The sequence below is a fragment of the Strix aluco genome, chromosome 2 (assembly GCF_031877795.1).
Source record: "Strix aluco isolate bStrAlu1 chromosome 2, bStrAlu1.hap1, whole genome shotgun sequence".
In the NCBI taxonomy this organism is placed as follows: Eukaryota; Metazoa; Chordata; class Aves; order Strigiformes; family Strigidae; genus Strix; species Strix aluco.
In genome coordinates this window covers 49,908,667-50,052,845 of record NC_133932.1, presented here as the reverse complement: position 1 = coordinate 50,052,845, position 144,179 = coordinate 49,908,667, and the positions used below count along the sequence as shown (strand labels likewise).

Genomic DNA, 144,179 nt, shown 5'->3' with positions numbered 1-144,179 from the left:
AAAAGGTTTGAGGTCAGCATCCTCTGAGATTTTAAAATATGTCACCGAGTTTTTAACTAGTTTTAGTATGCTGTCTCTCCCTGCCCCCAATTAGTGGGCTTTGTATTCCAGGATACTGCTGTGCATAAAAGATGCGTATTACCTAAAGGCAAATAAAACTGCCCTTTAGCAGATATATTGCTTTTCAAAGTAAATTGGTTTCACTATATTTGGAAGCCCATATGTGTTGAAAAAAATCCTTTGACTGAGAAGAGTTACTCAAAGCCCATAAAATATAGACATAGTAAATGTTCATGAGCTCAAAACAGGGAGTTGTTTGGTTGAACTGTAAGAGACATAACACAACTGTAGAACATTGTTTTCTCCTTTCCTTCACTTTTTGCTCATTACTATGCAAAGCCAGTGCTGTCTAATGGTAGAAACAACATTTCTGCCTATATCCCTTCTGAGGTATTTACAAAACTGATACAATGCAAATTAAGTAAATTCTGAGGCTTCCTTCAGCTTTTCAGTTAACTGGTTTTAAAGACCCCTGTCATACTGCAGAGCTGATTCAGAAGTAGCATGTCCTTATCAGGCACGCAGTTTGGGGCACTCCTTGGATACATACCTATGCCTCACATTTTGCTTGAGCCTTAGAAGACCAAGGAGACTCCAAGGACAACCTTGGGCTACTGAGCCTTAGCCAACTACTAGAGGGCTGGACCCTGGTACCACTGATGAGTTCTTGGATCCCTTACGGGAACATTTCCCGGAGCTGCAGCTGTGTGGGCGTCTGTGCTTTACCTCTCAGGGATTATGAAATAGGCAAGGGCTGAGTTACCCTGGGAGTAGGAGGGCTCCCTGAGAGCCCTGCCTGAATTGTCATGAACTGCATCACAGCCTGGGTAGAAGCTGCTCTCCTTCTCTCAGATATGGAGGGAGATGGAGAGCCTTGTATTTGGGACACAGAGAAGTGAGGGGGTGTGACTTCACAAGGGAGAATTCTTAAAGATAAAATCTTTACAAGGCAGATTGGGTCTGCTCTTTTGCAGAGGCAAGGAGCTAACTTGTGAGCCACAAAACGATGAGGCAACATCCCACCTTTGGCCCACATTTTCTCCTGCGTCCAGAAGCATTCTAGTTCTTCTGTGCACTGCTCCTTGACTGAGACACAACACCTTCCTCCCCAGTTTCTGGGATAATCTCTTGCTGATACCACTGTGGCCAAGTTTCCCAGGGAAAACTCAACTGCTCATGCTCTGCCCTTGCTTGTCCCTGTCCCTCTGAATTATCGCCTGAGGTGTTGAGATGAACTCTTCTCCCTTGCAGTTCAAACAGGACTTTCTTACCAGAAATCTAGAGGTGAAACTGTTTGGTTTTCCATTCTCGTTTCATCTGGAGCTGGTTAGGGACAGATATGGGTGAGCTGACAGCTCTGAGTAGCTCCTGGGAGGAGGAAAGCTGAACAAGCTGCAGGGGAGTGGTAATATTTCATCTTTGCAGGACTGCAGTAGGCAGAGTAAATAAGAATACTGCCCTAGAGGGGTAAGTTAAACCTGGGGTATCTGGGGAGGTTTAGCTGTCACAACCATCTGCCTTGCCTCTCTCCTGGAAGCTGCCTCGCTAGCTGAATGATTCATGAACCACCTCAAATTACAGCTTGGCATGGTCACAGGAATTAAAATTAATGTATGCTGGCTTTGATACATTAAGCTGTAAGTACAGCATTCCAGGGACAGATACACATCCTAGTCAGAGTGTGCCTGGTATAAGCAGGGATACCGACCTCTGCAAGGAGCGTAAGATGGGTCCTGAGAAGAAACCCATCAACCTTCCTAGTGCCACCCATGCCAAATATGTGCCAATAACTTTAGCACCTCCAAACTATTCTTCCTGTGCCAAAGTGTGAGAGAAACAAAACTGTGACCAATTCTCAAGACAGTGACCATAACCTGTTTAAAAAGCTGCATTCAGGGGACCTTTCTCCAAAACTGAGTATACTCATGCTAAACCTGGTATCTGAGCCCGAAGCAGAAAAGGAATAAAACTGCACATCTGCATCCATTTGCTGCCTTTGCTCACGTTTTAAGAATAGTCTTCCACATCTCCAAATATATTTTTTTCTCAAAAAAATGTGATTGTGGGAAATCTTTTTAGATTATTTGATTCAAAGCTTATTCCCTCAGCAAGACTTGAATATTGTTTCTGTTTCTTTCTGGAAAGTTTTGAGAACCTGAGTTGAAAATGTATCTAAATATAATACCTCTAACAGGTAGTTTTCACTCACTCAGCCTGCTTCACATCTCTCTGGCTTCATGCAAGCAGGTGTCATTGTTTGTAATCATGCTTACAGAGAGGCATGAAAAATTAACCTCATCACTTCCCTGTTATCTGAGATGATCTTGGGATAAATTTTAGGCTTTTACTGGTCTAAAGATCTGTATGGCAGAATCAGGGATAGCATGTGTGAACTGAAGTATGTGTATCTCTTCAAAATCTACACTGGGTTTGATCTGCCAGATATGCTTTGGGTGGTCATCACTAAATTAGTTTGTTCCTTTCCAGTGTATCTAATGAGTGACCTCAAAACTTTGAAAGACATTGGGAGGGCCGCCTGTGAGATTTCTTAGAACTGGGAGGTAAACCAAGCAGTCTCAAACTACACTAAGACAAAGCGAGAGGACAAAAGATGACTTAAGAACTCTGAAAAAAACCCAAAAGTAACATTAGCTCCAATCTTTCTTTGACAAGTTATAAAGATAAAAACAAACCAACAAACAAAAAACCCAAACAAAGCCTCTTCAGTGAATTTAATTTAGATCCAGCCAGTGTTGAGAATGATTCAAGGACAGATTCAAGTCCCATTGCACTGTTTTCCTTCCTCCTTCTCCTTCCCCTGTTCCCTTCTTTCCCCACTCCCCAGACACTCATGCTGTGCCCTTTGCAAGCCAAGTGTGAAATAGCTGCCTTCATTCATGTGTGACCTGCATCAGCCCTCCGGGAGCGTGGAGGGGAGAGAATTTTTCCTCCTGATTGTTGAATGCGTAGGGTCATAGGCAAGACCCATAAAGACAACTATATAATCTCATATTCTGTGTGTGCAGCCCACAAGTTCCTTCATGCAAGTACTCAGAATTGCACCATCAGCGCCTCTGGGTTGCATGGATCTGTTCTGCTCCAGAGACAGTTGCATAATTTTGTAGTGATGGTAAATGCTGCTGGGCTGGGTGTGCCAGAGCAGAAAATCCTCTGGGGATCACTGATGGGCAGCACCTTGCCCTCTGCAGCTCGTATTCTCCCAAGGCTTGTTCAGGACAAAGTAGAAAAGAAGGAATCCCTCTCTCCCCAGTACAAAATAACATTCTCAGTTTAGTGTCATGTCCATGTCTGAACCATCTAAAGCACACCACCTATTTTATTCTTTTGTATGCTTCGGGTGTACAATTGCTATGACTATGATTTTTCTAAAAAGAAAGTGGTGGTAGCTCTCCTGTTACCTACTGCTGGTACCCCCAATGTGAGCTTTGCTAATATAAGCCAGATCTTGCAGTGACAGGGAGCTGAAGCAACCCAACACCACATATATGGAACTGAAAAATAAATGGAAATTGCAGCTTTGCTTTTATCAGCCTGCAGGCAGCTGGACCTTTTTTGTCTTGGCTAGCAGAAGAACCCTACCTCTCTTCTCCCGCAACAGATCTGGAGGCTAAGAATAGACATGGCAAGTTCCTCTGACAGGCTTTAGTGCTGTCTCTCAAGAAAAAAATGGCAATCAGCGGTCCATCAAGTTAAGAATCTGGGGAGAGAAAGACAGCCCAGGAAGCACAGGACCAGCGTATTGACTAACTGCCTTGTTCACCATTTGTTTAGGTGCTACCTGTTGCTGGAGAGGTTTTGTTTTTCTCTCCCATGCTGGATTACACTAGTGTGTGATGTTTCCTTTGCTACTTTCTTCCTTCCTTCTCCTAGCAAAAGAAAAGAAAAATTAAGTTTAAATCCATGCTTATCAGGGAGGCAGGCTTGAATTAGCTTACAAAAATATAAATTTCACAGTGCCCTGGAGACAGACATGGTGAAAAGGGGAGCATTTCAATAACAGTGCTTAGCATTTGTGCAGTGCTGTGTGCATTCGAAGTGTGTTACTTTGACCTCAGCTAGCAACAGAAGCCTCCTGCAACAGAACTTAGAGACTATCGCCACCTCCATCTAGGGCTGCTCATTTTATGGCTACTTTAAATAAGAAGACTAGTTATGGTTTATTCAATTGTGGAACACCCTAGATCTGATAGCTGATGCTATTTTTCATAGGAATGCTTATAAGCTTACAGAGCACTTTGCCAGCTGTGTTGTCTGAAGAGCAGTGTGTAAAGACCAGCTTGTGGCTCTTCTTAAATACTAGTGGCTACTTTGTCTTCTTTTATACCTGCAAAGCGACCACCACATTTTTGAAGAATAATAGGTGGAATTATTTCTTGACTTCACAAGAGCAAGGTGAGAATGGTCAGTAGTCTGTTTTTCCATAGCAATGTTGCCTAGGAAACATCATACTGTGGTAGCTGTATGTATAGTAAGGACATACTAACTTTGTCTCTGAGGAAGCATGAGGAAGGAAATGAGGGGAGACAAAGCCCCCACCCTTGAGCCTGTCCTTACTCTCCTGGCAGCTAAGGCTTACTAACAGCTAGAGCTGCTAAAGGATCTTGGGATGTTTCTGGCCCTCACTACTACACTAATTGCTAAACTAAAGTTATCCAGCCATCTGTGGTGCAGCTCTAGAGGCACCTGACAAACATGGAGTAAGGCTATGATGGACCTACCTGCGCCACGGTGGGAGCACTGTGACTGGGCATCTGAGGATGGTGCTGACCCTGCTCCAAAACACCTGCATACATATAGCCCTAATCCTTAAAACACTTTTCTGAGACAGAGAGATAGCATCATTAAAGAATGAGACATGACACAATCAGACAGTAATGAAGATCCTCTCAATACTGAGCTAGCAAGGGGAGGAAAGAAGAGAGTAAAAGCTTAAGGGGAAACAGGACAGTCCCTGGGAGGAAGGGAAGCAAATCCCACTTTCCAAAGGAACAAGAGCTGTAATTAAAAGCATACAAAAAACAAAGCACAGCAGTTTGGAAACACGTTGAAGTCGAGGTGATATTGTCAATAAGGAGGAGATAAGCCACCTTTTGTTCTTTCACAAGAGCTGTCAGAAAGTTACCTGGCAAATCAGCAAATAATTTTCATTATGAGAAAACCTGAAAAAAAAAAAAAAAAAAAGGTTTTGTACAAAAACCCAGGAAAAACTGGAAAGAGAGCCTCAAGGACAGGTGACCGTCATAATTTCAGAATAGATGCCCTTTTCCACCCAGCACTGCAGTCACCATAGCATCTCTGCATTTCCCATGAGTGCAAACACAGTAATGCTATTAAGTGCATTTCTCTCTGCTGCTCAGAAGCACTCTTTGTTTGTTTGTTCATTTCTTCAAGTTGAAATAACTGTACATACATGTAATAGAAAATGAAAGATTGAGGTACTATTTTGAAAAATTGAGGCTCAGAAGTGAAGTTTTTAAATCCCAGGACCCCCTTTTTTAATTCATTCCTTTGTTGTAAATAGCAAAGACTTGGGCATCTTCTAGCACTATGTCTGTATTCTGCAGCCATGCAAATAGTCTCTCTGGTTGACACCTTCACTGGAATTTTGCTTTGTGGCTTGTCAAGGAAGACATTTTCAAGCAGCTAAAGCCAGTCCAACAGACAGATTCACAAAACCTCTTAGAAATTTAAAAAACAGATCTGGAAGAAACTAGCTACTCTCTGTCTTTTTTCCTGGCAGGATCTTAGGTGTTTCATAATCAATTTGTCTAATCTACTCTTTACAGTCCTCCAGTGGTGGAATGGTTAGCTGTTCTTTTGATCAGGAATCATTACCCTATGTCTATCCTAAATTTCCCTTGTTGCCGTTTAAGTTCACTGTTGCTTGTCCTAGACCTGTAGGGATGGAAAAAAAATTCCTTTTTGCTTTGATTCTATATCTTGATCGTATAGTGAAAAATAATTATCAACTCTCTTTCAGCCTTCTCTTTTTTTAAAAAAAAAAAAAGAAACCCAAGCATCTCATGTACAGCATCCACATCCAGTGCTCAATAAATTCTCCCAAGAGAGACCACAGGTTTACATATGTATGCTAGATATCAGTCCCACTAACTCCAGCCAAGATCTTCCCAGTGCTAAATAGAATAGGGAGATTATTCAGCCAACTATGTGGGTTTATTTACCTATCGTCTTTTAAGCCTGATGTTATCTTTTCTCTGCAGGAGGGCAAAGCTCCTTTATTGCATCAGGTAATCACTGGAAGTGTTCTAGTCCAAGGTGTACTGCGTTGGGGTTATACTTATTGGGATCTCTGTGCTGGTATCAGAGCCAAAATCCAGCCAGAGCTTTCTCTGCAGTAGAATTAGGGCCCTCTTCCAAGGACAGAGATTGCTCCTGTCAAACCGCATCATTTGCCCTGAATACAAATGCAAGTGACAGTATGATATGAACTTGTCCTACAATTACTCCTATTAGTCCAAGATTCTTGACCTCCTGGACTTCAGATTGATGCTTGGATTTTTTTTTTTTTTTAATTATTTTTGCTATCATTTTAATTTCATACTATGCTCATGGGTATGTTAGGCAGTCAGAGATGATCTTCAGGCTGTGGAGTGACTTTGCAATAAGAGGCGTAGATACTCTGAGGCGATGAAGTCTCTAGAGGAGATTTCTTCAAGTGATTCTACTTTTCTACTTGCACAACTTGCATCTGAGCCCACCGTGTGAAGCGGGGATCCACCAGTACCTATTAAGGCTAAAACAAAAATGGAAACTGCAATATGAACAGTCCATGTTACCCATATTGGCAGATACAGCACCTTCTAGAACTCCCTTTCACTTCCAGACTCAGTCTTTCCAATAAAGACCTGGTTGAATGTGTACATTTCTGGATCACCTGGAAGGTCCTGAAACCATCACAGGAACAAATGGACTGTCCACATACATGGGCAATGACTTTAGCTGTAAGTAGCACAGGAATCAGTGGAGACTCCTCTGTGCTTATGAAGCTCATTTAACTTCCAACAGTTATTATCCAAATGCAATGATGATGGGAATTCCCTTTCTAGTGAAGAACTTAAAAATGGAGCCCTCAAAGAGCCCCATGCAGAGACTCTGCTGGTATAAACTGTCACAGAGCCACTCTAGCAACTGCATTATTGGGAGTGGTAATGAGGTCTCCCTTTTGTTTCATTCTGTAACTTTACACAAGTTGTCATGGTACAGCAGAACAGTATGGGAGCTGTGCAAAAGTATAAGCTTTTATCAGGTCATCTCTCCTTTCCTATAATATCTCTGACAGGCTGAGGCTGTCTTTGAAAGGTGTTTGTCACCCGGCTGTCCCAATTCCAAAGGTTTATCCTGTTACTTGATGACTTGCCTTTCATCTAGTGGTGTTTCTTGTCATACAAATCAGCACACCCAGTTTAATCTGTCATTGCTGCCAAAGTGCCATCTTTATAGCTACTCCATTTGTTCTCTTTCTGCATGAAACAAATTGATCATTCAACATATTGTTCATATATTTGTTTTCCCAACATGTGCATGGTGTACAGATTGGCTGCAAAATGCTTCTTCTGACACCAGCTTGCCATTTTTGCCCAAAGAAGAGCTAGATATTATATGACACATAGACACACATCTAGTAACATCTCTAGAGCAGGGAATGAGGAACTCTTCCCTTGTTGCAAACCAAAAACACCTTTTGTGGGCAACAGACTAACACATACTTCACTGATGTGAGAATGGGTGTGCTGGGTAAGACCAAAAGACCATTCAGCTCTTTCTGAATATGTCCAAGAAAAGGTTGCAAGAAATGAGAAATATACTGCAAGGATTTTACATGATGTATTTTCTCAGCTTCCAGCAACCCTTGGTTTAGGGAAAATAGTAATAAATAGCAAATGCTCAGAAGACAGTAATAAGGGGTGGACCAGGCAGGGAGGAACACAGAACAAAAATAACATGGTGCAGGTTATGTGTAATGAAGACATAGGCTGCATCCAGCCTTTGGGAAGATAAGTTTTCACACTTATAATAGACAGTAAAATCATATTTGAATAAAACTTAGTAGGGAAATGTCAGCAGCTGAAGGGCCAATCCCTTTGACTGTTACTGTCTCCTCTGGCTGGCTACTACAAACCTGACAGAGGGACAGGAACTGTGGATTACTGGTAGCAAAGTTTCTTGAGGAGGAGCTGAGCTTTGTTGGATTTAGTGCATAAAAACAGATGTAATGAGCAATGAGTTTCTGTCACCCTGTGGATGCACATGTGAAGGAAAGGGGGAGAAAGAGAAAGTGAGGTTACAGTAGGCATGAATCAGCATGACTCTACCGGCTTTAGCAGATCTCTCTGGTGGAGTTCTCCTGAGTGATCCTGCCTGTGTCACGCACGTATGTAAGAAGCAGGGTTAGTGACTGAGATTTTGTAAAGAGATAAAATAGCTTTATATGGATAATTGTGCAGACTGATAGTTATAACTGATATTTTCTGACAAGGAAGGAGACCTGTGCATCTGTCAATTGGTTCAGAGGGGTTACCATCAACTATATATGAAGTCTGACCTTAGGATGTGGTAGAATTCTGGCTTCAGTGTTGCTCTGCCAAGAGTATTAAATGGCAAACAAACAGAAGCGGTCATAAACTGAGGTTGGAGATTTTGTTCTGATTAGAGTGAATGATCCAAACTGCTTTTCTGCAGTAGAAATCCTCACTGGCTTGCTTCTGAAATTCCCAGTACTTTGTGACCTGAGGGTGTTGAGACACATGAAAACTGAAAGTGATGGGGTAGTGTATCATCTGAATTTGTCTGAGGAAAAGTCTCAATCCAGCGTGAAATTCATTCATTCACAGGGATGTGTGTTGAATTCACTTGTTTTATTCTGCTTTTAATAGTCAAAGCTGCCATTTATTGATCAGAAAGGAGTGAATCACTCTGTTACTCCTTGACATCCCATAACTCCAGGACACTCAACCATTTCTGCATTAACAAGAACATGTTGAAGAAATATTCCAAAACAAGACTTTTTGGATGATTTCTGAAAAGCTCCAAATACAATCATAATGTTCTTCGAGGTATCATAAGCACTGATTTCACCTTAATTTTAAATGGGCACACTATGACAAACATTTCAACTTTACTTGTTCAGTAGCGATATTTTTATAGAAAACTGTTAAATTAGCTTGTGTGTTTTCCAGTCTCTGCTTTGATGGTGATAAATGACAATTCATTCAGGCCAAAATTAATATCATCACAGAATTATGCTGAAGAAACTACTATTTTTACTTTGAACTTAACTAATTTCTTCTCAATGAAGATGAAACATATTTCTGTCTGAGATACTGGGTCGTATCCTCAAGTAGTCACATGCAGTGAGTTTAAGGGAGGAAAATGCTAACAGCCTTAATGTTCCCATATTCAATTTGACAGGGGCAAATAACTCATTTTTTTATGGGAAAAGGTTGGGTTTGGAGTAAATCTTTGTTTCTGAGAGATGATAAATGAAAAGCTGATGTGATGATCATACTTGATAGTGTTTGGGGAAAATGGTGATGCATCTGTCTGATGGATTGCCGTCCTAACCATAGCTGCCAATACAGAATCCTGGGAATACCACTGTAATTTTTTTTTTTCCAAAAATCTTTCCCAATAAAAAATTCTTCATTGTGAAAGAAATATATCAGAATTAATCAGGCATGTGTGGGACTACATGTGTGTATGAAAGTGCAATTCTGGATTAAAAAAAAAAGCCAAATTACTAACAGACTATAAATCTTGTGCTGATCAAAATGAAATTCTAAGCCCTTTTCCTGTGTGATGGCAAAGAAGTGCTCAACAGGCTATCTTGAGAAGCGCCTTGAAGTCAGAGTTTTCTGCGACCCATGGTGGGGACCACATTCTGCTGTGGCCTGTTGTGGCAGACCAAAAAGCCAACGAATGCAGCAGTTATCACAGTTGCCCTAGGCTATTCATATTGATTTAAAATTTGAAATATTTTAATCTGTCCTTTCAGATTCAAGTAGTCTGTGAGTTATGGAAGATGGGGGAGCTAGAAGTTTTGGGAAGTTAATGGGGTCTTGGCAAAAATAAGATTAGAGGAAAGATAAAACAGTTGAAGATTTTCAGACAAGTAAATCACTGTATGTTTTGATGAAAATGGTTTGCAGTGAAATCATTAACATTGGTAATTAAATTGTTGCTTTTAGATTTCAGGATTAATAGTTGATGGAGAGGAATGAGAAAGTAACACCTCTTGGGTCTTTTGCTCCAGGCTTTTCAAGATTTCTTCCATAGCCACAAAACTTAGCACCTAGTTCCGTGACCAGCAGTAGTATTATGGTCTGGCTTCCTCAGCTTTGCAACTGCAGTCAAAAGCTCTAATATTTAATAGGGTCTGAGAGCAGAATGAGGCTTTGCATGTTTGGAGGCAATTGGAGCCCTCCAATCATGCCTCCCTAGTTTGGCTCTTCTGCTACCTGGTCAGTGGGTGGTGCATACTGCAACCTTTTCATCCATGGGGTCATTTTGAGCATCTCTGTCTCTGAGACAGCCACTGATTTTCAGGAAATTGGTAGAAACACATCATTTTTTATATGATTTTCCTTATGTTAAATTTGGATATTGTCCCAAGTCTAAAATTTGTCAGGATCAAGTAAATAGATATTTAATGTACTTAAATGCCCACAAGAAACTGTTTTCTGAGAGCAAAGTAAGTTACAGACCAGCTCTTCAGGTAGCATCTATACGTGCATATGCCATTTTGTTCCAGCTGAGGGTTAGGGCTGTATCTGTTCCCCGCTGAAGGTTTTGACACTAGATGATAAACCGATCACTGCCAGACAGGGACAGACCTGCCTTGGAGTGCATGCCAGCTTTGTAACCTTTCTGAGCCTGGGGTACTTTTTTGAGTTTTATTTGGGATTCAGGGTTGCAAAACTCCTTCTCCCTTGGTGCACCTGCTGCTTAGTGCCTGTGCCCTGTTATTTCAGTTTATTGCTAACCTTTTTCTCTCCCCCACCTTTTTCTATAAAACCTATGGAACAAATCAGCTAATTGGGAAAGAACTGACTACTGTGCTGACTCATAACCATCAATAGTTCTGTTAAAAAACTTGTGAATGGAGAACCAGTATTACTGCTGATGGTCCACAAAGAATGAAATAACTCTGCTTGATAGTCAGATCCACACCTAAGCTAACACTAGTGGCAGTGGGGACAAAACAAGATACTTCCATTTGCAAATTGACTCAACTGATGCAGAGTACTTATAAAGAAAGAATGCCATTTTAAAGCTACTTCTTAGGCACTAGCAGAATTTAAGCAAAATATCTTCATGCAGCTCACTGTAAAATCCTTTCACAAGCTAAGAGAGTATCATTGGGTCAGTGTAAAGGTCCATTACTTGAGCTTTCTCCACCTATTCAGTCACTGTGAAGAGGAGGTGAAAACGACCTGTGTCTTGCCTTTTAGACCACAGAAGTGAAATTTCATCACTTTTAGATATGCATTCCCAAAGGAGGAATGAAGTAATGAGATATTCAGAGCAGCAACACTTAACATTTAAGCCTCGTTGAATTCACAGCTGCTGTGCTAGGTATCCGGTCTTATACGCACCAGGCAAGAGCGTTAGGTACCATAGCACACGTTTCACAGCAGCTGTCACGCTATGGGAAAAACTGCCTTTCCTGGTTAGCAGAAAAGACCGAGGACCAGAGTTTTCTATGTTTTGTCCCTCAGGGCTAGGTTTAGAGTCACCTCAAGTCAACCAAAAAGTGCCTGTTAGAGAGTGGGAGACTGAATATTTGTACCCTCTTGCTTATAGTTTTCTTTCTTAAAGACCAAGGTGGTGGCAGTCCTTTCTAGCAGTGGCTAGAGACCATCCTGAGCAGCACTGGGCTGCTTGTGATTCAGCACCACTGCTGGCTAAACGTTCCTCCTGGGTGGGAGAAGGGAAGGTAGGAAAGGGAGAGACAGAAAGGGACTCTACTGTCATTAATTTAGTGCCTGTTTGCCATTAATGCCTACTCAGACCAGCGAGGGTTTTTCCTCTCACAAGGAGATTTTGACAGGCATGCCTATTTTGTGTCTATGGATGGGATGTCAGGTTATGTTGGGGACCAGCCCAGTGTTTTTAAGACTTAACTAGCTGTGTGTTTGCATTCAGGCTGTAGAAATCTAGGATTAAGTGTGAATTTCTGGAGTGCCAAAATGTTAAAGATAGGAACTTTAAAATTCCTGAAAACCTTGTTTCAGTAGCCTGACACACCCTGATATTGTTAAATACATTGACTATGGTATGTCTTTTATTGTCTACTGTCTCTCCAGGTGACAGAATTGCATGAGTCCCATGTTCACATGTTTTCAGACAGGTTTAGATGTCATCTGGATGGTTATGTTATTCCTATTAACTTGAAAGAAATATAAAAATGAGAAACCTTTATCCTCACATGAGATGCTATTAATTAGATATAACTATTGCCTAATGAGATCTTTGGACTTTGGACACAGTTTCCATTTTATTCAGAGCTTTAGACACTTACTTCAGTGTATTAAATACAGGTGATTACTGTGATGATATAGGCTTAGGAGTGTCCCCATAACCCAATCAATTCCAGCAGACAGTCTGGAGTGCACCACCCCATTATCACTGCCCCATAAAAACAGAACCCAAGCGTTGCAGAGTGTCATGAAAAGACCTGGGTTTATGAATGAGAGGTTTGACTAGACTGTGGTTGACTGCAATCTGAGTCAATGCTATTTATTAAATAGGGAATTCTGTAATGGGAAATCAAGTGACAGAAGTTTGCAATATACCTCTTTTTCTTCCTTGGGGTTTTATCTAATATTTTTAATCATGCTTGTGGACTATATTAAGCAATAATTCATTATGGACCTGTCCTGGTTTAGCCAGGATAGGGTTAAGTTTCCCCAGCAGTGGGGGGGAAGCTCTAGCCGGGTTATTCATATATCATGCTGACGTCACATCCTGGCATGGGCGCGGGAAGAATCAGTGATCGCGTGGGTTGGCGCAGCCGGTTCTCTCACTGCTGTATCGGTATATACTTTGCTCTGTTCATTGTTATCACTGTTATTCTTGTTGTTGTTGTTTGCTGTGTTGCTGTTGCACTGTTGTATTAAACCTTTCTTTATCTCAGTCTCGGGGCTTTGTATTTCACTCCCTTTGTGGGGGAGGGGCAGCGGCCGCGTGGTCTCAGACCCCGACAGAGGCTAAACCATCACAGGACCTGATCCAAAGACCATTTAAGTCAATGAAGGAAATCCCATGTAATTCAGAGACTACCATTCAATGCACAGGGCTTTGAGTCAGCCCCAGCAGCTATAAAGTCTGTGCTGGAAAAGCTCATCCTGGACTGTATAGCAGTTCTTTATCAGCGTGACCAGCAAATTAATACTGGGAATTTTAGTTTCTCTTCTCTGCTTTGATTGAGACTGTTATGTAAATTTTCCTGTCTGCACTTCATTAAATATATTAAGATGAGCAGCTGCCATCCCCAGGGTTGACTCTGGGGTATCATAATAACCACATCCAATGGTCTGCTAAGTGGCAAAAGAAGTCAGTTCTCCTTTACTCCTTACAGGTTGCACCTGGAAGGCTGGCACAGCTATAGACATTATTTTTTTTCCCCTTTAAATAAACCACAAATATTCACAGAGACCATTAAAATGTTGCTATTGCTGGTGTTTATAGGATGCAAGATGATGTAGGGCTCCTTAAGGTCCTCCACAGAAATTTAAGGCAAACAACCAGAAAAGAAATGTGAATGCTACCCATGTCTCACTTCGGTGTGCATCCAGATTCTTCACAATAAGAACTAAATTTACAGAGAAGCTTCCCTAAGATTTCTACTTCAGCACACACAGCTTTTTCACTCTGAGTTGTATATAGAGGATGGATTGTAAATTCAGAAATCCAGCTGTGCTCCATTTTTATAAGGCATGTAAGAGTTTGTGTCTACATAAATTATTAACACAAACCTATGTGAAAAACCCTCACTGCCAAGTGAACTGCACATACAAGTAGAAATCACATTTTGAATCCATGGGTCCTTTAAAAAGCCACCTTTTTAAAATGGAATCTTTTTGACTTGCCATTAATTTGAAGAGCATCTACACAGTAGCTATAATCTGTAGAGTTTAATGCCAAAAACCTTGCAGCCTGCCTTTTCTATCCCCAGCATTCTAGCAGTTAATGAGGGGTTTTCTTCATTTCATAACTTATCTACTGTAATCTTTCAAATTCCCTAAATGAAGTAGCACCATTTCCTGAAGGCCCAGATCAGGGCCAGATCAGTCTGTCATTTCCACACAGCCTTGCACAGAAATTGGTGAAGGAGCAATGGGCAGCAGGGAGTGGAACAGGGAAACCCGAACAGTCCAGAAGAGCACACATATGTTTTCCACCTCAGGGATGCAGAATGATTCTTGGAAGCAACAAAAAGCTGTATTTGGAAAAAATAAAAAATCTTCCACACACCATCTTGCATAGAACGGTTTAACAACAGACCATTTCTCTTTACCCTGCTGAAGAAAACACTGTATTTCCATTTACATTATGAGGAAATCAGCATTTAAATACTGTGATGAAAATTTTTTTGTATATTCTATTTGTCAACCAAAGATCTGAAATCAACTTGGTTTGTTTTTCAGGCTGTTTGTTGAAAAGAAAGCCTCAACAAATTCTGTAACCATTACCGTTATTAATCTAGACTCTGTTTTTTATAACCTCTGTAAAAATAAGCTAATTGAAGAAACCATTTATATTTTAAAGAAACCATTAGTACTGAAATATGTTGAATCATAAGGATGTAGTTTACTTTTATTTGCTTTTTTATTTTTACATTTTTTCCAGGCACTATGTCTATGCCTGAGATTTAATAGCAAAAGGGAAAAATGTTATTGTGAAAGATGTGATCTGAAACATTGCTAACCCACGTACCATGGCCCATGCCTTAGTTATGTTTGGTTGAGGCAATGAGGAAATTTAAAATAAAGGAGCAAAAGTAGGAGTGTTATAGAATAGCTGACTAATTTTCTCACAACCTTATTTTTTATTACCCTGACAATTACTTCGTAAGTAAAAAGTTTAAGTAACCATGTTAATTGCATTGATTAGTGCTTACTACAGCCTTTCCCACTAATGATCTAATCTGTCCTAGGCTGTCTCACCAGCGCTTTACAGACAGCTCTGCTCACAAGGCGTTTCATATCATTGAAATGCTACTTGTCAGAACAGAGCTCTGTTGCCCTTCTACAAACAACTTCCCCTATTCTACAGGAGGTCTGTGTGTGCTACATCTGCACCTAAGGCCAGCCCTTGAGGTAAGCTTTGAAGGAATCAGGGATGGGTTTAAACACCAGTCAGGCTCATACTCAAGGTTACATCTGCTTTCTCGTGGACCAGAATATCCTTGAGTCCACAAAAATGCAGATTTGGATTATATATGTTCAGGCCAGGGAGAACCCGGTGATTTGAAATGCACCATTGCAGTCCTGGATGAAGACATAGGATGAGCTCAACTGACTGTGGGAGATCACCCTGCCCTGAGGCTGCAGAGAGCAATGATAAATGTTTCCATGTGGGGCACAGTGAAGCAACTGGTGACACCATTCCCTGAGCTCATCTGTCAGCCACAACAGCATCTCATGGCACAATTTATGCACTGTGTTGGGTAGATTTAACAAAACATGTTTCAGTATCATGATGGTGTACCTCTAGTACTAAACCTGAAAGCTGCGAGGCATTTCAAGCCAGCCCAATGCCTGAGCCCACCCCCATGTCACAGTTTCTTCTCATGGTCTTTTTTGCATCAGTTATTCACTTGATTCAGGTTAAATTAAGATGATGCCTCTGAGTTGTGGGCACCTGCCATGTGAGGCAGTGTTTCACCACAGCCTCACACATGATTTATGCAAACACGATCAGGATTTCTGAAGGGAAAGTGACTTCCTTCACTAGCTACAAAGGATATCAAAGTTGTCTTCTTAAATTCATAAAGATTACGTTTACTTAGCTCTTCTTTGTGTCATTTCATTGAATGGAAAAAAAATCTTGGATTAAATGCTATAACAAAAAAAATTTTAAACCAATTGAAATGTCCAGCAAGTGAAAACAAAAAAAGCTAGCCTAGGCTAAAAATAATCCCTCTGCTCCTTTCCCCACCATATTTCCCACTAGTCCTTGTTGAATTGCCTTTCTGATATTTCCACATCTTTTATTCTTCACCACCATCTCTACTCTATTTCCCCTCATCTGCGCATCATGCCTAATTCATCATTGACTGCATTTGCATTCATCCAGCAAGAGGTCAGCTCTTAGTCTGCTCCTTGGGACAGAAAGGTTTATCTTTCTTTGGGTAGGAGATACGTGCACACATTTTTTTCTCCAAAGAGGGAATAAATACATAACAGAACCTTTAAAAAGAGTGCTGCATTTAGTGGACAACTCCTGAGTAATTTGGGCTTTCACTCAAAAAAAGTATGATAAACGTGAAAAATATTTTCAAAACATGTTAATATGATTATGAGGGGCTTCTCCTTTCATTGTAGTGGATCTAAATGAAGTTGCCACGTGACTCGACAGAGAAGAGGTTGTCACCTACTATGTGGCTATTCACGAGCCTGACCAGTAAAGCCCAGAACACCCATTTAAAATTGTAAAATTGTAAGAGATCAGTTGGTTTTAGAGGAGAGAGGAACTGAGCTGAATAGCAAACTTCAAGGACCAAATTATGGTCCAAGAAGTGGAGGAGAGCTCTGAGGGGCAAATGATGTTCTTCATGCAGCCATGCATGTTGCCTGGTGAGCTATGTGGTACAAAGGAGGTGTCTTCCTCTTTATAGTTTGTTCTCAGTAAGACTGTCTATAGTCTTGTAGATCTTCATATGTTTCTGCAACAAAAAGTTTAATAAAAATTTTAAAAAATATATTGTTTGTGTATTAGAGAACTTTGAGGGTAGTTTTACACAATGTTGCTCAGCACTATAAATTTAATGGCAAACATAACATTTTGGACTGTTTCCTACTTCTACACTAAAGGAGAGTGAGGTACTTAAGAAGTTTTTATATATTAGGCTTAGAAATCTCTGCCCTGAAAAGGACTTCTACAGTGCTGTGGGAGGCTGTTTATTTCCTTCTAGGTATATACAACCATGGATTCTCTCTGAAGATCTGGTACCAACTCTAGATATTTCCTTTCTTACACAAAACTCAGCAGCAAAGAGGAGATACTGGTGGTTAGAGATTTCACCTAAGAAAATGGAGTTTCATCTCATCTGTGAAATACAGAGAATTCAGTTTTAACTCCAGAGAAGTTAGATGGATTTGGGCCTGGGTATCCCACATCCCAGTGTTAACTGGTCTCTGACCATGAACCATGAGCCACTGGGCAGAGAGAAAACCTGACTAGCCTGTATTTCCAGTAGGACCAAATGCTGCAGTTGCTCTAATACAACTATCACTAAAGAAAGCCTCATTTATAACCCATCTCCTAGGACATGACTTGTTGCATGCATGGAAATTGGAAGATGTTTATGCTGATGGAAAATGTTCCTACCTGAGCCCATGGGATGATTTAGATCTAATTCTTGTCTAAATTTGGACTTTTCTAAATTTTTCAGTTTCGCAGTCAAATATCTTTTTAGTTGTTTTCTTGTGTAACAAATCCTTGCATTCTTCATAGTCCAGCATTATTTAAGATGATAGAAAAGAATAAACAGAAGATAATCAGTAATGTTAGCACACAGTTAGTAGGTAAACAGAAGTCTGTGAGGACTGCACTGAAGGGACAGTTCAGGTACCAAGATGTTTTATACAGTGTCTAGGGGCCAGATCTAAAAATATACATTTTCATAGTCCTCTAATATTTCCAGTGAATCATATTTTCTGTGCATGCATGACTGGACAGTGTAGCTCAGACACAGAAGGGGGTAGACACTTCCTTGAATTGTTGGATCCCCTGTAAATGAGTTATGTCAGTGAAATGTATGTGCTTACTAGGTCTGCTACAGGGCAACAGGCAGTTACCACTGGATCACTGGATCCTGCCCAAGGGGTAAATCCAGTTTTCTGAAACTGTCAGACTGAACTGCAGATGTGCAGGAGTCCAGGATGGCCAGACAGAGTCATTATAGGGTAATTCTGCCTAAGCTGCTGTATGTCCACAAAATTCAGAAAAATATAAGAAATTACATATGTAGGCAAAGTTGCCAGGGAGGAAAAAAAAAAAAAAAAAGAAAATAAATGAAATTAAAATGCCAAATAAATGAAAAAAATATGATTAGGCAGTAATGAAGGCATGTGGCCATGAGCTCTCAAACAGAGGACCTGGTTGTAAGAGAAGTACTCCCAAAATCTGAAGTATTCAAAAAATGCAAATTAGACTTCAACAGGTCTGAGTTCAGGTTTAAAATCCTGAAAATTAACAATAACATTCAAATTTTTTTTTTTCCTGCTGGAAGTCTGAGCTCATAGGATGTTTGCAAGTCATTTCTTAATTGTTGTCCCTCACAACATCAAGCTAGTGTGAGAAAGAAACCTTTTTTATTGACAGACAGTGTCCCCTTTTCATCCATCACTCAGTTCCAAGAACCAGAAATTAAGAAATGCATTAATCAACTCCAGATTAAGAGTTTTGGAAATGCATCAGCAGGCAACTGAGGATCCACAATACTGGCACCAGGTGTGAAAGGGAAAATGGGGGAATGGTCTCTAGGCTGTCTGGGAGGGAGTCAGGAGGCAGTTGACCTTTGGACCTTTGTTTTGTGAGGTCAGGCAGGGCTCCCATTTATCACAGTTTATGATGCTTTATCTAGAGGACAGCAGTTTCATTTTTTAACTGTGTCCTTGCCTACTTTCCTCTGCATTGAGCCTGGGTACATCCCACATAGTAGATCTGAATCTACTTATGCAGCAGTGGAAGTCTCACAAAATGTTCACATATTACCTAAAACTACATTTTTTGTAATCTACCTGAAAGGAGAGACTTCCCCCAAATTATCTTCACTTTTGATAAAACACCTTACAGCTTTCAGAACGGTGCAGAATAATACAAAATTCACAGCCAGTTCAAAACCAGAGACCATTAATAAGACCTGTTCTGAGGTTGATTTCCTAGAACAGCTAAAAGAGTGACCATTCCTCCTGGATATTCATGCACAAGAAAACTCGAAAGACAGAGAAAGTGATTGGTAGACTGCTGAAGAAGGAACGGATATGGGCAGATCAAATTTGAACTACCACTTATAACTTTGAAACAATAACAATATGGGTCCTGGATGTGGCTCATCCTAATGTGGGGATCCAGGAGCCAAGCTGACTTGTTTCTGAAGGATGTAGTTTAATTTTTTTTTTGCAGCTAAGTGTCACTGTATAATGAAAATATATTGGCACAATACTTGCAGGTTATTGTTCCATGTGGCTGTAACTCTTAGCTGGGAATTTGTAAGCAGGTCATGACTGAAAGCAATATGAATGCACTCAGCTATTCAAATATTCAAAATATATCATGCTATATTTATTGGAAACAAAGTCTGACAAGATTATGTGTATACTAGGAACTGATAATGAAACATTGCATTGCATTGGCACTGGCAGTGTCAGCAACAGAGAAATTACAAACCTTAAATATTTATATAGTAAAATGAAATGCAGCTATTAATGCTTCCAAGAAGCATGCACTGCAGTGCTATAGATAGACATGAAGAATAGAGTTTTGGAATATCTCTAACAGGCTGATTTATCATTTTTACAGAATAGCTCCATGTCTGTAGAAACACAGTCTTAAGGAAATTAGAAAAAGAGTTGCAAAGAACCAACAAGGTCTGAACACAAAAAATGGATCTTCCTGAGGGCTTAAATACACAATGGAAAAATGAGTGTCATAAGTAATCCATTTTTTCTGGATTGCTGATTTATTTATGTTGATTTAAACACAGGAAGTACACATATTTCTTTAAAATGCTTTGGAAGTCAGCAATATTTATGGTCCTTCAAAATATTATACACTTATTTTCTTTTCATTAGTTTAATTCTTTGAAAAACTAGTACTTCAATGTTTATTATTTTTGGTGTGAGAAGACTGAGTGAGAAACACAACAGCCCTTAACACAGAGTTAATGGTGCTTTCATTCCAGTTACCTTTTTATTGTCATTACTGGAAGAAATCCTGAAGTCCTGTGTAGAGCATGAAAAAGGAGCCCTGGAAGGATTTAGGGTCTGAGCCCAATACGCCATTTCCTTTGGCAGCCTGATGGAGCAAAGCTTCCTGGTGCAGTTCCAATTTCATCAACAGCTACAGGAAGGCTGGGATTTTCCCTTACTTATTCCCCAAATGGAATGAAACGCTGTTGTTTTCTGCCCAGAGCCTGCCTTTTTTCAACACCAAAGTTAGTAATTTAAAGTTCTGGAAAGATATGCGTATCGATTTGTATTGGTTTTGGGTGTCTTGTCTGAGTTGCTGGTGTAAAATGATAGTGTTTTTGAGACACAAGAAGGTCTAGGAGATTGTGTAGAGCACTGGGTTTCAGGTCCCATTCCCTGGATTTATTTTTGTTGTTGTTGTTTAGTGTAAGCTCACTTGAACCACCTGGTAAAGTGAGCTGGGAAAAGGTGTCCTCCCTTCTAAGTGAGGCTGTGAGTGATGGCCACAGCAGTGTAAATCAGACTAATTGCCAACTGGGGCTGCATTTCTTTTCTCTTGCCCTGCACAGGCATGTACCAGGAGAGCATTCAGATGATACCTACCCCAACGAAATGAAGCAATGTTCAGTCTGAGGCCAGAAGAGATCCCTGAACATCTCACCACGCAGCTGGGTGGATTTTAGCATCAGCTCAGACAAGGAAGGAATTGAGTACCACTGTGGTACTCTCTGGTTACATCAGCATAAATTTCTGGGGAAGCACAAACTAGGTGGTCACGCAGCTATGACAGAGCCTTTAGTGAGTGTTGCCTCCTTAGCTCTGTTCAGCAGAAGCATCCATGTGGTAACCAGGATGAATATCAGAATCTAATACTTTGGTATGAAAAATGTATTCAAAATACTGGTTTTTTCCCCATTACTGTATCTCTTTACTCTGAAAAATCATTGACAAAAGGAGATGTTGTGGAAGCTTTTTCCTCACTTATTTTCCATTTCATATGTTTGATAAAATGCATCTTTTCCATTGCATTTCATCATAATGGACATCAGATCCTTTCTGAAGGCTATGGAAGAATGAATCTAGCATGCTGTAAACAGGCAATGCACCCACACTTGTGTTACATGACTGTTTAGGCTCTGGGTGTCCATGCTGGCAGAAGGGGAGAACACAGTTTCATCTGTTGATTTTAAGACAAGCATATTCTATGCTTAAAAACACAGTCATGGTTTCTGAACTATGATCTAATAGAAAGTGGATTGATACTATGTTGTATGTCACATACACCATCAAACAGCTGCCAGGACCTATGTATATACAGTGATCCTCAGGTCTTCAAAGTTTTAGCCAGGCCTAGAAGGTTATTTGAAAGTGAAGGGACTTCACAGCCTCTGAGCAGAATTTAGTCTGTCATTAAATCCCTGCCCTTTATTCAGCTATCAGCTTCAAGACTTGAATAAAATGCAGACTTCTTTCCTTATACAGGCATGGAAATGCTAATGTTAAGTTTAGCCCCTGTGACATTACATGCAAAGAAACATGAGTTCAGGTTAATAGAATGATACAGTGCCTAAATCGCATGTTTTGCTTCTTACAAATAATGTAGCAACTTGCTTCTATTGATCTTGGTGGATGATGGCCATTTACGATTCTGAGTGTGGATGCTCCTTAGGAGATAGAATAGTCTTCTGTGTTTCCTTCTCAAAGTTGCTGTGCACCAAGGGAAATATCATAGTACCAAAAAAAATGAAACAATACTAGAAATATAGTTCTAGAAAATTTGTCTGATTCCAAATTTTAGGCTTATCCATCCCTTAGCTTTCACATTTGAACTCAGTTTATGGTTATTTTGCAGCCTGGATCTGTCTCTAATGTGCTGTTCTGCGATCCAGGCGATCCACTTCATTAAACTAAGCATCAAGCAGAGAAATCCAAGGGATTCAGATGACTTTATGGTCAGAAAATACCACAGTACTCGAACTGAAAAGTTGCGGTAATTGTTTTTATTGCACAAAAGGGCATAAGTCTTGTCCTTTAACCTTAGTAAATGGGAAGGCCCAGATAAAAAGGAAAAATATATTTGCATTATGCATATTCTTCATGTCTAAATGACTCTCTATGGGAAATACTGTGGTAGAACTGGTCATGAATACTTTAGTGCCTTTTGTGAATTTGCAGTCTGTTCCATTTTAAGAAAAATCCTTCTTGGTTGAATGTGCCCCAGCAGGTTTGCCTGATCCTGGACTGGGGTTTCCTTTTTGCCATGGAAGTGAAATACTATAATACAATTTACAAGTAAATTTGCAGCCTATAGTGATATCAATATATCATCTGATACATATAAGTATTTCCAGAGCTCAGAGAAACAGCTCTCTGCACTCTCAAAGGTGTGAGTGTTGCAAATACAAACAAGAATGTTAGCAACAGCATTTTAACCTTTCTACCTAATGGCCAGTGGTAGGAGGTAGTGGAAGGGTATTTCACATCCCATGTTTCACATCACAGCTAAATCCAATATGAGCTATGGAGTATTCATGAATGTTTTAAGACTTGCCATCACTTTGTGGAGAATTTAGAGTTTATGAAGTAATAGTTCTTTGCAAGAAAAGCTATTGTATTTCATATCAAATGTTGTCTTTCTCCAGAATTTTTCTATGGTTTGTTTTGTTTGTTTGTTTGTTTGCTTGTTTTTTTTGGGGGGGGGGGGGGGCAGTGCGCAAACTCTTGTTCAAATTGGATCAGGACATTTTCAAAGGAAAAAAGAAATTAGGATAAGAATAATCTTGAAGCCTAGGCAATACTTATTCTGACAGCATATTTCAAAATAGCACTGCATATATGTATGTACAAAAACAAATGATATTTGCTTATCCTTTACTTTGATGATGAAAATGAATAGATTACTAATACGTTGTTCATCAATCAGACATAAAAATATAGCAATCAATATAAAGGGATAAGGACAGTTTTATACGTCAATTTATTATACATTGTCATAACTTTGACAGGCATAATGAATGTTGTTTTACTTTACTGCCCAATGTCATGGATGAACACACCAAAAAAACAGGACAAGAAACACAAAATTTGAGATGGATTTTCATTTCCATCTTTATATTTTCTAAATATATCTATATTATAAATATATCTATCTTATGACACACCTCTCACATTTTTCTTTACTGTTAAAGAGCTGAGCTCTCTTTCTCAATAGTTTTATAAGGATTAGAAGTATCCTCACTACCTGGTGTTGGTAGCTTTTTTGTGGCATTACAATATTTACAGCATCTGATGTCTATAATTTTATGTTGTATAGAGGACAATAATTTTCTGTTCTGCTGAGCTTATTTGGCAAAACATGATGCTTTAACCCAGTTTTGATGGTGTCGATGGAGAGGAAGAAACAACACATACAGAAATACTTGTCTAAGGAGTTGAACAGACCTGCATGGTAATGACACTGAAGCACTTCCTTGCCGTAATGCGTACTGTGCTTTTCCTCAGGGAGTGATTTCGGTTCCATACAGAGATTTTCTAAAGCCTTGCTTGCTACGATGTTTGGCTTAAGTTTGCTTCCAGGATATGATTGTAACCATTCCACAAAACCAAAACCCCCTCAAATACAGAATAATATTTTCTAGAGATCTTGAGTGACTGTGAAACATTTTAAAATGTCTTAGACACTTTGAGCTAAAGTTTTAATGGCATTTATGGAGCTCTGTGATGGCTCATAGTCAAACTATTTGACAGCGATCTGCTGCATTTGCTGTTTCAGCTCCCATTGTTTCTGCTTCCAACACATACCTTTGTTTTCTCTAACTAGCACCTACCAGGGGTAGTTTTCTCAGCCCTTATTTTCCAACCAAATTTTAAAAAGCTGACACCAAGCAGTAAACATTTATGTAACATCAGATTTTAAATCCATTATGAGCACAAGCTTTCTAACTGAGCTTTTTACTTATAGCCTAAGAGCTCTTCAGGGATGCTGCTTGTGCACCTCTTGGAGATGTCCCACCCTGCTCCTGCTGGGCAAAAGCAGGGCTATTTGTGCCACATTTCCACAGACCAGACTCATCTACATTAGTTTTCTGTGGGTTTTGAGGTTTTTTTTTTTGTGTTGGGTTTTTTGTTTTGCATTTGACACCCATAAGGAAAATAATGGCTTCAATCTCTTTATCCTCTTCCTTTTGGGATCTGGAGGAAATCAAACATTCCTCTTTGCTCAACACCCACCAAAGTGCCAGAAGAAAGCATTTTGGAATAACATGGTAGTTTTTAAGCATGGGTTACTATTAGAGGTACACGTTACCTCTCTTTTTTTATTATTAAATGTGAAGTTTCAAAGAAAAATTATGAATTCTATGTCACTTTCTACAAATCCATACTTCATCCTCCCTATTTTTTCATCTATTTACTTTCCTCCGTGGCATCCAGCATGAGAGCATCTTTGGTGTTACACAAGTGCAAGCACATTTTACTATTGGTTGTTTTGCAAAGGAACAGGGCAGAGACAGATAAAAAATTAACAGCCCAGATCATGCTATGAATGACCCCTACACTTCAAATATCTTCACCAGATCAATTGCCTGTCTTGTATCTTTGGACACACAAGAGAACACAGAGACATCATCGAAGTCTCTCAACTTAATTTGTCAGCATATTTCTATTTATTTGCTTATAATATTCTCTCTCTGAAACTCATTACAATTCGATATTGGACACTTCTTTCTGCCTGATCATGTTATTCCTCTTCTTTCTTCCAACAGTATTCTGTGAAGAGAGCTTTAAATGCAAGGTTCACCTAAAAAGAAACATGAATCAAACCTTTCAGCATTAACACCTTTATTTTGCTCCTGTTAAAAGGGTTTAGGTAATTTTTGTTCTTTCTCTCTCCTTGAAACCTCAGAATAGCTCTCACTAGTACTTCCTTATGATTCATATAATTCAGAAATTGGTTATGATCTGTTGTACTGCTTCAGCTAAAATAATTTCTGCCTACTGAAGAATCAGGAGGCTTGGCGCAGAATATGCAGATATGTGGGCAGATGCTTCTATTAGATAATATTTTCATTTATAGAGTTTACATTTTCATCACAGTTGTTGGTTAATGAATCATTTGGAAACCAGACATACTTTGCTTGAATCAATACCGTTGTTGTAAATATCCACCTACTAATTCAGCCAGTAATTTTCAGTGGATGCATTGTTCATGATTGATTTGCTTTGCATGATGAGGCTAGTTATCTATGTTAAATGCAGTGGTTTCTTTTTATGAGTAAAAGATCGAAATGTTTTAAACAGAACATTAAAGAATAATGAACTTCAGGTATCAGATTTGGATCAATACTTGCAATTTGGTAAATTAGGCAACTGAGACAAACTTAGCAGCCCATGACAGTGGTACAAATACTTGTGATTAATCAATACTTTAAACCTTTTTAGTCAGAGAGAAAGATGGGATCTTATTCTGAGGATATGCACATATTGATTCTTTCATAATTTACCATATCTGATAAGCTTAAACTGTAACATTATGGTAAAGGAACAAACTAGTTTTTCACAGGACCTTTGCCTCATTCGGTGAATTAAAATAAGCTGTGTTCACTTGCAGGCAGTTATTCAGCATTTTGTTTTCCCTTTATTGTTCAGTGTATATTCCACACATTATTTATTGCACACAATACAGTCTTACTTTCAAGACAGACTTACTTATGTCCTTATAGCTTTTCTATAGCTTTGATACCTGATTCTGCAGCCCTATAGATGTTTCCATAGGCCCTTAGGCCCTTGACTCTTCTTTATGGAAGATTTCCACCCAGAATACCAAGAGACACAAATCATCCTGTAGAACTGACTTCTGCTTATCATTATTTCCCAATCCATTAATGTTTGTGCCACCTGAAAACAGTGCCAGCAATGATTCATATTTTCTTCTCTGCCATAAATGAGAATACTAAACAGCACTGAGTTAAAAACCGCTCTCTGGGTGATTTGACTGATAACAGTCCTTTCAGATTTTTTTTTTTTTTCCGTTAATCCTGTAATTTGAGATGTATCATTCACTCAGTTTACAATCCATTTACAAAGGGTTATATTTTATTTCATATAATGCTATTATTTTAAGCAAATAATATTGGGTCAAATACTTTTAGAAATGTGCTGATATCTATCCTTTCTATCAATTAAGGACTTCATCTGACAGAGAGTTTTTGGAAAAGTACTGCCTTTGAAAACCAAATTATAAGCTACAATTTTTATTGATGTTCTTGTCAAAGTGATGACATAAGCATGATTGAAAAACATTGAAAAAGAAAATTTAAAGTGTAAAAGGAATGAAAATGAAGTTCAAAAGCTATTGAAGTATTTACTTTTATTTCTCTCCATCCCCCAAGAAAGTTATTTTCTAGAGCTGTTTTCCAGAAAAACAGACATTTTATGTTCTTTCTGCAACCAAGTAAAAAGGAGGGTTTATGATCAATTTTGAGAAATTTTATGAAAAAAAACAGAGTATCCATGACAAAACAGGAAGTTGTGCCACAAAAAGTCAAACAAGAAAAGATAATTGATCTACTCAATTTTGTGTTAGCAGACCTGTTCAACAAAGTCCTTTGCAAATGTCCTATGAGTATTATTGGTTGTTAGGACTCCCCTAGTTTGTCAGGAACTGGCTCAGATAAGGAAAAAGAGATTTGCAGTGCCCCGTGGTACTCTGAGACACCACTTGCTTAGTTTTTCTGACATGAATATACGCAGTACGCCTTAAGTGATTTCTGCCTGGAACTGCACATCAAGGTGAACGTTGCTTGAATCTCAACTCTGGATTGTTTAAGATCCCCAAGAATGTGATGCCTCACCTCAGCCTTGAGAAGGAGTAGAAAACCTTTACCATATTACAGACATGGTGTCTGCCTGCCTGATCCTGAGACCTCAGCTCTTACCCTTATTTTCCTCTCTCCCATGCCAAGGAAAACCCTACCATTCCTACATTTCAAAGAGTTGCCATGCCAGCCTCCTTGGAAAGGCACATAGAGAAAGGGGAGCCATAGCAACAGACTGTTGGTTTATGGGACGTGCAACAGGAGGCTTGGATGAGCAATTGCTTTCTCTGCATTTGCTTATGTGCCTGCTGTACCCTACTGGCACTTCTGTTGCTTCAGTGACATTACCAACTGTAACAGGAACATGACAACAACGATGATTATATCCTCTTCAATCTGGTTTATAGTGGCTAAATCCAATTCTATTTAATTTGAAGATTTTATCTGAGGTTTTACTTGCTATCTGGAGACTCAAGGAACAGAAAATGGCTTACCATTAATTATGAATATCTATGAGAAGCAGAAATCCAATGACAAATTGTGCTGGCAACCTCCCCTCCCCCCCCAGTGCCTCGTACACATAGGTCATGCTTATTTTGTTCCCACAGAGTGATTTGTCTGTCATACTGCTATCAGCTTCTTTTATGATCACTTTTGGGTTTATATTATTTTCGATTAGCTCATGTTTTAGATCATTAGTTCAACAAATAACCTGTAGCCCAGTGATAGATAATCTGTGTTGAGCAAGCATCATTCAACCAAGTCCTGACAATTCTCCCTGATTTAGTTTCTAATACTAATTTAAAACACTTTAAAGATGTTAAATGAACATGAAAATTGTTCTCAGTTTCATATTTTGTATATCCATCATCTATTAGACACCCACTCCAAGCTCCACCATTCTAATCAATCATATTGTGCAAGTTATTATATTTGTATTACATAAAGAGATAAATATACTTTCACTCTTCAAGTGCTGTCATACCTGTTATCATTCCTTGTATGCACAGCCAATGACCATAGGGATAGGTTAATACCAATTTCTGTTTAAAAATTGACCTTTGAATGCCATTAATTTATAGATTTTAGTTTCCATATAGTTTAATGTTGCACAAATGAGTTTTAAATCACCTACTGATCTATGCTTCTCTTCTAAAGTCTGAAAAATTTTGAGAAAGTATTGAATTTGGGGCAATCTTAATGGAAAGACATTGTTTGGGTATTGTTTAAAAGTGCTAATGTAAAGAGCAATGTGCTCCATCAGTACCAATGGCCTATGGAGGAAAATCAGCTAATGATTACACTGGAGAAATTATTATCTTACTATGGAAGTTAAAAAAATCTGAGTAGGTATATGCAGACTATTGTAATTTTATGATCTACAGTTTCTTATCAAAACTGAGAGGAAAAAACAGGATGAATACTGAGGTGTGGGGGAGATATTCAAAGGCTGCTTGACACTAAGGTCCACGTCCTGATTATAGAATCACAGAGTTATTCAGGTTGAAACCTTTAAGATTATCGAGTCCAACCTAACACAGACAAGTCCACCACAAAACCATGTCCCTAAGTGCCATATCTACAGTCTTTATACCTTACATGATTTAAATACCTCTGGGGATGATGATTCCACCACTTTCCTGGGCAGCCTGTCCCAATTCTTGACAACCCTTTCAGTGAAGAAATTTTTCCTAATATCCAATCTAAACCTCCCCTGGCGTAACTTGAGACCGTTTCCTTTCATCCTATCATGTGCTACTTGGGAAAAGAGACCAATACCCACCTCCCTACAACCTCCTTTCAGGTAGTTGTAGAGAATGATGAAGTCTTCCTTCAGCCTCCTTTTCTCCAGAACAACTGCAGTTCCCTCAGCTGCTCCTCACAGGACTTGTTCTCTAGACCCTTCACCAGCTTAGTTGCTCTTCTTTGAACATGTTCCACCACCTCAATGTCCTTTTTGTAGTGAGGGGCCCAAAACTGAACACAGTAATCGAGGTGCAGCCTCACCAGTGCTAAGTACAGGGGTAAGATCACTTCCCTGTCCCTGCTGGCTGTGCTATTTCTGATACAAGCCAGGATGCTCTTGGACTTCTTGCCACCTGGGCACACTGCCGGCTCATATTCAGCTGGCTGTCTACCAACCCCTCCAGGTCCTTTTCCGACAGGCAGCTTTCCAGCCACTTCTCCAAGCCTGTAGCATTGCATGGGGTTGTTGTGACCCAAGTGCAGGACTCGGCACTGAGCCTTCTTGAATCTTACACAATTGGCCTTGGCCCATCGATCCAGCCTGTGCAGATCCCTGTCTACTCTGTACGTACAGCTACTGTTTTCCTTGAATAGTGTTTTTCTCATTTGAATGGCTCAATGGAGCTGGACACAGAGAGGGGGGTTCAAGAGAGTTAGGCATCTTCAAGTTACACAGGACATCTGTATCTGTACAGAATATATATATAAAAATACAATACAATAAAAATATACAGAATAGATATAATAGATACAGTACACATACATATTCCACAAGTACGTCCATGTGCTGCATGGATGTATGCTCCCATACTCAGTGCAAGATGCCAGTTAGGTCTGTGAGCATCTCTAAAGCAAAATCAAGGGCAAAGATGGACTGATAGCTTTAGGCTACTAGGGATGCTCATGCGGCAAGCTACAGCAGAGACAAGGTATAAGAAGTACTAGTTCTCAGTTCTTGGCTTACTGCCTTTCATCTGAGACATGATTACCTATTTTGACCATGTAGACAGGCTTAGAGTGTGCTTGTACATCAGTTAAGGGCACAACCTAGCATACATTAGTAGGCCTTCCATGAATGGATGTGTAGGACTGACAGGTCATTCACTCAACCATTTAATGAGTCTTGAGTTCATATCAAGAGACTGACTGTGAAGGTGTAACTGACAGTAAGAGATCACTACTTTGCATTGCTAGCTATCATACTACACCATTCTCAGAACTGTGCCATAATCCAGAAAATAAAATAATGGTTCTCAGATCTAAGATTGAGCTAGTCCAGTGGACAAATGCCCTGCAGATCTCAGACACAATTATGAGACTATCAAGCCCAATAGACATGTACTGCAACAGAGGGTCTAATCACCTCATGCACAGCTACACAGTTTGCAGCACTGTGATGAAGAATTTTCTGGTGAAAGAGCCTTGTTTTAAATATTAAAGAGCAGTTTCTGTTTACCAAATTGTAGACCCCTATCCATTGACCATAAACAGTCCAAACAGATGGATGGACGGATGGATGGATATGGATGGATGAGTGGATGGATGGAGAGCAATTAATTCAATTCAAAGTTTGGCATGACACAAGTATATTAAAATGTGATTAATCAGGACCATGGAATATTCCAATGCTATTACTAGCCAGCTTGTACTTTTGGGAAAAGAAGACAATCCCTCAGAAGCAAAACAAAACAAATAAATCTTTATGTCATTGCAGTCATTGTCTCCAGGTAATTTTATTTCATTTTCCAACATATTTTCCTAATGGTGCTTGTTCATGCAAGTTAAGACTGTAATTTCAAGAGAGTGGCATAATATTGAGTTGGAGATTATGGAAGCCTTAAAAAGTTGTAAAAAGAAGTTTCTTTTATTTGAAAATTTGACTTCTTACATCCATTATTTCTAAGTCTTGCCTTAAAATGTATGAATTATGCACAATTAGCGGATGCATATAAATTTTGCTTGAATGATCTTTGTCCTCCTAAACCTGTACAGCCAATGTAGTGGCTTTTCAGTGCTAAAATACCAAAAAGCTGTGTTCCTTCCCAGTTTCTTTTCATTGTTTTTTACTATCACTGACAGTGGAAGCCAAGCCATTAGACATGGTAAATCTCCCTGTGAGGCATGTTTAGTTTAAGATGTATTTCTCTTGCAAGAAGGATGACACAGAAAAACATCTTCTGAGAGACATTTGAAGAAGGAAACAAACAATCCTGTTATAAATCACTAAAGACAAGTACATTTTTTGAAAACTCCGTGGGAGAAGCAATATATACGTGCAAAAATTTCTTGTTGAACTCCAAGCTCAACAACATTCTCTGCTCCTGCTCAAAAAGGGCAAGGGCATGCCTCATACATACATACAAAGTGAATGTGCTTAGGCAAAATAGTTTTCTTTTTCTGAGTAGAGGAAATCTGTTGTGTGTGTCAGCTTTTGAACGCTCAAGGGGTACCCGTCATGATATCCATTATTATCAGCCAATAAATCTGCTTATTACTCTTCAGGGATTTTCAGTAAAAGGATGGAGGACTATTCTGACAGAGGGAATGCCTCAATGCAACGAAAAAATGCTTGAATTACCAACCTCCTGTCCATTGCAGCATATGGGAGGCCTTGCTTGGAAAATAGCTGTCTAATTTAGCCATGTTACATAAATTAAGTCAATCATCACAGGTTAAATATCAAATTGTGCATATACATATATAATATTCAGTAACAGTCAGACTAAGAAAGAATAGTAAAAAGGCAGAATATTCACAATGTCCAAGTATGTTGACATAAAACAGCTACATTTATATCTAGGCATCTAATGATAGAACTTTTGCAGAAATGGCATGTGTTCTGCTTCCACTGGCAAAATCTGGCTGGAGAGAAGAGTGTAGAACGAATTCAACACACTACATCAACTATCCATGTATTAAGTAAACTCTCGAACTATGTTCTGTTTTATGCCTTAATTAGATGCCTAAACACCAACGCCCACATTGAATATTTTCAGTTTCCATTGTGTGTCAAGAAATTCAGCTTTTCCTTGTGAAATCAAGTGCAGTGATATTGTCCTCTGTTTTAAAAAAATAAAATATGTATGGACAAGTGATGCCTGGTGAATGTTAGGTACAAGACCCTTTCCAAAAGAAAACAAACTGATATCCTGGCAAGTGTGATCCTTTTTCTCACAGAAAACACTAAAGCAACTCTTCTGTTTTATCCAGTCCTGATACTAGAGCTGAAAAATGCTGCACATCCTACCTTGATTTAAGTCATGTGCAGATTTAAAAATTACTTGGTAATATTTTATGTGTTACAAAGTAGCATGCAGCAAGGTAACTCAAATCCACATCTTCAAACTGATTCTGATCTCACACTGACTTTGTATCAGTGGAGCAACATTGGTATCAATTATATTACTTCCTTGATTTATACTGATACCAATTCAATCAGGAAGACTTACGATAAGTAGATTGTGAATGACTGAATGTGGTGCGCTCTCCCTTTTGCTTTTGGCTAGAAGTACTAAATCAATTTTCTAAAGTGCCATATATCTTTATAACTGTGGATTTTTGTCTCCATTAGCTCCAATTATTCTTGTTTCCCTGCCTGTCATTTTTCAGGAATGCTTCACAAACATTATTGCAGTGGCAAATTACCATGGCTCTTTCTTGGCTACAAAATTAGAGTAAATGTTTATAGCATTGTTATATGGTGGTACTGTGATAAAATCTGAATGTTAACATAGGCAGGGAGATACTGCGCCAGGCAGGTAATTGCAGAGTCAAGGTAGAGTTCAGAGCATATCAGAACACCTAGGAAAGTGTTTCCTCTGCCCTGGGACCATCAAAACTGAAAGCTGCTGGGAGGCTGACTGGATTCATGGACAAAAGATAAATGAATAAAAATACAAAGAGTTACCTGTTGTCTTCTTCATATTTGACTAAAGAAAGTGACAGAAAGTAGGCCAAGAGTGGAGAGTAAGTCTTTGAATAAAACTGTTGAAGAGACATACTCACTAGCTATCACTCTCTCAGTCCTACATGGTTTTTACTGGTATCAGTTGATTGACTCATTGCTGCCTATTGATTTTGACTTTGCAAAATTTTTTCGACTCATTATTCCAGCTGACTGTTGTTCCTCATTTATAGCTACCTTTTGGTCTGCCCAATGTGTTTCCTTATGCCGAACACTTTTGTTTCACTTCTGCTTGTGGTCACACCTTCCTGTAATGTTAGTTGAATTTGTGAGGGAACATTTGTCATGAGGGAAGCTCATGACAAAAGAGGTGGATCTCTTTTGCCATGTGATGCATGTAATACCCTTTCTGGTTTTGGCACTTAGGTAACATCCTGAGAGTGGGGGTGTTGGATGGACACTTCGTAGCTACTGAAGTCAGCATCAGAAGAAATACCACTGTGGGCCTTCCCAGCTCTCAGGGACCAGAGATGACCATATCACAGGCTGGCTGTAGCTCTAGACCTGGTTTGGAGAAGCTGCTAAGCAGTCATGGCCACTCTGGCATGTTTTTTGGAGGTTGTGATAGCAGTATCTGGTATTCTGCTAGAGACCTGTTAGAGTCCATTTTTTCTTCTTCTAGAGATTCACCTGATAGACTAGAAATTAAATCTCCAGAGCTTCCAGTTCTTCTTGTAAAAAGTGTGAGGCACCAGGAGATCAGTCATTTACCTAGCAGGAAGGCTTCTCACTACATGGTGCACTTAGTGCTCCAGAAGATGATCTGGAAAACACATAAGAAAATCTGTAGACACCAATCCTTTTTCAGTTTGGTCTTCAAACACAGAGAGCTGCAAACAAGTCACAGGGAGGACTTTGCTGAAGCCTGTGTGAGCTGATCCCTGGTTTCAAGCACAGATGGTCTGGCCAGGCACACAGCACTCCTAACAAGACCAGGGCTTTGTACTGAGCAGCATAGCAGCGAGGGACTTACCTGGCAATGGAGGAGTTGTTTGGTGGTGCTTAGCTGGTCTGGTTGCTCCTGAAAGCTGCAGTGAATGGTAACTCTCACGTGGGCCAGAAGCTGCTGCTAGGCTGACACCCATACTTCTGGGTGTAAGACATCAACATTTTCTGTTTTGAATAGAGAAAACAAAAGGGCAAAACTGGCAGAAGAGCTAAATTTCTGCTGTTTGAAGTCTCCAAAATTCATAAACTATCTAACAGGAATAAACCCAAATACTACATAGCAGTGCTTAAAAAATAGGGGGAAAAACACCTTGAAGCAGACAGGTGTCCCATTCTCTAATAAGGTGTTCAAATTTAAGAGCTGACGTTGAACTCAGTGCACCTCCTTGTAAAAACACCCAACTTCCATTCCCTATCTGTCTGGGCTGTGGGAATGACTAATTCCGCCTTTTCCTCAGTTTCATGTGCCAGTCAAAGGAGCTTATGAAAGAGAATAAATACATGAACATTCAAGCATACTAAAGAGAATAGAAGATTAATTATCAGAGGCAGCCGTAGCTTCATATGGCTCAAGCAGCAAAAGTCCTCAGATGAAACCCTGCCAGAGTCTTGTGTATGTTAAATAGTTGCAGTGGGATTTCCAGGCTCAGCCTGAGTGTGATTACCTGGGACGCATACCATTTCTTCGCATGCCTGCTTAATGATGATACCCAGGCCCTTCAGCCTGAAAGGCCCAAATATGTGTGTCTCATCACTACAAAGAGGAACAAGCACAAACAAATGAAAGATTCATGCAGGAAACCTGAACAGCTGCAGGGTGTCCTCCTTCATATAAATGATATTTCTGGTAATTCCACTTGCAGCAGTTTTTATTTTTGATGTAAGGATATACCATCTGCCCAGAATCTGTTTTGACAGAGGGAGGTACAATATCTCCATGTTTCTCTCAGGGGCATCACTTTATCGCCATACATAAAATGGTTTTTATTGTGTTAGGTCTGAGGTCATTTGCACTACATTTAAGAAACGCTGGGAGCAACAGAACTAGATATATTAAAAATGTAAAATAGAGGACAACCCCCAAGTACGAGGAGCAGATAGCAGCCTGTGTGAGGAATTGCAGAGCCAGGGGATGTTGGTTAAATCCATGATGGCTACAGACCTGCCTATGTCTGGTCAGCTCCTCAGACTTACTGCACAGTGGTCCCTGCACAAACCATTGCGTTAACATGTGGGATGAGCAGATTTCAACTGTGGGGCAGGCATGCAGCTGTCTCATACAGGCCCTGGCCAAGATCTTTGTGGACATAACAAATTATGTGCCAAAACTTTTTTGTGACATAGATTTCCCCTGAATCCTTCTAACAGAGATGGTGAGACTTGCTGCAGGTGTATGAAACCTCAGAAAATAGTCCTCAGGGCTGAAGTTCCTTCAAGATCATATAACATAATGGCCTCTGGAAATATGTTCCCTTCCTCCAGGGAAACACAGAAATGAGTACCATGTGCACCATGCTCCTCAGGGCTCCCAGCATGGGAGGTGCTCACTTCAGAAGGAGCCCCTGCAAAGGAGTTAGTTAATACGGCTCCTGGCATTTGTCAGAGTTTACAAGGGTGGTGTTCTATTGCAGCTGAAGCAAAACTGCACCTGTAATTTACTTAGCTGTCCCAGAATGGCTGTTAATGGGCAGGAAAGAAGAAAGGCCTGTAGGCAGTTGAGATGGGCAGCAAAAAGGAAAGGATAATTCTAATAAATGTCTCCTGTTTGTAAACACATAACTCTGACCTGAAGCTTATTTCCAAGTCTTCCGTAATTCAGAAAAATTCACAGATTGGAGACTTAGAGCTAAGACAAGTGTCATGCACTTACATTTTTTTAGTATACAAGATGAAGAATGCTTTAAAGATAAAGCACTTCAACTGAAAATAGGGCAGTTGAGGAAACAGAAATACAATGGAAATATCAGAGGGTGCACTCTTTAACCTACCTGTAAAAGTAGGAAAAGAACTACTATCTAATTTCCATCCAATTCGTTTTAATTCAAACGCTAAATAAAATCCATTGATTTATGGTTCAGGTAGCCCACTTGTTTTTCCTTAAAGCAGCCACTTCAGAGAACAGTTTTATAAAAAATTCTAATCGTTACAATTTTCTGAACCCTTACAGCTTTTGATTTATTAGTAATCTTGGCTGTGCAATAGGAAGTATATTCCATCTGTATTTAATGACTTTAGGTGCCTGCTGTGACAAAAACTACAGCAAAAATCCAGTGCCACCCATTCACCCCTAATATTTTCACAAATTGTCTTTGCCTAGAAAGGAAATGCTCTTTTACTTTGTTTTGTGCTTCTCTACCTTCTTCAGGAAATGAGAAACACTGGCTTTTCTGGCAACACCGATTAAATAAGCAGGTTTGTGGAAAATTACACAGCATCCTACATTTTAATCCAGTTGCATGAAGCTATAGTCCTGTGGTGATCCTCAGCATGAGTCTGCTGTTTTGTAAGAGTGGAAAGTGGCAGAGATGATCTGCTAGAGGCACTATATATGATAATTGCATACAGGTTAAGTGTTTTGCAAATTAAGAGTGCTTCATCGTGCACTTTCTTTTTTCCGCCCATTCAGGTTGGCATACAGAGCGTGCTGAAGGTGGCTTGTCTAATCTGCAGCAGCTGGAACATCCTGCCATCCCCACAATCATTTCCTGTCATTTTCAAATGAAGCTTGTGGAGAAGGCTGTTGTTCCGTCAGAAGTGACACACAGCACTATGGATTCTGTCAAGGAGCAACTTAATTTCTGCTGATGTGTTTCTTATATAATAAGACCCCAAGGAAGTAATGTTTCCTGCCTGTCAGCAGTCAGTGCAGCGCAATGAGAGGTACTCTTTTTCACTCATGAAAAACAGAGCATGAAGGTGCAAGGAGAAAATAGTCAGCTCTTTTTCTGGCCCTTTCCTCATCCTGTTTGACTCTGGGTTCATGCAAGAGTTGATGTCTGTTGAGTTATCTTCCCAGCTGGCTGTCGATTAGGACTTCCACTTATATCTGCAGGAGGTGGTGAGAAGGCTGTGTAACATCAGGGACACTGAGAAGGAGTTAGATAGCTGGTTCCAAGCACAGTCTGCAGTGGACCCACAGTGGCCGAACAGCCAAAAAGTCCTCCACAGACACACACACGGAATGGAGGGGGGTCAATAATGCAGAAGAATGGAAGCTTGCAATAGCAATGACCTGCAGGAGGAAGAGACTTCTCCCAAAGCCTGAGGTGCCCTTGCATAACTGCTTCACCACTCTGTAGACTGAAGAGGAAAGACCCATCACATCAGGAGAGATCCTGGAGCTGAGTAAGGCAGCCCAGTCTGCTCCCTGTATAACAACCAATGCAATGAAGAAAAAGTGACGGGTGATAGCATCCATCTGCTCACCTGATGCACGCTCTAGAGGTGTGCTACTTACCGGGGCTCATATCAGGGATGTCACCGAGAGACTACCAAGTCTCGTACAGTCCACTGACTATTATCTGTTGTTGTTGTTTCACATGAGCACCAGTGATACAGCCAGGAGTAGCCTGAGGAGTATGAAGAAGGATTATAGAGCCCTGGAAGTGGTGTACTCTGGAGCACAGTTGTTTTGTCATCAATCCTCCCACTCAAAGGGGAGGGGTTTGAAAGGGCCAGTGGAACCTGGCAAATCAACAAATGGTTTCAGTACTGGTGACACAGCCAGGGGTTCAGCTACTTAGACCACTGGACTAGCTTCAAGAAACCTGATCTATTGGGAGCCTTATCTGTCAGAGAAGGGGAAAAGCATCTTCAGTCATAGGCTTATCAAGCTAGTGAAGAGGGCTTTAAACCTAAAGTTGCCAGGGGAGAGGAACCTCAACCCATCCTACGCCAACCAGTTTGATGCCAGTGTCAGCAATCGATGCCCAGAGCCTGGAGAGGGATCACAGGTCAGCAGAAGAGCACCTGAAGAGCAGCACAAAGGAGTTCCAGCCAGTAAGTCAGCTTCATCAGGGACCAAACTGAAATGCCTCTGTGCAAATGCATGTAGCACAGGGAATAAACAAGAGGAGCTAGAGATGTGCACAAGCCTGCAGGGCTAGAATCTTACTGGCATCGTGGAGACATGGTGGGATGACTCCTATGACTGGAGTGTAGGAATGGAAGGATACAGGCTCTTTAGGAAGGACAGGCAGGGGAGATGAGGAGAGGGGTAACCCTCTATGTCAATGACCATCTGGAGTGCATGGAGCTCTGCCTGGGGATGGATGAGGAGCTGAGACCTTATGGGTCAGGATTAAAGGGAGGGCAGGGACAGGAGGTGTTATACTCGGTGTCTGCCACAGGCCACCTGACCAGGAAGACCAAGAGAATGAGGCCCTCTATAGATGAATAGGAGCAGCCTCATTTTTACAAGCCCTGGTCCTTGTGGGGGACTTCAACAACCTTGATATCTGTTGGAGAGCACAAGCAATCCAGGAGGTTCCTGGAATGCCTTGATGATAACTTCCTTCTCTAAGTAATAGAGGAGCCAATGAGGAGATGTACTGTTCTGGACCTTGTTCTCACTAACAAGGAGGGTCTGGTGGGGAGTGTGAAGCTCAAGGGCAGCCTTGGCTGCAGTGGCTGTGAAATGGTGGAGTTCAAGATCCTTAAGGCAGCAAGGAGAGGACACAGCAAGCTCACTACCCTGGACTTCAGGAGAGCAGACTTTGGCCTCTTCAGGGATCTGTGTGGTAGAGTACCATGGGATAAAGCCCTGGAGGGAAGAGGGGCCCAAGCTGGTTAATATTCAAGGATCACCTCCTCCAAGCTCAGGAGTGATGCATCCCAACAAAGAGGAAGTCTGGGAAGAATGCCAGAAGGCCTGAATGGATGAACAAGGAACTCCTGGACAAACTCAAACATAAAAAGGAAGCCTACAGAGGGTGAAAGCAAGGACAGGTAGCCTGAGAGGAATACAGAGAAATTGTCTGAGCAGCCAGGGATCAGGTTAGGAAGGCCAAAGCCCTGATAGAATTAAATCTGGCGAGGGACGTCAAGGCCAACAAGAAAAGCTTTTATAAGTACGTTGGTGACAAAAAGAAGACTAGGGAATATGTGGGCCCTCTCTGGAAGGAAATGGGAGATTTGGTTGCCTGGGATATGGAGAAGGCTGAGGGACTCAGTGACTTTTCTGCCTCAGTCTTCACCAGCAAGTGCTCCAGCAACACTGTCCAAGATGCAGAAGGCAAAGGCAGGGACCGGAAGAATTAAGAACTATAGGAGAAGATCAAGTTTGAGACCATCTGAGGAACGTGAAGGTGCACAAGTCCATGGGACCTGATGAGATGCATCTGCAGGTCCTGAAGGAACTGGCAGGTGAAGTGGCTAAGCCACTATCCATTATATTTGAGAATTTGTGGCAGGCTGGTAAACTTCCTGCTGAATGGAAAAGGGGAAACATAACTCCATTTTTAAAAAGGGAAAAAGGAAGTCTTGGAGAATTACAGGCCAGTCGGTCTCACCTCTGTGCCTGCCAAGATCACGGAGCGGATCCTCCTGGAAACTGTGCTAAGGCACCTGGAAAATAAGGAGGTGATTGGTGACAGCCAGAATGGCTTCACTAAGGGCAAATTGTGCCTGAAAAATTTGGTGGCCTTCTGTGACAGGGTTACAGTGTTGCTGGAAAAGGGAAGAGCAACCGATATCATCTACCTGGACTTGTGCAAAGCTTTGGACACTGTCCCACATGACATCCTTGCTCTAAATTGGAGAGACATGGACTTGACAGATGGAACACTTGGTCCATAAGGAGTTGGCTGGATGGTCACACTCAAAGAGTTGTGCTCAAGAGAGCACTGATGAATGGCAGGTATTATTCAGGTATAATCTAGAGTGTTTTCTTTCCCAATAGGTAATTTACTCTTTCTTCCCATTTTTCTTATATCTGGATCTGATTTCATATTTTTACTTTCCTAATTTATTTTTTCTATTAGAAAATGAAAAATGAGAAGAAATATTCTCCAGGAATACCTAAGGTAACCTGATATTATTTCCTAAAATAGAAATTAACACCCATGTGTTTGAGTTTTATTGATCATAGGTGAAGTATTTTAGAATAACTTGATTTTAATTTTACTCCTATTTATCTGGATATTATAACTAGAAATTTCAAAAGTCTTTGGTACTTCTACTTGGGGTCAAAATTTCAAAATCACAGTGTGTCGGGTTACAGAAAAGTGCAGATGACCCACTTCCCTGCAGATTACCAAGTGATCAGAAAGCTGTCAGAACAGTTGTTTCTTACAGCATTAGCTCTGATATTGAATAATTCGCATTTTTAGCTAATGGGTTGCCCCCCATGGAAAGGAGTCATAGCAGTGATTTTGAAAGATATTTCCTGTTGATATACTCTTCTCACTCCCATCACAACTTTCTAGCTCTGTTATGCCTCTCTCCCTCCCCATGTCTTTTGTCCTTGCAGAATCATGTGTAGACCAAATAATGGTGAAGGTACATAGAGAAATCCATGCTCTATTTCAAAGCAATTGATAGGTATAAACTCAGGGACATGGACTCAACGAGCTATTGATGTTAGATGCCTTCAGAAAACAAGGGAATGGCTTTCCTGTGCTTCTTTTCCATAGTCTGGTAAGAATGATGTGCCCATTGTGAGCTGGAAAAGGTAATCTGTTGGACTGAAACACAGAGACAGGTGTTATGGGTCTGTGTCTCCATCCCTTTCCTTCTTCCTTCCAGGGAGCAACACTGATTTAGCAGATGAAATCCTGTGCTGAAGAAACTCCCCACTACCAGGCTGATTTTTGGCTATCCACAAGAAAGCAAAGCTCATACGGCAGGCTGGCACAGCCCAGCTGTACCTAAGTTAGTGCAGATTCATCCAGTTTGGGTGCTACCAACAGGCACACTTTTGCAGCCAGAGCCCTGGGCTGCTGGGGTTGCTGAAGAGACAGTGCAACACTGCCACAGCTTGTAACCAGCTGACAGGTATAAAATTGTCACTGATGGCTGCATTGCACTATGTAACATTACTGCATCACTTCTTGCCCTAGGAATGATCGCTTATGAATAGACTTGAAGCACAGTGATAGACCGATACAAAGAATATTGCTGTCTGTGCTGGATTTGTTCTGTCATTGAGGGCAGAGGGACTGTCTTTTTTTTTTTTTTTCTCTATGCTGTCAGTGCAGCACCTTTAATTAGTACAAAAAATCACTTTGAGATACAAAATGGGGGTGAGAGGAGGAGGTAATCACTTCTGCCAGCAAAGGGATCTCAGATTTCTCTATAAGATTTAAATCAAAGTCACCTTCTCTTAGAGGAAACCCGTACGCTAGTTTCCTTTTCCTTTTTTCCCTTATTTTCTGAAAAAGCAGGTTTTTGAATATTAGGCATATTGTTTTAAAGCTTCCTCAGAAGAGTTTCCTCTTGCTGTCTTTGACTCACCATTGCTTGCAACTGCCATAACTGTTTTATTGCTTTTAGTACAGCAAGATCCCACTCCCTTTTCCCTCCCGCTACTTGCATTGTCATATATGACAATCTGTACGTAGATAGAAATCTGTACGTAGACTGGAAACCTGAAATCTGTATGTTGATTGGCAAGAGTAACTATGACTCTCTTAAGACAGGACAGTAGTTACTAGCTGGGCTTTGCTGCAGAGTCTATACCTGCTCGTGGTTTCACTGCCTCTGCCCCAGTGTTGAGTTGTGGTTACTTCCTCCAGCCCTCCACCCTATCAACTGGCTTCACTGACCACCTAATACTTCTCTTCTAGGTGAAATAAAATTTTGGCAATTGATCATATGGATCGTTGCCCTGTGCCCATGGGTGGTGTTAGGTGGAGTTGGGCAGGTTTGCCTGGCTTTTGTCTGCTCCCTACATTATGTATGACGCTGACTTTTGTTGTGATGTAGTGTTCACAGGTACCGTAGGCTGTGGCAGGCTGGAGGAAGAAGAAATGGATTTTGAATCAATGGCATTCATAAACTGGTAATATGTTCAACTGAAACTGTCATCTTTCCTCCGGGAGTGACTGGTTGGCCAGGTTACAGAGAGCAGTCTCTTCTCTCCTCATCCTCAGCCGGTTTCCTCATATTGCCATGGAATCCTGTCTCAGCTTCTGGGCCACAGGGGAAACTCCAGTCAGTCATGTTCTAATTGTGAAGGCCCTGGACAGGAATCCTATGTCTCTATGTTGTGGTAATCGGACAGGAAGAATCTCGGGACTGGTGGAACATCCAAATACCTGACAGAAGAATGTGGCTGGGCTCTTCTTGGAGAGCTATATTAATGTCAGTGGATATTGCCCATATATTTGCAAGCTCCATGGACCACTGTATTGCTTGCTTTGACTGTAAATAAACTATATTTGTGAGGTTATTCATGACCTGGGAAGGAGGACCATGCAAAACATGTAGGAAGGATTGTTCATGGAATGTGGAATAGGAATCATATAGTCATGATTTCAACTTGCCAACATTAACATACTGCCTTACTCAGGTGGACAGGCCACCTTATCTAACCCAGAAAAGGAACATGTTTGTAAATTACTTGTGTTCAAAATTAAAAGAATGAACCAGGATGCTATAAATGTCAGAGCTGCCACTAAAACTTAGCTGAGATATTTGAATAAATATCTATCTCAGTCCAATAAACCAGGTGAGCAAAATCTTATTTCTTTCACCAGCCTTCTTTCTTTGGGGTTTTGTGTAACTCATTCATTGAAAGAGCACCTGGTCTGAGGAGGCACAGTCTGGGTTCTGAACAGAACCTTGAGGTGTTTCTCTCCTGATTTCTGAAATCCACCGCCATCCTTTCCCAGGTCTCCCCACCGCAGCTGTGCTGAGAATTATCTCTATGCACTGGTAGGAAAACCCATACAGTGGCCCTTTCATTTGGCATTTTCCTGGACCTTTAGAGTGTACTTCAGTGAGCTAATGCAAGATATGTGTTCTCTGTAGGTGTCTAAGGTAACAGAGAGAGATTACGTTAAGTGCTTAGTAAGAGGCATTTTCCATTTGCAGCACTCAACTTCATTTAGCTGTAATGCATGAAAAAATTGACCCACGTGGATCTTAATCTAAGCCATTTAATTGTACCCCTGAAGTGTCAATGTGATGAGCATCACAGATTTTGGCACTGTTGACATTTCTTTTAAGTGGCTGACAGTTTGAAAGGATGGCAGCGTATCCTTTTATTGCTGCATCAGATAAATATGTTACTGAGTGATGGAAACAGCTTTACACACTGGAGAGAGACAGGAAAGAAAGTGTTGGGGAAAAGGCACAAAAGGCAAGACAAATTAAAATAAACAAAGAAGTATAACACCTACAACTATTCTTAAAACCTCTCTGATGAATTCACACCGTGAATAACCGATTCAGTTGACAAACAATTGTCTGTGAGGAAAGGACAAGACCCTTAAAGCTTCCTCAGAAATGTCTTTAAAACAGTGGATCTTAGACATGTACAGTGGTAGAGCTGAAGGGAGACAAGGACCTTTGGTAAAGCATGAGAAGGATGGCTGTGACAGCACAGGCTCTGATGTTTCAAGTGATGTCCTCTCCCACACCAGTTTTTTTAGTAAAGAGTTTTGTTTGTTGGCCTGAGAGTCTGAGCCTTTTGGCAACCCAGTATAGTGCTTTCTGAGATAGCAAGACCTAGGAATTTTCTGTAAATAGGCTTTTTTCATGGCCAGAAGCAATATTCTCCCAAAGTGGGCTGTGGCAGAAGAGGGGAGGAATGGGTAAGGAAAAGCTCTGGAAGAGGATCACCAGGACTGTAGGTACCTGTGATTTTAAGGGGCTTTGGCTGCTGAGCGAAATTGCCAAATGAACATTTTTTTGAAAATCCTTAAGATTTTCAGCAACAGACTGTGACATTGACAATACGCTTTCTCATGCCCCCAAATTATCTGCATAGATAGCACCTAGTAAGAAACTCAGTTGAGACTGCAAAGCATCAAAGACACAGCACCTATTGAGTCACCTGAAATCAGGAAGCTGAATTTCCATATTTATCAACCTAGATAACCAAAATATGCTGCCCACCCAGGAAGATCTTGGTACTGAGAATCCATTGTAGCCTTTCATATCTCGGGTTCTGTAATTGCTGATTGCTTCCTCATTGTGTACTTTCAGGCTGCAAAAAAACAGTGTCTAAATGCAGATAATGCTAATTCAATCCCATGCAGGCACCTGTCTAGCATATACGTATGTTAGTTTATCACTGGCTATCAACTAGCTGTCAGATAACTTGGCAGAGTGAGAAAATCCATTACCAATGTAGCAATAGGCTTCCAAAAAAGCATTAAAATGGGACTCTAGAAACAGTTCATGTGAAAAATGGTGTCTACATCTAAGAGAGCTTTTGTCTCTTTATAGGAAATTGTTTTGAGGAAGTGATAAATCTAAGGACACACTTACTGCAAAAATAAAATAATTTCATCACCCAAAATGTGAATATTTTATTTCCCCTACACACATCGCCCCCCTAAAAGCCCCTAATACTCCCTTTGGAAAAAAATCAGGCATGTAATGAGAGAGCATCTTTCTTCTCTCTTGCCACAAAGAATGAATCATGGAGGTTTTAGGGAACCTAATTATGTCACTGAGAAAACACTGGGATGATGATATGAATGTTTTCTTCAAGCTAACATGATTTTTGTGAGCATTCTTGTATTTAAAATGTACTGCAGAAATCAACTCTGGTCTATTTTTAAAATGATAGATTAAACAAAAAAATTGTAATTAAATATTATTCTGGTTGCTTTGCCACAAAGAGACAAAAGGCCAAATGTCAATTTGAAATTAAACTCATATAGAAGCTGAGAAAACAATAAAAGAATGTATCACTAAGTAAATTATAGCAGTTTGGGATACCCTGACTATCTTTTGCTTATTGTTGTCAAACCACTAGGCAAATGCAACTGTCATTCATCCTGTGTTTCATGATAATACTTTTGAAGAACCTGAGGCAATAAAAGCATGTAAGTTCATGCTCAGCATGTATCCATGAAGACTTAATGGCTGCTTAATACAGATTTAAAACAGTTGGGAAAAGGGCCTTAGCATTGTGATGCTCAGTGCTGCAAAGTCTTAAAGGTACTGTACTCCAGATCAGGAGCTGGTGATGCTGTGTCAGCCTAAGTGTGTGCTTCCTACGTGCTTAGTGCTCAGAGTTAAGAAGCTTCTCATGGGATCCATGACACCCAGCTTACTAAGCAAGGAGATACTTAAACCAGTCCAAGGAGAAAACTAAGAGGAGGGTACTGCCAGAAACTGAGAGACTGATTTTTAAATTTGGGCACTGTCTGGAGGACTGTCTTATGCTAATACGTGCAGACAGGCTCAGGACCACCACTGCAGCAGGTGGAGATGCTCCTGCCACTCAGACGCAGGTGCCTCTGCCAGGCTGGGACTGAAGGCCAGAAATTGCCTTATTCATGTAGATCCTAAGCATGTAAGAGCAGACCTGCTCTCTTTTCTTGGTCCTCTGCAGCATAGCTTCCATCCTTCACTTTTTTACATGAGAAGGAGGGAGTGATCCTTTCCTTCCACCACAGGAGCATCTCTATACCAGTAGCAAATTAGATATCACAAAGTGTAGGTTTCAATTCTTTTCAGAGCCAGGATAAATAAGAATTTGTATCACCTGCTTTCTGAGAAAGTGTCTTTGCAGCAAACCTAATACAAAACCAGTATCCACTGCCTCTGCTTCCTCTCTCTTCATCCCTCTGAGTGAATGGGGGGCTGTTTAGGTGTTATTAGAGCATGCCAAATAAGTCAGGCTCTTCAGGAGACTATGGTGGGGGCACCTGCCAAATAGGTAGGTGGGGTGCAAGTTCAGTGTGCCTAAGATGGCAACATTTGTAGGTGTATGCAATAATAAAACTCCAGTTAAATGAGCTTGCTATAGAAAACTATGAGACTACCATCTCTTAAATGCTGTAACAAGAGTGAGCAGGGTTTTCATCAATCATGTTGTTGGAGTTAGGCACTTTACCATTAAATTGTGCTTGATGTGACAATAGTTATTTTGGATCTCACCCTAAAAGTTTTGCTGTAGCAGAGAGAAAACCTGTGCTGGAGAGAGCCTGAAGCTGATGAGTTCTAAATCTTATTCTAACAAGGAACAAAAACTCTTTGCAAGTTACTACGACCTTCTTTTTTGTGTTGGGAGTTAAACCATAGGCAGAATATGTAGGGACATACACGTTTGTATGAGAAAGATGTAAAGTTCATGTTGAAACAAAGTCTTGAGTACTTGTGGGGTTTAATTTTTTTCCTCTTTTTTTAAATTATTTTTTGTGGACTGTTAAAAATCTTAAAATGGAGGTACAATTCTCTGAACAGTATATTTAAGTCTGTTCACAATATATGTGCTCACTCTCTCAGGGCTCTAGAGAGCATCAGTACCAATCCTTTCACAGAGCTCCTTGTAGCCTTCCTCCTCAATTTTTCCAGATTCTCTTAGCCAGAGGCACATTTTTTTTCTTCATTGCTGTTGTTTTTATGGCAGATATATTCGGATACATTTTTCATTTTCTCTTACATAGAGCTACACTTCAAGACCCCAACGGCTTCCAAGAAAAATGCAAAAATAACATGAGAAGGAATCTTCCAGAGAGTCTTTCTTCAGTCTGGGTAAAACCAGCAAGATTTGCAGATCATTATTCTACCTTTTCAAAGTCTTCATTTTTTCAGAAGTGTTTTAGAGACAGAATCTGGATTTTTTAATTAGTTTTTCATTCCTGTCTGAACAAATCCTGTCCATCAGTAGATTCAAGTGTAAACAATGGACTCTATTGAGGAGGGGAGAAAACACAAATCTTTTGAAGTTTTGATGTAATTAATGCTTGTTCCACTCCCTGCTGGTGGAGCAGGGAACTTGATCCACAGCCCAACGTTCCTCATGGTCTCGGCACGTCCTTGCTATTTGCAGGCACTGCCGTGACTGACTCCATTCCTCCTTGTCTCCTCTCCAGCTTCCTTGCTTTTCCAGGGCAAGGGCTCCCCTTTAACTCCTCTCTACCAGATACTTCATTTTCCAGTCAAGTCCATCCTTAGTATTTTGTCTGGCATCTTTTTTACCAAATTCTCAAAAAAACCTAACTTCCAGCTTTGTCTCCCTGGGTCTCATATCCTTATCTGTGCTGAACACCTTCCCAGAACACCTTGCTAGCTTACAAAGACCTTTCAGGCTTGAATTAATCCTTTCCCCTGTCTGGTTTTGCACTGCACACTCTCCTCACAGTGTACCTTAGGAGGCTTTTCTTTTCTGCCTTGATTTAATGCCAAGGGCCACAGTGTAGAGAGGAGGAAGGAGATCTATAAGGAAGTGCCACTTATCTAAATACGTTCTTAAGCATGGATCAGAGGATTTAATTAGGGCAAATGATGAGACACAGAAAGAGCAGGAATCATCAGTCAAATAAACTGAAAAAGCTAAAGAATGTATTTTGTAAAGGCACACATATCTGCCTTTCTCCTTAAGTCTTTCCTTCTACATAGAACAGATGGCCCTATCTCAAAAATAAACATAAAAATAAAGAGAATTTCAAGAGCTGTGAAGACAAATCCCCTTCTTTACAAACGTATAAAGAGCTGGAGGTCAGAGAGGGTGAGGCAGAAGCAGCCATGGGGGCAGCACAGGCAGCGTGGTGACAAATGAGTGGTGCTTGCTGGATGTCAAAATGATTCCCCTGTCACAGTGTTTGCCAGGGATCGAGAGGAAAATGTGCCTAAAACAGATGTTTCCTGGGACAGAAAATGAAACATTAATGAAAGCATTGGAAATACCTGAACATCAGAAAAAAGGTGTGTCTGGGGGGGGAGGAAAGTTGAACAGAAACTCCTCCTGTGTTGAATTTTCTTCAACTCAAATTCTGACAGAGGCTGCAATAGTGGCATGACTTCTATGTGCCTTGCAAACAGAGAGACAGCACGCAAGGGTTTGTGCTCTAAATTAGACATAGGGAAAACCAGGTTGTTTTCATTCTTAAAATATTACTACAGCTACTATTGTAATAGTAATAAAATAATAATAAAACAGGTCCATCCCAGTCTGACGATCACCAGATGATTTTAAAAGGAGTCATTTTTAAACCAGATCAGCCTCCTGCATATATACGGTAATAAACCCACTCAATTATAAAAGGCGTGGGAAAACTTCAGTTACTATCTGCTGCCTAGAAGAATGCAAATGTGATAACTGCCTTGAATTCAAACCTGGAAAACTGCTAAAATGCCAACAAGAAATGGGACTTTGGCTAACGACTGAAAGTTTTAGTCCTTGCTCCAAGTAATGAGTCTGGTGGTATTAGAGCAATATGCTTCATATCCTCTGAAAAATAAACATTTCTGGTTTAGATACAATCTAAATGAGCTTGGAAATTAAAATAATTCTTTGGCTTCAAATTAGATGGATTGGCCATGTCTGAACATTACTGCTGCTTAATTTAAGATGACATATCAGCCTGGCATTTTCATTTTTAATGTGGGAAGCTGCATTTATGAATAAGACCTTTCATCTCAGGGACAGCAGTTTCAATTTTTTGAAAACTAGTAGAGGTCTATTTAAATGGTGCCTTGCACACTGCTCAGGCTGGGTACCCTGAGAACATGTAAATTCATCTTACTTATGATAAATGGACCCATGAATAGTAATACTTCCAGTTTTTTCCTCCTGCAGCTCTTCATGCCAGGATACATAATGAAGTATTTAAGATAAAGTATTTCTTGGATGCTTTGATAACACTGAGGAAGGTGTGCATTTGATTGATGTCGTTCAAAATATTTCTGGCCTGACATTTTCATCTCATAACCTGTAAAGGATGTATGCATCATACAGACAATATGCAGGGGAATTTTTCTCCCCAGTTACAAGAACAAAAGTTATCCTGAACAGTTCTATGGGAAATGTAGCCTGGAGATATTTCCAGCCTCATCACTTCCAGATTTCTGATAGTATATATAAAATTGCTGCTACTTTGGCCACAAGGAACTAAAGCAGAGCAGTGGTTCTACATGCATTGCTTGAGGGGTACCCTTGAAGCATGTGTATTGGGTTTGCATGGCAAGGTTTTGGTAGTGGGGGGGCTACACGGTGCCTTCTGTGAGAAGCTGCCAGCAGCTTCCCCTATGTCCGACAGAGCCGATGCCAGCCGGCTCCAAGACGGACCCGCCACTGGCCAAGGCCGAGCCCATCAGTGATGGTGGTAGCACCTCTGGGATAACGTATTTAAGAGGGGGGAAAAAAACTGTGGGAGAGCAATGGCAGCTGAAGAGAGGAGTGAGAATATGTAAGAAAAACAGCTCTGCAGTCCCCAAGGTCAGTGAAGAAGGAGGGGAGGAGGTGCTCCAGGCGCCGGAGCAGCGATTCCCCTGCAGCCCGTGGTGCAGCCCATGGCGGGGCGGGCTGTGCCCCTGCACCCATGGAGGGTAACGCTGGAGCAGATCTCCACCTGCAGCCCGTGGGGGACCCCACGCCGGAGCAGGTGGGTGCCTGAAGGAGGCTATGACCCCGTGGGAAGCCTGCACTGGAGCAGGCTCCTGGCAGGACCTGTGGAGAGAGGATCCCATGCTCGAGCAGATTTGCTATCAGGACTTGTGACCCCGTGGGAGGGACCGACGCTGGGCAGTTTGCAAAGAACTTCAGCCCCGTGGAAGGACTCACACTGGACAAGTTCATGGAGGACTGTCTGCTGTGGGAGGGACCCCAGGATGGAGCAGGGGAAGAGTGTGAGGAGTCTTCCCCCTGGGGAGGAAGGAGAGGCAGAGACAATGTGTGATGAAGCAACCGCAACCCCCATTCCCCATCCCCCTGTGCCACTCACGAGGAAGAGATAGAGAAAATTAAGGGTAAAGTTAGCCCAAGAAGGGAAGGGTGGGACGAAGATGTCTTAAGATTTTATTTTATTTTGTCATTACCCTACTCTGATTTGATTGGTAATAAACTAATTTTTTCCCATGTTAAGTATGTTTTGTCCATGATGGTAAATAGGTGAGTGATCTCCTTGTCCCTGTCTCAACCCATGATTTTTCGTTATATTTTCTCTCCCCTGTCCAGCTGAGGAGAGAAGTGATAGATGGCTTTCACTTCAAAAGGCATCCTACATTTTGCACACTGGTGTAGAAGTTAGAGCACTACCTGAGAAAATTACGTACCTCGATCACAAACTCTCCCCAGGCTGAGAGTATCTCCCAGAAGATGCTCTGCACCACCAAGATACAGGCTGTGGTGAGGAGAGCAGCAATTTCTATTTTATCAAATAGTAGTTGGATCTGATGGAAAGAGACAATCTTAGGCCCATCTGGTCGTGGACAAGGGGACTTACCATTAGGATACAGCTGTACAGGGTGTGCCATGGGGGCAGCGGGGTGCCCAAAGCCCACTGCGCTACAGGCTGGAAGCACGTGGAAGGCTTTGTTCATGAAGCAAAAGTGAACTCGTACATTTCGGGAGACTCAACAACAGTGACTCCAGTAACATACCAATACTCAGCGCTGACAATAAGAAGCAAATGAATTGCTTGTTCCTGTGGTTCTCAAATACTCTCTGCTTGAAATGGGTGCAGGCATGGTTGACCAACAATTCAAAAGTACATTCAAGAAACACCACTGCAATGTAGATACCTTAGGTGAGTAGAATTGAAAGTAATCTTAGGCAGGCAGAAACCAATTATTCCTTTAGTTTGGTAAGCCCTTTCCTAGCAGTTGGTCAGCAGAGGTAAGCAGGAGTTGTATCCAAATCACAGTTGCAGTGAAGCCATCCCTGCACACTGAACATTGTCAGCACCTGATGGTGAGAGATTTGTTATTTGGGAGCCCCCTTCTAAAATGCAGTAGCCCAATTAATTATTTAACACACTGGAAATGCAACTGAATGGGAGCGCATGGGATGGAAGAGCTGCGATGCTGGGCTATAAAACAGAAGACAACTGGTCAGAGTATATAATTTTATCCCTTGTACTGGGGCCCATGGCAAGTATGCCACATGTCAGAGCATACTGAAGGGCTGCTTTTGATGTGGAGTGAGTGCTTTGAAAATCTGAAAATCAGCAGGCAGCTTTGTGACTGGGAAAATCTGACTGGCAGCTTTGAAGAATATTCTCTCCAAAGGCTGAGGAAAGCCTCTTGCAAAGAGGCTGTATCCAGGGTTATTCTTATTTTGGTGAGGAGGGGATCTCCCATTTTTCTTCTGTGCTTATATGAGCACATAAAACGTTGAAGCTGAAGCTCCACTGCAAAGTAACTGCAAAGTTGCTAAGGATTTTAGACAGCCTCTTTCAACAGTCTCCGTAAGAGGAGCATACAAAGCTCAGCTAAAGCTGAACTGCTATAAAACATACAATAAAGACTTCTCTTTCTGTAATGTGCAGGGAGTAGTGATGAGATACGAGTCCAAGGGACTCTATATCAAGTTAGGGCTGTGCTGAGAAACGAAATTGCTGCTGTCAGTTATTTGCAGTTAAAGCAAAAGTACAGCAGGGGGAAATATCAAACGCTTTTACAGTGCCCTAATGACTATGATTCAAGAACATTATTTACGTTTGGTGAAAAACCACAGTGTGAATCTAGCAAGGTAAAGCACAGCTGCTGCCACCAGTCACCGCAGGTTTCCACCAGCTGACCTGATTGCCTTTGGGGAAGCCTGAAAGCAAAGCTCAGGGTGTGATGGCCTTCACGCCTGTGAGCAGCACTGAGGTGCCCCGTTAAGCTCTGTACTGTGCTGGTGCCTCTACATCTCAGCTGTACCAACATTCAGCCACTGTTGGCTGCTCCTCTCCTGTACTATTTACTAAGAAGTCTTGTAAGCCTCTAAAAGGAGTTAAATAAGCTTTTTCACCATCAAGGTACAGAAATTTGCCCCTCTTTCAATGACTGTTTTATTATGGAATCATATAGAATCATAAGATGATTTGGGTTGGAAGGGACCTTGAAGATCCTCTAGTTCCAACTCTCGTGCCATGGGCAGGGACACCTTCCACTAGACCAGGTTACTCAAAGCCCCATCCAACCTGGCCCATGTCTAACCTGACCCATGTGCAAGACCTCATGTATTTAGTTGTTGGTAACTGCAAGTGCTCCATCAGAAAACAGAATACAGATGTAAAAGACTAGCCCAAACAATATTATATTATTTTTAATTTCCACAAACAGGAACTGTCTAAATTAGACTGTTAGATTTTGCTTCTAGCAGCTAAACAATCTCATAATGGCTGTAGAACTATTGAAATGTACTTCAGTTTCTGAACTGGTATATGATTCAATTTTCCCATACATTCAAACACTACATAATTATCAGATTTTTTTTCTCAAGAAGGTTTAGAAGACTGCTGATACATGTAGAAGTGTCTATTCTTCTATTCTTCTGGGGTTTTTTCCTTTCTAATATGGATGAAGATTTTTTATGACCTTCTATATTGTAAATTTTTATGTCTATGGATCATGTTAATTTGAGTTCTAATAATTTATATAGAACTCCTTTAATGTCTGCAGTGATTTTATTTATGAGTTGAATTTACAGATTACAGGGAGAAAGTACACAGCAATTTTCTTTAATTTTTTCAGTATTCTAAAATGTGGAAGAATTATAAGAATATACCAGGCTTGGACAGGGGATAAGAATCCCTTCAGGCTTGATATTTCAGACTGGCTTTCTACTAATGTTATATCCACAATGTAGAGTTTAATTATAATACTCAATGAGCTATTCAGAAGATTTTCACTTTTATGGAGCTGCTAAAACTGTAGTTACAGCTAATTATTAGTATAATAATCAACCAGTCTTTATGTCCAGGTCAGATTTATCTCATATAAATGTAGTCCTGAAAAATCCATACATGAGCTCTGTGTAGTGATCTGGACTGTCTTGATAGCTAATAGGAGGAGAGAAGGTGATTAATCTGTCCTCAGATAGACCCTAAAGCTACATACTGCCTTACAGAGGTCCATCTTCCTGGCTAGGCAGGGAGCAGAGATCCCTGGTTTAGCATAGGTGACTCACTTTTAGGTAGGTGAAGTTATGTAAGAAGGACTTACACCTACATCTCTTTGGATCAATGCAACTGTTTTTGCAGGGTACAGGGTATTCTCTTTATTCTGGTAATTTCTAGTCGTGTTAAGCCTTATGAGAATTACACATAGCTAAATCTTCAGAAAAGAGCATCAATCATGTGACAAATTTATTTCATGAGACTTCAAAGTAAAGGATACAATTCTGATTTATGCTTCTCACATTTTCTCACACTGTGCCTGTCTTCCCTGTGGAAGACTGCTTCAAGATATTGCTTTTACAGATCATATACCTATAAAGATAGGAATATGCATACTAGCAGGGGTACCGTTCCTATTGGTAATATGTCCCATTTAAACTGTTCATGGAGAAAGGGTATCCTAAACTAGTGCTACAACCTTTTTCAAGGTTCATGTCATACAGTTAAAGAAGTGTATTTGAAGAGATTTATAAATTACATGCATTCCCAGTATGTGTATAGTATATCATTGGATTGCATTCTTAGTTTATTTACCTTCATTAGAAGTCATATCTTGGTAATGCTGCAATCCAGGTTTTTGATTCTCAAATAGTGATATCTTAAAAGTACCAATCACTTCTTGAAACTAGGTCCCTTAGGACTACAGAATAGTGACATCCCGAATGAATCAAGACTGAAAAACTTGTCCTAGTTTTTCTGTGGTTATATCAGGTTATATACAAAAAGTTAATTTAATCATAGTGCTTTCATAAGTATTTCAAATGGTTATTTCAAATATGTTTCAGAAAGACATTTTCAATGTAGGATCCCATGAGGCCTGTAACAGTAAGACCATTAAGTATCTGTGTATAATATGTGAAAAGATCAAAGGGTAAGATGAAAAGAATAAAAATATGGCCATGTTTGATGCTCATGCAGTCTGCCAAATATTACAAATTGAAACTGAGGCTTGATCTGAAATATAATGTTTGGGAGTTTTCCCTACACATTAGCAAGAATCCACCTTATAATGAATTAGATATAAAGTTTTATGGTGTTTCATGTTCATTACTAATTTTCTTTTCCTTTTGAGACATTTAGGACATGTTCTTAATTTCTAAGCAATAAAAAATTTCGGGTAATATTTTTGACTTCAAACAACCACCTACTATTCCAGCTGCAGACTTATCATTCAGTTCCTAAATTGTGTCTGTAGCAGAATCATTTTGCCTTAACTTTAAATACAGCTCTATTCAGAGGATATAGCCTGGAAAAATTATGCCTTATTTGTGAAACTGTTGTTATAATCTAATCAATTAAGATCTTAATGTGTAGGCTTTTTAGCTAGTTTTGACAGAGAAAAAAACATTTAGAATTCAGATTGTGGTTTTGGTAACTGTAGCATCAACTGTGAAATTAAAATCAGGGTTTTTTTAATAATTCAGGGGAGTTTTTTATGAATGAACGAAATTGCAGTCCTGAAAAAGTCAAAGCATGTAATCAGAACTTGTAAAATATTCCATTCTGTTTTATGACATCTCAGCTCCAATCAAACAAACAGAGCCAGAAAGAACTGGAGACTTGATTGACTGTTTAAAGGAAAAGCTGTCAGTTTGATTACAGGCAAGTGAACAGACACATTACTAAATGTAAACTGCATTTAATTTTATTATGCAAGCAGCTCTAATAACAAGTCACAAATAAGTTATGCAAACTGAAATACTGGGTGTGACTGCATACAGATTTCTGACATTGAGTTGGGGCTGTGGGTCATAGCTGTTTTCAACTGAAGTTTTCTAAATTTATTAGGAAGTAAAGGGTAATTAAAAATGAGCAAGCATCAGAGGAAGAAAAACCACACTACGTTATTTCAAACAAAAATGGTAGAGACTTCAAGTGGGTTGGTAACAGCAGTTTCTTACAGTGTTGTGCAGAAATGCCCTTACGGTGCTTCTATTCAAATACTTGCAGCATTTTTCTACTACCTTTTTGCTCCGGTTTCATTTCTCATGTCTAGATTTTTTTGAAATTCAAAATAACTCATTAAGCAAGGTGGCTGTTTGACACTAACCTTGTGCAGGTTTCTTGGAAATATACCCACAGAAGGAAGAATGCCACGTACCATCTCTCCTCACCTTGCTGCCCAGGTGAGACAGTCCAAACCAGACTCAGCTGAGGACTTCAGCTTGGTGTTATGCCACCCCAGAAAATGCCAGGGTATCCAGCCTGTGTAAGTCCAAAGGTGGACTTTGCAACAGTGGCAATAGTTTCACGTTACTGGTGTTGAGGGGAGATCACACTTGAGCTGGGTTCTCCCACAGCCCGTGGGACCTGGGTCTGCCAAGATGGAAGGCCCATCTCTCGTTGCTTATTTCTTCCTCCTGACCCAGCCAGCAATGCAGTAGTTATAGACCTGGAGCTGCTACAGTACAGCACAACTGAGAGAAATGAAAAATTACAGTGTCTGATGTACGTCAGACAAAACCCAGGAGGAGAAACTGAGATGGGGGAGACGGGAAGGAGTGGCTGCTACAGGACATGGCATGAATCGAGCAGCAGAGCAGCATGATTGTCTTTCTAAGCACTTGTTCCTAATGCAGAGGAAGAAGAAAAAAATATTGGAGGGATTGAAGGTTTCACCCAGGGAGCCTGTAGTAAAACACCACAGCTCCAAAGCCTTAGATGGTACATTCTCACAGCAATTCTGCTGTAGGCTTTGTTGTGTTGGCTTAAAAAAAAAATATTTAGTTGCTGGAGAGGAAGCTGGCAAATCCTGGAGATCAGCGATCACAATCTGATTACATTCAGTGTGGAAAAACAGAGAATAAGGGTTAGTTTTCTCAAGCTGAAGGAAATTATGAGAAGTAGTGATTATTTTCTGCCTGGCAGTCTCATTTTTCTGGCTTCTCAGAGGACTCTTTAGAAACTTAGATGATTAAAAAGCCATGGATATACAGTTGAAAAGATGTCATGTTTTACTAAAAGCTCCTTTTAGTTCAGTAGCAAAATGAAGATGAAGATGGTGAGTTAAGCAACAAATGTTGCAAAGAGGAAAGGGAGGAATAGACAGCAGTCAGTGTAAACCCAGTGTAAGCTTTTGGAGCACAGAGAAACGAGAATGGGAGTCAAAAGGGAAGAACTTTGGAAAAAATGTGATTGCGTGGCAGTGTGAACGGCGATATGGAATTAAAACAACTATATTAGGAGCAAAATAAATCTTAGTGATACTAAATATACCTGTCATGAGACAGAAAAGTGATAGCACAGTTAGTAATGGAGGAAAAGAGTAGTTTTCAATAAATAATACTTATTTTTTGTTTGGAAGGAAGCAGTATAGCTCTCTAATCTATGAAGAAAGGACAAGATGTCTTTATTATTCAAAAGGGACTAAAAAAAAGATGTTATTTTCATCTGCCAGCTATTTTTAAACTAGCTGGCCTGAGTAACCATCAGCATGAAAGATCTAGGCAAGGAGACCTGTGACTGATGTATGTACCTTCATTACTGTTAACTCGTAGTGCTTAACAAAATTCCCATGGTAAGTGTTCAGACCTGATCAGCAGCCTGTTGTGGGCAGCTGTGGACCACAGTTATTCTGGCTTCAACCCCAGGCAAATATAAAAGTGAATTAATAACAATCAGACCAATAAAAGCCACTCGACATAATTTAATTGCAATAAGTCTTGTCAAAACAAAACTGATTTCATTCTTCAGTGAGGTTTCTTGCTGGTTGATTGTTGTATTGTATGTACATAATAGATGTAATGGATGTATTTTTGATTTGTAATTAACACACACCCCCCACACACACCCCTGGTTGAGAAATTTGCACTAAACAATATCAACAACCTTACACTAAACTGTTTTAAGATCTCAAAGGGCAATCCATGAGGGCATCTCTTAAGTGGTTTTCACCAAAATTAGTGCTAAGTGATACTCGTCATCATTTCTATTTGTGTTCTAGAAGCAAATATAAAATCATTCGTAATACAATTTGGCTGTTTTAAACCTACATGCAGGAATGCATCTAATGATGTCTACAGCAATGAGGGCAGGGCACCAACAGAGAATGCTCTCGATAGACACTAAGTTGAGTCCAAATCATTTCAACAGAGCCTAAAGAAAAGCTGTATGTGTAGGAACATGGGATACAGGCCATGCAGAGAGATTAAGATCCTCTGTCCCGGAACAAGAAACTTTGAAAAAGGTTTAAATATATTAAATGATAAACTGAATATTACTACAGAAGGTAACAGTTCTGGTGCCTACGTTTTAAAAAGAAAGTCAAATTATTTGGGATCACAAAATTATTAAAATGATTGAAAATTATTAGGTTAAATCAAATTAAATTTAATTTAAAAATATTAAAATTTCTCAGAGTGAGAAACTAAGACAGTCTGTTTAGCTTGTCAAAAAGAGGACTGAGAAATTACATGAGTTGAGTGCCTTCTGGGGGAATGATGCAAAAGGACTCAACTTTAGCAAAGATCAGCACATCAAGACTCAATGGTCAATACTGAGGCTAGCCACAGCCAGTTGAGTAATAAGGCACAAACTTCTAAGAATGACATGCCTCTACCACTGGAGCAAGACATTAGAGGAATAACCTGTTTAAGGTTAAACTCTAAATTCAGGAATGGTTCAGTCAAAGTTTTACCTGAACACTTAAGGCCGTGAATTTCCCTTTTTAATATCAGAGTTCACCTTCTGCCTAATTTATCATTTGACACTGATTATGACTGATTTTCACTGTTTTTAGGAAAAAGACAACCAGACTGAATCCCATGTTTACAACAATTTAAACCTCCCTATAGCAAAAAAATTATTAAAACAGAAGTTTGGCAAAGCAGTCAAATAAGATTAATATAATGGCAAGAGGCCAGACTTGGAAAAGAGGTTTTGTGAACGTACCTGAATCTCTTTAGCATGAAAGAATGTGAGAAAACCTGAAAAATTATTCTTAAATTCGTGTTATTTCAATATGTCCTACAATATCTTCAATGTACATTGTGGCAGAGCCACAGATACTGTCTTCCTGTCTGTATCAGGCACATTTGGTCTTCAGCAAAACCAAAATGCAACTTTTCCAAATTCCTCCATCCTGTCCTTTTCTATAGCTTGAAACTGATCCTTAGCAGGATATCCTAATTACAGAATCACAGAATCACAGAATCGTCAAGGTTGGAAAAGACCTTGAAGATCATCCAGTCCAACCATCAACCCAACATTAACAGTTCCCAACTACACCATATCCCTAAACGCTATGTCGACTCGACTCTAAAACACCTTGAGGGATGGGGACTCCACCACATCCCTGGGCAGCCTATTCCAATGCCTAACAACCCATTCTGTAAAGAAATGCTTCCTAATATCCAGTCTAAACCTTGCCTGGCACAATTTGAGGCCATTACCTCTTGTTCTATTGCTTATTACTTGGTTAAAGAGGCTCATCCCCAGCTCTCTGCAACCTCCTTTCAGGTAGTTGTAGAGGGTGATGAGGTCTCCCCTCAGTGGCAATGGAGAGCACTGGTTTATACTGGTTGTGGCTCTACCCCTTGCTTGCAGAAATACATGGTAGGAATTTCAAAAGTTTCTCACTTTGGCCTCCAGAGGTCATCAAGACCTTTACCTTGGAGTCCAGTGTGTGGAAAGCAAGGGTGTCTGGAAAATCCGCTGCTAGCTTCAGTGGCTCCTCAGTCTTGTTATGGACTAGGATGAAAAGTGAGAATTTATAATCCTAAAATATATTACATGAAGAAAAAAAAAGAAAAAGAAAAAAAAGAAAAAGAGAAGGAGAAGGAGGAGGAGGCGAAGAAGATGAAGAAGAAGACGAAGAAGAAAAGAAGAAGACGAAGAAGACAAAAAAGATGAAGAAGACGAAGACGAAGACGAAGACGAAGACGAAGACGAAGACGAAGAAGAAGACGAAGAAGAAGAAGAAGAAGAAGGGGAGAAAGATAAATGGAAATGGAAAAATGAAGAGGGAGAGGGAGAAGGAGAGAGGGGGGAGAGAAAGAGAAGAGAAAAAGAGAAGAGAAAGAAGAGAAAGAGAAAGAGAAAGAGAAAGAGAAAGAGAAAGAGAAAGAGAAAGAGAAAGAGAAAGAGAAAGAGAAAGAGAAAGAGAAAGAGAAAGAGAAAGAGAAAGAGAAAGAGAAAGAGAAAGAGAAAGAGAAAGAGAAAGAGAAAGAGGAAGAGGAAGAGGAAGAGGAAGAGAAAGAGAAAGAGAAAGAGAAAGAGAAAGAGAAAGAGAAAGAGAAAGAGAAAGAGAAAGAGAAAGAGAAAGAGAAAGAGAAAGAGAGAAACCTTACCAATCAATTACAGTTTTTTAAATCTGTGATAAAGGTTTTTCAGTCATTTTATTTCCAAAATGGTCCCCAAACGTGTGTAGGAAATGCTCTTCAGTGGCCTGGCACAACACAGAGTAGTCTTTGACCATGCAGGAATCAAACTGACATCTCAAGCAGCCAGGTAGAAAAGTCCAGATGCTTAGTAGAACTTTATTTCACTCATTTGGAGACAAAATGCCAGGCTGTGTAAGTTAGATAATTTATCTGCCCCAGTAATCAGTGCTGGAGAAGACATGAGTGCACCTGTACCTGTAGCACTACATGGGCGGCCACGTTAGTCCTGCCACCTCCTCCCTGTCCAAGCTGACACATGGAGCTGGGTTGTGCTGGAGAGGCTGGGGGATGCTCTAGCCTCTCCCCTGAAGTGGGGAGGACAGATTCTAGCAATGGGTTGCAAGTAGCACTCTGGAATCAATAATTCCTGGACTCAGTAAAGTCTTTAACTGTTCTAGCTGTTTGCAAAGTTAATATGTGTCTTAAGTACAGATTTGCCTCTGAGACTGCCTCAATCTCTTTGGAAATCTGGCAGAATATACTCAGAAAATACATTACCTTTATCCTTAATTAAGAAATTCCAAGAAAGTATTTAACCTGGGATCCCAAAATGTGATGTGAAAGTAGTTAATGAAAATGAAAATCCAGTCTGAATCTGTAGAGAAATCAGTAAAGCTTTTATGTAAAAGGATCCAGTGGAATGTATCTTTATGATATTGAAATCTCCGAGGGACTATAGAGTAGCAAATTAAATCCAGACTATTAGGCTACTTAAAAATGCAATATCTTTGTTTAAGTGTTCCTCACAATGTCTTTCCTAGTTTTGTTACTTAAATTCTTTCTGCATAATCCCTAGTTATCATTCACAAACAGCCTCACTCTTCAACCCTACTAATAATGTCATTCCAAGGGTTTCACTAGACCATGTTTCCTCTTCATCCAGACATATTTCTCAATTTAAGAAAATCAAAGGAGTGCTGGAAAAAAGCCCCCAAATATGATATTATAATGTATAGCAAGGTTAATAGCTGGAACTGGAAAGAGACTTTCAGAGAACTAGAGTATTCTGGTGAAAGTACTTTCATTTTTTTTACAAGTTTGCTGCACTTCTACCATCCTATGGCTTTTACTGCTTCTTAATAACACTGCCTAAGATTTTTTTAACAGGTTTTGAAAAATAATGGGCATGATTTCTAGAAAAACAGTATCTATTAAGGGGTTGCAGGATGTAAAATAGAGTGATATTACCTTGAGATTATTACATATCTCTCTTTCAATGTATTTGTCAGCTTCAATTTTTCTTTTCATTTCAAATTTCTGCCATTTAATTATCAGGGAGTATGTCACAGAATGCAGAAAAACACAGGTTTATGCTAACTATTGGATTTCTTTTGCACATGAGAGCTAAAAGTCAGGGCTCTTTAGATGGAAAGAAATCCCAATAACCTAGAGAAAACAAGGAATGTCTTATATTTCTATGATGGTGCATTTATTCTTGTCAAATCTGTGAGAACACATTAGCATATCTTCAATTTAGATGACAACTTTTCTTGGTTGCATTTACAGACAATTTAATCTGCTCTCAAACTTCAAAAGTGCTTTAAATGTCTTGTGCTGCAGTCTTGTGATCCACCTTCCAACACTGATTTTTGTCCTTCTGGGGAAGCTTCAGTGCTTCAAAATCCTTGGACTGCTTTCTGTGGAACTCCTCACTGATGTGAAAGGCAGACCAAGCTCCTAACCACACTGTGCTAAGGGTGTCCTGAAAATGCCACGGTAACATGAAAGTCATCCACTGAAATGCCTACTAAAATGCATCTTATAACTGCGTTTCTAGGGTTTTTCCAGACCACTCTAATTCTTTCTGGTCTTTGGTTTTCAGATACTTGACAACCATTTAATTTTTCCAAGGTTTACATAAAAGCGGAGTCTAAAAATGCAAAAATTATTAGCTTCCAAGATTTTGTCTCTAGGATAGACTCACAGGAACTTCAACAACAGAGAACAGATTTTCACTCACTCTCATCGCATTGATGTAGAAACCCACTGAGGGAGTCTGGAGACATCAGGAGCCTAGCTCTTCTCATTATCTTCCCAGTATGACTGCTAGAGAAAGGTAGAGTGTGCCCTTTGATCAGCCTACATGACCAGTGATTGGCAGAAATACAATATAAAAATAATAACAGTGGGATAACTACAGTAATAAATAATAGCATATACTAAGAGGAAAATGTGTAATTTATAGCTTCATCTAGTCTTCATTAGTTCTGTAGGACTTGAAGAGGCTGAATTTGACACAGTAGTATAGGCACAATAACTTGTTTCTTTTTCCTTAATTGAAATAACTTTAATTGTTTTAATGTTATCACCACTATGAATCTCAGCTAGCTGTCAAATTGTTAGAAAGCTAGAAAACTGACTGCTGTGAAGATGAGCTTAAAGCAATATGGAGTGGATGCAAATCTAGTGTGCTTGAGAATTAAAAACAAGCCGTATGGTGTGTCTGTGCCGTCTACTGTTGCAGGATTATTTTCAGTGATTAACACACTTGGTTAATTGCCAAAATCTCTGTGCCTAAATACTGCAGTTAACACTCCTTACTTCCATGAAATTGGAAATTGCCCATATAGCAAAGTTATTTTTCTTCTCAGCTAAAATACACATCCCAAATCACATACTTTATATCAGTAGGTTGATTTCATAAGTGACCTTGAATTTTGGATAGCTCCTTTCCTTTTGGAAACTGAAGTCCATAGCCTGAGTCAAATGAGGAACTTGAAATAAGTTAAAGAGGCACCATGTTCAGAATGTTGGCTCTTTTGACTCTCAGACAGAGAAGGATCTTTGCAATTACAAGAATTTAATTTATCGTCCTTTAACAAAAAGATTTATATCTTGGATGGTCACTTAGACTCATCTTCCAAATAAACACCTGTGTTTCATGTTTATGCCACAATAGTCTAGAGAATATCATGATAATGCAATTATGATTTTTTTCTTTCTCTTCAAATAAACTTTGAGACTCTGATGTCTGACCTTATTTTTAATATTATTTTTGAATAGAAGTGCACAATCAAAACTATCAGATGAAGAAAATACACATAAACACAGCCTTCCTTTTGACAGCTGCCAGTCATAAGGTCTCCAAGAGAAACATTTTATAAATGTGTCATTTACTCACTGAAATTAATGGGAAGAGGCATACAACAATACCTTAGTATCTGCTAATTAAATTGATCTCTTTGCATTTTTGTGAAGGATCAATATTTTTTTGTAATTCAAATGTAAATCAGGGACTTGATTATCAACCTTGTTACCTGAGTAACAAGTGATAGGACAAGAGAAGATAGCTTCAGGTTGCACCAGGGAAGGTTTAGATTGGTTATTAGGAAAATTTTTTTCACCAAAAGATTTGTCAAGCATTGGAACAGGCTGCCCAGGTAAGTGGTTGACTCACCATCCCTGGAGGTATTTAAAAGACATGGAGATGTGGCACTTAGGGACATTGTTTAGTGGTGGACTTGGTAGTGTTAGGTTAACAGTTGGACTCAATGGTCTTAAAGGTCTTTTCCAACCAAAATGATTCTATGATCTGCAATATCAATAAGCAAATCCTGGCTAGCTATGCTTTGTTTGGCTTGTGTGATATTCAACAACACAAAGAAAAGTGAAAATAAACACATGAAACTATGTGTTCTCTATAAAAAAGAGCCACATATATTGCATTTAAGTTTGTTCCTTTCTTACTTTTCAGTCTTTGGGATGTTTTATTTGCTGAAAAAGTAAAAGCTTCCTCTTTAAAAAAATTGTGTGAGAAACTGTTTCCAGATAAATGTACCTACTTCTCTGGAAAACCAGAAAATGGAGATGGGAGAAAGCCTAGAAGACTTGCAGTTAACCTTGTTATCAACTCCAAGCACAGTGACAGCACTCAACCTGCACATCCTGGATGATAGTACACAACAGCAGCCAGGGAAAGCCACTGAAATATTTGAGAAGTGGAATTTCATTTTGCAATATGTTCGTGATAAGGTCACATTCTGTCCTATAAATCAGTAACAAAATAAAAATTAACTGCTCCAGGTATAGGTGCAGTGAGGATGCAATTTGTTAAGCAGTAAGTGTATCCAGTATACGTTATCAGATATGAAACTGAAATTTCTCATTTGCATGTTGTTATGTTTTTGTAAAAGGCCTGGGTATTTAGCAGCCACAGAAGATGAAACCTATGCCTCTCTGCAGAATTAATGCATGTGGAATATATAATCACTTTAATAATATAGGACATTTTGAGAACTATGGTATTAATTTATGGTGAAAGAGGTGGTTCCACAAGAATTCAGATGAGTCACTTTCTTGGGAAAACTCAAAGAAAACTTTCTTTGAAGGTTTTGTTCTTCACTTTCAATTTAATCTCTGGTCAGACAGAGCATGTAGAATAAGCTGCCTTTGGTGTCCTAAGCCATGGCTTACCATACCTGCTACCAACATTCACTTGGGAAGGAGGGTTTAGACCTCAGCCAATGCTGCTCTCAGAGTGCCTATGTCCTTATTTCACCCCTAAAATACTCTGTGCAACACATCCTTGTTTCTGATAAGTAAGATTTCTGTAATGTTCAAGTTGTTGCAATTTATTCATTGAATATAGTCTCTCAATGACTTCAGAAGGTGACCTACACATAAAGCTTTGTGTAGTTCTATTTTAAGAGTCTGATACTTTTCAGAAGTGCTAAAAATCAAATAAAAAAGTAACTAACATTGTTAAAGCGAGGACTATGCATAAATGATATCCCTCCAGAACTGATAGATAAGAGGTAAAACATCCTGAGGAATTCTGTATTTCTTCATTTTAAAACTTTATATATTTTCTTGGAGATGGTACTGACAAGCACAGAAAATACATGCACATTAGAACTGAAAAGGTGTATTTTGTGAACAATAAAATTCATCAGCACAATTTACTACAGTATCCCGGATGATAGTTTAAGAACTCAGTAAAATATTCCGACCAGTTAAGTAAGTGGTAACAATGTCATTATAACTGTGATGGTCCAAGAATGCAAGTAAGGAAAATGTGCAGGAAGCAGTACAAAGATTATCACAGCTGCTGGAAAAAGCAGTATGATCTCTCACCCCAGAGGAAAGTACTCCATGGGCAGAGGGCTCTTTTTGCTGCTGATGTAGGGGCCACAAGTGCTTTGCAAAGAGCAATTGCAGCAGCACCTGGGGGCTTAGCTCTGCACTGTTGACTTTTTGGTGACTTGTGGTTGACGGATGATTTGTGGAGATAACTGTGTCAGCCCATGGGAGCTTGATAATTGCTAGGTTATTGTTGCCTATTTTCATCGCAGTGTCTAGAAGGCTGGTGCTGGTGTAAGAGGAAAGAATGCTGATTAATGGCTTTATGTTTGAAGTCAGTGAGTGGAACCCGACTTTCAGTCCTGATGATCAGGAGGTCACCTCTATGCTCCAGGAATCCAGCAGTTACTAATTAATTGAGCAACATAATTAAGTTAAACTTAGAACAAATGTTCTCCACCCTACTTAGTTGAAAGATTTCTGCTTCTATTTCAGACTTAAAGGCAGGTCCTGCTTGACAAACCTGATCTCCTTCTATGACAGGGCGACCTGCTTATTGAATGAGGGAAAGACTGTGGATGTTGTTTACCTTGACTTCAGTAAGGCCTTTGACACCATTTCCCACAGCATTCTCCTGGTGAAACTGTCTGCTTGGATGGTCACATGCTTTGCTGGGTAAAAAACTGGCTGGATGGCCGGGCCCAAAGAATTGTGGTGAATGGAGTTAAATCTGGTTGGCGGCCGGTCACGAGTGGTGTCCCCCAGGGCTCGGTTTTGGGGCCACTCCTGTTTAACATCTTTATTGATGATCTAGATGAGGGGATCGAGTGCACCCTCAGTAAGTTTGCAGATGACACCAAGTTGGGTGGGAGTGTTGATCGGCTCGAGGGTAGGGAGGCTCTGCAGAGAGATCTGGACAGGCTGGAGCGATGGGCTAAGGCCAACTGTAGGAGTTTCAATAAGGGCAAATGCCGGGTGCTGCACTTGGGCCACAACAACCCCCAGCAGCGCTACAGGCTTGGGGAGGAGTGGCTGGAGAGCTGCCAGTCAGAGAGGGACCTGGGGGTGTAGATTGACAGCCGGCTGAACATGAGCCAGCAGTGTGCCCAGGTGGCCAAGAAGGCCAATGGCATCCTGGCTTGTATCAGGAATAGCGTGGCCAGCAGGGACAGGGAAGTGATCTTACCCCTGTACTTAGCACTGGTGAGGCTGCACCTCGATGACTGTGTTCAGTTTTGGGCCCCTCACTACAAAAAGGACATTGAATTATTCGAGCGTGTCCAGAGAAGGGCAACGAAGCTGGTGAAGGGTCTGGAGCACATGTCGTACGAGGAGCGGCTGAGGGAACTGGGGTTGTTTAGTCTGGAGAGGAGGAGGCTGAGGGGAGACCTCATCGCCCTCTACAACTCCCTGAAAGGAGGTTGCAGAGAGGTGGGGATGAGTCTCTTTAACCAAGTAACAAGCAATAGGACAAGAGGGAATGGCCTCAAGTTGTGCCAGGGAAGGTTTAGACTGGGTATTAGGAAGCATTTCTTTACAGAACGGGTTGTTAGGCGTTGGAATGGGCTGCCCAGGGAGGTAGTGGAGTCCCCATCCCTCAAGGTGTTTAAGAGTCGGGTCAACATAGCGTTTAGGGATATGGTGTAGTTGGGAACTGTCAATGTTAGGTTAACGGTTGGACTGGATAATCTTCAAGGTTTTTTCCAACCTAGATGATTCTGTGATTCTGTGAGATAATTTGTACTAGAAAGCCTGACCAATATCACTTCTGTTTGCAAACCTTTTTTACCTGTTTTATAGCCATGTTAAAACAATTCTTTCTGATATGTTTGTGAATTTGGCTTGTTTTCCTAGTACCCGTGTTTCTTCCTAGTGATTTCCACACTCACAGAATTACAGACTCCAAAATACAGAGAAAATAGCCAACACAATGAAGTTCATTTAAATCAGCATGTCAGACGTATGTAGCTAAGACCTCTTTAGGCAAGACATTCACTCCATCACTACTATCAAAGGGTTCTCATGAAGTCCGTGCTTAAGTGAATACAATATTGGGAAATAAGAACCCGTTGCTTGGAAAAAGTCACTTTTAAAAGGAGAAAACTCATTGCGCATGTACTTGTAAATGAATTATGCCTGCTTCTTTAGGTGCTTGTAGCGCCCTCGTCTCTAGAAGGGGTAATGTAATTAAAGTTAACCTGTGACCAAAAGCTGAAAATGTACTTTTGGATGGAAAGAAAAAACAATCATCTGTAATGTACAATATATTGAACTGGATAACAGCATTTGCTTCAAAGCTCAAGGACACCTTAACATCTATAATTAGAAGGGCTCTGAAAGGGCATATACAGATTCTTTCAATTGAGATAGGTGACACTTCTTTTAAAACAGTGCCAACATGAAAGTCTGAATTCTTTTTAACCCTTTAAGGAATGTAAGTGAAAGTACAGCCAGTTCTGCTTTTGACTTCACCATCTCAAAGCAGATATACATCAGTGGAAAGTCAAATGGTGCAGTCAATATCTGTATTTGTCTTTTAAGCTGTAATTTTGACGGCTAGTACTGACTGAAGGAGGTTTCTGACCTTAATTTATTGAGGTGTCTGAGCTTTTAAAATCTTTCTGGAATTATTTCCTCTCCATTCTTGAGTGTGCCTATAAAGACTTCCTTTTTAAATTTTTTTTCTCAAACTGAAATACAACCCCCTCGTATCATAAAACTGAGAGACTAAAACAGAGGCTAATCCTGACCTTGGAGGAGATAGCTTACAGAAGGAAACACCCATTTATTTAGAGAAGGGTCCAAGAGAGGCTGTGTCTCCCTTCTAAACACTAAAGGGTGAGTGATAGGCATCAAGGTTTGAAAGCTGTGCATAACAAGCAATTTTGGAATGCCATATGTTTTTCTCCTTCTCCTTTCCTTAAATATTTTAAACTTCTCCTGCATCTGGATAACTGAGATTCTCAAGGCAATACCTCCCTGTATGATTCAGATATTGGAAGTATTTGTGAGCTTGTAATGGAAACTGCATCTTCATTCAATAAAGTGAAATAGCATGACTTAAAAAAGCTCATGATTTTGACTACTGAAGTATTATCCCAGTATTATCTGCAGTACAGCCACTGCGGTACAAGAAATAAATTCATCAGTTCTAAAGGGCATGTGATGCTAGCAGGTGAATCTGAATGAAGTTCCTGTAAAAAACACACAATGACATCCTACCTCACTTCCTGGAGACAGACTGATTTTAAAGCATTAAATACATAGAGCTGTTTTAATATTAAACTGTTTCTATGCTTTTAATAATTTGATTGATGCTATGAACTTAACATAATATAATAATGTGTGTTGACTTTATATATTAGTCCTTTTTGAAGCCTGTACATTATGCTGCAGCATACTGATGGGACACAGGCAGTTTTGGCTAGCATCCAGGAGACTGCAATCTTCAAAAAATGTTTTTCTTAGTACGAATCAATATGAAGTAGATTCTGTCTAGAATGGTAGAGACTCTAGAGTGGTAGTGTTGTAGCTCCAATGGTCTGAGAGTGTATGTGAAGCAAGGCTTCTGGGGAATAAGTAAAACTAGTCTTTGGGAAAAGCAGTCAGGCTTTTGGCACAACAGCCCTTCCTTTGGGAACAACATCTCCTCTTCAGGTCTGAAATAGAAGCAACAACCCAGTTGCTATATAAAGGTTGAGAGCAATTGCTCTGAGTTCAATTTAATTCCATCAATCAATTAGACAAATCTACAAGGAAATGCAATTGGTACCTGGGGAACAGAGCAGGATTTTAGCAAGGAAAGAAGTGATAAGGTCATTGTCTCCCGTGGGACAGAGAAAGAAAAAGACCACTGATTATCACCTGTGGAACATGCAGATACAGATTGAAATAAATTAAATTCTAGCAATTATAAAAGCATGCTAATATTAAACTGTATCAAATAGAAATCATTTGAATTGGCATATGATTAACAATTTTATCTGCAATGCAAGAAGCTGGGGGAAAAAATCATTTGAGGGACATATTAAATACTGAAGACATAATTAAGGTAACTGTGAGGTGAACTAATCTTTCTGAAGTTTTTTTTCCAGAAAGAGTTAGAAATCCAGCATGTGTGACACTATATGGGGATCCCTACATTCTAGGAGGAATGCTACATCTCTCCATTCTTTTCTAATCAGTTGTAGGGACAGATGGGATTAGCCTTCAGTATCCAAGGTATTAAAAATAGCTCTTTTTATCTTCAAACATGGTGTAAGGACAATATCAGCCAGAAACCCAACTGGATTTCAACCACATTAGTCCACATGTCTATCCAGGTGTTAGGGTGATGCAAAGAGGTGCCAGACTGATGCGGTTGAAATCCAGCTGCTTTCTGCAGCTCGGTGCCAGACAGTGAGGAGGAAGCACCCACTCTCCATCAGATCACTCCAGATCCAGAGGATTTGCCAATGACAGTCTGCAGGTAAGGTCCAGAAAGCATGTTCCCTCTGAAGACCCTAAAATAAGGTTAATAACCTCTGATGGGTCCTGTGACTCTGTCACAGAGTGGACGTGGGTTGGTAACATACTAAACAGCTGGAGAAAAATTCATCAGAACTTGCCTGCTGGACTTCAGCTTAAACCAGTTTAAGATACTTTTGGAACACAAACCTCCTGCATTAAGCTGAGATTCACAACAACAACAGTATAAAGGCTGGATTTTTTACAAATAGGTTTGAAATTATCTAACAGTAATGAAAGGGTAGAAAAAAGGTAACAATACGAAATGAGTCCTTTTGTTCCAAGGAAGCAAAAGTAAGGTAATAATAAATCCACTATTCAGTTTTGTATGTAGGTCTCCTTTTCACTCACGGATGAGAAAATTCTTTAAAGAAGGAAATAAGAATAAAAAAATGAAAAACACACGAGGCCACCTATTAAAGTCAGTTTTAATTGCAGAAATATCTTTAATTGTAGAAATAGTCTGAACTCTGAGGTCGGGTAATATGATCAATCTTTTGCTCAAAGTAATTAGATAAATTCAGAAAGAGAGGTGATTAAAGGCACATGTGAATTAGTCATTAGACTCTAAGAACATTCCTTGTCTGTGCTGCAAAGAAGCAAAGCATTTTTATGGAAGTGAAATAACACCAAGTCCCAAGATGTCACATGAAGAGGAACTTTAATTAGCAGTTAGGATGACTCCTCGTCCAGCAAGACAAACTGGTCATGGTCATTACAGGAGGAGTGGACAAACTACCAGATGGGAGAAACAGCTCATGCCTTGCCAGTGATTTACACAACTACTTGCTAGCAGACTCTGAATTCATGAGGGGTTTATTTTCTGCATGCTGGAAAGGTTATAAACAACTTCAGCACAAACACAGCCCTGACAAATTTATTCTGAAAGACAGTGGGCTTAATGGGGTAACAGTGGCATCAGGTCATATCCCTAACCATGCCAGAGCTGACTGTCTGCAGCCTCTTCCATTATCCATCTGTCAAAAAAGTAGGAGTCCTCAGTTGCTTGAGAGACAGATACAAAGCTGTTAATTTCATGAGCGGTAGCAACAAGCAATGGAAGGACTTTTTCTGGGCCCTTCCTGAGCACTTCACTGCCTTACTCTGCCTTAGCGCTGTGATCAACCCCATGTGACATTTCAGCTTTGTGCAGCCTGCAGAAAGAGCTAAGACACCGAGGAACATGTTTGTTATAAGATGGTTTAGAGAAGCATTAAAAACTGGTCCTGAGGAAGTTTTTTCAGAGACTGATCATTTAGCCAAATCTTGGCCCACCACAGTGTACCCACTGGCTATGTTCAATGGTCAGAGAAGAGGGTTCAACAATGCCTCCACCATCATAATCCTGGGACCTCATTCAAGGAATGGCCCACAGGCAGAGGCCAGGAGGCTCTGACCTCAAACTTCTGTGTCATCTGGGCAAGCCGTGTGCCAGAAGCAGAGAGAGTTCAAAACCAGCTTCTTGTTGCTCAGTGGACTCTTGCCAGGAACGACAAGTGAATACGTAACAGCAGCTTTCAAGGAGGATGCCAAAGAACAGGTCTGAATACCAATGATTTCCAGGGCTTGTGACTCACTCCAAGTGATGGGCATCCTGGCATAAAGAGCTGTGACACTAACCCTGAGAAGCCAGTGACTGCCTGTGGGACTGAGCGCTTGGTTCGTGTTTATGCAGCAGCTGAAATCACTGTACTGAGGATAACCACACCGTTTGTTTTGGTTGACTTCTTAAAGCAATCTTCTGTTACTAACCACACTCCCGAGCTGTCACAGGAACCCAGTGCCACCGTGCGGCACCTTGGCCAGGAAGCCATGCTGGTGACTCCCCTGGATACATGTCAGATGGATGGAGGTCCCTGCTGCTCTGCCACTGTATATGGGGGAGGAAGGGAAGGTAACCCTGGCCTTCCTCATCTTCTTCTGACAGCCCCCCTCTACCACCTGAATCTGGATTTCCAGTGGCAGTTGGGTCCACACCCTCTGTCCATCTGGTCCTGCCAAGGACCTATCCTCACCAGACCCTATAGATGCTGATGTGGCCTCCAGAGAGGCAGATGTGTTACAATGCACTCTCCTGGCAGACTCTTATGAGTAGCTTTTCCCTAGAGGCAACACAGCTCGAATGTTAGCCCTTTGTTAGTCTTTAGCACACTGCCCAAGAGAAGCAGAAACCACTTAAACGTTACTTATTCTTCCTAAATTCATTCTTGGAAACAGCTGAGGAATTATTGTTGAAATATTTCAAAAAAACCCTACCTAAGGCAGAGGCAAGCATGGCAAATTTCAGCTTGAACAATTCTGTGTAGTGATAAAGCAATGAAAATAGGGCTAATGGCAAATATTAAGCAACCTTAGCCACAGGGAGTTTTACTAGCTCCAGCAGTAATATGTCGTGTTTTTTCCATAAATACTGCACTGAAGTGCTGTATCTCTCACTCTGCTTTTTTTCAGCTAGCAGCAAAACCCAAAGCAAACTTTTCTGTATGCACAACCCTAACTGAAAGCAAAGTAAATTAAATGTATTCTAAACAGTGCAAATAATAGCTACTAGTTGTTTTGCAATTAAAATACCAATATTTTATCAGTTTTCAATAGCTATGTTTTCTTGCTGTTTGCAATTGCAAGAAACTTCTAGTAACAGCCCAGTATTTCCTGCGTAATTTTATTCAGCAGGCCCCAAATGAGCAATATATAAAAAAAATGTTAAACAATATTGCTGAAATGTAATTATGTTGCAGAGAAACAGATATAAAGGCGGAGCTATTTCAGTTTCCCTTTGGTGACTTTGCCTTAATCTCACTCCTGGTGAAACTCTTTTGTAAGAGTTTCAATTCAATAGTTTTTACCGTCACTGACAAATGGAAAGGAAGATATAGTGGTAGATAACATCGAACATTTTCTAGAGAATCTATTTTATGCATTTAGCTTCTTTTATGTTTATAATTTCTAAAAATAATTTGCAATTTTTTTGAGCCTATTCCTTACCTGAAAAAAAATTTAAACCATTTATACAAAAATCCTGCATCTCTGGATGCAAGTATCCTGAATTTGCAACTAGACTTTTCAGGTAAATTATGATCAGATAATAAGTTTATCTAGAATAGTTCTATTCATATATTTTTGGGAAAGCTAAAGTTTTACAAAAAAATGAAAGGCTGATTCTTCAGCTGGCCTATATTCTCACTCCAGTGTCTGGATTAATGGTACACTTCACGTGCCCTTACATTTTATGAGATATGTCAACTAAAAATCACAAAAGTTAGCAATGGTTTCCTCATGCAGCTATCCAGGAACAAAATTCCTAGGTTTCATTTGCAGAAAAAGCAAAGAAAGCACTGCTATTGTTGAGTCTGCACTGATGTGTTCCCAGCTGAGGCCACCGAGCCGCTTGCTCAGGGCTTGTAGCACAGGAGACACTTTCAGCGCGTGGTCTGGCTGGGGAAGGGGTCTTTTTCTTCAGTGATTTGGGAGTTTGTACTATCAGAATCACCATCCTGGGGGATATTCAAATCTGTCTTCTTCTTTAACACTGTAGTGAAAAGAGTTTCTTTGGTTGCTGCTGAACAGAAATATTGAGGAAAAAAAATTGAGAGTGTTGAAAGGTTTTGTGTTGACAGAGTATTTCCCAAGTTGAAAAAAAAAATAGATTCATTCTGGTTTATTGAATATTCCTCAAACACTAGTTAAATGTCAGTTCAGCCTCAAACTGTATTTCTCCTTCATTGTACCCTGCTCTATTCAGAAGCCAAATGATCTTATTGTCTCTTCTGGTGAGCCCAGACCACATGAGAGAATGGAGACTTATGCAACTCCCATGCGGTAACATGCTGATGGAGAAACAGCTTTTTATACCAAAATCATTCTTAGAGAACTTGCCCATCCAATTCTAATTAGAAGTAGGAAAAATTTAATGAAACAAAACCATTAATATTTTAAAGACAATAGCCTGCTGGTAAAGTATTTCAATTCAGTTCTTCTGCTTCTCATTTTTTGCATACCCTCCAGCCTTTGCCAGTGCCTTTCTTAGGGGACTCAGAGATGCATAAATCCCCTCCAAGTGTTGGCTATGATTTCCTTTCAGCCAGCCGTGGTCAAAAGGCTTGCTGGGAGAAAAGCTCCTTCTGGCAGAACAGTATTAGTGAGGTCTTGCCAGAACAACTAGACTTATTCTTCACCAGTCCATAGTCACGGGCATGGATTTCTAGTGAGCCATCATTGCCAAAATAACCCTAAATGGTAGCTTACATCTACAGCTATACAAGGTATTTTCACTTCGGTGACAATGCCATAGCTGTGCCCCTAATTTTATCGATCATTTCCATGGTGTGCGATACGACTAGAGTTTGCAATCATGGTCAAATGTTGTTTTCATAGGTGATATTAATATTTAAGGCTGAAATCCTAAGTACACAGACATGTTAGACATATCAAGGCACAGATAGTGGCTAGGGCGATTTATTAACTTGACTCAATATGACAGATGCCTAACTTCCAGAGAAATTGCACAAGTTAGGTACTTAGTCTGCTTAGCTGTTTTGATCCACACTCCTCAATGTTTACCTACATCGGCAGGTCTCTAGGTATCTTTAAAACCTACTCCATTAAAGCATAAATATCCTTACAACCACTTAAACTTTGTGCTAGGACTACCTGATGAAAGATATGTAGGCATCTCTCTGCTCCTTCACCCCTTGAAAGCCATGTGGAATTATGTATATCTCATTCTGTAGCCTTCAGAGTCTGGGCTCTTGCACATGAATCAGATCAGAAATTGGAGCCTCTTTATTAGTCTATATCTGGATTTTTTCAGTTAAAGAAAGCAGACTACAAAAATGACTCTAGTATTCTGACATACTAGCAGAAAATTAGCTGGAATGTACGGAAATATACAGTTATAAATAGAAGTCAATGAAGAAAGAAGATTCTATTAAACACCAAAGCGATCGTGAGCAGTAACAGTTACTTGCTTTAGGCTCTTTTAACCACATTTTCCTATTCTAGTTTCCATCCATTAATTTAAAACAAGTGTGCATTTTCTCCACTTGAGTTTTTTTAGCTATGATGGTTGCCATGGTTATCACAAGGACAATTTAAACGTAAGGAATGCACAAAATTGATTTTTAGTGGTTCATTCTTGAAGCCTGTGTATGACAGATCTGGTTAATGAAAGCTCTCTGCTCAGTTACGTTTCATGGGTTTGTTCACATGGATAGTTAAGAGTCTAATGGTTAGGGCACATTCCTGAGAGACGGAAACCTGCATCTGGCCCTTAAACTAGCTATGTGTTTTATGCCAAACAGTCATTGCGGGTTGCAACCCAACAAACAAATGAGGAGATAGAATCCTGGGAAGAGGCATGAGAGCCTAGGACTCTCTCCTCCTTTGTTAATACTTGTACCAGGCACTTCCTTACAGAGGGGAGAATTTATTACTTCTGTCTCCTTCAGCTGTGCCTATTTTCCATTCAGTGTAGCTTAAAGCATGGAGAGGAGAGTGTTACAGATCCAGTTTGGGGGGAAAACAGGCACTTGTCTGAGGTGACCAAAATACAGGCAGCCAGGATTTCTCTCTGATGGCCTTCAAATGTGCCCAGCTGTCCCTCTGCTTAAACTTGAGAACCTGAACATTTACTTTAGGAGGACTCTTTCACAAGACACCTGCAATTTAGGTGCAAGTTTTACTTACATCTCTTTTAAGATTTGCCCTTAACTGGTGGTCCTGGATGCTCCTGCGCAGACTATGCTACAGGTGCTTTCATCTCCTCCTCCTCCCCTGACTCCCTCCAGCTCTGCCCCATAGCCCTCCATGCCTGTGCTCATGGGCAGCATGAGCAGCAGCAGGACTTCCAGAGGTTTTATGTTGCCATGGGGAACAAGTCAACTTAAATCATCCCCACCATGGGTATCCCCTATTAGACTCCTTGCAGCTCTCCAACCTCATCCCTGATTGCTGTCTTTGCTTTTATTTTTTTGTTAACAACAACCATTAAGCTAGGAACACTGAAATTCCCCAGTGAGCTTTTTGCTTTTCCAGAACTGCTGTATACAGCCTGGCACAGCTGTAATGAGAGTTTCGGAAACACAAAATCAAGCCAATGTAGTAAATTCCCATTGGAAATGATCACTGGCATCTATGAAGGTTAACATTGTTCTCTGTCCAATATGAAATTTCTTGGCAGAAATGAGGCAAACTTGTCTTCACTAAATGTATTATCAGAGATGGGGGATAACCCTTGCTAATAAATAGACTGCCTGCATCTGAAAAGAACAAAGGAAATAGAAATAGAAAACTAAAGGAAAAAGAAGATGAAAGGAAAAGGAAGATAAAGAGAAAAGGAAAAAAAAAGTGTTTTCCTGTTCTATTCAGGATTTTTTTTCTCTCTCAAGCCCAAAGTAGAGACTGTACAAGTACAAAATCATTTTCCATGCATCTTGCTGGAGGTGGCATCAGATTAATTCCAATCTTTAGACCAAACTAAGGGTTTGTGCAGGCAAGACCTTCAAGATGTATGGGCTCAACAATTGCCCTATTGGCTTTTATGTGATCTTGGCCAAGTCATTTAACTCTGTGTTTCAGCCTTGCTTGTGCTCTGACTGTGATAACTAAAAGCCAATTGGGTTTTGGAACTATGATTATTCATAGCATAATCTGAAGATTGCTCAATAATTATTATTTTGCTTGTTATTTTGCTTTTGGGGAAGATAGAGATAAGGCAGAATTTTCCACTGGGAAAAAATCCAACATACAGACTCAGAGCAAGGTGACATTAACCAATCTGTTAGTAAAGCTTCAGCTCAATTTATGGGAACAGTAGTACCTTGGGACTCCCATGGGTCCTGTTTCCCCAGGAGAGGACACCTCTGGAGACAGTGTGTGGGCCACAGCGGTCAGTCTGAGGAGTTGTGTGATTCACCGAGGTGGCCCGAGCACAATCAGAGGCTCCAGGGCAAGGCAGGAGGTGACACTGAGGCCAATGAAGGAATTCAAATGATCATTTCCATTACAAGTGAACTCACATAATTCACTTTGGAATTTTACACACTGATCTGATTTTCTAGCCCAAACACCTGATTTCTCAGAAAGAACATTTTTTCTTTTTCTCTTAATTTTCTCTCATATCATTTGTTTCCTCTCTCCTTGTCCTACACCTGTAAAACTTTGTTCTAGCTTATAGACTTTCTAAGGAATGCCCTAATTCTTCATGTTATAGCATAGTAATGCTTTCCTCTTGGCTGGAGCTTACAGAAGCTATGCCAAACTAAAAGGAAAAAAAAAAATTAAAGAAGAAAGAAAATTGAAATTTCCCAAGTATTGAACCAATCTCAAAAGGGAGAACAAGATACATTAAACTTAATAAAAATCCAGGTGTACAGAACAAGCATATACTGCCTTGATTGAAACCCAGAAACATTCTAATTGGTACAAAATGCTAATAGCAAAACCACTGGTTCTTTAAGTGAACATTTTATGATATCACAGGCATTTAATTTCCTCTCATGCATTTCAGTAGCATGCATTGCCTGAAAATAAACACTAAAAGAAATGTGAAGATTCTGTTTACCAAAAAAAGATTTGTTGTGACAATTAGTCTTTTCAAAATGATATTTTAAAATATTATCCATCAGCTAAGCACAGAGAAAGCACATAATTTGGCACTAATTTGCCTCTAGCTTGAAATAGAAGGCACATTTCAATAAAGTGTCCTGAGTAACCTTAGCAAGGGAATTTAAAGGAGCTCCTCACAGGACTAAGGGGATGGAAAGATTTGGTACTTTGGAAATCCCAGGGATGCAGTATCCATATATTTCTAATCAGAGCAACTTCATTATTGTGCTTTTTAAAGAATGGTAACTGATAATTAACCAGTGGAATTGATTTTGATTTCAGACCATCAGCCCACACATTGTTAAGGCCATTTGACTTAGGAACGAATAACTTGTTTGCAATTTGAAAAGCAGAATTTCTTTGCCTAGAATGACTCAGGAAGGTTTAGGTTAGTTACCTATGTTTAATCCAACCCTCTTAAAGTAGAAACCTTTTCGATTTCATTTTATTCCTCTGACTGTGCAATTGCAATATCCCTAGTCTTTCTGTTAAAACACTGGACTGGCCCTCAAGGTAAATGCAATTCCCAGCCTGCCTACGAATTTCCTGTGGACAAATCATGCTCACTAAAGGACAGCCTCATTTATTATCTTTCTTCCCAAATGAAAAAGATGTGGTAGTAGCCCTCCCCCATACAGCCATTAAGCCTTGGGAGCTGTTCAGACACTGTAATGACACACTATCATTTCATTAAGGCTAAGCATTAAGTATTCAGCTAATGGGACTTTTCAGCGAGTACAGAACAGGTATGGGTTGGCATTCACTGTTTGCTAACAGGTCTTCCATCTCCTCTGTCCACAAAATCTTAAAGATTGAACTGGTCCTGCTTTATTAAGAAAATGGAGTTATTAATGTATGGGGAAATGTATACCCTGAGAATATTGGTACAGACAACACGAACAGTGACAGCTTAAAGGGACAAGCTTTTGAGGAATCAAGTCTGTATTTGGGCTGAAACTGCAGGTCCACTGAAAAGAATGGCAAAATTCCCAAATAAATAACTTCAGAAGAGTATCTTTTTCATCTCAAAGGTCAAATTCGGTGCTTCAACGAATTTAGAAAATTCACTGAAGATACACAAGCTATTACACATTATTCCCCTATAAGTGGAAGTTCAGATCTTAATCTTTTTACAAACCTAATTCAAATAACAATTTTAGAGGAGCTACACCAATCACTGGAAAACAGAACAATGAGACTAGACCCTTTGCTTTATCATAAAACGGGCAGTAAATATAGTATTGTGAACTGTGTAAGCCAGCCCAATAAAAGTGCTGCTGTGCAGAAGACTGGTAAAACTCTAGCAAAAGCATAGGGAAGATTAATGTGAAACAGTACAGACATGTCAGCTGTGCAAGTCTTATAGCAGTATAACTTATATTTCAGCAATATAAAAATATATTTAATCAAATCTACAGAAAACTGTTTATGAAGGAATACTGTGTTGTGTTTTGACACTGTTCTTCAGTTGATACTTTGCTTCCATAGGTCAGTTCCACACACAGGAGACAATCGCTTTTGTTCAACCTCTACCAAATTCTTAATAAGAAAAAAATTCAACTTCCCTCTTTTAGATTTACAGAAGGGTTTTTTTGCAACTCCTGACTAGGAATTGATCTGATCAACGATGGCAGGCTTCTTCAAGGACACCAACAGATGTGTGACATCCACAGAAACCATCCCCATTTCCTAGAAGGCTGGCATAATTTTCTCAGTCCTATTCATTCTCACTCTATTATTTCCCCATGCTTTCTCACAAATGTGGGTATCTCAAGTATCATGCTAAAGGACAAATCTTATAGATCCAGATTTATCCTAATTTTCTGTAAACAGTCATTCCTACTGGCTGTGTTTGCTGCTCTGCTAGTCTATGTCATCTCACAGCAGGCCCTGAAGTGCTTCAGCTCCATTAGAAAGAGTTCAGTCATGCACATGATTCAGGGATGAAATACTTGCCGAAGTCTGTCCTACTCCTTCACCAAAAAAAAGCGCAAGAAAAAACCCACAATGCCTGATCATCTGCTTGCACATCAGCTATTCTAGGACACTGTCATTCACCTAAGGCAATCTCTCAACCCCAGATCCATTGGGCAAATTTGGCTGCCCTAACATTTCTCTACTTGATTCTGAATATTATATTCGCATTATAAGTAAAACCATTTCTTTTAATATTGACCTTTATATTTTGAATTCTGTTCACCTTAAGTTCAAAACTGTTCTTTGTTTTTGGTAGGGAATTGTCTTTTCACAGCAACACCCTGAGGCACACCAAAGTAACAAGGAAATTCAACCTGGCATGCTCCTCTCTGCACTCCTAGCTTGCCAATAGAAGCCAACAAAATGCTGCTGCCAGGAGGAACCACCTGTAGCAATGCCCAAATTTAGGGTAGTGCTGGTGCCTACGGGCTGCAACATTTTTCTAAATGTCCTCAAGCACCTAGAGATTTGCAATGGTTATCTGAAGGCTGCTAGTCCATCTGGCATTCTCAGAGCATCATGGTTGCTTTTCTCTCCACCCAAGCAAGTAGCCCTCATTTTCAAAGCATCAAGTAGCAGGCTGATGTTCTGGGCAAAGCAGTAATAATTTTGTTGGCCTAGCCTGACAGATAGTGCCATGAACTCCACTGATAAATCCTTTTATGATGCATGGTCCACAAAGTTCTGACAGATGAGAATTTTTCTAAGAGATTAATTTCCAAAAAAGAATATACACACTTTGCTCTGTGTATTTTTGGGGCCAACAAGTGATGAAAATTAAATCACAGAAGTTTTATTTATTCCTTTTCTTCCTAAAAAAAAAAAAAATAAAAACCACAGAAAAAAGATCAGGAAAGTAAAGTTCTTATACAAATAATTTCATAAATATAAAAGATTCTATTTGTGCTTAGCAAACACCCAAATACTACAGAGTAGGTATGTTTACATACTAAATAGGAATCTTATCTGTGTTTAGGGTCCAGAAAGGATCTAGGAACTCTGCACTGCTGATGAAAGGATGAAAGAATCTGAGAATAAAATTAACATATCTAAAGTGGGAAATGAGATTTATGTGTGAAAGTCAAAGCCACAGTCTTGCCCTTTTAAGCAAAGTGCATTTGTGGGAAAACACACATCCCAATACTTAGTTCACACAGAATTCAGTAGGTTCCTACACATATACATAGGGACTTGTTACATAAACTCCAGTGAGGAACACAAACACAGAATAATAGGAATAATAGATTTCTATTCTTAGTACTGAATCACTAATACTGAAGGAAATCAGTGCAGTGTAATTTCTTTTTCAAATACAATTCAGTGGTGTCAACAAACACCATTCCAAACCCATCATGAATTTTTCTGCCCAAGGCTGCATGGGGGAGAACAACATCTATTTTCATTTCATGTACAATTCTTAAAAACACCATTGTAATAAAATGATTCAGAAATACTCCATCTTGGAGCAATTATTTTACCCAGTGCTTCAGAATAATGTTTCAAAATCCCAATAGAAAGCCTCCATAAAAATGTAGGGGTCCCACTGTATATGGCATCAGTAAAAGTCTATGGTCTAACAGCCTCCATGCTCTCTCTAACAGAATCTTTCTGGGTTTATTTGCTCTCGAAGTTGTCTCTACTTCCAGCTCTCCAACACAGGCATGTCAATAGGTAGGATCCCTTCCTCTGACACAAGGTTCCAAGGTAGCATTAATGGAGAAGGCATCAGCAAACATACTTCTACTGCTTTCCCAGCCTCTGCTTAGCCTACCAACACCATGCAATCAGCTGTTCAAGCTTCTTGCTGTTCCTCTGACTCCTCCTGTTCCTACTGTTGGAAGGTGTCACAAGGATGTATATCTGTAGATCCTTGGCTTCCCCAGGGAACTGCCACTTGGGAACTTCCAGCTCTCACTTAGGGGCATTCACAAAGATCCCCACACTGTACCTCTTTGGAAATCCCAGCTAGTACTAAGAAATACCCCAGTAAAATGCTTCCTTCAACAGCTTTTGAAGGTATCTGACTTCCTTACTGGCTTTTTTTTTCCTTCTGTCTTTATTAACTTCACCTTCTAATTAGGTCCCATGAAGATGCATCTCCTCATTTTACTTAAAAGGTTCATTGACCCTCTGGCGTACTGTTATAACCCAGTAACCTGTGAGTATAGTCATTAGGACATTATAAAACATTGAGTTGATCTCTACATGTTCCACATTCAGAGGAAGAGATGTGTGCTGCGTTGCAAAGAGAACTGGCTGCAAGACAAGTCCAAAGCGAAGCACAAATTAAATTTTAAAAAAGAAAGTGGGGATTATTCACGGAAAGAAAAGATTGATTGGAGCAACAAACTTCAACAAGAGATCATAAGGGTAGCACTGAATTTGCTTCAGGAAAGCTCCAGGAACAGGAGGTAATAAAAAGCAGAAGACAGGAGAGGGAAGGGCAGCAATCACTCATTGACTTCTGTAACACATTCCTACTGCATCAAACTAACTGTAACAGAGCACATGATAAGAAACTAGTCAAGAATCAGCTCTTGTCACATGCTGCTCTTAGTGTGACCTGTGACATGAAGGTGAGCCCAAATGGTCTTCACTACGTTCATACAGTCATGTAACTCCACAAGGATATACATGCAAATTCCACAGACACATCTTAACCATCAAGAAAATCACAACACCTTTCCTAAAGTGTTTTTCTTATGAAGACAACTGGCTCATTTTATTCTTATTTACTATTACATTGTTTTTCAGCAAATAAAAGTAGAATGTGTCAAAATGTATGACAATACCAAACACCAACAGGAAGATAAAACTGCAGATACCAGCCAGTGCTATACATCACTGCGAGTACAAAGCAGGATTTCGAGCACTTGCTTCAGACATCCCTGAAAGTAATGGTTTATGAACCACATCCTCAGCTTTTTATTCAACACAGATATACTACCTTCAACAGGAGTACACTGCTAAATATACATGTACTAATGCACAACATGATATACTAAAACAAGTATATCATGCTTAGATCTATGTCAAAGTAAAAAACGCATTAAGCGTGTACATGGAACTGTACCTAATTGTACCAATGGAGAATGTAGCTCATTAAATTGCTAGATTTAATGACAAGATTGTTAACAGTACAGAGATATCTGCAAAATCCTTTGGATCATCCTGGATTATCTCTTCAGCTTTTCCTCTTACATAATTTTTAATTTCCTTGGCAATTAATCCTGTTATAGAGGAGGTTTTGAGCAAACACTTTCATTTTTGCATTTTCTAAGTGGTATATGATGTGAATTGATTTCTATGATATCCTTTTTCCCTTGTGCCCCTTCATGGATTAAGCTCTGCAATAATATTATGTAATGGAGCCCACACATCACCCTTCCCTCTTTTATAAAACAGTCACATCACACCACATACTTTTACAGGCACCTCAGATAAATGACTTGCTGGTTATAAAGCCCACACACCATTCTTTTTTTTTTCTTTTTTTTTTTTTTTTTCCCACAGAGATCCTGATCTGCTTCTTCAACATCATTTATCCCTGTAGCAGTCTGAAAAAATAGGCAACATTAGTCTCGCTTGTAAATCCAGAATAAGCAATGTTAACGATTACAGTTTACAAAACCGTTACTGCAGGAGACGCCACAAAGTTCATCAATGAAATAAAGTGCGCCTTAAAGTCTAGTGCTATTCCTATTAATCAAAGCTTTTCCACTTTGTAGAAGCAGTCACACTATGAGAGCATGTGTGTCTGGGGAACTTGGCATGCTGTAATTCCAGAAACATTTGTCTTCCCTGAAGAATCATACAGCCAAATGGAATTGATCAGGTATGATAGGACCCACAATGAAAACGCTGGAATCCAGGCCACTGACTTAGGTGTACCTCACCAGTAGGGTGCCTGTGAAGCTGGTTCCTTAAAGCAAAGCCCATTTCATATTTGGCTGGTAGAAAGAGGAAGGGTCATGGTGATGCATAGACAAACTTTAATGCAAGTTCTAAAACCCTTCTTCCTCTTTTTTACTTTTTCTATTCTCCATTATATTAGAAGGCATGGTATAACACTGTTACATCCATAGTGCATGCAACGGTTTGAAAGGAAGGGGTTTCTGGAATAAACAGCTATCCCAGTTTCACTAGGTATCTGACTAGTGACCATATTTTTTCTCTCAAATATCATCTTTACCAACCATGCTTTTGTTTTACATGTAGTAGGAAAAACTTTTTCTCTAGATGGTGATCATGAGATCTAGGTAAATGTGGGATGACAATTTTGGCATTTGTTTGTTTAAAATGTAGTTCATGCCAATGATAAACAAACCTCAAAAGACACATTCCAGGCAAAGGCAATGTTTGTGTGGATCCCAGGACTGTCTCTCTCCACAGGCTGCTGCCCAGCCTTTCCACAATCAGCATAAGAACTCACATATGTTTCTATTTTATTTCCACATTTTCCTTTTTGTGAAACAAAAACATTCACAGGAAGCTTTATGAAAATGTTCCTAAAAAACTATTATGCAAGGTGAGACATTTTCTCTGCTCATCCAGATCTGATTCCCAAACACTGCAAAAGCTTGCAAATAATTGGAAATACAGGAGCCAACTCCCATCTAAGCTGTCAGAAAAGATTGGGAAGCACCTGCAGAGGAGTGGGGGCATTTGGAAGCATGTCAGAGGGATTAAATAAGGAATAAGAGAATTGTGTGGGTCTTTGAAGGAGATAACACAGAGAAGAGAAGTAGAGGAGAAGACAGCATAAATAATATTTCAAAGCTTGAAGTGTCATAATCGGGTCAAAGGAAGAAAAAAGATGGCTTTAGCAATCTTTGTGGATATAGCTTGAAGGGAGATCAGAGAGCATGTTGTTACCATAGACAAGGAAGGATGTAAAGGGTTCTGGGGAAGGAGATTTAAAATTGTTTCAGTCTGAGTTTTTTCACTGTAGTGTTCAGAGCTTCGGTGTTCTAGCCTTACTTCAGAGCATCATCATAAAAATATAATCAGCATTCACCACCGTTTCTGTTCCTCCTTTTTTCCACACCCACATTTCACAGTTTAAAAAGTAGTGTAGTGTAATTTCTTTTTCAAATACAATTCAGTGGTGTCAACAAACACCATTCCAAACCCATCATGAATTTTTCTGCCCAAGGCTGCATGGGGAGATGGTGGTGGTGGTGGATGAAAAGATTACAGCTGTATTTGTAACACTGCGTTGTTGGTCCATTCAAGCAGCAGGTGCAACAAAAAAGCTATCCTTGAGTTTCTATTCTCCATTAGCCTTGTCAGCAAACATAATCTATACCAGTTTAGGAAAACATCCCATTTTATCTGTCTGTGGGTAGAGGAGAGGAATAGGTAGCAACAACCTTGTATCTCTCTTAGTTCAGGATTTGTGCCAGCTGCATTGTTCATAATTAGGCTTGGTTTTCTGGCATTTCCCCCTTAATCATATATCTCTATTAACACACACATTATGAGAACAATATGAGGTTAGGTTTACAAAGTCAGCTACTCGAATGCACTGAAACACCAAAACTCAGTTTGTCTTCAAAAATTAGTATCGGTGGGCATACAGCTGAAGCAACATCTTTCAGAGCCACCCTGGCATATAATCTCCCTGGCTAAAAAGTAACCGGTGTCTATATTCTATATGGATAAGCTACTGCCAGGGACAAGAAATGTGGCTGGCTAGTGGGCTTTGCAAGTTTTTGCTGGAAACAGAGAAACATGTACACGGTTGTCCTCCATTCCTCTGAGTGTGGGGTGTTCAATATCCTTGTCTCTCTGACATTCACCATCTCACTGCTTTCCAGATTACTAATTTTCTCTTCTTCCTTGTACACCTGCCCTGGCACCTGACCCCTCCCTGATCTGTTCCAACACCCAGCCTGCTCTGGCTTGTGTTTTTGCTGTCATCCTATCCTACCGGAGTGCTGCTAGTTCACCTCCTGGGTCTCCCCTGTTCCCCCCACCCTGGTATCCCCATGTGTTGTGCCCCTTCTTTGCTTTCTGATCACTAAGACTTGCACACAAAAATCCCTCTGGCCCACATAGGAAGCACCAGTCTGAGACCTCCCCATTTCTGAACTATATTTCTGACCCTGTCCTCATTCTCCCCTACCTTGTTCCCAGCAATAAAGGACACTCTTTTGACACTACACTTTCAGGGCAAACAAAATATTTTTCCTTATTTTGATTCTTGGAAACAGCTCTCTTACTGCAGCTGAAATAGAGAACAAGTCTTGAAAGAAAAAGGTTGCTCTTGGAGTCATTCATGCTTGCACTGATGTCCTGCATAGAATATCCAATTCAGTCCCATGTTGCTCAGAAAATCTTGATATTGTTTAAGTTAGATCATCAGACAGAAAAAAAAAAAAATAAATAAATTCAACTGGAGCACACTACTATTTGAAATTCACCCTGCAGCAAATGTTCTTGAGTGAGCTCTTTCATAGCCCCTGTGGTCAACAGTAAACCATGTTTATGGACTCTGACCACAGATGAATTTCATGATAGGTGATTTTTTTTAAAAAAAGGAAACATGAACTTCTGTTTGTTCAGCATGTCTACAGTCCCACTTCTGGGAGCCAGCATAGTCATACCAATATATCACTGTCACTGTTTGAAAAACAGCCTCAAATTTATGGCAGGCACAGAGCCCTAAAATACACATATAACAAACAGTTCTGGGAGCAGTAGAAGCAGCAAAGCCTGATTTATTACAGATGAATTATGCCTGAATTCACTAACAAACTAAGCTCTGACCAATGCTTTTCCCTCAGTGAAACAGTCAAAACATCTATTTCATACACAGCCAGCCTCATGCAATTGGGTTGAGCTCATGTCAGTCTGTCCCTTACTGGTCCCACTGTTTACCCAGCCACTTATCAACTTCAAACCTGTTAGAAAATTATGTATCTAAGTCCTCTAGCTCCATGTTAAATTCAGCAAACCAGCTTGAAAGTTATTGGAGGAATTATAGAATCATAGACTGGTTTGCGTTGGAAGGGACCTTAAAGATCATCTAGTTCTAACTCCCCTGCCATGGGCAGGGACACCTTTCACTAGACCAGGTTGCTCAAAGCCCCGTCCAGCCTGGCCTTGAACACTTCCAGGGAGGGGACAGCCACAGCTTCTCTGGGCAACCTGTTCCTGTGTTTCACCACCCTCACAGTAAAGAATTTCTTTCTAATACCTAATCTAAATCTACCCTCTTTCAGTTTACAACCATTACCTCTTGCCCTATCACTACAGTCCCTGATAAAGAGTCCCTCCCCATCTTTCCTGTAGGCCCCCTTTAAGTATAGGAAGGTCGCTATAAGGACTTCCCAAAGCCTTCTCTTCTCTAGGCTGAACAACCCAGGTGCTCCAGCCCCCGATCATCTTCGTGGCCCTCCTCTGGACTCCCTCCAACAGGTCCATCTCCTTCTTATACTGGAGGCCCCAGAGCTGGACACAGCACTCCAGGTGGGATCTCAGGAAAGCAGAGTAGAGGGGGAGAATCCCCTCCCTCAACCTGCTGGCCACACTTCTCTTGATGCAGCCCGGGATATGGTTGGCTTTCTGGGCTGTGAGTGCACATTGCTGGCTCATAGTCAGTTTTTCATCCACTACTACCCCCAAGTCCTTCTCTGCAGGGCTGCTCTCAATCCATTTGTGCTTGGGATTGGCTCGACCCCTGTGCAGGACCTTGCCCTTGGCCTTGTTGAATTTCATGAGATTTGCACAAGCCCAACTCTCAAGCCTGTCAAGGTCCCTCTGGATGGCATTCTTTCCCTCCAGCATGTCGACTGCACCACAAAGCTTGGTGTTAGCAAACTTGCTGAGGGTGCACTCAATCCCACTGTCCATCTCTCCAACAAAGATGTTAAACAGCTCCAGTCCCAATACCAACTCCTGAGGAACTCCACTCGTCACTGGTCTCCACTTGGACACTGAACCACTGACCATAACTCTTTGAGTGTGATCATCCAGCCAATTCCTTATGCTCCAAGTGGTTCATCCATCAAACCCATGTCTCTTCAATTTAGAGACAAGGATGTCATGTGGGACAGCATTGAATGTTTTGCACAAGTCCAGGTAGATGACATCAGTTGCTCTTCCTTTATCCATCAACAAACACTGTAACCCTGTCACAGAAGGCCACCAAATTTTTCAGGCATGATTTGCCCTTAGTGAAGCCATGTTGGCTGTTACCGGTCATCTCCTTATTTTCCATGTGCCTTAGCATACTTGCCAGGACGATCTGCCCCATGATCTTGCCAGGCATGGAGGTGAGACTGACTGACCTGTAGTTCCCCGGATCTTCCTTTTTTCCCTTTTTAAAAATAGTATAGCTATTGCTATTCTCCCAGTTGGTGTGAATACAGGTTTCAGCCCTGTGAAGACTGTGTTTTTTCAGAGCATTCACCAACATGTTTGAACACCTGTTCTGTTCATCCTATCCTATCCTATCCTATCCTATCCTATCCTATCCTATCCTATCCTATCCTATCCTATCCTATCCTATCCTATCCTATCCTTCTTACATCATAATTATCATTGCATGTTGTCAAAATCTTTCAGCTGCTACATGACTCAAAACTGCTACATATAATAGTCACAAATTTTCAACAATTATTTTATTTTCCAGAGAATGTTCTCCTGAAAATATAAACTCACAAATTCATATTATACTAATTTATGTTTTTAAAAAAATCAGGATAGATTCACAAAATATAGAGTGAGTTCTTACATTCCTGAAACTACAAGGGGCTTAGACAGAAGGTAGTTCTCAGAGTTGGAGTGGTCTCCAAAGTTAGCATCCCACAGGTATTTCTATGGCCAGAAAATCCTAGCTGGTAGGTTTTGGTGAATTTTTCTAGATCAGACACCACGAACAAATTTTGAACCTGACTGCCTCTATGAAACTAACCACTGGGTCTTATTTGGGTGTCCATTATCTTCTTGATTTCAAGGTGAAGTTCTGGGTGTAAACTGGACATTTAGAAGTGTGTATGGATCTGACCTCTAGTGACTGTAGGTTATAAATTAGAATTGTGTTTTTCGTGAAAAGTATCTGAAACCTGACCCTCTAGAATCAAAATGGCATTGTGTGCTTTTACTCTGAAGTGACTGCTAGGGAGGAATGACATCCACTTAAACTTCAATATTTGCTGTTGTTTTAGTTTCACAGCTGTGTAGTTCCTGACCCAAGTGTATTCAACCTGCAAGTCCTAATGATGCATAGCACAAAGTGGTATGACCTTTTAAAGTAGACCTCAGGGTCCCAGTGTTGCAACAGTGACACAAAAAGATAGTTACAAAACTAAATAAAAAGCTAAAAGTTAAAATTTCTCTTTTAAGATCAATGAAAAGATTTTATCTGAAGAAGTTATTGCCAATTTCTGTGAATAATGAGGCTGCTGCCAGACAACCTAAGAGATATGTCCCCCCGAGGCAGTGGTATAGAACTAAAAGCAAGTGAAAGAGATTACAATACATTAATTAATCAGTGGACTTCCAGACTCTCATTAACAGTCTCCACTGAAGTTTCAGTAATTCCTAGGCATTCAGTAATAACAGAACTCACTTCAGGAATCCAAGTAACAACAGATTAATTCAGCAAACTTCTTCACCTAGTGTGGGAATTGAGTTTTGATCCTAAATCTAAGGAGGATTAAGGAGGAAAATACCATAAACACAGAAAGGCCAAGACAAAAAAAACAAAACCAAAATCAACCAACCAAACAAACAAACAAAACCTAACAAAATAAAAAGGCAAGGCAAGGTAAAATTTGCTGAGATGTTCTGAAGACGCCATGTCTCCAGTCAGACACCAGGAAGTTTGGGTTTCAATTACTTTGTATCTTGTGGTGGACAAAGATTTCAGTTGTGTTATGTCAAGGCTGAAGTGTGAGCTTATTAGACTTATTACCACTTATTAGACACAAGGAGATCTACAAGCGGAGGAGGGGACAGTCAGAGGAAGAGGTAAGAAAGAGAAGACATGCATTAGAGTGCCTGACCACCCCCTCCCCAAATCATCCAGCTTTAGTGGACATCTGAAGTTCTCACCCTCAAAACAGGTCTCTCCCATACGGACCTTCATGAAGTTTGTCAGAATTAATCTCTCTGAGTACTCCACTGCTCTGTCAGATGTCACTGAGTAACTGGAGGCTGCAAAGTTACTAAGGATGGGCAGGACACATGTGCATATGAACCACTATGGAGTGAACCTTTTCCTTCAGGAAACCAGGCTAAGACCAAATCCTTTGATGTGTACTTTCTATGGCATACAGTTACTTAGTCATGAGGAAGTGATGCAGGAGAAGGAGTCCTCTTTGGGAGCCACACAAATATAGTTTTCTAGGAAATTTTATATCATGTTCAACTACTGTACATTTTCCTAAGAAGTCCTGCCTTCTTTGAAAGAAAAACAGAAAACCACTTTTCTTTTCCTGAGTTCCACTTTTCATCTTCAGCATGGCGATACAAGTTCATGAGGATAAAAAAAAATAGCAAAAGGCAAGGCAAAGCAATAAGCCTGTGCAGCTTATTCTAATAATCAATGTTACCGTTTCAGTCGGCCATCTAGGTAAATGGTCTTCCACTTTGAGTTTCAGCATTACAAGTTCCCAAGAAAGAAAAGTAATTCTAAAATTTTTAACATTAAAAAAAGAGACTACACACTACAAGAGCCAACAAGAATGCACTATTCTGGTAACTTTGAAATTAGGTTTGCCATAAATTAGAGGGCTATAGAAAAATGTGTTTCAGGGGATGATGAGTTTCTCTACAACAAGAGATCCAGCCATTTTTTGCTAAATTAAGTCAAGATAACCCTAGAAAGGCTCTTCATCAGTTATTCTGCTGATAAAATTCTCTTTATGCAAGGCAGTGAAGACATAAGGAAATCACAAAGGTCTCAAAGAAACATAAAGAAAGAAACCCGATGACTGTACTAGAGTGGTCCTTGCAGCTGCACAGTGTAAGTTTGCACATTACTTTTCTGTATCTCAGTTTCAGTGCCAGGGATTTATCCAAGGCTTGGAAGTATGAAGATAGACAATGGCTTTTCTCACCTTTACTGAAAGCAGCTCCACAACTGCAATGAGCAGATATTCTGCACGATGCAATGACAGCGAGAGAGGCTTGCTCAGTTCTCCCGTGCCAAAGGAGCTGCAAAACTTTCTGCAGAAGGTGAGGAAATTCTCAGTATGGAAGAAGCAGTGGCTTATGTCAGTTTGGACTCAGTATCTACTCTTATTTTTGCCCATATTTTAGAAGATGATGTTAATGATTCTGCTTCAAGTCTGAAAAGAAAAGCAAAATATGACTAGTGTAGAGATATCTAATAGATCATCTGGACTACCTACCTAAAATGGAGCAGACTTGCCTTATTCATGTTACTCTTCAAAGAGACAGTGTCTTAAGCAAAAATTAATGTTTAAACCTGTGGAGCACAAGGTAGAAAATATAGTTGATTAATAAATATTCTTGTCTGAGTAATTCAACAGAACAAGACACAGAAAGGGAAAATATCGTAGTATTGTCTTAAAAAGCTTATAAAAAAGGTGGTGGGATAACATCTGTGAGCAATATATAGTAGAGAGAAGAGGAATAACAAATGAGACAGCTGCTGTCAGATATGGGAAAACTCACCTGAAGGATAAGTTATTCCAGCTAACCATCTCAAGCTCAGGGACCTACAGATCTCCCATGGGCTCTGACGTTTTTTAGCTGGATTGTAATCTTTCATCTCTTCTGTGAGTTGCAGCACCATGAACATACTATAATTCATTTGCATTAAGGAAAATTTGAGTTTTTTGTTAGATCTGATTTGTGTCAAATGAAAACCCCAGGGATATTATCTGTATTAATGTATATGATGAACAGCATTTTTTAACCAGTTGAATATCATTTTGTCAATTTGGAAGAGATCAGTAGGACAGCAAGACTGGAAATAAAAAGAAAGCATGATTTTCAGACACAGCTGTTAACTCCTGGAGCTCTCCCACCTTCCTCAATACAGATGATCAACTACAAGCACATGTGGTTCATTGGTTGTTTCCTGGTAATCCCACTGTACAAACTTATCTGACACCATCTTCCAGGTGAGAGACAATAAAATGCACAAGCAAATACTTCCATAAATTTGGTGTTCCGTTGATGAAAAATGTTTAGAAGTTCAGGCTAATTCAAAATTGGAATTACAAAGAAGAATATGTAGTTAAGCTTGGACCACTGATAGACTAGTTTTACCAGTATTCAGAACACTAATTTATAGGTATTTTATATTAAGAGCAGAAAATCCACATTTTTTTATTTATCCTTTTCTCAGTGAAATCTCTGTGAAAATCCAGAGGATTCCACCCACAGTGACTCTGAACTGTAAGTATGCTGACCTTTAAAAATCAACAACATTTTGTGGTTTTGTTTTTATCTTGCCCCTACATGACAACTATGATAAAATGGTTGGCAAACTGTCAATACCTTGGACCACAGACTTTCAGTGAGTCACCAATTGTTTGGATACCTTGCTATTCACAGTCCAGTTTCTCCCTCAAGCCAGGGACCACTGGTGTGGAGGTGCAAGATGTTAGTTGTGACTCTGGGTCTGGCACCTTGATAACAAAGCTGTCTTGCCTTGAGACCTAAGGCAGAAGCAGCTGTAAATTATATGAGCTGACTATGGTATCAAAGTGGTTTCACAGGTTGCCATAGTGGGCATTTGACACATAAAACGCCTGTACTGCTTTGGGGTCCCATACTCAGGAAGGCTTTGCAGGCTTTGCAGGCTTTGCAGGCTCATTATCATCCACTGTTTCACCCAAAGAGCACAGGTTATTGGGAGCAGAGGAAGGGAGACCAAACTGCTAACTTGAATCTTTTAGAGACAAATGGTGCTCCAACTCCACCTCAGTGGTTCTCAGTGTAACATATTTGTTATATTCTTGTAACACCAGGGGTATTGGTGAACTCTGCTGTAGTAAAGATGCCAGCCCAAGTCCCTGAGCTTAGTCCTATTTGAACTTATTTGCTGAAATTAGAAAAAAAACATTGAACTTCATTGTCTTTTACATGAGGTACGAGGTGCAGGAAGGGTCATGAGAAAAAAGAGGAACAGACAAACATTTTGTGTCATGGTCCCCATGATGAAGCCACAACCTCTCCCTGAGCTATGGTGGTGCTGCTGCAGGTGTCCCACAGGGACCTTGAGCAACAGGGAAGGTAAAGATTGCAGCGAAACGGTGCAGGGCTGCAAGAACCCATGAGGTGCTGGAGTGTATGCTTTGGGGATGAGGGAGTGAGAAAGGCTCTGCAGGCTGAGTGTCTGGGATGAGCGAGGGGAAGAAGATGAGAATACGAGGATCTGGTTGGGGAGATGTTAGGTGAGTGGACAGGGTTGAGGCTCTGCTTTGGTTAGAGAAAAGGGGTGTCAGAATTAGATATTCTTTCATTATCAGCTAGGTGTTATGTCTTGAGGCAATATAAACCAGCATGTAGCTGCTGATCATGGTAACCTAATATAGATTCACACACACTCAAGTCCTCTCTCGCTAATATTACATCCTGCTTCTGTTCAGGTCATGGCATTTTGTTTCAGTGAATTTTGTAGCTTCTTTGGCTTCCTATAGAGATCTAGTAATGTGGTTTCTTTCTCTCAATTATCAAATCAAGACTAGCAGCAAGTACCTTTGTACAGCTGACTAAAAAGACCCTCCATGTATTTGGTTTTGATATGTGTAAATTAATGCAACCAGTTATCACCATTGAGAAGGACTATGGAGCACATTCACTAGGGAAAAACATAATTGCAAAACAAAAAAACCCCAAGCAAAACTCTTGTTGAAAATCCACCTTTGTGACTTTAGCATTATGTATTTGTGTGCATACAGTATTTGAAGCAAATTCCATCTTGTGATATTTTATATAGGCATGCCTAGTTTAATAACACGATTAACTTAGTAAGAAAAAAACGACTGACTTACTAAAGAAATACAATAGATCTTTTAGCAGATCTTTGTTCTAAAGCACAATAAGAGGTGTCAGAATTCCCCCATACTTGACAGTTTTTGGCCCAAGTCCAACTACTGCAGCTCTGTGCCATGTAAAATTATCTGCTGAGGTCAGAAAGAGCAGAGCCCTGCTTGTGTGACACTGGCTGAATTAGTAAACCCTGCTTTTCATCACTGTGCTGCTTCCAGGTCTGCTTGGGTTCCTGGTGCTTTCAGTCCTGGGTTTAGCACATAGACAACTACTCTGGTGGCTTCTCTGCCTGCAATCCTTATGTATACCCTCAGACTGAGAGAGATAAATACGTGGATGGTGGTCAATTCTTTAAAGCGGCATTCAAGAGTGATCTTTAGCAATAAAAAACATAAGAGTCACCCCACAGGTGTCTTTCTCACAGCCTCAAATGGACTTCGGATTAGGCCTTGGTACTAGTGATTGTTATTTAAGCAGAATAAAGTTTCATGAAATTGGAACCTATCTGTAAAAAATTGTGAGCCATTTATATATTCCACTGTTCTTCAGATGAACTGTAAAGTAGGATTCCTCTACATAACTGGTATGTAGAATGGAAGTACTAGGAATCTGTACACATACACAAGAAAAAACAAATCTAGCAACTAAATGACCCATTCTAGGAGTTGGCTACTACACTGATTTCAAAGATTAGAAGGTCTACTCTTTTTTGGTTTTCAGAGGCATCTAAGCCATGTGGCATATTCAGCACTGTCCATTCTCCCTGTTACGATAGAAAACTACCACCTGCTTCTACTTAAATCTCTAACGAATTGGGACCTTTAGTTAAGCACAGCAAATTCCTAAAATGCTGAAGCACACCACTGTCTCAGGGGCACTCCACAACAGTGAGGTTTGAAGAGCCTAAAAATAGGGTCCACTGGTTTGAATCTCAGATGGCTGAAGCCAGGTAGAGATAAGCAAAAGACTTTGTTATTAAACTGCAATGTAAGAAAAACATTGCCTTTAGAGAAACATGCTGCAGATTAACCAGCAGCTCCTGGGCCGCTTTTGAGGAAGCTGCTGATTTACTCACCCTCAGTAAGTTTGCAGATGACACCAAGTTGGGTGGGAGTGTTGACCTGCTCGAGGGTAGGGAGGCTCTGCAGAGAGACCTGGACAGGCTGGAGCGATGAGCTAAGGCCAACTGTAGGAGTTTCAATAAGGCCAAATGCCGGGTGCTGCACTTGGGCCACAACAACCCCCAGCAGCGCTACAGGCTTGGGGAGGAGTGGCTGGAGAGCTGCCAGTCAGAGAGGGACCTGGGGGTGTTGACTGACAGCCGGCTGAACATGAGCCAGCAGTGTGCCCAGGTGGCCAAGAAGGCCAATGGCATCCTGGCTTGCATCAGCAATAGCGTGGCCAGCAGGGACAGGGAAGTGATCTTACCCCTGTACTCGGCACTGGTGAGGCCGCACCTCGATGACTGTGTTCAGTTTTGGGCCCCTCACTACAAAAAGGACATTGAATTATTCGAGCGTGTCCAGAGAAGGGCAACGAAGCTGGTGAAGGGTCTGGAGCACATGTCGTACGAGGAGCAGCTGAGGGAATGGGGTTGTTTAGTCTGGAGAGGAGGAGGCTGAGGGGAGACCTCATCGCCCTCTACAACTCCCTGAAAGGAGGTTGCAGAGAGGTGGGGATGAGTCTCTTTAACCAAGTAATGAGCGATAAGACAAGAGGGAATGGCCTCAAGTTGTGCCAGGGAGGGTTTAGACTAGATATTAGGACGCATTTCTTTACAGAACGGGTTGTTAGGCGTTGGAATGGGCTGCCCAGGGCAGTGGTGGAGTCCCCATCTCTGGAGGTGTTTAAGAGTCGGGTCGACATAGCGCTTAGGGATATGGTGTAGTTGGGAACTGTCAGTGCTAGGTTAACAGTTGGACTAGATGATCTTCAAGGTCCTTTCCAACCTAGATGATTCTGTGATTCTGTGATTCTGTAAACTGTGGCTTGACGTCCAACCACACTAAGCTGTGTGACGCATATGGTTGCCTCCACTGTGCCTATTCCTCTGCAAAACTCTGTGCTGCTGCTTCTGATCCCTGTGAGATGGAGGGGTTGCCTAAACTCAGAGTCAGGGGGTGTTTCTTCTGTGGTGTCGACCTCACCCTTTGTGAAGTGAAGTTTCAAAGTATCACCAGTATTGGCAAAGTCTCCAAGCAGCTATTTTATCAATGGCAGCTAGTGACCATGTGATGACAACCCTAGAGCAGCTTGGGAGAAAGAATGGATAGAAAAGCTCTGACTTGAAGTTAGCTGTCTTGCATGGACATAACTGCAGTTACCATTCTGTCAAGATTACTAGGTACAATTTTTTCCTTTAAGTGTCTCATCTGAGGCTCTTCCCCTTGTTTCTCTAGCAAATTTGAGAATCTTTATGTTTCTATTGATCTTGTATTGAGACATTTTTCATCTTTCATTTTATGATCTCACATTGGCTTTCCTTTGATAGAACATCTCTTTTGTTAAGGCACTTTTCTGTGATATTTGGATAGGACAGTTTTTGAAAGAAATTAGTCCTTGATTAGTCTCTGCCTGTTTCTTCTCTATATATGTCACTTGCCTTTAACTTATCCCAAAATTTCAGTGAAATCACAAAGTTCAACTTAAAACTTGAATTTCTGAGATTAAAATATGTGCAGTGAGACCCATTACTTTTTATCTGAAGAGGGATAGAGAGCAGGTAGCATTTAATGCATTCCCCTTTTCTCTCAAATGCTGTCTGTATTTTTTCTGCTGTTGTTCTGTACCTTTGCCATATCTGTATTGGAGAGCACATTAGAAAAGAGGAAAGAGGAGAATTAAATGGATTTTCTGCCTTTCTGGTGTAATTTCTTTCCCCCATTGGTTTCTGTGAAAGGATCAAAGCTGTCTACTGAGATAGCGGGAAAAGGTTTAAAATATGTTTGTCCTCTGCTTTTCTGCTGCTCTGCCTGAGTCTCTTTTTGCCTTTGCCATTTACAGCACTGGTAGCTTCATTATCAATGGGTTACAACAAACATACCTGCCCTGATTCTTCAGGGAGTGTCCTCTCTCCCTATCTTCGATTATCTATTTTGCTACTGCAGCACATTCAGACCAGGCCCTTTTCCGGCTGGTTTGACCTGGTCAGCCAAACAAGAGCAGCCCTAGCTTGAAGGTATATCCAGGTTGAAGGAATCCCTCCTGGGTGAATGTATCCTCACCTGGCACAGGGCCTCCCTAGCTGCATTCTCTGCTCACCCTGTAGAGCCACAGGAACATGGATATGGGCCAGGAACAGGAAGGCAGCTGCAGCTCCTGATGCCTTGGCCATTTGTGGCTAGTTCTTAATCATCTGTTGGACCTATGGGTCATGCACCTTAGCCAAAGTGGTCTCCATGCTACTGAAATTTAAGCAGAATAAACAGGTAGTCCAGATTTTGGAGTGTGTACACCCTGCTTTCCTCCCTCTGCCTTCCTCACTACCCAGGGACTCAAAGTTTTGTCACTGCTAACAGGCTGGGCTCAGATAGCACATCACACTTCAAGGAGTTGTAAAATGTCTGGCTTTTCTGCATAAGAAAAAGTGGATTTGGATGCACTCCCAAAACACTGAAGGGAAACATGCAAAGATAAGTCAGTTCAGCATAGAAACCATGAGAACAACCATTCTCAGGCAGTGAAGGAAGCTGACAAAGGATTTATCAGTAACCTCTAGAATTTCAGAAAATCAGAAGCAAAGTATGCTTTACCACCACAACATGTAGCTCACCAGTGGATTTTTACGAAACTAAGATGATGCTGAAAATAGAAGGACCTCCAGCAGCTTGTTTTGCACCAAGCAGGTGCTGTTCTTTGGGGATCTGAATAAGAAAGGCATAACTAGCTTATTGTATAAAGAATAGAAGTACTATAAAAGTTATAGCAATAACAGAAAAGGTGACAGAACTTCTAATGCTAACAGATGCACTAGAAAAGGTAACAACAATCTTACCTCCCTGCTGATGCTGAGAGCCACAGCTATCACAGCACTGGATGAGCCCCTTCACAAGGATCACGGCACAGTGCACATAACCCATCTGTGGCCAGGTTCATCATCACTGTGGTCTGTAGAGCTTTTACAGGCTTTTCTTAGAAGTAAACAATTCTATTTATGATTTCTGCTGCTAGGTAAAGGATTGCTCATGTAGACATAGTGCTTCATCTCAAGATAAGACAAAGTATGTATACAATGGTGTTGTCCACGTACTGCTTGGGACCCACACACGGGCATCTTTGTTACAGTTTACCAGTCAAACTGGTCCAGCAGTCACCAAGTTGTCTGAGAGCGGTACTCTCCTATACATCTCCACAAGAACAAGCTAAGGACAGTCATAGGATGGCTCAGGTTATTTATCGGTTCCTCATGCTAACATATGGGTCTCTACAACCAAGGCCTGTGGTCATCCTCCACCTTGATTTGGCTCGAAATCACTATCTCCTAGTTACCATGTCTTCTGCAGGGGCCTACCACACAGATAAGTGAATCACAGGAAATCTGCTCTATCCCAAAAACCCACTTCCCCTGTGTACAGCAAAACAAATGTCATATTCTGTGAAAATCAGTTAGTTACTGGAAATTTCTTTTAGCTGAGTCAAAAAAAGAACTGGAAAGAAAGCTACAGTCTACAATCTTGGTACATTTAAATGTCTCCTTGATTTTGTAAACAAGGTTGAATTGACAGGTAAAATGGCAATGTCCATCCTGTGTGTCTTTGAAAACAGCTGTCAAGGAAGATCAAAACCAACATTATTTCCAGTCTAAAAGTAAGTTCTGAAAAGCACTGTACTGCATGTATCTCTCAGTCATGCTTTGTTCCTTTTGCGCTGCTCTGTCATAAATGGGCTCTCAAACCAGCTGATAATGCTGATCACCTTGGAGGGACAGATAAAAGGAGCCTTTTCTTGAGAAGACTGAGAACAATTCTCACTTCTAGGTCCTGTCTGCCTTGCCACTGGAGAAAAAGCTTCCACCTCTGGACACTGATTTCTGTACCAAGGAACGTGTAGGTGGCCCTGCTGCAATCACAACATGCTCCATCATGGGCAGAAAGTGCAAGCAAGCACAGCATCTCCAACTTTGGAGATAAATTGCAGCAATTTCCAAATTTTAACTTTTTCCTTTTAGCATCTGGAACTGACCAGTTAGACCAGTTCTGCTTAACAAGCTGGCTCTTGACTAAAGTATCACTAAAATCAAGGGACCTCTAGAATGACACTCTGCTTTACCCATACTGATGCTCTGATTTGCAAAAGGCAGATGAAATTGAGTTTGATCCTCTCTATTTCGGTGCAGACTGCCTGACATGTAGAAGTCTTAGGCTACTATCAAAACTTTCTTCATGGTTGGCAGATAAATCTCACATATGCCTATTCAGACAGACTCAGAAATAATGGAACCATTAAGGCAGATTATGGATAGCCTTATCTTTGTCTTTTGTACTGCCTAAAGCCCCACTTGAAGTGGGAATTATACCCACCAGAAACCTTTCTTTATGTCTTCTCATAACTTTTTGCATAGGGAAAAAAGTGCTCTGAATTATAGATTGTTTTGCTCCAGAAACCACTACTCATTCAGGCTCAAAACATCAGTGCTCTCCTTATGTGCATCTTCTGGAAGATTTTCTGAGCAGTGATAGTTATTTGCAGTATTTTATGGACACTTACAAGACTACTGGCTACTAGATTCTTGTTAGATGCTGTGGGCTGAAAAAGAAGATAAACCTCAAACTCACTGAAGCCCAGGACTGTTGTGCTGGTTTAGGTGTACTGCCCCTTGAAATGTATGGCAGTTAGACCCCTAATGAGCTGCCTTGGTAGGGCTGACCCTGAGCTGGTCACAGTGAGGGTCCCCTACAACTTCGTGGATGCACTAGAGGACAGCTGGAGAATGGAGGAGACTCTTGTTTCATGTCAGTCAGTTGGACAAGCACTCCAGCTTCCTTCCTGTATGGGCTTGGCAACAGCAGTACCACCATTCCTTTTCATGGTCCCAGAAGGTAAATGTCAGTCTATTCAGACCTTCACAAATCTATTTTAATTTTGTTTGTGACATTTCTACTGAGGCCACATCTGGACAACAACTGTGGAGAGCAGTGAGTCGATAATTCTGCTGTGGTGGCTGTCTCCCAGTGCTGGTACAAACCTTTTTAACCCACACTTCTCAGAACATGTGGAAAGGATGTACAGTCTTCCAGGAAGCTTTTCATATGCTATTTACTTCCAGCAGAAAGAAAGGCTTTCTCAGCTTTCCATTTTAAACACTGAATCAAACCAAGTCTGAAGATTATTGTTTCCTTCTGTAAAATGAATGAATAATTAATTGTCCAGGGAGTTCTCTGTGTACTTCCCATCCCTGAGGAATTTTAGCAACTGATGGAGTCCTCGAGAATGAAAACAATTCATGAACACAGGAAGTGCAGTTTCTGAATGAATATTTATGAATATTCCACATCATATTCTGCTAATAATCCCACTGTTGCTAAAGCATGCATCCAAAGTTCATAATTTACGGCACATGTGAAGATGATAAATTTCAAATAATGCACATGATGTGATCACCTGTAATTTCAGTGGAATACCTGGCACTGATACACACCCAGCATGTATTACAGTAGCTGTAAAAGAGTCATTAGGGTGGGATGCAAATATTTGAAATGAACAATGTACAAAATTTGGCAAGTGCTAATAGAATCATTAAAACACAGCTGAATAAAAAAGATGTGTACTGTTCCATACAACGGAAGTGCTTAAAACTATTCAGACCCTGAAAATTAAGCTGTACATGTTCAGGAAACACAGCCGTGTTACCACCCCTAGCATTGCAACCCAGTCTCTTTCAATCACATTCCTGCCAAGCTCTCTCTCACTGGTACTCCCCGCCCAGCTGTCCCAGCAGCATGCTTGCTCACCTGCCCTATCAGCTTTTGATGGGTACCTTGGGATAGATCCAGCCTAAACCCAAGAAAAATAAAGGATAGGATTAGTTTACAGTTATCTAAGATCTCTCCAACTCCCTGCTTCTTCACTGCAGACTCCCCACTATTTTCCAGCACAGACTCCTTTTCAAAAATCCTCAGTCTGGAAACAGCCTGTCTAAATATGGAAAAACTTTTGTGGCTTGTGAGCTTGCTGTAACATTAAAGGACATCCCCTTCTTATCTGGAAAGTGCATGGCTCTGCTGGGTTTATTCCAGTTCTGACAGAACATATGTAGCGATAACACTTATGTAGAAGTATAAAATTGTTTCAGTGGCTTTTGCAAGCTGAATGAACTCAAATTCCCAGAACATCTTGGGTGTTTCTTCCTAGCTGTAGATGTTATAAAGCAAATCCTAGCAATTAATGATTAAACTTCAAGAGGCTTGAAGTTGCTTTCAGTGAAGACTCAAATGTTTGGAAACTTTTTCACAGCAATCAGTTTCCCAATGACATAAAACTGATCTGGAAATCTCACAAGCAGTGTCATTGCAAGGTCAGCAATTCAAGCCTGTGAAGCCACAAAACCAGTTCATGATACCTTGAGGGCTGCTCCTGATAGCAGAAAATGAAGATGGATATAAAAGAAAAACAGCATCTTTAGATTTAAGCAGAAATAAAATTTCTCCATCTTTTATGAAAACAGACAAAGCAGAGAGATCCAAGAAGTGTCCCACCTGAGGGGAAAAACCTTCAGTCTGTAATCATATTTTTGTAGATACTAGAGAAACCAGGGAAGAAAATCTGTAAAAGTCCCAGAGATATGAAAAGCTTCTGTCATTTTTTTTTCACATTCTCAAACATAATCAGTGAGGAGAGACAATAATTCACAAATTCTGATATCCCTGGTGAATATGCTGAACCTGCTGGAATCTATTTGGCTCTGACTTTCAAAATGGCTGCATTTTGACTTTGAGATGAAAGCTTGGATAGGTCATCAAGTAACCGAGACTGGCTCATCTGTTTTCCTCTACCCTCTTTCTCAACACATTTTTCATAAAAGACATTAAAGGTACACACTGTATGTAAGGAATCAAAATACCAGGTACTACCACATACATCTGCAGAAACACAGAATTAACATCTTGATGGATCTTTTGGGAAAAGGGAATGGATCCTGGCTGAATTTCTTAGGAAGCAGAATTGAAAACATATTTGTATCCTCCAGGAATTGCTCTGTGCTCAAGAGTCTGGGTGCTTCAACTGCTGTCTTTGGGGAACCTAGGTGAAAGGGCAGCTTAATCTGGGGACTAAGTCACTACCTTAGGTGGTTCTCTCTCTAAGGCAGGTGTCCTAAATACAGGTATTATTCTCTTGTGGAAATTATGCTTTTTGTGAACAGGAACTTGTTTTATACAGTTCACTTATGCCTGGGAGGAGAAGCCTTACTGTTTTTGTGATCATTTCCAGAATCAGAGTCCCTGAAGATGGCACATTTGGAAATGACATTATTTCATACTGCTGCATAGCAGCAATTGGCACCCTAGTCTATCAAAGATGCTACTTGAGCAACATAAAATATTAGCCAATGCCCACAAAGAGAAAAAGATTTCTTTCCTATCCCAAAATATACCTCTGCAGAGTACCTGTTGTATTGCATTTAATCTAATTTACTACAGGGGAGATGAACACCCTCCCTGCAACCATGCTATTTTTTAAGAGATTGGTGATTCAGCTGAATGGTGACTAAGCCACTGACAAATTTTCCCTGTTAGCTTGTGCGTATAAAAAGATGCTTTGCTGGAATGTATCATCTGCAGTTACCACTATCATGTTGGAGTGAACGGGGGTTTTCCAGTTAAACTATATTTTTGTATCATTTAAAATTATATGCATATGAAGCTTTTAGCACATTTCAAGGAGGTATCAGGTCACACAGTTGAGCCACAACAGAGAGGATGCAAAATAAGTTTTGTACGTGACCACTGGCAGAAACTGCTTGTTTAATTGACTTTATATGAACTGAATGTATCTTCTGAAAGGAGAAACAAATTCCAATGAACAGAAAAGCAGAATCACCCCACATTCTGGATGTTAGTCTGCAACTCAAAAGATGCAGGCTTGTTGCTTGTTCTCTACAGACTGCTGCCTTTGGCAAGTACAGTACTATGTCTATGAACCAGAGATGACACTGCCACCTTCTACAGCCATTCCTGCCTGAAAACTGTCAGCTGATATAGCAGAATAAGGAGGGGAGAAGGTGAGTTCTTAATTTACATCAGCAGAGGGAAAGAAATTAAATAGGTGAGGTAAGCTAAACTAGAAATGAAGTTAAGGAACAACTATTACAGTCTCTTGAATGGGGTACTTAATACTTCCACAGCTCCTTTGGCAATTTCTTTCTAGGAACTATAGCAGAAGCTCCTGCTCATGACATTCATCAGGATGTAAGTTTGGAAAAATAATAATCCTTGGAGTTCACTAGCAGATTTGTCGGGCCCTGAAAAATTGATTTCCCAGCAAATCTACCTGTAGTTCTGTCTGGTTTCTCTGATGATTTACAGGACTAAATATCCTATTTCTTGCCATGGCAAGAATGAGTCTTACAGTGCACAGACTAGCACTTACCCTTCTCTTCACCTTGATTTTAAAATCTCCCAGTTTGTGTAAGTGAAAGTTGTTACACATTTAATTAGCTATTTTGGTTGATGCAGAGTTAAAGACAGTAAAAATCTGTTTATTATTTACATCCTTATAAGTCAATAATGAAAATGATGTCACTCACCAGACAGCATATGCAAATAAATGTATATATGATAGACTACAGCTGAATATGCTGGCATCTAATAAATGTTTAGTTGCTTTGGATTGCTACTAAAAAAAAGCAGTATTAGTAGGACTTTTTACTTGCAAATTGTTTTTAAAAGCATACAGTCAGTGTTGTACAATCATAGCCTTATCATTAAAACCAAACCGGTTAGAAATTACAAGGTAGAAGCAAATAAAAGCTCAACAGCATGTATATGTATGGCTAACATGGATTAGCATGTGGTGAGGGGTGCTTGTGTGCAGGTCTAAATGCTGTGCTTAAGTACTATACCTGCTAGGAATTACCATTACAGCTTAGGAGGAACTGTGGTTATCTAAGGAGGCCTCAGGGAAATGAATTCTTAGCTGAGGCTGGAATGAGTATAAATTAACCAATTAAGGCACCTGTATCAATATAAGCATCCTGACTCATTGTTTAATGGGATAATTGGAATTCTGTAGAGGAAATAAAGTTGATTACAAGGATCAAACAGAGGGAAAGCTCTCTAAGCATTTGCCTCTTTCTTGTGACAGGCCTTAGAGGCCAGTGAATCTGTTATGAGGCTGCTGATGTGGAACAGATAGCAGTATGGGGAGTGAAAGATCAGATCATTAGTTTTTAATGCTTAAACCAAAATTGTGTACACACTTATCTATGCAGAAATAGACAAAGCTCTGCATGTTTAAGAATAAACATGAAGCCTATATTTGAAATTTTTGTTTGTACATGAATTCCCAGAATGTTCTAGTTTTACCTGATGAATTGTTCTTGATATAATGTAATTCAGGAGATTATTTTTCCTATCACTTTACATCCATCTATAAAATAGTTTGCAATATGACTACAATCCTAGGTACTTATAGGTGTCTAAACCTTGGCTTTGGTAGGTCAATTTGACCATCAAAGCATATGACGACCAGCTGGTGGAGAAGAAAAAGTCAAAGAGATGAGGCTCTAGTTGGGTCCTTCAATCCAAGGAAGTATGATGTGGGTGATTTACTCTTTACAGACAGAAGACAGACTGATCTCCAGAGAGAGGAAAGAACAAAAGGGAATTCACCCTATTCTCAGGAAGCCATCTTTCACAAAAGGTCATCAGGCCTTTCACCAGAGTATGTTTGAAGAAGAAAATTAAACACCATCTGCAGTTTCTTGTGTCCAAATGTATCCTTCCCTTTGAAGGATTCGAAATATTTTTGGCCAACAGAAACTGAGGCTTATTTAGCTTCTCTTTCATGTTTCTAAAGAATAAGAGATTATTTGGAAGAAAAAAAGAAAATCAAGTAAAATAAAAAGACCTGGCATTATCTTTTCTTTATGTCAGATGCAAGTTTTGGGTATACCAGACACACCATATTTTATCTGGGATATCCATAGAGAAATGATAAAGAACATCTAACTCTCTCTTCATTTATTCCCATTCTCCTGCCTTTTTTTTTTTTTTTCCCCCTAAATCTGTCAGGCACCATTGGAGTTAAACTGAAACCAGTTCCAAGGTATAGTATGCAGTGTCCAAATATGGTTAGACTCAATGATCTTAAAGGTCTTTTCCAACCTAAATGATTTTATGAATTTTGTACATAGTCTGTTGGGAACTATTGACTGTGCTCAGGGATTGGCATTAGACCCAGGAGTTTCTTCAAAAAAGGCTAAGGCTGGGCCCCCTCTCATCTTTCACCCTGCACAGGATAAATTGTAGCACTACTTGATCTAGCCTGTGGAAAACCTGGACGACTACCCTGCCTGCTTGCCTGCAAACCCAGCTCTGCACTCAGGACAATTTGTCATTGAACAATTTCACTAGTATTTGGTCAGCACGTTTTTCTGCAGTGGGCCACTGTGATGCAGTGTGTTTCTCCCTAAAATCTGTATTAAACTATTGCTCTCCATGTTCAGCAGACATATTTGTGAAATAAAAGAGCATACACCCATTTTAACCTTCTCTAGTGTGGTATTCTCTAAAACAAGGGAAAAAACTGTGATCCCTTGAAGTTTTTATCTATAATGGAGTAATTATTATATACAACATAGCATTCCACATATCTGGAAATAGAGTAGAGTAGAGCCTATTAGCCTATTAGAAACTACTGGAAAACATGGAAAATCCAAATGTTTGTATTATACATTGTATTTCCCTACATTTCCATGTGTTTACATTGCACTGTTTACTTTTTAATTCCAGGCCCTACTCTTGGCTGGGCGGGGGTCTCTAAAGGACTCCAGCTGTAATGCACTGTATCTCTCAGAATGTATTTCTTCCATATGGTATAGTATGAGAATCCTATAGTTTAATTTGGGAACTGTAGTAGCAGCTGGGAACCATGAAATCGAATAAGGACCAGGACTATAACTCTCTTTAGGCTACAGGAATTTGCAAAGCAAAACTCTTCCATTTCAGGAATATATAAATATTTTGATTGAAAATATCAAACATTTCTCTTTCAGTTTAATGGAACTTTGACACTTCGACATTTTGCCTAATTTTACATCAAAACCAAATATGAAAAGTGATGGAAATTCTCAATTTCATAATAACTGACACTGCCTAGGACACAAAGGACACCATAGTGCTACTGAAACTAACAATAAAATAAGTAAAAGTATTCAGTAAGCTCCAGAACACATGATGAAATGTTTACTATTATTCTCCATAACGAAAGTCTATCCATCTTACCAAACTTCTATAATAAACTTTACCCCTTCAGGATCTGATGATTTTTGCAAATTGTACAAATGAAACTAACGATTCTTCTGCAGCATTACACACACAGAAATAAAGTGCATGCTGACAGAAACTGAGGACGTGCAGAAATTCTTGAGCTGAAATCACATTGAATGTGCATTAGGATCCCTCCATAGAAGAAAATCAGAACAATTACATTAGGAGAAAAGGATGATGAAAAAATATGCACTTTCTACGGGCATGCAATGAAGTTAGTATCTAAGCAGATACCACATTCTGCTTTGAAATTTGTTTTATTGACCAGAAGCTTAAGCAAGTGGGATGACTCAAGGGTAATTGACAGGAGAGAGAGAAAGAAGTGAGATGTTGTCGTATGTGCCCTGAGCTGTTTTCTCACTGCAAAAGCCTCCAATACATTATGTAAATGTATGCAGAACTCTTGTAATTAAATATTATAGATAAATCCTTGCTGAATACAACTATCGTGGCTCTCAGATATGCCTGTTCTGGAAAAGCTCACCAAAAAAAATTATATCACAATAAAAATAATGTATTCTGCTCTTGGCATTTCATATAGTGTAAGGTAAAATATACTTTATGTTGCCACTTGCAGCAACAAAGCCAACAACAGCATCACGTGATCAGGATTCTGAAATCTCTCTCTCTTTTATCTGGGATTGCTTTCTGAAATCAAATTCAGGCAGAGAGAAAAAGAGAAGGAAACAAATTTACCCCACCTATGCAATAGCCAATAATCAAGAGAAGTATGTGAGGAACATCAAGTAAAGCACCAGATTCTTCAAATAATATGATAACTGAAACACAGGTGCTGAATATCCAATTATCTGCAGATCTGTCTTCTCTCAGAGAACGGAAAGGGCACAAAAGGGTTAGCCTGTGGTGAGTAACACTGCAGTGGAAAAAAAGAGCTGGTCTGTGAACTAGAGGACAAATCTATGTCAACCTAAAATTTGTCATCAGCTATGTTGAACAGGCAGTCTTTTCAAATACATGACAAATGATATGGCTATTCATAGAGCAGGCAAAACACAGGTTGCCACACTGTAAATTGTTACCAATACTGCCCCAGGTACTGAGAGATGTTATGCGTTCAGCTGTAGAGCACTAGACCAAAGGTATGCCGAAGTGGAAATTACAGCTAATACAGTAAGAATTATCTAACAGTTATGTGTAACTAACCGTTATGCTTTGTTGCAAAAAAACCCCAACCAACAAACAAAAACTTTGAGGCTTTTAGCACTTGTACTGCATTTCAGGAAATGAGAAACCTTTCATTTCTGACTATAAAGCAATAATGTTTTGTTTTGACATCAGGTCTGGGGACCAGATTCATCCAAGTGATGAATCAGTCCTGAATTGCACAGCTACAGAGAAAGGGTGCACCTTCAACCCATTTATAGCCCCCTACTGTACTTTTAAATATATTTTAAGAAGGGCACAGGTTCACAAGCCAATCAGATCAATAATGCTGCATGCATAAAAATATGTGGATAATTCTCTTCTGTCTTCTTCATGCGGCTTCATTGGGAATCTTGGCTTCAGGCCAAACAACTGCAACAGCAAAGCTTTTTCCCCTCAGCATTTTAGCGAAGTGCACATAATACATCTTTAAGTAAATTAGTGTTGTAACAGGTTTCAACTGATCCATCTTGGGAAGTCAAATGAGAACCAAAAATAGATCCTGTTTTCAATTTCCCCTGAGCAGAAAAGTGATGTGAAATCCTCCCTTGCCACAGGAAACAAACAAATAAAAAACAAATTTGGCAACTATTCAGTAAATATATGTGCTTATTCTGTATTTAATAAGCTGAACTGTTTATTAGAGAGGAGCAATCAACATATCCAGAAATGGTAGGAAGCAAGTGTGATCCTCCAAGAAAACCCCTTCCTGTGTAGTCAGGTGCTCTGTGGCATTTACAAGGGAAAACTCAACTCAGAGTATGCAACGGTTGTCAAAGATACTTCTGCAGAGAGGTGCAGAACACCTAAATAGCCATGTACCATAAGAATACATGTGTTTTAAGGGACAGGCAAAGTATAGGTGAAGATATGAGCAGATATTACTTATGGAATAAAAAGTACAGTACAGTCTAAACAATACAGATTGTAACTTCAACTTGAATTATGCAAAGGGGGAAAAAAATCCCTGGAAAATTCCTGCAGAATGGTATAGCCATCAAATCAGTAATAAACATAGCAAGCATTTTAAAGCAGAAGAGCCCTTAGCTTTATTGCCGTTAGGTCTGATATGATTATATGCAGTTTTTCAAGTAACTACTACTGGAGTTGTCTGAGATAAGTAATTGTATTTTCAAAAATGGAAACAAGATGGTCTCACTTGAAGGTTTAGTACTTCCTTAAAATATTTATGTAATAAAAGTGGTCCCTGGCAAGGAAATCTAGATGTGTTGAATGAGAGGACCAAAAGAAAAAACAGTAGCTAAGCATTAAGCTCCATTTTCAGTACATACTTTTTCCAAAAGTATAAAAACATAGTGTATGATTTCATAGAGATAGTTGAGATCAAACCCCTGAAAGATTTCTGTTTCACTGAATGTACTTGACTAGTATAAACCAGACTCTTCCTAATTTTGCTAAAAACACATGCACGTTGAATTATTTTTCTTTAATGCCTGTAAGTAGAATTGGCACCAAGTAACTAAAACTAATAACTTTTTGTATCATTGTTGCTAACGTGAGCCTGATGTTCTCCTGTTTGCTTTTCTGAAGGTCACAGCCATAGCACTCACGGTTAGTGGCAGTTTTGCTACATGTAAGGAGGCAGCAGGGTTATCATGACATCAAGCTAATTACAATTAGCTTGAAGAAAGCAAAGGATTCCCTCATCTCCAACTCTGTAGGGCAAAGGGGAGAACAAGGGAAATATTAATAACATTTTATATAAGAAGTGCTTGATTTTGTCCTGCTTATGTGGAATCACATCTGAAGAAAGTGAGAGAAAGGGAAAGTATTTCCTGGGTCCTTAGAAAAATAACAAATGGGATGTTAATTGGCAAGTGCTTAAATGGCTGGTTCTAATCAGGGTAAATGGACTTGTTTTTCCAACACTGGGTCTCACATCAAAACAACAAGAAACAATTGAAAAATCTCTGCTGAAGAAAGCAAGAGGAAGTGGGCTGTCACCAGCTGTTCAAAGACAAGATCCTGCAACAAATGTGTAGCAGCAGATGCCATGTGAAGCACAAGGAATGTAAATGCATATGAGTCATCATATAAGCTTGGGGGGGTGGGGGAAGCTGCAGGCCAGATCCTGGGGGAAAATATTTTTGTGGCTTTAACCATTTTTCCACTTGCTTTGTAATTTGTGCGACTACACAGTATATTTCTTTGGAAGAAGGTGTCCTTAAACCCTGTTAAAGAGCCACAAACACCAGGAAATTATCTTACAGAACTATTATGTTTTGGGCTTATCACATCAAAAAGGAGATGGTCCAGCATCATTGCCTGCTCTGCAGGGAAAGTAGTTTAAAACATTTTCCCCCTCCTTTTAGGTTCATGATAAAAACAAAAATTGTTAAAAGGATTATTTTTATAATTTGCAACATTTCACTGATTTGTTTTTACACTGCAACTTCATAAATAGTCCAACTGTCACACTGGGAAAAAATAGAAAATTGGTGTAGTAGCAGAAATAGAAGAATGACCCCCTGTGTCTCACAGTGATAATCCTGAGGATCCTGTCTCAAGTAGGGTGTGGGGGTAGGTCCTTGAAACAGTTAAGTATGATGGAACTTGAACTGCAGGTGACAGTAGGATGCACTCCAGGAGAATTCCCTAAAATCCTGTTTCTCTAAAAGAAATAGCAAGAAAGAGACAGACGGAGGAGTCCCAGACTCAGCTCCTGCCTTGGCTGTCCCAGCTGTACGTATCTAGGCACTCTTATGCTCTGGTCATTATAAAATACACACTGATTTACACAAGCCCATAATCTTATAACAAAATAGGTCATCTAGGATTATGAAATTTTCATCTGTTTAATTGTAATTTTCTTTTTTTGCTTTTCCTCAGCAACACCAAGCTTTCATGTAGAGAGGAAAAAAAGGCATTAGCAGAAGACTTAACATAGAGGTAGATCTACATTTCCAACCCATTTTTATGTCTCATGCTACTGTGTTCCACCATGACAGATCCTGAGAATTCCCTCCTGTCAGTTGCCCTTGAGGCAACCATCCCCAATTTCTCCACCGAATTCATACTGCTTAACAAATCACAAACAAGGAGAGACTTTAAGGTCATGAGCTCTGGGGTTTTTTGCACTTTAAAGATGAACTCCACGGCTGCCTGGAAACAGTAATATCGTTTTTGGAAAACATGATGATCTTTTGATATTAGAGTCTTTCCTGGTTTAAAAAACAAAACAAAACAAAACAAAACAAAACAAAAACAACCCACATAAAAAAGAGAGAGAGGGTGAGGAGGAAGGGCCCTCAATAGTGGTGTAGAGATTTGGAGATTCACCTGTGACACAAGGGACACTGAGTGAGTATCAACCCAGTAGGAAAACCATTACACTGTGAGTTGCACAGAGTTATGATTTTCAGACTCTGGCAGAGTGATGCCATGAACCCAGCGGCAGCAGAGGTTCATGTTGAATTTCTGCCACATAAACCTGGGGAATCCATCAGCGGTCAGGGGGAGGCATATAAGATTATAGTTTCCATTGAGATAATTTATCTGCAAAGCTACTCTTTAAGAAACAAAAAAACCAAACACATTTGTACCTGATCTCAGGATGAAGGCTTGAGAATTGGATTTTGCCATATCTTATTGCAGAGCACAGGAGACGCCAAGTGTTAACGAGTCCTTCTTCTGAACCTGGACAAATTAAGTAGGAAAGAAACAAAATGAGCTTCTACCGCCCTTCATCCCTTGCTTGTCAGACATGCAGTTGAAAGAAACTCCTAGTGGCATTCTACACAATTCGAGACAGATTTTTCTCCAGGTCCATGACGTGGTCACTTCTCTGATCATATTTCCCATGGCCCGTGGTCTCGGTCTCACCTTGGGAAGGATGGGACAGCATGGAGGTACCCAACAGTACCCATGCTTGTTCCTCAGAGCTGGGAGGTAAACTGTGAGATGACCAAATCCATAGCTCATGGTGTTTCATTCTTCAGTGATGAAAATGGACTACAAAGCAGTTATTGTAATCCAAGGGAGGGGAAATCTAGCCTGACTTGGTTTTGTCATAAGTGATTAGATTTTATATTGTGCTTATGTACTTCTCCTAATCAAATTAGCATGTTGGTTCAAAATCAGCCTAGCAGAAAAACTCTCGTTTTCTTACCCATTCCGCTTCATTTATCACCTGGATTTACCAAAGTTGTGAGGTTTTTTTTTATTTCTCTGACTAGGCCCAGTTCTGCTTAGCTTATAAAATTTGAAACATTCATAGCCCAAGGTTGCAAAAGCAATGAATATTTATAATCCCATCTTCCCAGAACACTCAGAGGTGTCTCACAGCTTGACTTCACATTAGAAATGTCCCACCTGTGGGGATCATTCAAAAAAACACAGATTACAAGTCTGTTCAACATAGAACAAGGTCAATACCCAAATTATGGGAATTATCACCTTAAAAAAGGTTGCATACCTGATGATGCACTGCACCAACATTGATTTATAGGTGCTGTACTAGCATGACTCTTGCCCGTGAAGATACTATTGCAGCTATAATGTTATTACATCATTTTCTGGTTCTTGTCCTGAGCCTTCTCATGAATGAGCTGCAAACTGCATAATGTACTCCTCTTACCATTTACAAAGGTATCCCCTATCTCCAACAGCAAGGAACCAACCCCCACCTCATCTGTCTCCAAATAGGCAAGTAAAAATTAACATTAATTCAAACGATTTTCCTATTTGAGACAGAGCTATGAGGGTTACAGTCGGTTTTAACATTTGTCAGGTAAATATGGTTCCTTCCATTTTGCAGACAGGAAATTAATGTGCAGCAGCAGCACCGGAATTAGAAACTATCTAGAGGCCATTTTAGGCCAAGAAAGTTTTGTCACTGATTTTAATGCACCAAGCTATAATGTATCCTCCAGTATCCTGCCCTTTCCTATTTTCCCCAAACTTAGGGTGAACCATTAAATTGATGCTTGCCCTGTAAATCCCATAAGCTATTAATGCAGTCCCCTTAGCTGGAAGATAGATTAATGACCTGAAACTACTGTAGAATATTTGCTACTTCAGTGCAAATTAATATCATATTTTATCCTAATTTTATACCCACATCCAGCACTTCCTTCTGCAAAAGATACCAGAAGGAGCCGGATATTTAAATGCCAAAGTTCTAAATCTTATCTTGAAATTTTTAATCAAACTGTTTAACAGATGACTCTTAAATTTCTGCGTTTCCATTTTTTATACTTCTCTCACCTCATTTTTTTCTGCAAAGAACAAATTAAAATTTAAAAACTCAGATGTGTTTAGGAGTTTTTTTAAATACTAATAAAGTTTTTTAAATGCTTTATGTTTTTCAGGACTCCACGCTCCTCCATACTCCACAGCTTGGGCTGGGACTAAATACAAATGTCTTCCATTTCACTCAGGCCTAAGTTCCCAGTTTTAAGGTAGGAAGTTTTAAAGTTTATAGGTATTGTGTGCTATCCTGCAAATGATTTTTTTGTCCACAGTCTCCTATCTTTTTTATTTTTAAATTAAAATACTCTTCTTCCACTGACTAAAACAACATAGTCCACTTAACACATTTATCTGATATTGGATGCAATTTCTAGAGAAAGCAAAATCATGAGAATGTTAAAATGGCTGGGTGCCCAAGACACAGGCCTAGTTATAGAAAACTCCAGTCAAGTCTCCTTTCTGTAGGAATTAAAACTTACTGTGAGATCTTCAGTTCCTCAGGCAAGCACAGCAGGCTACCAGGTTTTCTCTTAGTGGTATTTAGATGAAATAAAGTAGGGGAAAAGGCAAAGTTGTTTTCTCTCACTGTTATTTCTTGCCAGCACGTTTCAAAGTTTGGTCTTTATTTGCAAACAATAAAAATAGGTTGAAACTTCAAACTTGCAGGAAAATTTTTCTTTTCTTCTATACCTCAAACCCTCAAAATTAAAAAAGTAAAAATGTTATGAAAATCACAGAAAACAATCAGCAGTTTGGAATGAAACTACATGTTATTCTTTGGTCTGTATTTGCTATTATTATAATTTATGAAGAAAATGGCCACTTTACAAAGGCTTTATTGTTGAATCATTATGCTTTGGTTTATTTTTAGTACACACATTAGGTACCAAATCACAGGCAAATCACAAGATAAACTGAACACAGACTTAGAAACACATTCACTTACACTTGATCAAGATGACTTGTAAACCTCATTACTTGTTATTGGGGATTGTTGTGGTCAAAACACTTTTGGGGAGCACATTTCAGACATCCCTCTCTTCATTAGAAACATCCTTCACATCCAGTCTAAACTTATTTAGAAAAGAACAGGCTATTTCAGTTGAAACGGACCTACAATGATCATTTAGTCCAACTGCCTGACCAATTCAGGGCTGACCAAAAGTTAAAGCATGTTGTTAAGGGCATTGTCCAAATGCCTCTTGAATGCTGACAGGCATGGGGCATTGATCACCTCTCTAAGAAGCCTGTTTCAGGGTTTGACCACTCACTTGGTAAAGAAATACTTCCTAATGTTCAGTTTAAACCTCCCTTGTTGCAGCAGTCAGTAGTCGCACCTGATTCTAGGAGTTGTATCTGCTCCCTTTACCAGGGTAGTGGTTCTTCTCTCCTCTCCTGATACCCCATTTCCCAATCGCGCTCTTTCTCATTGCTCTTCAAAGCAGCTGATGCACTCCACAGTCCTCCTTCCTCTAGTAGCTGGTCTCTTCCCTGTTCTCATTTGCATGCTTCTGTGGATTATCCTTTCTGTCTGTGGATCAACCTGCCACATCTTCCTGGTCAACAAGGGTCTCTGAGTCTTTCTATTGTCTCCTCTCCCACGTAATTTCCTCAGTGGCTATCTGAATGCCACCATTTGTGTGATTCTGCTGTTAGTCCTTCTCCCTTCCAGTTTGTGAAGGTACACTGGCAGATGATTGGGCCATGCCCTGAAGTTTCACTTAGGGAACTGACCATGAGAAATTACTGGACATGCAGTCAACAGCTCGATGTCCAGGAGAGCAGTGACAAGTGGAGTTCCTCAGGGGTCAGTGTTGGGACCAGCACTGTTTAACATCTTTGCTGGTGACTGGACAGTGGGATTGAGTGCACCCTCAGCAAGTTTGCCAATGACACCAAGCTGTGTGGTGCAGTCAACATGCTGGAGGGGAGGGATGCCATCCAGAGGGACCTGGACAGGCTTGAGAGGTGGGACTGTGCAAGACTCATGAAATTCAACAAGGCAAAGTGCAAGGTCCTGCACATGGATCGAGGCAATCCCAAGTACAAATACAGATTGGGTGATGAGTGGATTGAGAGCAGCCCTGCAGAGAAGGACTTGAGGGTAGTAGTGGATGAAAAACTGACTATGAGCCAGCAATGTGCACTTGCAGCCCAGAAAGCCAACAGTATCCTGGGCTGCATCAAGAGAAGTGTGGCCAGCAGATCGAGGGAGGAGATTCTCCCCCTCTACTCTGCTCTCCTGAGACCCCACCTGGAGTGCTGTGTCCAGCTCTAGGGCCCCCAGTATAAGAAAGAGATGGACCTGTTGGAGGGAATCCAGAGGAATGCCATGAAGATGACTGGGGGGCTGGAACACCTCTCCTATGAGGACAGGCTAAGACAATTGGGGTTGTTCAGCCTGGAGAAGGCTCTGGAGAGACCTTATAGGGGCCTTCCAGTACTTAAAGGGGGCCTACAGAAAAGATGGGGAGGGACTCTCTATCAGGGAGCGTAGTGATAGGACGAGAGGTAACAGTTTTAAACTGAAACATTTAGATTAGATGTAAGGAAGAAATGCTTTACTGTGAGGGTGGTGAAACACAGGAACAGGTTGCCCAGAGAAGTTGAGGATGTCCCCTCCCTGGAATTGTTCAAGGCCAGGTTGGATGAGGCTTTGAGCAACTTGGTCTAGTGGAAGGTGGCCCTCCCCATGGCAGGGGGGGTAAGAACTAGATGATCTTTAAGGTCCCTTCTGACCCAAACCATTCTATGTTTCTATGATTCTATTCTATGGCAGAAAACAGAGCAAGAAGTTAACAAGTGTTACAGATAATGCCATGAAGAATGACCAAATTACACAGATGGTTAGGAGGGAGTGATGTGAAGAATGGCCAAACTGGAGGTTTAGATCGGATGTTAGGAAAAATTTCCTCACTGAAGGGGTTGTCAAGCATTAGAACAGGCTTCCCAGGGAAGTGGCTGAGTCACCATCCCTGGAGGTATTTAAAAGACATGTAGATGTGTCACTTAGCGATATGTTTTAGTGGGACTTGGCAGTGTTAGGTTTACAGTTGGACTTCGTGATCTTAAAGGTCTTTTCCAACCCAATCATTCTATGATTCTATGACTCTATAAAATCTCACAGATAATTGAGGGGAGAACTGTGGACATTTTGAAGGGTGAAAACTTGCTAGGGGCCACCAGGAACTAAATGATTGGCTAGGTAACCCTATCAGAAACACCAAGTTTTGATACCGAGGTAGCAAAAGTGAGACCTATGAGGAAAAAGTTATTAGGGTTGGTTTTGATTTGAGAGAAGACAATGGTGGAGAAAGAGAGGTGATCAAGGTGAATGGGAGAACAGACATGGGAAGTGGAGCAGAAGGGGACAAAAGGGGCCAGCTGAGTTGCTGGTCAGTATGCTTGAGCTCTGCGCCTGATCACCGCAATCTGTCCTATCTTCTCATTCAACTCAACTCCTAACTATTTTCTGTGTAAGGATTTGGCTTCACCTAACATGGGCATTATTGCACAGACCCTTTATGTGAGAAATAGCTGCAGTCAGGCATCTGCTGTTGGATGATGTATTGCCCAAAGCTTCTGTATCCTGTCATCCTTGTTTGCTTTTTTCTTTTGAAGTTAGGAAAGAGATAAAAGACTACAGAAGCAAGAAAGGTAGCAGTGTAGGGAACATGAAAAATTTCAGAACGACAAACTCCCCCATAAAATCCTATCCAGACACTGCTGTTTATTGTTATTGGTTCATTGGTGCCCAAGTTGCTAAGCTTTTTGGCAGGAAAAATCAGAACATACTGGACTCCACTCTGCTCTAGCCAGCATGCTTCCAGTACCCAACGTAATTAGTTTAATGCCAGCTTGAGTATCTCTGCACTGCAGCATTGCCATACTCTGTCTCAACAAGGAAGATAGAGAGCTAAACAACTACAGCTCTACTCAAAGCTTCCTCTTGTTCTTTTGTCCTAGAGGTAACACTACGAGCAGCATTAACAAAAAGAAATTTTAAAAAAATGGCAGTAGTACTACCTCTGAGATCTCAGTAACTCTAATTGTAATAATCTCAATAAATTAGATCATTTGAAGACCCAGCAGAAACTTTCACAAAAGCCACTGAGACCCAAGCTATCCTATATTACAATACTGACAAGGGAAAAAAAGGGAAACTCACTCAACCAAAATCCAGAGGAAAAAAGTACAATCTTTAAGTTTCAACCTTAATTTAATAATTGAAACATCATGTTCTGTAACATTACATGTGACATGCTGTGGCATGGCTTCTCTGATATGCCAAACTCACAGATAATTCCCTGGTTTAGATGTTATTAGTCTGCTAACGGACACTCTGTCTTAATTCTGCCATTTCCAGGTAAAAATAAAGTCATGGCTATAAAACATGGTGTAGGTACCCATGCATTGCTCTTGTCTTTCCAATTGAGCCTTCCCAAATGATCAGTTCACAAAGGCCAACTCCATTTCGCTTGTACCATTCTCTTGAAGTCCAAACTGTTTGAGAATATAAATTATTGTTACTACTTGCATAACACCTGACATATTTTACCCACTGAAATGTGATATAAAATACATTTCCAATGACTTCCAGGGAAAGAAGGATTGGTTTTGGCAGCCACCAGTGACAAGTCCATTCCTCCAGCCTTTTGCCTCAGTTGTGCAAAGCCCCCATGAAGATTTATCCACACCCATGAACTCAGACTCGAGGAAAACCTCGACCTGGGCTCTTGGGTACTTCTACAAATTCTTTCAACTTTGACCAGTGAAATAGACGCTGTCTTTCAACTGTTAGCAATTAGCTCAGTGTGAGAGGACGACAAGGAGGAGACTCTGGGCTCTTGTTCAGCAACAATATTGCTGCTCTCAGTTTGTCAAGCAGCCAGGGACAAACAGTTTGTTGTGAAAGTGTTATCATTTTACTGAGCAGATCCCCAGTGTCACACTACAGCTGGCAAACAGCAGACACAGAAGTACTCCATTAACTGCAAGCACTGTGCACCAGCCTTTGAATGGGACACACTTCCCACGTTTGTCATCTTCACTCTGGCCTCCCCACATCCCCCTTGCCACCACAACTTTTAGAGTACCAAATTTGAAGGTTTTCAGCCTCCTGAAAAAAAAACCCCAAACCATTTAGCAGTCACACAGTGAGAAAGATATCTTTTCCAAAACATTACATTTAAGATTGATTCAGAATCATAATAGAGTGGGACCTCAGCTGAGAAAAGGGAGAAAATGAAGTTAATTAAAGTTCTGTCCAGCAGGAACTTGAAAATTCTTCAATAGAGGGAATATATCACACCCTGCCTCTTCCCATGTACAATGAAAAATAGAAACTGCTGTGGATTTAATTAAAAATTTGACTTAGTTTTTAGTTAATAGTCTTTACTTGATTTATTATTATTCAATCAAGATGCAAAGTTATGACCCCCATAATGAAAAAGAATGTTTTCCTTCCTTATGATAATGTATGTGACTTTTTATTGGTTTTGAATTTAGGCAGAGTTTTTTATAATACCGGGAGAAAGCTGGAGAACATAAATATTACTAACTTAGCTGGTTTAAATTGGCCTTGTTCACTTGATTCAAAGGTGGAGTTTTTTGCTTGCTACTTTTTCCTCGATAAATTTTGGTTCTTTCTCAACAACAGATTTCCAGCTAAAATGTCATATTTATAGACAGATACTCAGAGATTGCACAAACCTCTTTCTCCCTCAAAGCCCGTAAGCCAGGGTCCTTCACTAGTGAGGAACTGTGCTTCAGCTAATTTTTTATGGGCCCACCTCGAAGCAGCAGTGCACTTCATTATAACCTCTCCTTGGTTTCCTCATCACCTACAGAATCCAAATCCCAGCTCACCAAATACACCTGTACATAATTAAAAAAAAAAAAAATTCAAACACATTCTCTTTCTCAACTACCAGCACAACAACTCAGAGGTCTTTTGGTGTCAAGAGCAGTAGCTTTTATACAAGCATCCTTCAGGTCTGGTCCCATGTTACGAATAAAGAATTAATTCCAAAGCACTGCAGGGATGGATAACTCAACCTGCTGTTGCTCTGTCAGCAGTGGAGAGTGACCTGAGCTGGTCACATGCTCCAATGGCATAGGTACAAGTCTGGCGGCTTTGCTCATTCTCATACAGCGACACACCAACAGGACTCCACTTCTTTTCAGGGGCCATTTGGAGAGCTGGGATCGAGATGGGATGGCACATGGCCCTGGCTAGTAAGATGTTCCAGGCATTAGCTGATCTTGAGCTGGTGTCTGCACTGCCCTCCCAGGCATGGGTGTGCTGAGGAGCTGAAAACAGACCACAACAATCAGTTTTCACCATCCCAAGGTGCTCCCTACCACACTCTATGCTGATGGATTGGACTCACTTCTGCAAATTGAAAATAAATCCCTCTGGTCTAATTGCTAAGTCAAATCCACAAGCTGAAGCCACTGCCTGCCTGCCTGTCTGCCTCAGTGGACAGGGAAAATGGTAAAACAACCACATTATAGAGTGTGCCTTCAGTTATGAGCATTCAGCAGCAGAGGAAACTTCTTTACCCTTCTAATTTAACTGCTTCCCCAAACCCATGCAGAGATGCTGCATTTTTTACTGTAGTCTCCATTAGTGCAGTACAAATCAGTCGCTGAGCCTTCTGAATCAATATATAAAACAACCCATGGTCTTTAAAAATATACATACTAAGAAGATTGTAAAGGTGAAAATGTTACCAATGCAGGGTCCACTTTCACCTAGAGAGGTGAACAATGTAACAAAATACATTTAAGGCTTGTAAGAATGGGATAAATGAAAGAAGAACTTGTATTCAGTAGTTTTCTGGGATCCCACAGGGTCATTGTGCAAATACCATCTTTTCACAGCGTAATCTGTAACCCAGGCAACCCAGATCTTCTTAAAGGTGACAGGATTTGAAAATAAGGTCTCCACTATCTACAGCCTGAGATAACCATCACAAAATAGCAGAGGTGTAGGCAGGAAGACATATATGGTAGGAAGGAGATGGTGTAGGCTGAGGAGGCTGCAGAAAGGTCAGAGTCAGGCAGCTGTGGAAAGGAAAATCCTCTCTGATGCCTACACACCTGCAACCTGCACCACTTATAGGGTCCATTTCATTTCTTTCTTTGTTTTAAGTTGACCTATGGGTTTAATAAATTAAAATGCAGTTAGAAAAAATACAAATAAGAGAATTCTGAAAGAGGTTTCCTTCCATCAGTATTATGATAGAAATTAGGAAAGATAACAGACAGGTGCTGCTCTCTGTGGCTTTCTGTCCCACTCCCCACCTCAGCAGTTACGATTTTATGTCACATAAATGATTCGTAGAATATGGATTTAGATGCAAGTAAATGCTACCTAGATTTTAGAGTGACTATACTGTTCATATTAACATTTTTAATCTTTGTGGTTTTTTATTGCTTCATATCCTTTGCAAAAGGAAAGGAAAAAACCTCACAATATTTCCTTAAAATAATAAAAGCCTTTTTTTTTGATGTTTTCTGTCCTGTAGAAAAAATCACATAATGAAAGAATATGCAACACAAATCCCCCAGTTTAACATAAAACGTGGTGGATAAATCCATATAAAGCATTAAACAGTACTTATATACTTTTATTCAAGTTCTAGAAATGTGTTTCCATGTGTCTAGGATAAACCAGAAAAATAAAAAGACTCAGTACACCTTTGATTGTTAACAAAAAAAAAAAAAAAAAAAAGAAAGAGGCGTGAAATCTGTTAGGTATGGGAACTGAAATTAACAAATCAGTATTCCTGAAATTAATTTTTCACATTCATGGTAGAGCAGAAAAGCTAAATTTAATACAATGTGGTAAAGAGAAATATCATTTACTTACCTCCTTCTAGAGCAGGAAGTAGTGCTGACAAATATGTATGGCATAAGAGAAAAAGAACCGTTACAACACTCATTCAGCAACCCTAGGAAGACCCACTTAGAAAAAATGCTTCTCTCTAGAAATTGTCCACTTTAGTCTTTGGATTTTCAGTAGGTTTATTTCATGTTAGACTGTTTTAATTAGCAGAAATCAACTCAATGTCTGTTTTAGAAACATCAGATACACGCTCTTATCTATGGTGGTGAAACCCCCACCAAGGCGTGAGGAGGTACCACCTCACAGAGCACGCTGCAGAAAGCAGAGGTCCAGCAGGAGCACCGCCTCTCCATCGAAGGCATGTACAGAACAGTGTTAGTGCATCTACAACGATTCAGAATAGTGTCAAACTACCACCATATAAATGGTAGCCTGAAAGATTTGTTCCATGACATACATACTCACTGCTCATACTCGAATGGGTCTGAATATACACCACAAATATTTGCCAACTGTCTAGACAAGCATTTGTAGTGGTATTAGCTGAGTAAATTTACAGTGAGCTCGCACAAGCCGCAACAGCCGTGAACATCAATCTAGAGAAGGCTAAAAAAATAACAGGTTTATCACATTGTGTCAGTTTCTGTCTTTTAGGTAACACAGAGGAGTCAGGCACATCAACACAAGAAAATGCTTCAAAAAAGAACAAGGAACAAAAAGGTGAGAAGATGTCTGTACATGATGCCCTGCAAGCCAGTGCATTAGGATAATGACAAGTTCACATTCTACTTGCTTCAGTTTCCTATTCCTCATTGAATTAAGTAGTTAGAAAGGATGGATGATACCTTGTGGCAGAAACAGGTGAATTAAAAGAAAGGAATGAGGAAAGTAAGAAGGGGAAGGGAAACAATCAAGAGAAGGTCGAACAACTTTTGCCAATTCACTGACCTTGGCATATTCTGTTAGATTTTTAAAACATAATCTTTCCCTTTAAAAATACTCATCATTGGCCACATGCCCAGATGAGTCAAAAAACAGACACATGGGCACTCATCAGACAGGGAGATTTAACATATTGTCATTGTTCTCTGGAAATGATTTCAGACAATGAATGTTCCAGAACGGAAAATTCTTCCTTTGGTCCAAATATTACAGAAAATATTTAGTTTAAACCAGTCTGCTAGTGTATTTTCACTACAACCCTATCTCTTTGACTGTAATGATAGCAGCCAAAAATCCATGAAATAAACAATGGAGGGAAAACTAGGGCATCAATCATACTATGGAATGAAAAACGCAATCAGAGATACTTTTAATAAATGCTCACCCAGCATTTCTGCAGTTCTGTGTTTCTTATACAGAAGCTTTGACGTTGCTAAATATTCTATGCTGACTTTTTTATTTCTGAAAGAAGTCATAAATTAAGCAGCCTATTGTGCTCAGAATAAGGTTATGATCACTGTACTATATGTCAAGTCATTCTTTCAGACTCTGAGCTAAAAATATGACCGTGTGAAAATCTCTGCTACTGCTAACAACCCTGTGAAGTTCTTTGAAGTGCAGTGTGACTGTCAAATATGTCAGTTACTGAGGGAACCTCTCGTTGGTGCTCAAGAATGAAGTATTCGATTTGTGAGTCAGGAAAAGTGGAATAGAGACGTGCTGACACAGAATTGTGCAGGTTCAATAGTCCATTCACCAGTGCTTGAGTTGGATACACAAATGCTGGATGCCAGAGGTAGATCAAAGCACCCCAGGTTGCTGCGAGCGCTGCGTGACACACAGGGATGCTCAGAGCCATTACAGAGTCCATTCATGTGCTGCACCATGACCCCATTAAAGTCTTTGCAGAACAGAGGCCAAAATGCAGAGGTAGGCATTAAGGGAGTAGCACGGTGGGACAAGTATTTGGAAAGACAAACTGGGCAAATCAAATTGAACAGACTGACCCTGTGGCTTGAGGCATCCCACAAGCCCTTGGGTTGAATGTAGCATCTCCAGCACACTCAGTTGCAGTTTGTTTGGGGAGGGCATCTCACAGCCCCTCCCACAGAGATATGTTTTCTACAGTGTAAAAGAATACAGCCTCAAATACTGGTTGTCAGGACCAGTTCCTAGTGTTATGCATTATAGGGGGCAACATCTGAACCACTTTGATTATGAACCTGTTTTGTTAGCCACTACCCAACATACTGTAAAGCCCCCACTCCAAAACCAGAAATACTAATGTCCCTCACACTCACACAGATTTGGCTATGTGAATCATTTTTTCAATATATTAGAAAAAAACTGAGCACATGAAGAACATCTTGTCATTCTCGTTGTCAGATTATAACTATGCCTCCTAACCAGGGACTGCAAAATAAAATTATGTTAGAGGACTATGAGTTTGCTGCTTCTTTTGTAATATAATGCAACACATTTTTAGTTTCCTCATCTTTAAAGTCATAAAAGAAGCTGCTGTCACTCTGCTGACAAAAAGAGATTTCTCTTGTTATTCCCATTCTCAAGATTCTTCCAGGTTTTGTCAAGTTGAATCTGAACTTGTTCAGAGATTGGTTTTTTTTTTAATGTAATGGCTTAGCTCTTAAAAAGCTGACATATTTATTTGAAGGAAATAAAACAGAATATGTTTCTAATCTCTTTCTAATATCTGAACATTAAAAGTATCGCTGTATTCTTTTATTCTCCAAAGTTCAAATCTCACTTAACCAGCTTCTTACATTATTTATTTTTTTTTTACATGTCTTCCCAAATTCCTCCCAACTTGTGACAGAAAGTAGCCAGAAGTGAAGATCAGCATGTGCTATACTCCTCAAATTCACTTTGACATGTTATCCACCTGGTGTACACGTGTTTGGTACATATTTTTTGTATTGTCACAAGATACTGCTACCCCCGTGAGCAGGCCCATGGTGGAAGAGATCATCAGGTTTGCTAAAGGTGAAAGGTGAAGTGCTGAAGTCAGGTTAATATGAAAATGCACGCCAAGCATGTGCCAAGACACAAAGCCATGTGATTAAAGGAGATGATGTCAACTGCCTGGATTTTATATCACAGCCTTAAGGTTGTTTAAGCCAAATATTAATATCTGGCTGTCAAAAGGGTGAATTTGTTTTATTCAAAAGTAGACACATAGCTAAGGAAAGTTGAAGGAAATCACCTGTCTGTAGAGTTAGTCAGGAAGATCATTAGTCACACCCTCAGTAATGCATGGATGTCTGTGAAAGACATAAGAAATAATCAGAGTTTTTAGAAAGAAGAATCTCTGTACCAGTGTGCAGATTAACCTTATAATCTTGTAATGAGTTCCACAGATCTTTCAATTCATACGAACAATAACTTTCAAAGAAATCTGTTAGAAATAATGAAGTTATGATTAAGTGCAAATAAGGAAAGCATGACAAACCTCAGGCTGAGGTGGCTGGTTAGCCACTGGAATAATATCTTCTCATAGAAACATTTTTACATGCTTAAACTAACAGGAGATTGGGATAATTGGTTTGAAATTTTCAGAGGAAATAAACTTTAATTGGAAAATACAATTTTGTGCCCAGGGGGTTTCACTCAGAAAGTTCATTTGGCGTTCAAGCACTCCACTCCAGACAATCCATGTCCAGGAGCAGGAGTACCACACCTGCACTTCATCCAAGCTAGTAGCCTTGTCAGCTCATTAACTCTAGCTCTGTATCACATGGCCCTCTGATCAGAGCAAGCCTGCCCAGACTCATATGGCACAGCCTGCTCCTCCCAATCTGGGTGTCCTGCCTCCACCCTGAGCTGCCTCTGACTCAGTTGCAACTGCCTCAAGAAAACAGATGAGCCCTCACTGATGTGACTTTTAAAGGAGTCTCACATTGCCATGTATTATAGATAGTAAGACACATCTTATTAGAGCTCATTTGGAGCATTTCCTCAAACAGGAACCTTACTGCTGCTTCAGTACCTGTTGCAATTCATCAATGTTGATTTTTTTTTTTTTTTTAACTGGCATCCATTGTATTTATTTGTTAATTTTTTTCAATATTTACAGAGGATGTAATGATCCACTACTAGTTCATTAAGTACTTGGAGTCCATTTATCTTGTTACAAACCAAACTAGGAAATCTCCAAACTGTTTCACAAGAGCTCACAGCCAGAGATTTATCATCTGGGGATCAGTATGCAGGACCACTGTTTACAAAACTCCTCAGTTCCATGTTAAATATCCAGGTGAAAGCCATATTTTTTAAAACCACAAGCACAATCTAGCCACTCCACCTGGGACCTGCAAGGCAGGTGGCTCTTTGGAGCACAGGTACTGAACTGCCCCTGTGCTAGATTGTCCCTGTGGTTTCCATTTGCCTGGTCCCTCTTCTCACCACCCTCATTTCACGGCCAGAACAACCAGGTCTGTCCTCCTTAGGGATACTGAACGCTATTGAAATACAAATATATAATATTAACAGCAAGAATCCTGAAACCCTCTGAAAGGGAAGCAAAGGAAGACTCTGTTCATACCATTACACCACTATGTACTATCATGCAGTTATCCTAAATCCTTGTTCCTTGTTTCATCATGAAACAACAGGTTTTCTGGTAACAGTCTATGGCTGGGTTGTGCCAGCAGTCTCTCCTGGATATATTCTAACTAACCCCACTGGAATCAGCTGAATTATTCCAACTTTCCCCAAATGTTACAGAAAGGGACCCACCTTTATGGAGCATGTTGGTGCAAGGCAACGCAAACATTATAAGATCATAGTATAGATATCTCCTGTACTTCATAGAGTTATCATGTTCACACACTGCTGCAGGTAATAAATACATTTTACTGTGACTAAAGAGGTGATAAGATTGTTCAGGGTAAAGCTGGAGATTATTAAAATACTTTGAGATTAATAATTTCATTTATTTTATGACCCTTTTTTTACTTATTTGAAAGGTTGAATGTGTTAAAATTAGTTTCAGAACCCTGTATTGAAATGGAAAGAGAAAATCTATTACCTTTTCAAGGTTGTCCCTCTCTTTTGTCCAATAATTGTTTGTTGAATTTGGCAGAAGTTAATAAGAAGTTTCAGGTTTGGGGTTCTTTTTTTCAGAAAAAAAAAGGTTTTGTTTTAGGAAATGAAAAATTTTGTTCTAATTCCAAATTGATTTAGAAAAGAAATTTGATACTTTCATTTCTTAATAATAAAAGCATATATAACAATAGTAGCCACTCATCTGTTAGTTGTTAAAGAAAAATAAAAAAAGAATGGAGGTATTACTATTTGATCTTCTTCTACAATTCCTAGTTCAGAAGTTTAAAACTGTATGTCTGTGACATCTCCGTGCCACAAACTTTTGCATTTTACCCTGTGTAAAGCAGAAATTCTCACCTGGACCCAATTAAGAATTCCATCTGAGTGCACAAGGTAACATTCACCCAACACCACATTCAACCCCAGCTTGTATCTGAACAGCCCAGGGAACACTGGGAGGTCAGCAGCAGACTGCAGAGTGCCAGGAGATAGGTGCCTTTGCTATTCCTTGCTCTCACATGCTTAGAGATCAGTGGCACTTTGGAGAATTGGCATTAACAAGACTTGGCATCAGAACATTAATTTTCTTCCTCCTCTTCCCCAAAATGATTCTGCACTGTGGTCTTATACACACATATGTTTTCATTCTGTGGAGTCAGTTTGTGGAGTCCAGGGAACATTCACCCCTGCTTAAGGAGGGAGAGAGGAGGAAAGACCCCAGTTTTGTCATCCTCCGTCACACTGATTTGTACTTTATTCTGCAAGTATTTCAACTGGGGCCAACAAACCTGCGTGCACAGAGTAGTGCACTAATCAGGTTAAACAAGGTTGGCAGATTCAGGTCATGCCATCGGTAAAAATATCAATTTATTATTCAGAAATCAAAAAGTAGATACCAGAAAATAGGAAAAGACAGGACATATTTGACAAAACCTTGGATGAAGGGATGGGCCTTGCATACCTCTAAAGGCTAGCAAAGACTGTCAGTCCCGCAGGCTCCATGGTTGGCAGCTTTCCATCACATCTCTCCTCTCAGTGGGAGCACTGAGACAACCAGCAAAACCTGCCAGAAAATCACTACCTGAGGAAGTACCACCCTCCTTGATTTCTGTGATTTAAAAATTATTCCCGTGTTCTTCTCAGCCAAGGGCTCAGCAGATAATTGTTTTATAAAAAGAATTACGAGTATCAGAACTTCAGCAGCTCTGAAATGTCCCTCCGCAAGCAAACAACTAACTCTTCCACCCACTCAGTACACCCCCACATGTGAATTGCAATTAGCATTGCAAATGCCTTTCCCTTTTCAGAACTATTGATTGTGCGGTTAAATAGCAGCAGCTTTAAAAAGCCTGGAAATCTGCTCTAACTTCCATTCCCCATTATCTATCTATCTATCTATCTATCTATCTATCTATCTATCTATCTATCAAAAAACCTTCTAACTCTATATAGCTACTACCATTAGACAACCTTCTAGTTATGGGCAATATATATTATTCGTTACCATACCCATTCACCTTTTAAAACTCTTATTTAACGTGGTCTAAACACTCTTCCCAACGTTTACGTGCAACGCTCCCACTTTACATCCCCCCTGAGCACACACTACATCAAAATTTCATGCCTAGTTAAAGGTACAGCATCTGGCCAGCTCATCTTCTATGAGTCTCTTTGGTTTTCCCACTTAACACCTTGCTCTATTTGAACCTGTATGTATGGATATATATGGAAGTGTTCATTATAAGGAGGCAGGAAGAGAGTGAGACATCAGATATATTGCTTGGAAGGGTGGACAGAACACTGCATTGTGATTGACAGGAATTCAAAAAAATTGCAATGGCGGGCAGCAAGCAAAATACCACATTGATACCAAGATTCTTAATACACATCATGCAACCTCTGTATAAACCCAGCAATTTATCACACACTGCAAGACTATCAATCAGGAACATCCTATACATAATCCTTTGTAAATTGCTGTGGCACCATGAAAAAGCACAAGCTCTGTGTCCAGGAAGGGATGAGTCAAAAAGATTGCAATTCAAACAGCTTCTGAAGCAGGAGGACAAGCAGGGTATGGAAAAATCAACACATCAAAAGGGCTTTGTCTATCCCAGTCACAGACAAGCTTGATCAAGGCTTCATCTGCATTTGCACAAACAGCAAAGTGCGCTACAGTAAGCTTCCCTACATTGATTAGCCAGAATGAAGGAAAAGCAGACTTTCCTAGCAAGTGCTTTGAAGCTTCATCTGCATGCAGGGGCATGCTTACACTGCATGGGTATCATAGGAATGAGGTGACGCAGAGCAGGGGCGTCTGCTCCAGGAGACACCACCTCAGGAGAGCCCAGTGAGCTAATCCTCCACCACAGCTACCCAGGTAGCTTTCCACGAAGTGCTCAGTTACAGCCTGGGGAGCAGATTAGTTTTTGACACAAGTTTACCATGCTTAATTTGATGCTTTCATAGCAGCAGCTCCATCTCCGTCATCAAGAGCTTTTCTCTTTGCTTTCCTATTTTGATTTTAAACTTGTCTAGCCACAGCATTTTGACAAATTTAGAGTACATCAGTGTTCAAAATGTAACACATTCAAGTAATGTTGCAGACAAGCTGTATGCAAACTGAGACGAGTCTGGGAATCCACGGGGTCATGGTGAAGTGCTAGGTCCAAAGGGAAAAGTTTCATGGGGAGGGATTATTCAGTGCTTTCTGACACAGAGCTTCAAGCTGAGAGAATCTGCTGCTTTGAAAAAGTCTCACATCATCACATATGTCCCTTCTAATAAAAACATCAGGTAACCTTATGTTCCAGATATAAAGTACTCAGCTTGGTTATTGACTGCACAATGGCAAATTCTTCATTAAAGCTGGTTTCTAGCTGTATCTCAGAAACTGAATGTTCATTTAAGTGGAAAGTGACCCTGAAACCATTGCTACTGAGGAATCTGACCTTATGTGGGAAAGTCTGCTCAACTCATCAGACAGATTGCAATAATATATCTGAGAGGTGAAAGATAAAAGCCCAAGTACAGTTGGCTTGGCAAAAAGTGTTCTCACAGGAATATATTGTTCCATCAATACTGCCACTCATAGAAATGTATCAGCTTTAGGGATGGTTTATAAGATTCAGGGGAGTCTGGGGAACAGAGAGAAATCACCTCTTGAAAATGAGAATTTAAATTATTTCCTGGACTGGACTGGACTAATCGAGCATAGAAGACCCAGGCCAGAAGAGTGTAATCCCCTGAGAAAACTGCCATGCACATAGCTGGTCTGTATGAGGAGAAGGGGAGCTTGAACTTGCGACTCCTGCACACCAACAAACCTTCTTAAATAATTGGGTCTTCTGAGACCATTAGTTTCCTAACTGGTTAGCTATTCCTTCCTTCTTATATCTGCAAATGAAAGGGTAAATTTTCCTCTGATAGGAGATTCAGCCACAGTATTACATCCTAAGGAGAGTGGTTTCAAAGTGCTTGTTTTTCTCTTGAGACCCTATGAGACAGAGTCTATTTGCTTTAATCTCTATGAGTTCAGGAACTCAGTAACCTTTTTATATATGTATATGAAAGTAAGATCGTTCATCAGGCAGGCAGTCCCACACTCTTGCAGCTCTAATTTATAATTTTTAATTGGAACAACATTTGACTGCTCTAGTTCCAGCACCTCTAGCTGAGCTATATGCTTCAGATTTCAGTCAAGGTAATTTCCAGCTAATGATAATTTTTATCACTCTGTTTTTACACTGATTTATAGAAAATGCAATGAAAGATTGGAAAAAAAATGTTAGCTTTAAACTGTTTCTTTTTTTATAGCAATCTAGTTACATTAAGTCAAAAAGTCATTAAACTGCCACTCTGTCATCCAAGATCAAGCTGAATTAGATTTGCTTATTTGACAAAAATCAGCCAAAATGAATTCGTATTTCCTTAAATATTACACACATGCAAATATTCTTAATGCTTGGTGAGCAGGCAGTTTAGTAAACATACAGCATGCTATAAAACCTCAGTAGCATCTGAATGTGAACATCACAGAAAAAGGAGTTACACACACACAGAATAATACGCTTGGACCGAAATCACCATTATCCTGTGCAATTGCATAGTTTATTAGAGGTGATTTTTAAGCCAATTAGTAAATTAGATCAGGGTGCTCTGAATTTATTTTTCAGCAATCTGTGAAACATTAAAACCAATGAAATAATAAATCCAGGCATTTGTACTGAAGTGGCTATGGGGCAAGTTGCAACATTTTTGGCTTACTAAGGAGTTTATAGCCAAATCCCAAAGTATGGGACTGACATAAAATGAATCCTTTTAGTGCAGCTGTGTTTATTTTCATACAGAGTGTGCCTATGCTTAATTCAGATCATGAATGTGAAGGCAGATCTTGCAATTGCTGCCACTTAAGTGTGCCTTGCTTCATATGATGGAAAGGTCTTGGAAGATTCTTTTAAAATTAATCAGATTCTTTTCAAATTAAACCAAACTGGAAGATGGGATTGAGGAACACATGTACTGCCCTCCAGCTCCTACGACCATTTTGTTCTTTGCACCAGACCAGAGCTAGTTCGAAGTTAAGCTCACCTGAAATGAGGAAAAATTGCCCACATCAAGTCCTCAGCATCAGCTGGATCTCTTCCTATGGCACTGAACTTCTTACATGTGTAGGTATAGCCTCCAGGGACCTACAGTAAGCACCAAAAATTCCTTTCCGCTCTTCAACAGGAAATAAAATCAAAACCACAGTGAACGGTGGGTTTCCCAGGCCAGTGCTTTTGAGTCTCTGACAGACAAGTGAGATCAGGTTTACCCTGATCTTATTCAAATAGCAAATAACCTAAAATTATCCTACAAAACCACCAATGACATTTCAATTCAGTCTGGGGTATGTCATTAGGCGAACGTTGCCTATGTACTGGCATAATTGCTGGCTTACATTAAAACTCCCAGAAATAGATATCTACCTTTTGTCTTTATTTTAGACCATAAGGTCTCTGGCTTAGGGGCCACATCACTGTGATACGAGAAGAATGGAAATCCCCATCCTGTTTATGACTTATATTAGCTACTGCTAATCAATTCAGCAACATCATCTCCCTCTGTATTTACTTCATGAAAGCCAAGCATGCTTGTCCACACATTTGGCAATTAGGGATTTTCATCTCAAGTTATGCACTGTTACTGAAGTGCCTTACAAGGACAGTCAGCCTTAGTAATACATAACCTCCTACAATACATAATGGCATTACTTCAATGTCAAGTATCTAGAGTTGTTAAAATATTTAATTTTAAATTTTAAATCAAACCATTAAAAGTTGAACTGCATATTTTAAGTCAAGTATAATCTCTGCTTCTATGACCTTAGACTTACCTATATAATTTGGTGATTTTATTTATTTTGCTTGTGGATAATAACAGGAGTTACAGCTAGTTTTCATGCAGTCAGGTACTGATTAGTGCTCCCAAGGACAGAGTTTGGGTGAATGTCACCCCCTAACTCAGTATCCCCTCAGGGAAGTTTAGTTGTTAATGCAGTCTCAGACAAATGACAGTAGTGTGTAGCACATACAAATTACATAAATATGTAATTGTGCAAGTCTTGAGTAGCAAATGTCACTTGCATGAAATATGTCAACCATAACATAAATATTACTACCAAAAAATATTACTACCAAGCCTTGTGGAAAAGGGTTTCCTGCCTTTATAGGAACTAAATTTGGATGCCTAATCAAACACCAAAGCAGCCATTATCTGATTCTGTTTATTGTCTAAGCAGGCAATAATTGCTCCTGTGTCTGCCAAGGAACATCATAATTTCCAAAGTAGCATGTGGAAGCCAGTGATATGCTGGGAGGGATTAGGCGATCCATAAACTGGATAAGAAAGTCTTTGATTCTGAATGGAAACAGAAGGAGAGCCTGGCACGTCAGGGTCAGAAGGCTTCTACCAGCCGGGACTTGGAGGACATGCTGCGTAGACCATATTTGAGTCCTTGCCCACGCATAGTAGATCCACTTTTACACCCTGCCAACAGAAGGAGTTCCACAGGGTCTCCTGGATTTGATAGAAGTATAAACCCATTCTTGGTTTTCCTTGTTTCCATGGCCTACATTTTCATATGGCGCTGTGACTACATTACTTGATTTTGACATTGCAACTGTATACTTCACTTTCCTTTTATTTGTGTCATGCCATTCCTACTGGCATAGCAAGCTTTAAGAGGACAACACTGGAGTGCTCTAACAAAGCTCACCATTGTAATACAATCCTCCAGGGTATCTGTAGAGCATCAGGGTGCACTCCATTTTAATGCAAGGGCCATCTTGGGAGCTCACAAAGCAAGAACCTATGTGGAAAGGGCATCTTTCACTAGCCAGCAGCATAGGACTTACCCTAGGAAGCTGTAGGAAAGTGGGAAGCAAATGGTATGCTTGAACATTGAAGGTCCTTCAGGAGTTATTAAGAAGAGCAAAGCTGAGGCAGGACTTCTTCCTGTCTGTCATTTAACTTAAACCATAGCTGTTCCCTGACAACACAAGGCCAATTTGCAATGCTTTGGAGATTCACTGTACATTTGCTTTGTTTGCTTTCTCTTTATTTGGAGAATATAAATGAGGGTAGAAAAAAGACAACATTTTCAGAAGTCTTGTTCCCAAGGCAAAGAGCAAGCAACTGGAATAGAAAAGCCTTTCCTTGATGAAGGACAGTGTGGTATTACAGAACCACAAACAGAGTAGCACTATGTAAAATGAACTAAACAGAGCCTGATGGGCCAGTCAGGTGTATAAACACGTAGATGTCAGAAATCTGCTTACACAGAAGCAGTGATAGCATTGAAAAACTTCTCAGAGAACTTGGAATATAGCTAATATGTTATTGCTGAAAGGCAGGTACAGAGTTCACTCCAGACTGGGACAACTGACTACACTTTAGGTTTTCCAATGGAGGACCCTGCTGGTGGCAAAGCAGGAGTTATTCCAAGCCTAGAGATGCAGAATCAGGGAGAAGAAGTTGCTTATGAGAGGTAAGTGGAATTGCCAAAGAACATTAGGACTGGTTGGGAGATAAGTAGCTGTGAGGCAGCTGAACAGCCATATCCTGTGAGGAGAATTGGTCATGCTCATCTTACAGAGAAGACACCTATACTGAGGAATAACTTAACCTTTTTTGAAAGAGTGCAAAATGTTCACAAGGTAATAGAAGGTCACGAGATGTATATTGTCTACAGCAAAAGTGGAAAGTGTAGAAATCTTTAGCACTATACTACAAGAGAATGTGCTATAATCTGTGTGAAGAAGCTTTGCGGTGAATATTTGACATCTTTTGAGAGACACAGTCACAAAACCACTAGAACTTCTAGAAGAAGAATGACGGGTTCATGGAAATACCTGTTAAATGTGCTAGCCTTGCTAAGTGGATAAAGGGTAAGGAGAGCATGGTTTACACAGAGAGACCCTAACAGGCTCAAAGCCAGCTTTCAGTAGTAGGGGAAAAAACGGAGATCTCAGTGGGGGTCCAGAAAAAAAGGCAAGAGAAAATGTGCCTGCTGAGGTCAGGATTTAGGACTCATTCACACAGCACAAGAAGAAACTAAGAATATCAAGATCTGTACAGCTATACTCCAAAACTCCAACATTCAGCACTTTCTGCTATTCTGAAGCTGAAACTTTCCCAACAGATGCTGCAAATCGTGCCAATTTTTGTAGTGGTTTTGTGAGGTGGGCAGATGTGCCCATTATAAAACCATTGGCTTGTACATAGCATTTTGGTACAGATTAGTTACTACCAGCATGTCTATTCCCATGTTTCTATTCCCACTTATTTTCTTTTTTGTAGTGGATGAAGCACAAACGCAGAGACCCAGCAATTAAACTGCCATTGATAAAGCCTGGAATTGAAGCACATCTTTCCAATAAGGGCATCTGTGCCTGCCTTCGCATTACAGCTAGATCCTTCACTGTTCCTTTTTCAGTGGCTTCACAGACACCTCAGGGCTTATTTCATAGCCAAGCTGCTCTTTAGTTCCCTTTGAGCAAGCACTTCTGCAGAGGAATTTCCTCTGTCCTACAGTTAAAAAGCTCCATAGGACAGTCTCATTTAGCGCCCTTGTGTGGTAAGCCCCAAGTGATCAAGGGGTACATGTCTTTAAACATGTACACCTATCTGGGAACTATGGGAAGACTATATCTGCACAAATAATACATGCTCACAGCACCAGTCATGTCTGTCAGACAGCAGCAAGAGCAGGCTGCAGGGTGAGGTCAGGGAGCATTAGGGCAGTGGGCAGGATGGGGCAGGGACCTCCTCCCACAACCCCAACCCACCGCAGCCAGAGGTGGCAAGCAGAGTTGGGCCAGAAAGGGTGGCCAAGGCCTCCTGCAGCCCTGGGACAGCCAGACATAGCCATGGGGATGGGATGGCTGCAGAGTCCAGACAGGGAGGCAAGAACAGGATCAGCTGGGGTGATGGGCAGGTGTGGACATGGCCACAGTGATCATGCAGGGACCCAGTGTCAGGGCCAGAGCTGCAGTGCAGCTCATGAGTTAAGGGGTGGTCTCCGGAGGAGGCTTCTCACAGCTCCTCCTCACAACTGGGCTGTTTCCTCAGCCGGCGGACCCCTGGTTGCACAACAGCACCACATCAGAGCTTGATGGCCTTGAGCACAGGCAGCCAAACACCAGAGGAGGGAGGAAGAGGCTGCAGCAACACCTGGTGGGCTCAGGGCCCCGATGTACATACCACTTTCAAGATCCCTGGGCAGAGTCCACTGACTACATAGTTTTACTTATAACTGAGTACAGTGGGACCCAGCTGGTCATGGCTTTTAGGCATTATGACAGGATAAACATTAAAAAACAACCATGATACACTTTTAAACTGCATGCACATATTCGGCAATTAACAAAGAATGGGTGACTCCAAAGCACACATAGCTTCCTACAGTATTTATATAAGGTCAGGTGTTAAGTGCACTACCTAGCACTGCCAGTAAGGAACAACAAAGCTCAGAGAATTGTATATCCTTTGAAGCTCCCTCTTTGCTTAGCAGATCTGTTGTCTATGTCCTTAATCTGACAGTTCCCATTTTAAACAACTGCAAAAAGGGAAGGGAGTTTCTGAGACAGCGGCAATCCACTTTGAAGCAAAAGACAGTGTTTTAAAAAGCTGCATGTGTTTTTTCAATGTAATCAAACACAGAATAATTAGATATTCAGTTAAACTGCCCAAGAAACTGCAGGAAACATGATATGAAAAAGCAAAAATAAGTAAGAAAATCCCAAATTCAGTCATGTTGATATGATTTTTGGTATCTCTGTCTGGTATTGCAGCACATCTGTCTGAGCAAATTCAGAGAAAGCCAAACTCCATCTGTCTGCATTCAGCTGCCTTCATATCAGCCACAGATTGTCCAAAAGCAACACGCTTGCATAGTAGGTAGGGCTGCACATCAGTTTGCACATTGGTGCTGAGTACATTGGTTTGTCACCAAGCAAATGTGGTGATCCAGCCTCTTGGCCATCTCTGCCTCATGTCCCATCAGCCCTGACCACACCTGAGAAGACCTGCCCAGTCTTGCTCTCCCCCAACGAAATTCACCCATGTAGAAACCCACCACAAATCTTTATCTTTCTTAGTTTCTCAAGCTATGATTAGATGATCTATTCCCCTTGCACAGACGTTCTGCTTTTGAGCGAATTTTGCCTCTGTTGCTACTTAGGAAAAGTCTTTTCAATATGTAACAGGTTTTCATTAATCCTTTTTACCACAGTGTCCTTTCAAAATCACAGGCCCCAGCATATCTCCAGTTAACACCTGGTGACAGCTGTTTTAAAATCTTGGGATGCTTCAGTATGCAAGAATTGACTGGCCAAAGAGGACAAAGATACTAGCATTACAGCATAAATAAAGGTGGCAGGTCAGGTCAGAAATGAATGAGGACAGCATTCTTCAGGCTAGATAGGGAAGGAAAGGACAGGGTACACAGGCACAGCGAAATTGAGGGGCAGATGGGGAATAAGTGATTGGAAGACAGGGAGAAAGGATGGATGATCCTGAAGTTCATAAAACCTTACATATTTCTTGAGGCTTAGCAGTATTCAGCCAGAAGCAGGAGCTCATTTTATTTAAAAAGGCTCTATCTCAGCATTACAGAAATAGACTGGTCTCTGACTGGCATTACATTAATCAGCCTCATTATCACTATTATAAGAAAATTCATCTCTATAGTTATATAGTGTATGGCTATAGACATGTGGAATATGGCTTCAGCAGAGTGTGATCAGGGACTTCTAAAACAGCTAATTTTCTAACAGTAGTGGAGTTATTCCCATATTTACCCATTCTGCTTAGCTCTGTGAACTGCTCCTCAGAAAACCTGCCTTTGCCACATCCTGACATGACAGATGTATCACAAGATCTGCTTGTTGGTGACACAGCATTGCACATAATACCAGGTGCAGAACAAGAGATAATATCAAGCGGTTGCTGAGTTATCTTTGCTTGCTCAAAGTCTGTAAAGGAACAATGATGAAGCTAATTAATTGGAGGCAATTAATTTCAAGTATCTGAACAAAGAAAAAATGTACACAATGAAACAGAATTACTTTGGTTGTGGTCATATCTTTTTCTACCTTGTCTTGAGAATTCAGATTGAGTTACACATTTGACATCAAGGGACGGATTCAGTTTGGTGTGAAGACATTTACCTTTAGGCATTCACATTTAAATGTCTAAACTCTATTTTTAGTTAGTGCTAAGATGCTCCTTAGGAAGAGTTCATTTGGACACCTGCCTGGGATTCAGATGCCTAAACATAGGCACCTCATGTTGTTTGGGTGCCATGGAGCCCCCAGCCTGGCCCCTCACTCATGCTCCAGGGAGTGCAGAATGCCTCCCAGCCCCTTCTGACACTGGCCAGCACCAAGCAGACATCTGGGGGACCTTCAGGCACCTCAGAGGGCCCTCAGAGCTATCTGTGGGCAACTGATGACTGTCCTTAATGGCCTTGCAGAGGCCCTGGCCCTTAGGCTGGGTTAACTGTATCTCCATTGTCAGGAAGGAGAGCTTAGACTCACATGTGCTTGATCACACATAAACACTGAAGTTCAGGTGTCTTAATCACACCTTTGGGAGAGGCCTGGTTATGAAACATGGGGTACACAGGCAGTGTTTGTATTACATCTCATTTTTAATCTCTAATCTTTTACCAATTTTCATATGATAACAACCAATTTCCACTACTGTTCCTCAGTAACACATTTTTTAAATTATCTATTTATTAAATTATTACTTTAGCATTTAATTGCTACAGTTACACTCTGCCTCCTCCTTACATTTTTTTGTTCTAAACAGCTATTGAATAAGCTCCATTTTTAAAAAAGAAACAGAAAAATCAAATGCAGAAATTATTTTTACCATCTAAAATAACTTGGTGTAACTGTTTCCATGAATATATGGCATGGTTTTGTGTTTAAATGTGTATACAAATAATGCTCTGGAAGGTAGATGCCCTCTGTCAGCTGAAGTTCCAGTTATGTAAATGAGGTAATTTACTGGATCTTTCTCAAAACCACAAACTTTTTCTTTGATTAAAAAAACCCGAAGAAATCTGTCTTTGCACACAATTGATTTGTATTTATGAGTACATTTGGTCTATAAAAGAGCTCTCCATATGTGTCCCCATTAAGGTTTGGGTTCAGATCAGGAATGTGTTTCTGAAGCCAAATCTCCCGGTTTTTCCCAGTTACCCTGCCTCGCTTTGCACTGGGGATGAGTCCTGGGTTACATGGATTGGATTCCCTTCAGGTAAAACAAAACTAGGAGATGAGCTTCAGGAATCAGGCAGGCTGAGAGAGTTGGGGTTGTTCAGCCTGGAGAAGAGAAGGCTCCAGGGAGACCTTATAGCGGCCTTCCAGTACTTGAAGGGGGCCTACAGGAAAGATGGAGAGGGACTCTTTATCAGGGAGTGTAGTGATAGGGCAAGGGGTAACAGTTTTAAACTGAAAGAGAGCAGATTTAGACTAGATGTAAGGAAGAAATTCTTTACTATGAGGGTGGTGACACCCTGGAAGAGGTTGCCCAGAGAAGCTGTGGCTGCCCCCTCCCTGGAAGTGTTCAAGTCCAGGTTGGACAGGGCTTTGAGCAACCTGATCTAGTGGGGTGTCCCTGTCTTTAAGGTCCCTTCCAAGCCAAACAATCCTGCGATTCTATGAATGTGCCCACTGATCTCCAACTCCTAATATGCCTTCAGTTCCTGGGATGAGAGTAGAGCTAATCTAAGGTTAAATTAGTCTGGAATCAGGTACGATGTGTACAGCAGATCCTCAGCACTAAATACATCTCTCTACAGATCCAGTCCTGTTGAGCTGCAGTATTTACTAAAGTAGATGCAGGCTCAGAGAGCTAGAACATTAGATCCTTAAAGCAGCAGAAACTTCTTCATGTTTTAGTAGCATCCAACAATGCAAACAAATTTGCCCAAAACAGAGTATCTACAAAGACTGCCTGTCTGAAATACTTCTATAGCATGGTTTAATATGAGGCCATCCTTCATGAATAGTTTATATCAAAATACATGGTAAGTTTGAAAGTACTTAGTCCTATTTTTCAGTTACAAAATTAAACTGTGCCTGATGATGCCTTCCCAATCCTTCCCAAAAGCAGACACATGGGTCCCACACAACAAACTGCTGTCCAAACCACAGGATTATTTTACTTGATTATTTGTATATGTAAAAATTTACCCCCTTTATTTCTTTTTTGTTTTTTAATACTGTGTAAAGGACCATATATGATGCTGACTAACCAGCAGGGACAGGACAAAGCATTATGGTGAGCAGGATATGTGATGATTTCTGTTATGGAATTTCAGCTACTTCTTCAACATATCTTACCCTAAACCCTGTCAGAGACAAGATACTCAACAAGATGAATCACTGCTCTGATCCAGTATGACAATTCCTGGCAATCAAAAGGAAACGTTTTTATGGTAGCAATGCTAGTAGTTTTAAAAATGCTCCCAAATGAACTCTTAGTTTCTGAATCCTAGATCTTAGTGGAATCTGTGTTATGGTCCATGGCTGAATGCATGCTTACTTCCCAGTCTTGATCTTCTGTTGATGTATTCTGATTTCAGTTCTATTCCAGGTTTCTTTCAACACACCTTAATTTCCCTGTTTCTTTATTTCTTTGTGTGTGCACTGTGTATCCTCACATGCATGAACCTATGTGATTCTGAATTATCACATTTCTTCTTCAAGTAATATGGTCACATTCAGTGCTGACACATGCTGCATTCTTTTCAGAGGATTAATTTGATCTCCAGATGGCCCATCTCTTTGTCACTGAAAGATATTTGACACTCATTTTTCTTCTGGATTCTCCTTTACTACTTACAAGTCTAAAGATGTAGACATTCACACACAAATATGTATATATGTACATATGTGTGTGTGCATGTACACTTATATACACATACACACACTCTTTCTTTCCACACATTGATCTATGGACATCTGCAAAAGATTGCTTTGCTATATATCTATCCAGGTAGGCCTCCATCTCTTCTCTGAAAACTGTCTACCTCCCACCTACATGATTTTTTTTCAACTTTCACATCTCTATACCAAATGATTTTCTAGTCTGAGTTTTATCATTTTTCTGGCTGCCCATGGACATCACTAATCGTGATGGCTTTTCCTCTTGATTTACACTCTTATTGTATGTTTCAGAATCAGTAGACTAAGACTGTACATATGATGGGGGATTACAAAATTAGCATTTGGAGAACCATTTAACTGCTGTTTTTCAAAAGCTGTGGTGAAACAAGGAACTATAAACGTAGCAAGCAGTGAGACCTTCCGAAGTAGCAAGAATCTTCAGAACAAAATACAGGTTTATCCAAGTGTTACCGTACATGAAATCAGCAGCATGCACTGTAGAGAATCAAGCAAACAAACATCTAGATGAATACGGTGTATGAATCATGAAATATTAATGAATAAATAATGCATAGCATCTTGATAGCTTTTTTGGCAGAACTATGAACTACATGGTTGATGGAACAGGATATAAATACAAGACTTGATTTTAATAAGGCTTTTGAAACATGCTGAGATATTCTTACATTCATTGTTTTGCACATACTCAGGGTACCATGCTTTATCTACCTACCTGTAATATCACACTAAGTCACCTGATATGGTATTTCTACTACCCTTCCCTTTGACACTGTCTTCACATTTGGGAAAATGAGGGGTATGTGTGTTAGTTTTACAAAGAATAATAATATTTTTGCTCGGGGATGGGACAGCAATCTCTTCTTTTAAAAACTGACCTGAGAGATCTCCATTATTTACAGTCTCACTTTCAAGGCTGAAGAACCCAGTGTTCAAGCATCAGCAAGTGCTGGAAAAAACTGTTAATTAACTTCAGTTCCAAAGAAGGAGCATAGCAGGGAAACCTGTTGAGAAACCACATAGCCTGCCTTCTTGACTAAGGCTCTGGAGAAAGACTTGGGAAATTGAAAAAGAGCAGCAAACTGAGCCAAAATCTGCTGTTTGTAATGTGTGGATCATTATGAGACTTGACCTCATAAAATCCAGACAATAATCAATTTCTTAGTTCATGGGAGAAGCCCGCTGAGGAGAAACACAAATACCTAAGGCAATGCACTAAGGAGCCTGGTGATACTGCCTAGAAACATTGAAGAAGATACATATTGGAAAAACCATATATTGCAGCACAGATATTCTGGGGGAGAAAGAAAACAGAAAGGTAGAAATGCTGAAAAAGATCTAAGGAGTACACACACGAAGAAGGATCATAACTGGGATTGTGGCATTCAATAACAAAAAAAATATACCAAAACTAGCAGCCAGTGCAATTTGCAGCTCTGTTATCAAATGCTCCATGGTGTGCAGTCTGTAAAATAGAGTTAGGGAGCAGGGAGGCACCAGGACCACCAGTGGTCCCATGAGCTTACCAAGGTGACCTGGGAGATGGAAAGAGTTGGGTGGTCCTTCCTGATAACATATTCCTGAAAGCACACCCCAGATACCCCCATCTGGCTACCTTCATGCCAGGATGAATTGGAAGGAGTTCAGACAAAAGCAAGACAAATGACAAAGAGCTGGAGGGAATGACTTCAAAGGAAAGATTAAATGAGCTAAAATATGCATAGCATGGCTAAGGAACAACTGTAGGTCAGGGGACAGGGAATAAGAGTAACTGCTAGCCATTCTTAGAGGTGTAAACTAAGAGGTCTCTCATTGACAGTAAATAGAAAGGAGGAAGAATTAATCATCTTATTAATATTCTTTTGCTTTGATTTTCGCTTGGTACATGGTAGCTTTACTATATCATTACAGTCTGCCAGCAGCAGGAAAGAGACAAGCCCTGAAAAAACGCCCTCTCCCTTACCAGTGCATTTTGAATTCCGTTTTATAATTCATTTGATTGCCTCCTCTCCTTTCTTACTGCTCTAGGCCAGGCTCAGCATTACACAGGGCTAAGGAACCAGTTCTCTCTGAAACCAAGAACATTTCAACAGAGCATGTTCAAAATAATTTATGAACATTTTCAGTATTTCTACTGGATTGTTCCTTCTTCTTTGCCTTGGTATTGCAGGACCAAACAGCCTTGGAATTCCTTGGACTCGTATCATTTCAATGAAATAAAATAATAACTTTTGAGCATGAGAATTCCTTCTCCCATCTGTTGGCTTTTTTTTTTTTTTTTTTTCCTGTTGTGTCTTCAGGTGACATGCAGAGAGATCTGAAAAACACAAAAGCCTCACTCTCAGGAGGAATATGCCTTGTCCTGGCATCATTTCCCTGTTTAGGTAGATTGCGGCTAATCAGGGAGGGAAGAGACTCCAACTGTGCTCTCCAGCAGAACAGAATTTGTGCCTAGGACAGTTCTCTTTCTGTATTATTCTCCCTGTCTTCAAATGCTAATTTTTCAACAGCCACCTCTGTACTGTTTTCTTTCTGTTAGATTCTTTGTTGATTACTAATGATTGGCAAGCTTTTCCCAGTAAGCATTTTTTTCTAGTAAATCTTTTGAGGATGTCACTCCCACTATACCTTTTCTTCCTGCTTACCCTTTACTTGCTGGTGTAATTTATATAACTCCTGCTGTGTTATCTTTAACCTCAGAATATCAGTACCTAGACTGCCTTTAATCATACATGTGAATGCTTAGCACTGGGGAAACTTTTCTTGGAGCATGAAAGACTGATATTCTTTCAAGCAATAACATTAACCCATATTGATATGAAAGAGTAGTTTTCCTAACAAATGTTTTAAAATTATGAGTTAAGAGCATCTCATCCGTTATGTTCAGTAGCCATTTGATCAAGAACTGGAAGAAATGAACAAAATATCACTGAATTACAGAAGTTACAGCTGTGCAAAACTCACATACTGGGAGATTCTCCGACTGCTCTACGCTCTACTCTTTTCATTATGGAAGAGCTCCCTACGCTACAATTTGCTTTCTTTTTCAGGTCATAGATTCATTTCCATTCACAATGCAAAAAAGGAGTAACACAAACCAGGATGTGAAAAACTACATCTTAAACCAAATTAAGCCTGTGGAACCTATGACAGGCTGAAAATTTTTATACTGAACAGCTTTCACTGGAGTTAGCAGCTTGAGTGGTATGAGAAAATTCATGGGAATGTGTTGATTTTGATCAAACTTCCTCATACAAAATTGGTTTTGAGTAAGCTATTATCAGAGTGGAATGTTGCATTTTGCATTTTGGCACAGTAAAGTATTCTTGTTTTCTTTTTTTGTATAGAAACCTCTGTGTGGTATGTATTTATGCTTCTATGCAATATTATGCATATATAATAACCAAAATTATAATTCACATTGCAATTTTTTTATATTATCAAAACTGGAGAATTCAAAGATATTAAACGTGTAGTGATTAGAAACTACATGGGAATTTCTGATTTTTTTATTGTATTTAGAAGTGAAAATAGATGGAATTCTTTTTCTTTACAGGATCTGGTAAAATTATTATTATTATTTTTCCTTCTTGTGCTTTCCTGATGAGCAAGCAATCAAATTTTAAAAGGATAATCTTTTTCCAATCTTTGGCTACAGCTAACAATACTACTTACAGACAGAAGTTTGAAAAGTTACAGTATAATTGAGGTAGCATGAAGAGACTCAAGAGGACAACATTGATATGCAGATATTAACATAAATTGCTCCTCACATTCCAGAGTTTACATTCTTTCCCAGTATGTCATTTCCTTATAGAAAAATACTTCTACCTTCACAGCACAGTCCTGTCTTGGATGCACAAATGGCAGCTTTCACATCCTGAAAGACAGTCTGTAGTCTTCTGTGCTGTCATGGTCTGGACATTTGGAGGAGAAAAAGACAAATGCCCCAGTATTTGTTTTTTGCACAGAGAGCAGCCAGCCAACAGCAGCCTCTACATGCAGCTGTTTCTACAGACATAGTACATATTTTTACATCAACTCAGAACCAAAGGCATGAATAAACCTTTCAGCTTCCTAATAACATGTAAACATGCTCAAATCAGTTTTGCATTAGATTACTGATTCTCATTTATTTTACTGCCTGAAAACATTTGAAAGTGGCTCAGAGCAGAACATTTCCTTGGTTTTAATTTATTTAATTGTTTGAATAAGCAGACATAAAAAGAAAAGGGCAAATGAGTTTGTTCTCTGAGGGGATGAATGCACTACTAGCTTTCCGGTGGGGCACTCTATTTTCTCTCTGATTCATGCACATTTGTGCAATTACAAAATTGCAGAATAAAGTTAAAAGTTTAGAAACCACCTTATTTGGGCTCACAATTAAGCTTTCAGGTACCCTTAATTAACACAACCATTTGCCAAATCTGACCATGCACTTGTGAGATGAAACAGTTTCAAAATGCCTAGTTTGCCTGTGCAGCACCCAGAGCAGTCACATCTGTGATATCCCACTCTCAAAACTAACACAGTGAGAGTTTCTTCCACTTGTTCAAATAGTCTCTACACTCAGCATGGGCACCGGTGTGTAAAGGAGAAGGGATAGAGGGATATGAAACAGGAGTAAAGACAAAGCAGAAAAATAATTAGTGTGTGGTGGGGTTTCTCCCTCAGAATCTCTGCTGGATTCTTCCCCGAAGATTACATAGCCAGCCAGAAAGTTGAGCACTACTTCTCCGTGTCTCCATCTGTACTCATATGGCACATAGATACTGTGGTCTTGCTTGGCTATTTGCTAGCTAGACATGTCAGAGGAGATCCTATAGGATCTCCTTCCTGACAGCTGCTTTTTGGAAACGGAGCGAGTCTTAATAACAGAAGCCAGCAGATGCAGTAGTTGCTCAGCACATCTGAAATGAGGCCACTTGCATTTAAGAGCTTATAAATGGATTTAGTTTCTAATTCCAGGACCTAAATTTTGGGGAAAAAACCTCTAACTGATCATATGATTTTCATTTTTAACCTCTCTGTAGATGTGCAGTTCTTTAATTATCAGTGCTGTGTATACACCCTATAATCTATGTATAAATCAGTGAAACGGTCTTCCTATATATAAATTCAGTATTCCCTGATCAATGTATGTACATAGATATGCATAAAAAAACTACCCCACGTGCTAGTGCAGCCTCATACATTTCCCTGTTCTTTTATTCAGCAGTATTGGTTTTTTATTTTTTATGCAGTCATACTCCTTTGACAGTATGTAGCTGTCATGGTTCCGTCTCACAGGTTTCTATACATCAGAGACCAGCTTTAAAACTGTTTTGACAGGTTAAAAGCTGGGATTTTTCCAAGAACAGGATGGAGAGAAGCAGGAATGTGAGAAGTGAAAAAGAATATTCCTTGACACCCCCTAATCTCCTCAGTGCAGATGGCACTGTCTTTTTCAAGTAGTTTCTGTACACAACAGTCATTGCAAAAGAGTGAAAGCCTGAATGCTGGAAATAGTCTTCTTGGGAGATACATACGTATCTGTATGTACATCTATCCAATACGCACTGCCGTGCATGCACAAGCAGACAAATGTGCAAAGCTTACCTTCCCTCTTCTTCATCCCCCATCCATTCACTAAAATTAATTGCTCCCCAAGATGCTGTAGGCCACATTGTTAATTATTGTCTCTCTCTTCTGCACCTGAGGCATCACACTGGTTTAGAAAACAGTCTGCAAACAGATGGAGAGCTGCTGGAGATGAATCTGCAGGTATGTGAAAAAATGGATACAGACTTTATGATACTGCAGACTCAGATGGTCTATTAATTTTCAATAATATTCTGGAAAAGAAGGACAGCTCTCCATGGTTTTAGGCATAATTTGTTTTCAAAAAAAGGAGTTACAAGAGCCAATTACTTTTATGATTTCTTCACCATCACTTATGTTTAACGAATGTTTATGGGAAAATATTCCAATCATCACTGCACCAGCCTTGCAGTTTCTTAGATAACCCTGCCCCTTGGTAGCCAGCTGTACATGCACTATGCCTGGTGGTACCAAGGCTGGGGATCTCGCAGACCAGACCGACATGCCAGCTTGAATTGGATGCTGCATGCAGCCTCTTGCCTGCTGTCTTAATGCCACTGGCTCATCCCCAACATCTACCCTAACAGTCTGCTTCTGCCATCACATTGTCACAGAGAGACACAGCAGACTGGGGCAAAGCTGTTCCTTAAGCACTCAGCCTGCTTCTATCCCACTTGCATGAGGCAATGTCCTGATGCAATCCCAATGAAAATGTTCCACTTTTTGATCCAGCCTGGCAATTAGCAAAAAGTCACTGCAGTAGTTGACACCAGCTAGTTTTTCATCTTCAGAGGCTGAGGATCAAAGCTAGTACAGCCATAACAATGAGGCAGGTATGCCTCTAATGGTGCTCAATGCTGTCCTGTTCTACAGAGGAGGGCATTGCAAAGGCAGACAAAGCACAGGCATCCAGACCTACCTAAAGTACATCATGCCTGCTTCAAACCAGGTAAAACGGTTTCCCTTTCATAAGTACCTCAATGTGGCCATTTTCTGTGTAAAAGTACCCAAAAAAGGTATCTGAAAACCAGAAGCTATCCTAATAGAGCCATTTTACCTTCTTCTACGGGAAAACTATTACTGCACATAGGGAACAGTTGCATTTTCTAAACTGGGAAAAAAGCCTTTCAGACTTGGCTGGAAGTTCAGCTCTGCACATTAGCCAAATTACTTTAGAAAGGCAATGGAAAAAGTTACCAACAGATTTATCATATGACTATCCAAAGGGATCCAGATATT

The 144,179-nt window shown here is 40.2% G+C and overlaps 1 long non-coding RNA gene across 1 annotated transcript; it reads right to left on the bottom strand.

Annotated features, from left to right (window-relative positions):
* Positions 1-24,884: 24,884 nt before the first annotated feature.
* Positions 24,885-109,486, bottom strand: LOC141919331 (uncharacterized). The gene is made up of 2 exons (XR_012621936.1): positions 109,394-109,486; positions 24,885-25,035 (listed from the first exon to the last, which is right to left on the bottom strand). It is a non-coding gene; the product is annotated as an uncharacterized LOC141919331 (long non-coding RNA).
* Between the last annotated feature and the right edge of the window lie 34,693 nt (positions 109,487-144,179).